The sequence below is a fragment of the Glycine soja genome, chromosome 8 (genome assembly GCF_004193775.1).
Source record: "Glycine soja cultivar W05 chromosome 8, ASM419377v2, whole genome shotgun sequence".
NCBI classification, from domain to species: domain Eukaryota; kingdom Viridiplantae; phylum Streptophyta; class Magnoliopsida; order Fabales; family Fabaceae; genus Glycine; species Glycine soja.
This window is the reverse complement of record NC_041009.1, coordinates 19,760,171-19,904,349: the sequence shown is the minus strand read 5'-3', so window position 1 is coordinate 19,904,349 and position 144,179 is coordinate 19,760,171. Positions and strand designations below refer to the sequence as shown.

Here is a 144,179-nt window from a genome sequence, read left to right as displayed (position 1 = left end):
TGTGTGTGTATGTGTGTGTGTGTGTGTGTGTGTCTGTGTTTTGTGGCATGCAAATATTATTATTGTGTGATGTGCATATAAGTTATGAGGTGTGATAAATTATTATAATGAGATTATAATATTGTTGTTGAGATTGAGCACAAGTGCAAAGTTGAACATGTATTAATTGTGAGATACACATAAACATGTGATAGTGGATTGTTACATTATGAGATGTGAAATTGTGAACATGAGATTTGCTTGTGAATAAGTGTGTGTTTAATACTTGATGTAACAATACTTGTGTTGTGAACTATGAATTATAAAATAACCCGACCAGTGTTTACCTTGAGAAAAGTGTTTATGCGTAGTGTTAAAGGAAAAGTGTATGTCTCCTTGTTAGGAACCAATGTTAAATTGTAGGCAATATGTTAAATGTGTTTGAAACACGAGTGTGAGGTCATGTGCATTGTACAATTCACGAGCAGTGTCTGTGTGTTAAAAGAATTGTTTTAGGGGTTGGACTTGAATTGGGAAGGTGAGGCCCTAACACATTCTTCGGAGTCTAAGTCTTGTGGGTAAAGACACTCAGTTTGAGTGCTCTTTTAAGCCTATGTTGATCCCATATGATTAGAGCATTCTTGAAAAATAGAGTAACCCTGACTGGTCACCTTATGATTTTACTTAGTGAGAGTGACCTGACATACCATTGTGTGGTGTGACTTGTTATGTACTCCTAAGCGCCTCAGGGTGATTTTTCACTTACATGGTCCACATTGCATATAGTCTTGAGTCTTAGTGTACGTATCAATTGCATAATGCTTGTGTATTTATTGATATTGATTAATTTAGTGATATTGTGTTTTGGTCTTTTAGTACGTGAATGATGTGAAAATGAATGAAACGTGTTGTGTTGTGATGTGATGTTACGCGACAAAGTGGTAAAATTATGTGAGATATGTTTAAGTAAGTTGTATCTCATTTACATTATATGTATATCTAGTTGTCTCATTTTTCTCTATTAGTTATGAATGTTATAACTCACTCTCCGTGTGCTATTTATGTTTGGATCTTGTGGTGATCTCAAACTTTATGTTCGTGGGAGCAGATGATTAGGTAAATGGCTATGGAGAACCTCATGCTAGAGAACACGCGAACAGAATGCTCTGATAGGATGTGACATTGAGATGCAGGTTTCTATATTAATTGCATGAAGTCTTGGACGACCTTGTTTGAGTCGAGATGATTTTATTATTTATTTGGACAAGTTTTATTATGATGCGAAAAAGTAAATGTGAGCCTTTTATCCTTTTGAAAGGATTTTATTTAAATGCATTCTAAGAACTTGATGCAATCCTTCCTAGGAAGGGATCAGTCACTAGAGCCATGAGCAAGAGGCTCCAAAAGGATTGGGCTAGAGCTGCTGAAAAAGGCCTCAGGGTTCTCATGAACCTTAGGGTAGATTTCTAAGCCCATGGGCCAAGGTTGGGTCCAATTATCTTGTACATATTAGATTAGGATGTCATTATATTTGGTCCTTGTATTTAGGGCTCCATAATGTAGGTAGGATACCATAGAAATATAGGATTTTTCAGCCCTTGTATTTTAGGGCACCTAGACTAGTTTTTGTATTAGGGGTAGTTTTGTAATTTCACATGCACTAAGTGAATATTTGATGTGTGTGTTGGGAAATAAATTTAATTGAATTGGTAGAAGTCCAATCCAATTAAATTTTAGAGGGGGAGGTGAGCATTTGCTTACTACACCCTATTGCCACATCATATAGTCACACTTTGTGCATGTCCTTCATGCTTTACATGCCTCATGACACCTAAGCACACTTAGTGGAGAATCTTGGAATTGATCTTGGATTAGTGGGCTGAACCATAACTGAAATTCACTAATCATAATTAGTGAAATTTTGGCTCCAACATTTGGCTCCACAAATCCAATTTCAAATTCAAGTGAAATTTGAATTGAAATTCAATTTTTCCTCTAATTTTGTGTGACACTTAGGCTATAAATAGAGGTCATGTGTGTGTATTTTTTTTTCAACTTTGATCATTTGAAAATTAAACTTCAGATTTCAGAGCTCTTTTAGAGTAAAAAATTTCGTGCTCTTCTCTTCCTCTCCCTTCATTCATCTCCTTCTTCCTCCAAGCTCTTATCCATGGCCTCCTATGGTGGTGAGCTTCCTCTAGAATCATCTTCTCCTTGAAGTGGCATCTCCTCTCTCTCTTCCTTCTCCATTCCGTTGCCATTCATCTTCCAAAAAGCAAAGGAATTCATTGATGAAGAAGATCCTTGGCCTTCAAGCTCCAATGGAGCTTACATCATGTGGTATCAAGAGCATTTTCATCTAGGTGATGTTCTTTTGCTTCCTCTATCTTTTTGTTCAGTGAATTCTCTTTAATTCCTTGTTCTTCATCTTATTCTCCATGTATATCCTTCATTGTCTTGTGGTTTGGTGCTGTTTAGAGTAGATTAAAAAAAAAAACCGATTAAATCTTAGATCTACACTTGTTCTTGCATTCAATGGTTCAAATATTGTAGATCTACTGTTGAATCATGTTTTTGTGTTGATTTTAGGTTCTATCATTTTTCATTCATAATATTCTTGTGTTGAACCGTTAGATCTAAATTTTCTTCCAAAATATTATTAGAAAAAAAACACATAAATCTAAGTGTAAATCACTTAATCCATGTTGTCTTAGATTCATGTTTAGTCATAGTAATTGTCACATTATGTTCCTGACTTTTCTAAAACTTTTGAGCTAGAATGTGATGCCTCTGGAGTGGGAGTTGGAGCTGTATTGTTACAAGGTGGGTACCCTATTGCTTATTTTAGTGAAAAACTTCATAGTGCCACCCTCAACTACCCCACCTATGATAAAGAGATTTATGCCTTAATAAGAGCCCTCCAAACTTGGGAACATTACCTTGTTTCCAAGGAATTTGCCATTCATAGTGATCATCAATCACTTAAGTACATTAGAGGGCAAAGCAAGTTAAACAAAAGGCATGCAAAATGGGTAGAGTACCTAGAGCAATTTCCATATGTTATCAAATACAAAAAGGGAAACAAAAATGTGGTAGCTGATGCCCTCTCTAGGAGACACACATTGTTTTGCTCCCTAGGAGCTCAAATTTTAGGATTTGATAATATTAGGGACTTGTATGCTTTAGATGAACATTTCTCTCCCATTTACGAGAGTAGTAGGAAAAAGGCCCAAGATGGATTCTATTTGGCTGAGGGGTATTTGTTCAAAGAGGGAAAGCTTTGCATACCCCAAGGATCCATTAGAAAATTACTTGTGAAAGAGAGCCATGGGGTGGGATCATGGGCCATTTTGGGATAAACAAGACCCTTGTCTTACTCAAAGAAAAGTTTTATTGGCCCTATATGAAGAAAGATGTTCATAAGCATTGCACTAGGTGTGTGGCTTGTTTACAAGCCAAGTCTAGGGTGATACCTCATGGGCTATACACACCCTTACCCATCCCATCTGCACCTTGGGTAGACATTAGTATGGACTTTGTCCTTGGGCTTCCTAGAACCCAAAGAGGTGTAGACTCTATCTTTGTGGTGGTGGATAGGTTTAGCAAGATGGCACACTTTATACCTTGCCACAAGGTGGATGATGCTTCCCACATCTCAAAACTCTTTTTCAGGGAAGTTGTGAGACTCCATGGTTTGCCTAGGACCATTATGTCAGATAAAGATGTTAAGTTCCTTAGCCATTTCTAGAAAACCTTATGGGCTAAGCTAAGAACTAAACTTCTTTTCTCTACCACTTGTCATCCACAAACTGATGGGCAAACAGAGGTAGTGAATAGGTCTTTATCCACCCTTTTAAGGGCTCTTCTGAAAGGCAACCATAAGTCTTAGGATGAGTATCTTCCTCATATAGAATTTGCCTACAACAGGGGGGTTCATAGAACCACCAAGCAATCCCCTTTTAAGGTTGTCTATAGGTTCAATCCCGTAACACCGTTAGACCTCATTTCCCTTCCACTGGACACTTCTTTTATACATAAAGAAGGGGAATCTAGGGCAGAGTTTGTAAAGAAGTTGCATGAGAGGGTTAAGAACCAAATAGAGAAGCAAACAAAGGTGTATTCAACTAAAGGCAATAGAGGAAGAAAAGAGCTAATTCTTAATGAGGGTGTCGGTTTGGCTCCATCTTAGGAAGAAGAGATTCCCTACTAAAAGGAAATCCAAGCTTAGCCCTAGAGGGGATGGACCTTTCCAGGTTTTGGAGAGGATCAATAACAATGCCTATAGGTTGGACCTCCCAGAAGAGTATGGAGTCAGCACCACTTTTAACATTTCTGATTTAATTCCTTTTGTAGGTGGAGCTTATGTTAAGGAGGAGGAACTAACAGATTTGAGGTCAAATCCTCTTCAAGGGGGAGAGGATGATGCAATCCTCCCTAGGAAGGGACCAGTCACTAGAGCCATGATCAAGAGGCTCCAAGAGGATTGGGCTAGAGCTGCTGAAGAAGGCCCTAGGGATCTCATGAACCTTAGGATAGATTTCTGAGCCCATGGGCCAAGGTTTGGTCCAATTATCTTTGTACATATTAGATTAGGATGTCATTATATTTGGTCCTTGTATTTAGGGCTCCATAATATTGGTAGGGTACCCTAGAAATATAGGATTTTTCAGCCCTTGTATTTTAGGGCACCTAGACTAGTTTTTGTATTAGGGGTAGTTTTGTAATTTCACATGCACTAAGTGAATATTTGATGTGTGTGTTGGGAAATAAATTTAATTGAATTGGTAGAAGTCCAATCCAATTAAATTTTAGAGGGGGAGGTGAGCATTTGCTTACTACACCCTATTGCCACATCATATAGTCACACTTTGTGCATGTCCTTCATGCTTTACATGCCTCATGACACCTAAGCACACTTAGTGGAGAATATTGAAATTGATCATGGATTAGTGGGCTCAACCATAACTGAAATTCACTAATCATAATTAGTGAAATTTTGGCTCAAACATTTGGCTCCACAAATTAAATTTCAAATTCAAGTGAAATTTGAATTGAAATTCAAATTTCCTTCCAATTTTGTATGACACTTAGGTTATAAATAGAGGTCATGTGTGTGCATTTTTTTCAACTTTGATAATTTGAAAATTAAACTTCAGATTTCAGAGCTCTTTTAGAGCATAAAATTTCGTGCTCTTCTCTTCCTCTCCCTTCATTCATCTCCTTCTTCCTCCAAGCTCTTATCCATGACCTCCTATGGTGGTGAGCTTCTTCTAGACTCATCTTCTCCTTGAAGTGGTGTTTCCTCTCTCTCTTCCTTCTACATTCCGTTGCCATTCATCTTCCAAGAAGCAAAGGAATCTATTGATGAAAAAGATCCTAGGCCTTCAAGCTCCAATGGAGCTTACTTCAGAACTTTTAATTAATTATAATTTTTTCCTTTTATTATTAGTACATATATGTATGTGATAGAGGGTGTCACAGTTAGGGGTGGGAATAAGCCAGACCAGCCTATAGGGGCCTACGACTTGACCTACATAAAGCCAAGCCTGGACTGACCTATTTAATTAAAAGGTTAGGCTCAGGCTTTTTTACAAACTTATTAAATTAAATAGACCAGACTTAGGCTTATTAAAAAGCCTTATAAGCCTGATAGGCTAACCTATATATATTATTTTTTGGGTACAATTAATTTTTTTTGAAACTAACAGACTTTGATTTCACATTACTGCTCCATAACTTCCATTCCTATAATCAAGTAAGACTTTAATTACAATTTAGGTGTGACTCATGTGCCCCTTTATATTCCTCATTATTTTTATTGGCTTTCCTTTTTCTTTAACTTTCCTATTACGTTCCTACTCCAGAGCAAATGAATATTAAAGATTTAATGTGAAGAAGGCTTTTAGGCTAGCCTAGACTTTTAAAAAGGCTAGGCCGAACCAAAATAAAAACCTTTGATAGGCTATAGGCCAGGCTTAGGCCTCAAAAATTCATCGTAGGCTAGACTCAGACCTTTTAAAGCCTGACCTAGCTTGACCTATTCTCACCCCTAGTCACAGTGTGTGTTCAACAGTAGCATCCACAATAGAGAATTTTGGTGTCCATGGACAAACAATCAAGTAGTGATCATAGATCATCCAAGGTCGACCATTGATAGCCTTGTCATGGTCTGTATCTAGGTCAAATTTAACCATAATGAACCCATGAGTGTCACATCCATTAGGTCAAACCCTCTTTCAATTGTCCAAAGGGACTTCAATTTTTCCTTCATGGTCAAGAACCTAACTTATGTTCTTTCCTAGTATCTTTATCACAAGAAACTTCTTCCATGGTTGACATAGCTCTTCAAATAACGCTTTCTCCAAGGAAAACTTAGAAAGTAATCTATTCAGACCATCATACTCCAGTTTCATTACCCTTTCCATTAGTAGGTTACGAAACATTTTTTGGTTCTGTTTGTTTCCCAAATACCTTGTCCTTGAAGGAAAGTCATGGTGGGGCATCAATGTAGGGGGGATCTGGCAACTTTGGTTGTAGTGACACACTTGGTGAACCAGAGAAAGAGACTAGGTTTCCTTGCCCTAGCTCCATTTAAACTTACCAACCTAATTCATCTTATATTTTACTCATTTAGTTAAATAGTGGTTTTATTTTATTTTATTTTTTATTTAATTTATCAAGCAAATCAGCCAACATAATCTCATGAATAAAAAAAAAAGAATGAAAATAAAAAACCAACATAGCCTCATCATTTTTATTTAATTTTATATAAGTTGACTCTTAACTCATAAACTCATCATTTCTTTCTTCATTTTTTCTTTCCTTTGGTAAGTTGATCCTCTCTGCAAAAGTGAAGCGAGTTAACTTTTTCAATTCACATGATTAATTTATTAATTTTTGAGCTAACTCTATTATCAATATCATTATGTCATGTTTGCGTAACAAAATTATAATGTAAATATATACAAATATAAAATTGTAATACCATTCTCGTGAAAATTTGGGAATCACATATACAATCGATTGCAGCAAAGAAAAAAAAACATGGAACAAAAGTTTATAAAGTCATATTTACCTAATTAAGCTGCTTGTCCATGTTTTATATAGCTTGAACAAAAATCCCAAAATATCCCTTTCTAGATAGCAATAATAAAATAGTCTATTGGCTAGCACTATTTAAGAATCCACTACATTCTTTAAAACTACTGACCCCAAAAAATAAATCTGGAAACGACCAAAATAGAAAAAGCAAACCTCTCCTTAGAATTCTCACGATTCAAATGTAAAATCATGTGGAACGAAACCAGGAAGAAGGTAAATGGACTACGAGGTGACCGAGCAACTTTACAAAGAAAATAGTAATGAAAGGTGAAAGAGTCATGGAACGAGAATGCATCTCGATGGCTGCTCCACTGACTTTGCTTCCAAAATCTAAATGAAAATAAAATAAGAATCTAAAACCATCAAACCCCACACATATCCAACAACTTATCGCTACCTATTTTATAATGAGTGATAGTGTGCTAAAATGCATTGGTAGTAAACATAGATGAGGAGTGCTAGCAAACACTCTTTAAAACATTAGTGTGTTAGATGGTGTGACCCATTTGTCAAACACAGATTGTTGAACATTCAATAATAGAAGCAAGAGGCGGCAGACCTAATTAGAGAAGCAGAAGAGATACATAATTAACATCTATAAAGTAAGCATGCTTTAGAGCAGCTTCCGCAGAAATCCTTCTACTTGGGTCCAAGCAAAGCATCATCTGCAAAAGCAAAAAGCAACAGAAACTGGGCATCCGAAAAAATAAATTAAACAATAAACATTTTCTTTGAGAAACAACGTTTTATTTCCTTTCTACCTTTTCCAATATAAAGTTAAGGTTTACATTATCCTTTACGCCTTTAACCAGGAGGCATTGTAAACATTTTCTTTGAGAAACAACTGTGTCTCCTTTTCAATTTAACATCTTCACCTTTTTCAAAGAGTTTATGTTTTTTTCTTGTGGAATTCCTGCAGTGCTGCCCTTAAGCTCAAACCAAAGCAGTAGCCAGTGAATATCTACCTATCACTCGGAAGCAGATGGTATAATATTCTACATATGTGATATACTTTGTGCTGGTTTTCCTATTTATGGAGAACAACAATGAAAACTGTCCTGAACTGTTGATGTATAAAACACAAATTTTATAGAACTAGAAGCTCAATTACCATAGTGAAGACTCAAATTCTCATACTAATGAAGTGTCGGCATGTACTTGCCATTGTTTCATGAGACTATGTTAAAGCTTTTTCACCAACCGATACAATCTTTTTGAGAGTTTGCAATTTGATATATTCTTGATTATGCTAATTTTTAAAAAATATGGTATTTGACAAAACAAGACAAACAACACAGGATAAAAAAACAACACAAAACATATAAGTTACAAGATAATTTTTTTATCTTGTATATCGTTTGATAAATAATTGACAAGTAAAATAATATAAAATTTATTAAAATACTTCATATTAGTTATCTTAATATAATTTAAGTTATATTTAAAGTGTTTACTAAAATATTTTTTTTGTATTTTTTCATTTTTAAAATTAGAGATATTAAAATAAAAAGAATCTGATGTTTTTTTTAAATAATTACGTTAGTTATTATTTTTTTGGTTATTAAAGAAATATAAAAATGAATATCGTCCCCCAATTTTTTTTAAATTAAACATAAAAAATATTTGTCCTATCATAATTTTTTACCAATTTTCCTGAAAATTTGGTATAATTTAGCAGCACAGGAGTTCGATATGATTACCATACGAAATATATATTATTTTGGGAGGAAAAAATGATAGTAGTGTCGGAGTATGTTAGCGATATATATCATATAGGATTGTTAAGATAGTTAGCCTACTAAGCTGGAAGCTGCAAATGCTATTAGGATTCACTTCTTCGATTTGCTCTTTCTGTATAAGCGTACTTTCTTTTATTCCATCTCCTTATTTCACTTTCCAATCACTTGAACCATGACATGGTATCAGAGCTTTTTTCTAATTTTATTTTGATCCACACCTTCTGAATTCAACTCCTTGCTGCACCAATTTCTTTGTCTTTCACGATTCCAATTAAACTAGACCAGCATAATTTTCTTCAGTGCCAACCAGGACCTACTGGTTACTAAGGGACCAAACTTAGGTCTATTTTGTTTTATTGATGTTAGGGAGCCAGCTTACTTCTTATTACATGTGTATAGGTGACTGTTAGTGAGTTGGAGAGGTAGCTATAAGAGGGTTTGGGGATTCCTTGAGAGACCAATGATATAAATGTACCGGTCTAAGGCTATAGTTGTAACTCTTCTTTAATGTGTTGAGCCATATGACTGTGTGTTTGTTACCGTTCTCCAAGTATCGAGTGGGGAGTACTTGTTCCAGGATACAATTGTAATTCTCTTTTATTGTGCTGCTTAGTTGTATTTCTATGTTCAATACCTTTGTCCGAGTGTCGAGAAGAGATACTTACGAAGGTACTCTCAAGTTCAAGGTAGATATCACTCAATATAGTAAAAATAAGAATAATAATAATAATGAACAATATCATAATGAACAGTTGTATTTTATCTCGAATTTCATCATATATATATATATATATATATATATATATATATATAATTTTAATTGGTATAGATCCATGGCCTTCCTTTATAATATGATGATATTATTTTGATAAAGATAATATGTTATGACTATATCTTTACTATATTATTTTTATCCGGTAAGCTAAGGGGTACAATAAATAGGGATTCTCTGTACCATTTCATCACAAGTATTCCTATGCCTGATAGTTATGAGTTTTCACCAATCTTGTGCATTCATGGTTCAGTTTCTAGTTCTATTGCACAAAGTATAGTGTATATGGATTTGGCAGCACATGTATGTAAAGACCTAAAAGAAAGGTTGTCACAAAATGATCTTGTTCGCATAGTAGAATTGCAACAAGAAATTTATAGCTTCAAGATTCATTGTGTGACTGATTATTTTACTGAATTGAAGGTGCTTTGGGAAGAATTGGAAAATTATAGGCCCACTCGAAATTGCATTTGTCCTGTCAAGTGTACTTGTGCAGCATATCCAGAGATTTAAAGAAATACAAACAGCAAAATTGTGTTATCACTTATAAGGTTTCTTATGGGTTTAAATGACAATTGCGGCACTCGGGGTCACGAGGCAAAGATAGTTTTCAATGGAATCATCATCAATATTTATTTTAAAGAAAAAATATTAGAAAATCTTTTTTTAAACTAATCCTTGAAATCAAATATATGTTCACGATTATGTAGGGTATTAACACCTTACAACGTTTGCTAATTGTTAATCAAATATATGTTCACGATTATGTAGGATATTAACAACTTACCACTTTTGTTAAAAATGATAGATCGATATAATCAATTGTGCAAATATATATAGCTTCAAATTAAAATATTTATTTTACTCCAAAACAATAGTTTTTATTTTTATTTTTATATTTTGAAAAAAAACTTTTGTTATTTGTTATTTTTATTTATTTAAAGAAACTCCATGCTCAAAAGCTTCATATAGAAAATGACTATTCTAGGAAGTTTTATGATTCATGTAACTTTAAAGGTAGAATTATTAATCAAATTAATGTTAGAAAGCATAAGTTCAAATAATTATTTTATTTGAAACCACAAATGTGAATGACATGAATTAAGAAATATATGAGTGGCAAGAATTAGGAAAGAATGGAAAGTTGGTTTTCTTTTTTTACAAATTAAGGAGTTTATTTATCACTTTCTAAACTAAAAAAAAAAGAGAAAATTGTTATAAAAAAAAGTATTAGTAAATGTACACATTCATGACATGGACCATCACCTTTCATTTTTTACTTTTTAAATAAAAAAGAAATTTAAAACTAAATTATATACACTAATTCTATATGCAAAAGTATCATAACACCACTAATAATATTTTTTTTGCATCTTATTTTTGTGAACGAATATCCTAGTTTTTCTATAGAATTTGTGTTAATAATTGTTGTTTTTATAAATAAAATGTATAAAATAGTTTTAGAAACTAAAAAGATAGTTTTTAAATATTTTTGTGATAAATTTGATGTTACAAGGACAAATTTGGTGTTTAAATGAATCGTGAGCTACAAAGTTACTCTCGCCACAACGGAAAGAGGACAAATGATAAAGTGAAAATTGTGAAGATTTGTCACAACAAATCCGAAGGGCTAAAGATTTTGAGTTAAGTAGAAACTTGCCACAATGAGTCAATCTCTCACTCCAACAAGCAAGGATTAGAAGCATGGATATTTAAGTGGAGAAGTCCTTTGTGAACATTGTAAATTCGTTGTAGTGAGATGTATTCTCGCTCAAACGAAAATCTTTTGTGCAAAAAAATAATAATAATGCAATTTCAGCTTTCTACATAAGAGCTTTTAACATCATTATAAAAAACACTTTTAGTTCATTTTTGTGACTTGCAGCAATAAAATCTCAAAATATTCTCTCTCTCTCTCTCTCTCTCTTCTTCAACTGTGATTCATCTTTTGAGGTTCTATGTGGATTTGAGTTTACGAATGAAATCACTTTTTGCATTGTAGAGTTTCAATGTTCAAGCTTTGAGTTTTAGGTTAAATCACTTAACAAATTAGGGATTTGACTTAAAATTCAAGGATTAATCACCAAAGAAATTAGGATTAATCATTTTAGTTTGAATTTTGGTTGAATTGAACTGTGATATTGATTAGGAACGAATTACATACATAAAATTCTTTGGATTTCATCTCAGTAATGCTTTTCTGCTTTCAAATTTGATTTTGCTCCAAAGTTTCTTCAGAAAAACCAAAATTGGTTTATTTTCGTCATAGTGAATTCTTAATTTGATATAGCGGAAACCTTTCTTAAAAATATAAAATATTGTGACATTCAAAGCGAATTGATAACTCAATGCATGAATGCTTCTAAAATTCACATGTTGATACAATAACTCAAATACTTATTGTTTCTTATTACAACAGACTAGGTTCATTTCCCTATCTCAAGAGTACAAACAAGAAATTGGTGTTGTTGCTGAGAACTTGTGTCTCAAAATTTATTCAATTGGCAATTTTGTTATCTATTAGTTAGTTAGATTTCATTCTTTTAAACTTATATTCAATTCATTCTTTTATTCTTACTGATTATTGTGATTCTGATTTCATAATTTTTTGTAAATTAACTTTGTTTCTTAGTTGGGTAGCTTGTTACATGCATATATCCTACGCATTAAGAAGCAACACATCCAAGGAACAATTGATTTTTGATCTAGAGATTGAAAGGATACTAAAGAAAAATAAAAGCGTAAAGAAGAGGCAAGAAAGAAACATGGATGTAAAGAACATCCCTCCAAAGGTAACTACTCTAAAGGATCATGTTACTTACACAAGACTTTGCACTTCAACAAAATTACAAGGCCTGCATTCACAAATGTTGTGAATCTTGAGATGAAGTTAGCACTCATCCATTTAATTCAAAATAATCAATTTCACAAGCATAGTCATGAGAATCCATATACTCATACATGAAGATAAATCATGTATCATATGACATTTCGTGCTTATATTTATTTTTCTAATTTCACTAGCTAGAAATGTCATCTCATGGTTAAGATCCTTCCCTCCAAACAACTTATCAAGGTGGGATGACGTAGTAGCAAATTTTCTACACAAATATTTCCCAAGATCAAAGATAAACAAGGGAGAAACTGCTATATCTTCCTTCAAACAAACCTTGAAGGGAAAATCATAAAGTGGAAGCTCCAAGGTGGTGGGAAATCCTTGAGTTTCCTATCACATGTCAAGCTAATAACATTAAAGAAGCGTTGTTTGTTTGGGAGGCAACCCAAGGATGTTAATTTGTTGTTTAATTTCTTTTTAAGTTTTTTTAAAAATTTCTGCACCAATCATAGACAAGAGTGTAGGGGTGAAATCATTGCAGCAATTGACACCTTGTTGTAGTGAAATCACCTCTACCCTGTAATATCTCTGATGTTTTATATTTGCCATAGTGGAGGGGAACCTCGGTATAGCAAACTTGGGTTTCAGTCTCAAGGTAGCTCTGTTAGTTGATTCGCCTTGCCAGAGGCACACCTCATCATAGTGAATGATTTTAATAGAAGCATGACACTTTCTATTTGATTGCTCACCCTGGCAGAGGGAAACCTCGCCAAGGCTAGAAAACTCAAACTGTAGAATCGAAAAAAAAATGGTTTAAATGCTTCAAAATAAGTGGTAAAATTTGAGTTAAGCATTTCTACTTTTTCTTGCCACAATGAATTATCAATTTGTTGTAGAAAGAGAAATATGAAATCCATGGGGCCAATTGGGTCACATCTGGGCCAGTGTACACTCATTTTCACCAAAGTAAATTAACAATTCACTGCATCAAAATGGTTATTAGTTCATTGGGTTAGGTGTACCACATTCGTCATGTTGATTGACAACTTGCCATGGAAAATTTTTTAAAACTGAGGGAACTGAAAGGTCTATCCTCTTTTAAATCATATCATTTCAAATACTTTTGTCACACATTTTGCCATCTAATTCTCTTAAAGCGAACCCTGAGAGAAACTTTCACTTTCACTTTTTTCACCTAGAAACACTCACCACCTTCATTTCATCATCAATCTTTTATGCATTTTTTTGTTTGGCACACCAATTCCACATTTTCTTTAATTCTTTCACATTTTCATTTAAAGTAAGTTTATTTTCATTTTTCTCTTTAGTAGTTTTAGTTTCATTTTAATTGAAGATGATGAGTAATGATAAAAATTCAAAAAATAAGTGTAAATAGAGTGTTGATTTTATTGTTCACCGTCTAGGTTTTACTATTTTTCATTTCCTTACTTTTTTTAGTATTAGGGTAGAAAATATGGGTCTTAAACCCTAGGGGAGTAGATAGATTAGTTCAGAGATTTTTTGTGGTTGATGTTGTATATATTAGTATCTTTGAGTGTTAGTATTGAAAGTTTTGGATTTGAGTCTACAAAATTGTTGTCAAAATCAGTTGCCATGGTGAAATTCCTATTCTTAATGGCAAGATCATAAAAAAATTGAATGTGTGTAAATATTAGTTGTGATAGGATAAAATAATTCTTTAGGTTTTTGTTATGTATCTTATAGGGCAAAGTAGTAAATGTTCTTCAAATTTCCTTTCTCCATACCATACATTGTAACTCTTTAATTCTGCATAATGCTCAACATTCGCTATAGCGAACAAAGGCTCGCTATAATGATAATTATTTTTCACACCTTGATTTTATCAACAATTATCCAAGTTTTTCTATAGGGTTTGTGTTAATAATTGTTGTTTTTGTATACAAATTGTATAAAATCAGTTTAGAAATCAAAAAGACCATTTTTAATGTTTTTGTGATACACTTGGATGATACAAGAGCATACTTTGTGGTTTAAGGAATGGAAAGTTGTGAACCTAATCTCACCATAACGAAAGATGACCAGTGCTAAAGTGGAAGTTGTGAAGATTCGTTACAAGGAAGCTACACCTCACCATAGCAAATTTGCAAGCTAAATACCCTGAATTAAGTAGAGTCTTGCTGCAACAAGCCATTCTCTTGCCCTTGCCCCAGCCAGCAAGGATCAAAAGCATGAAGATCAAGTGCATAAGTTCTTTGTTGATATAGTAAATTTTTTGTAGCAAAATGTGTTCTCACCACAGTGAAAATTCTTTGTGGCAGAAAAAAATAATGCATTATCGACTCTCTATATAAGAGCTTGTAACATCCTTGTAAAGAACTTTTATTTCATTTTTTGAATTCAAAAATAAAATCTTGAAATTCTTTGTGTCTCTCTCTTCCTCCCTCTTTTCTTCAATTATGATTCTCCCTTTAAGGTTTTATTTCAATCATTCATCATCCAAATGAGCTAAATTTCAAGTTGTTGAGTGAGAGAAGAATTCAAGTATGTAATTCTCTATTTTTTTATTTATCAATTGTCATAGTTATGAGATTCAATTTCAATTCTTTGATTAGATGCATGGTAGGAGTGATCAACATAGTTTTTGGGGGTTTGGATTATGCGGAAACAAGTTCATATCCTAGATTTAAATTGAGATTGTGCAAAAATTTGATTTCAGGAATGAAATCACGTTTTTGCATTATAGATATTCATTGTTCTTGCTCTAAGTTTTAGGTTTAATCAGAGCAATTAGGAATTTAGCTTAAAACTCAAGGATTAATTATTAATGAATTAGGTTAATCATTTTAATTTGAATCTTGGTTGCAATATCAAGGATTAATTACTAAGGATTAATTAATAAGGAATTAGGTCATCATACACGCGGCTGCAATGTTTCTATCAAAAAGAAAATGAAATATTAATGTTAACCACATATTGTCCACCACTGTATTAATTTATCATTTTCCTCTTCTTTTAACGATAAGATTCGTCAATAAATTAACGTACCCACTACCCAGTAGTCAGATATTTACTTAGGTTAAATTAATTTATATAAAATTATTTGACAACTTTTAATTAAAATTTTTAATTATTTTTTAGTTGAATTTTTTAATTTGTATCTATTTGTTTTACTTGTGTTCTTTCATCTAACTGTCATTACAAAAAAAAAATAATTAATCACTACAATAAAATTGAATGAGTTTATAAAAAAATTTACTCTAGAGTGAAGCCTGAGAGACTTATAAAAAAATATTTGGACTGAATAAAGATAAAAATATTCTTAGAGAATCTTGTCAAAAATACCGAATTTAGAACCTGCAAAGATGAAAATACTCAATGATCCCTGTAATTAATTTTTAAAATAATAGTGACCACGTTTGCAAATAAGAATATGAAAATGTCTCAAATAATATATAAAAAGTGGGTCAAGTAGCTTAATTTATATATTTCCTGGTGGATCATTTTGACGAGAGAAGTTTCACGTGCTCCATTTGCTGAGAAATTATTAGGTAGGTTAATCATCACAGTGATCCATAATCTCGATCAATAATAATACAATACATATATAATTTAATATTTTAAATTAATTTAGATTTCTTAAATTAAAAAATAATATAATTAATTCTTATTATGTAATTACTGAATATATCTTTAATGTAGTAAATATATTTTTTATTATATATATATCACATGATTATTATTGGTAGGCACTATAAAAAATGTGTTGCTGCAGACCACCAATAATGTCTACATTTGCGGTGCCATCATTGAACTCGTAAGCTTTGACAAAGCTCTATAAGTTGGTGGTCACTGGTCAGAGACGCCATCTTTGCCTCTGTTTTGTTCAAAAATCTTAAAGTAAACGTCCTATATATTTTTCTCTGTAAGTTCATTCCTTATTATCAAATACTAAGATTATTATCCTCCAAGGGTTTATCAAGTTCATATCTATTATTTTTTGTCTCTATAACTTTGCGGTTATTGCATACCAAATACCAAGGTTATTATTCTGTGAGGGTGGATCAAGTTCATATCATGGCACGGTGCATATTGTCACATGTTTTGGCTTTTGCACTTGTTGCTGCGTTGAGCTTGGTTAACGTTGCACAATCTCAATCTGCAAACGCCACCACTGATCCTTCCGAAGGTGACTGCTTTCTGGTTTTCATTTTGTTGACAAAGAATTTTAAATGTAATTAAGTCTGAAATTGATGATTAATTTTATAATCGGTCCAAAAGAATAAAACTTTAAGGAATTCATGAAAGTTTTTTGGAGAAGTCAAATGCTCTAATATTATAAAAAATAATTTATATATATAGGTGAAATCAAAAGACTACTAGTTTTCTTGTTAATTTGTGGCATGTTGGGAAAGGTTTGAACTTCTGGGAATTTTCTCAGTTTCAGTTTTGCAGGGGATTCAGAGAAATAGCTAACTCTTCATCATTAACATAGGAGTATTGAACTATTGATATTTGATAGCTGAGTACTTAAGCATGTTAAGTAAATTCGATTCCAAATGTTATATATATGAGGGAACTTTTTTATTTTTTAAGTTAAATGATAAAATACAATAATACACTTGAATTATATTTTGAAAAATAAAATATTAAATAATTTTTTTAGTTCAATTTTTTTTATAGAATGCTAGTATATACCAATTAAGATAGATCTAGTATTCGTGGAATATATATATATATATATTGCGAAACTGTTTTCATTAATCTCTCAATTTTAACGGAGATTACTCTTTAGCAGTTAGAAAGTATAACATTGGTATGCTGCAAAAAAGTTTTAGCAAAGACAAACTTTTATAAAAGTGTAAAGATTAGCATATTGTGAATAAACTGACAGAGAAAAAGGAAATTATTGGTACAGTACAGATTAGTGTGTTTGTCCTGATTTCCAACAATTTGTTCTTTTGGTCAATTTGCAGTTTTGCTCTATATGATACGGTATCTTATCAATAGCCATTGGTAGTATTATAAAATTTGTCTGCATGGCCATCTCATATGTTTGGCTACACAGTTTTTTCTATAAAAAATTATTACTCAATTTTTTACTTTTTTTTTTGTTTTTTGTTTTTGTTTTTTCCACATGTACCAATATATTTATATTTTACTAATTTTAATTTTATTATTAACTTTTAATTGGTAGCTACCTTCCAAAGACCAGCCAGACTCCCTTGTTGGCATATTGCATTATTGATGATAATGTATTTTTCTAGAGAGGACATTTCCCGTCTATGTTTCACTGCCAAACCGAATTATATAATATTTATTTTAAAAGAAATTATTGAATAGTTAAAAATAGATTTATATCAAAATATAAATTATTTATTATAAATTTAAAATATAATTTTTATATATATAGTTATTGCTATAAAATTTTATTACAATATAATTTATATATTCGAAACTATTTATTTCTTATAAATTTTAGTTATATAAAAAACATTTATTGTCTACGTTGCTTAGAATAAATTCTATTTTTTATTAATCTCCTATACTATTATTTAATTTTTATCAATCTATATAAATTAATTTTTAAGATTTTAAATTTTTGCATAATATATGAAATTCAAAGATGTAGAAATATAAAACAACATATTTTATTAAACAAGTTGTTTCTATATATATAATTTCTTTCTTAATTTAAAAACATTTTATCTTTAATATTATTTTATTTAATAAAAAATCACATTTATTTAAATATGTAGTTTTATCATTATTTAATAATAATATATTTACATTTGTATTTAAAAAAATTATTTATATTTAAAAATTCTTTATAATATATGTTTAATTATTTTGCAGGTCCCGATACATTTCTCAAAATTTTAATTATGTCCTATTTTTTGTCTTTTAATTTGTTTCTTGAACTTTTATTTTTTTATATATTTTTAATTGGATCCTATTGTCTAATTGTCATTATATAAAATTATTCATAGACATCTCATTAGAGGTGTAGACAACATGCGGCACTAGTATTTTTGGAGCATGTCTTAAGTATAACTAAGTCAATTGTGAGATATTTTTCTAAAGTTCCAACATTTGCAAATTCAACTTAAATATTCTTTCACAAGTTTTTCATAATTATTTCACTTTGCATAAACTTAAAAAATTATATTTAAAAAAAATTGACTCACTTGTTCTTATAAAAAGCACTAGTCCATTGTCTGCGCCTGTGTAACCTATTAATATAATATATGGAATAAAGAAGTTCTATTGTAATATATATATATATATATATATATATAATAGCTCCAATTCTTTTTTAAAAAAAAAATCATTGATATGTCTGTCTGTGGTTTTTTATTCTTTAGAACTTTATATGTTGTATATGTAATTAGTGTGGTTGAAATAGAATAGTCAAAGGTTAAAATAAAATTGTGAAATAATTTACAATAGTAGTAGAAGAGTCTTCTATATAAAAAAGTTAACATTTTGAAGAAAAAAAAATTACCGAATGTAAACATAAACACAAATATTATGTTAGTTTGAATGGAATTATACTTAGATTTCTTAAATATGATCTCAAATTTAAATTTTTTTTATAGAGAAAGTGTAGTTAATAAAATTAGTAGATATTTTATACTTATAACTTTGTAAAAAAAAAAATCAAATAGACATGGTAAGGAAAAAAAAACCTCAATTATCAATGTATTTTCCTTAATTTGAAACAACATAGAAATAGACCGTTCATGTGGTGTCATATCCTTATTTTATATCTTTCATTCTTAATAAAACGTTTTTGAGTAAAAGATATAATTTATTATATTTTTCTTATTTTTATTTTATATTTATTTTGTATTAAACAACTAAAAGATATTCATTTCTTAGTATTAGTATTTTTTTTCTTTTTATCCTTTTACTTTTTACCCAAACTATACATGTGTCCTTAAATATAAGATTCAATCACACCCTTAAAAGTTGATTTATTTATTTAATAGCATTAAATTTGCTAGCAATTTATATTATTTTTCCAAAATTGCTCTTAAAATTATTGGACTTCTCATCTTTTTTTCTACTTAATTACTTTCTACTTAATTAATTAATTAATGTGTGTTAGTTTTCTTCTTCAATCCTTATAAAAGAGAGTATATTTATCTTTTTAGTTCATCACGTTTATTCTAAAGTAATTAAAAATATTTTAATAAAAAAAAATTAGCGCAAAAGAAAATTTGAAGAGTCTTGCAAAAATACAAATAAATTTGAAAAAATGTCTTATATTTAAGAACAAAGGCATATTGTTTCTCTCTATTATTTTTCAAATTGAATGTTTTTTTCCTTTCTTTTTATCTTGAGTACATATCCCTCAAAAGGTGAACTTATGAATGCAGCAAGAGCTTTAAATTCAATCTTTAAGAAATGGGATATATTGGCAAACCCAACTCATTGGAATATTAGCGGTGAACTTTGTACTGGAAGAGCCATCGACACTTCCCTCATTGATGATACAACCTTCAACCCATTGATCAAATGTGATTGTTCCTATGACAATAGAACTACTTGTCGCATCACAGCATTGTATCTTTCTATTTCTCTCTAAAAATTACTTTTAAATTTGTTTTGAATAAATTTGTGTTACCATTTCAAAGTTGAAAATTTACTATAACTATAGAAATTTAATACTCATTTGTTTTTTTAATGGAACAGAAAAGTTTATGCAATGAGCGTAGTTGGTACAATTCCAGAAGAGTTATGGACTTTGACTTACCTCACCAATTTGTATGCTTTCTTCACTACCACTATTATTATTATTATTATTATTATTATTATTATTATTATTATTATTATTATTATTTAGTGCAATTTTAGCTTTTATTTCGTTGTTCTCATGCAAGAATCACATGCTTTTTTATATACTAAGTTCAATCAAATTGCAAGCAGAAATCTTGGCCAAAATTACTTGACAGGTTCTCTACCTCCAAGCATTGAAAATCTAACTCGTTTGCAATACTTGTAAGGCAATTTGACCCAAGTTAAAATTATAATATTTTGTGTATTTTTGAGACACATAATTTTAACATTCAAGTTTATTATTTGTTAGGAGCCTTGGCATCAATAATATTTCTGGAGAGCTTCCAAAGGAATTGGGAAATCTTACAGAGTTAAAATTATTGTATGTTATTTACTTTGAGTTTTTCTTCTTTGTTTATAAAGGTATCAATGGTTTTCTTTTTAGGATCAAATAGTCACCAAGAGATTTAGTGTCTAATTTAAGTCTTACATTGATTAAAATAAGAAATTTAATGTGATACTCAAGTGATGAGATTTTTCCACCAAATAAACTAGTTTTTTTTTGTTGGATGTTTAAGTCATAACAATGTCCCTTGCAGTATGAGTCTTGGGTGTTAGCAAAGTGTTTAATTAATGGTGTGAGTAGATTGATCCAAATGGCCTGATGTAGGTCAAAGTTCATTTCGGCCATTAAATTAGAATGACATATATGTGTAAAAAAGGATACACTGGTCTTATGATGGATCTTTTGATAATTTTTGTTTGTTTTTCTAGTAATGTGATTAATGAAGTCTCTAATAGATAAGGGATGAGAGTATAAGTGATGAATTTAATTAACATTGTAGAAAAAATAACGAGTTATAAACTAAATAGTTGTTCCTTTTGACAAACAATGACTAGTTATTTATACCTAAATGGCTAAGAGAAAAACTCAAATTTTTTTAGAATTTATTTATACAAAATAGTTTGTTCTCTTTAATTAATCTTAAGATTGTTTTGTTTTGGACACATGATGGTATGCATGGGAAATTTCTCTTGACGGCATTGATAAGATTTATAATTTATTAAATTTGTAGGGCTTTTGGATCAAACAAGTTTAGAGGATCTCTTCCATCTGAACTTGGAAAATTGACAAATTTAGAAGAAATGTAAGTACTTCTATAGTTTTACCTTTTACATGTACTAGTAATTATTTTAAATTAAGTTTGGGTCATATATATTTGCTCTTTTACATAGACTCTCATACATATACACTAACTACATTTATTCATTATTTTTATATTGTATGTCAAAATATTGTCCACCTAACATATTTATTTTATTTTATTTTAGAAGTGCAGCAGCAAAATTAAAATTTTGGCTAGCCATAAATACATTGCTACCATAAGTTATGGAATGACTATTAAGTAAAAGTCAATGTGCCCATCAATTCATTTTTACTTGAATCTTGTTGCTCAAATATTTAGGTGTCTAACATTAGTAAATCCTATTTGTTTCTAATGTTATTGAATCATACCTCTATGTTGCAGTATATGAGTTTCTATGTTTTTGTGTCCTATCTCTACTCTTTCAAATATGGTTTACAGTTGCAAACAACAATATCCCTAAAAAGTACATGCTAGGCCCATACTCAAATAAATATAACAAACAATTATTTGTTATTTATCCATACTCATCAATGAGCCTTTTATATTGTCATAAGCATACATTGTTTTGAATAATGAGTTGGTTTTGGATAATGTATAGTGTTAGGCCTTTTTTATTCAAAATTACAGTTTGTTGCCAAGTTGTATATCTTTATCGTGATACAATATTAATTTCAAAGAATTTTTCTTACAGTCACTTTGATAGTTTAGGAATTAGCGGTCCAATTCCTTCCACATTTGCAAACCTTAGGAATTTGAAACAAGTGTAAGATATTCCTAATCTAATGTATCTAATATGATAATAGAGTAAAAAGGAACTTCTACAATGATAAAAAAAATTTCTATTCATTTTAGATGGGCTTCAGACACGGAACTCACAGGAAAAATACCAGACTTCATAGGGAATTGGTCTAAGCTTCAATCCTTGTAAGACAACAATACAATTTTCTCTTCCTCCTTTAATTGAAATATGTAGGTGAAAAATTTTGGGCAAAAATCAATTATATTGGATGTGGAATTAATGTTTTCCTTTTATTGTTAATTTCATATTCTATTCAAAAAATGAGTATTAATAATTTTTGTGAATTGTTGTATGTCTTGATAGGAGATTTCAGGGCAATTCTTTTAATGGCTCAATACCATCATCATTTTCTAATTTGAGTTCTTTAACAGAATTGTAAGTATCACAATTAGTTTATTTGGTTATTGTTGACTTATGAAAGCTAATATATCATGTATGAAATAAATGTAGGAGAATCACAGGTTTATCTAATGGGAGTTCCTCATTGGAATTTTTAAGGAATATGAAATCTTTGACTATCTTGTAAGGCCTCAACTTTCCTAATGATCATGGTTCACTCTATCATGCATATTGAATTGTTCACTTATTTTTATCTTCCTAAATGTAGTCCAAATTTTTTGTTACAATTGTTGCAGAGAACTAAAGAATAACAATATTTCTGGTTTGATTCCATCCACCATTGGAGAGTTACACAATTTGAATCAATTGTGAGTATCACCTATTTGTGTTAAACTAGATTCAAATGAAATTATTATGTAAAAGGTGTCAACTAGAAAGCAAGAAACTAGTCAATGTTGTTATTCCATGGTATATCTCCGATTTGAGTATTGGCTAGTTATATGAGAGATATCTTAAAATAAGTATTTGTGCTTTCAAATGAATGGGAGTTTATTGTTCATTTATCTTTTTTAATTTTGTTTTTTTCGTTGCTATGTGATAGAAAGATATAACTTTTCAGCTTATTTATCATACAAATAAGATATTTGTACATTTTATTTTCTTTATTTACAAAAAAAAGAAATTAAGTATCTTTTCTTATAGTTGTGTACTACCCGCACATTTAGAAAATTATATATTTTTTGGTGGGTTTTTGCAGGGATTTAAGCTTCAATAACATCACAGGACAAAATTTGGGATCAATTTTCAATTTGAGCTCACTCTCTTTCTTGTAATATTGCATTCTTAAGAAGTTATGTCTTAATTTGTTGATATGTTATTGTACAAAGTTTAAACAATTTTTCATTTTTTTTTATCAAATCATAGGTTTCTTAGAAATAATAAATTCAACGGTACCCTTCCGATGCAGAAAAGTCCATCTCTTGTAAATATGTGAGTAAGATTGACATGTTTGAATTATGGAGGATGGAATGTTTAGCTATACTAATTCAAAATATTAGGACAAAAATATTTTGTAGATATGTATAAATAATCATATATATTGGATAAATGGTAGTCATCTATTAAGTCTACAATGATTGAATACTAATGCTAAAAAAGAAAAGATGACATCATCTATCTCGAAGTTTTTTTTTTTTTTTTTTACTTTCTCCACTTTTCTAACTCATTCTTGGAATTTCTCAACTATAATTTTTTAATGATGTTTTATCACGTCTTTATTTTTTATGATGTTTTCATGAGATGATTTATATTTACATATTCTTTTTAGTGTTTTAAACTTCTACTTTATTTGGTCATGTCCATTCATATTTTTTTTATAAGAGTATTATATATGACACTTCTATCAATACTTGTATTTGTGATCATATTAACTTCTATAGGTTTAGTAAGAAGTGACTATTTAGGTATACTTGTAAACACAAGAGTTTGTCAACTCATATTTATATTAAACTTAGGCTATTTTTTCTAGCCTAATTTCAGTTTGAAACTACTTCATTCCTCATGTACTATCTTTTATTTGGTTCGACTTAACATGCTTGCAGAGACTTGTCATACAATGATCTATCGGGTAGCCTCCCCCCTTGGGTAAACGAACCAAATTTACAATTGTAAGTAGTGAAATTATTTATTTTTCCTTCTCTTTTTACATATCAATTTGTTAGCAAACACCAAATCCAATGGGTCTATGTGAATGTTTTAAATCTTAGATAGTGGGATGTAGATGTTGGCGCCAAAATTGATATAGTGTAAAGTGGGATAGTTGTTATTTTGAAATTTTTATATAGTTTATTAATGTACAATATGCATATAAATGATAAAAATTGTTCAAAATTAATGACATTCATAAATTAACAATAAAAATGACATAGGTGTCTTATACAAAACATACAAGTAAATATACCAACAAAAATTAAATAGAATTTTTCTAGATGGGATTTATCAATTCTCATCATTATCTTCCAAATAAAAGTATTATTTTATCATTTTCACTGCCATTATATATAAGAATTTGAGTTTTAGAAATTAAAATCACATAAGTAGCCCTTCAAAAAATGTCCTAATGTCTCTATTCAAAGGGATATTTTTGGAATCAACACATAACACTTACTACAATTACTATTTAGCCAACTATTTGGTTTAGTGTGACAACTACACTAAACCACTCTACTATAACCAAAGTGTAGTATGTTATTTAAAATCTTTATCTATGTTATGAACAATAAATTGAGTAATTGGGGATCATTAAGACATAATGGTATAAGGCTATTAAATAGGATTGAGACGGGTAATAAACAAAAGAGAACACTTTTATGAGTATTTAATAATGTTAGAAAACATGAAGGAAAAGTAGAACATTTCATTCTTATATTTTATATTGTATCCCATTATATGCAAAGGTCAAAATATAGAGAAATTTGTCAATAAAATAAACAATCATTCCATTTCTACAATTTGATCTTGTTCAGTTACATTTTATGTAAGATACTTGTGTGAGTCCTAAAGTTATCCATATCGAATATTTCAATTGTTTTATACAAATTGTTTTTTAAGTTTTTTTGTTTGACAACAATTTCCTAAGATTTTGTTTGAAATTGTAATCTAGAACAACTTTGATTATATTTATTTTCATAATTTAATAACCTACCACATCAAACCATTATGTTTACAAAACTTCATCATTAATCTTGTTTTAATTAATGTTTTCTAAATTTTGCTTAAATAAATTTCTAAAAGACAATAATACAATCTCAAACACTAGAATGATATTAAATGAGTATCAAGAGTTAACAAATGTAAATTTAAACTTTATTTTTAAAGAATGGTGTTTATTAAAGTGATATAAATTGAAAAGGACAAAATTTAGTATCAATAGAATTTAAGTTAATGATATTTAATTAACTTCATAAACATTTTAATTCATTAATTTCATAGTTATAATAATATTATCTTCCCACAATTCCTTTTACTATAATAATAGAATTGTCTTTGTCTCCTCTCACATTTAACTATCCATTAGATTTTAGTTGAAATTTTTAACAACATATGTTTAAAATTATACAATAACACGAATCTCTCTATGTATGTTGAAACTAATTATGATACTATTGACATATGAAATACAGGAATTTAGTTGCCAACAACTTAGATGTCTCAAATGCCGGGTGAGAATTATACACTTTATTTGATGATGATTATTTTAATAGTTCTTCAAAATTTATCATGTATCACCTATTTTTGGGTATAATATGAATTTCAATATTGTCTCTAGCTAGATGCTTTTAGTTTTTAGTCAAGATTGATATGTTGGTTGCATAATTTTCTCTCTTTATTTTCACAGTCTTATAATCCATTTGAAACATTTTCCTTTTAACATAAATGTATCATATCTTGTTTGTCCTCTTTGATACTCATTATGTTTAACAACTTTTAATAATTTTTATCATTGTAATTGATTTTGTTGATGTCTCTTTCATTTCTCATTCTTTGGCCTCTAGTTTCATATTTTTTACTAATATATTTTTTGAGAATATATTATGTCATGTTTATTTGATACTTCCTCTAGATTCATATATAAACAAAAATAACTATTTTCACATCGATTAAAAAAGTTAGTTAAATCATTTAATTTTAGTAATCTCAAATTAAAAAAATAAAATTATTCCTAAAAAGTCCTTCTTTGGAACTTGATATATTAATAAAACAAAGTCTTTGAGAATAAATTCCTAATTAAATGAAGGATAATTTAGAAATGACATCATTTAATATGGATGAAATTAATTAGTTAGATCTGTTTATATTTAAGTCAAATATACTAAACAACTTTTTTGCTTATATGATTCTAGAGATGTTTATTAATTGCTTCATTAGGTAAAAGTTAGCATGTGTAATGGGTGTTTGATATAGTCATTAATTGATTCATTTGATATTGTTTTCATTAATCACTTTATGCACATATAATTTCCTAAGCAGATATGAGAATGAAATTGCCATTATATATATGATGATAAAAGTGAAGAACTATTATTACAATGATTCTCTATTTCAATCTACTTTTATGATTTGAAATTTTGATTATTCAAAGCAAGGAGGCAATCTTGATGATTAAAGATAATGTGTTGTGAATAAATTAAATAATCCATAAGATTTTACTTTTTTTTCTAAGACTTAAAATTTAGAAATCTACGTAAAAACTAATTCTCATTTGGTAACACTAACCAAAAAATGATTAAGTTAATATAAGTTTGTCATCCCATCACTCTTTGAGCATTGTTAATACTTGCTTGGTTGACGATTTTCCTAAACTTGGAAGATGTTTTCCCAAGAATTGAAGTGTTAGTTTCCATTCATGTTGGGGTTTAGGTAAAAGCCTTTGAAATAAATCTTAATAAATTAAACCTTTGATTTCTATTTATATTAATCGGGTGTAACTTAATAAATCTTAATAAATTAAACCTTTGATTTCTATTTTTATTGGGTGTAACTTAAAGCCGGAAGAGTTTTGCAATTTAAAACATAACCTTTTTTTTTTAATTTTTTTTGCAGTGGCTTGCCTATTGGGCTCAATTGTCTCCAAAAAAAATTTCCTTGCAATCAAGGAGTTGGAAGATGTAAGTTTTATTTTTTTTATTGATGTGAGTCATGTGAAACACTAAAACTAATTAGAAAATAATATTAGTTATATTCATTGGTTGTAAAAATTATCCCTTAAAATATGACAGTAATGTTATTAAATATAATTATCACTTAAACCATTTAACTTTGTGGATATTTCTGAAAATAAAAATTATGACATTATTAATTAAAATTAAAAAACTTAAATATCTTTATTGTTTTTGGTAATTAAGTATTTGTTTCTTATATATAAGACAGAAGGTAATATATTATTATATTCTTTAACCACTCATTTGCTTGTATTCTTTTTTTTTCTTTTACTTTTGTTATATACATAGTGTGGTATAATTGTGTGGTATAATTGTACTAGCACATATATGCTAGAATTATAATAGGAATTGATATTAATATTGCATATAAGATAAAAACTCAAGGAAGAAGTCTTCTTTTCAAATAAAATTTATTGCTCGATAAACAGAAACACAACTACTCAAGTAGAAGAATCAAACAAAATATAAAAAATGAAACAAACTCTTTCCTTGATATAAACTAGTATTAATACTGAGAATAAGATTGAATTCAAGGAAATCTCTATTGCAAGAGGAGAAATTAGTGCTCGACAAACAGAAACACAGTTACTAAAATAGAAAAATACAAAAATTTCAATAAAGAGAATACAATCAGAGGTTAAATGTAACCTCTGCCTCCCAGCCCTAAGCCACCAAACCATTATTCAAATACTTGTTATGTGTCTCCATTATTTTTCACTCCTCATTATTCAATTTTCTTTTTCTTTAATATCATTGGTCAATTCCCCTCGCAAATAGCTTATTGCCCTTTGTACATTTTTTATGCTCTCCTAATACTATTTCCTCCTCACTTCTAGCAACATTCCCGATAAAAATCATCTTGTTACCTTTGAGTTTTCATTGATAAATTTAACTTCTTTTTTTTTGTCATTTTCCACAACATAAAGATTTGTAAAGTTGTTGTAATTCTTTGTCCTTACAAGTCACTTACTTCTCCTTCTAGCCAACCATCATTAATTTAATTAACTTTCATTCTTGACAATTGTTGGACTTGTAAGAACAACTATCTTAAAGATTAACCAACAGGTTTTAATAACCTTGTTAGACTCAGAACTATTTCTAATTTTGAAACAATTTTGCAATATCTTGATTAATAAATAACATAGTGGTTATTGACTATAAAATACTAATTGAGCCACAACATGTACAGGTTTTCTCTTTTAATACTTTTCAATGTGAAATCTGGTTGGCCTAAAGGACTATTGAGTGGGCACTATTCACTCTAGGCTATAATATTATTATCTTGAATTTCATTAAGGGGTATATGAGAATATTAATATTTAATTTCAGAAGTTAACTCAACCATGTGTAACTGCAAATTTAGGATCTCAAATGATTAGATTATATTGTCTCAAGAATTTATATCTTTCTTTCTTAGTAAATGGACAATGTGTTTTAGGTACCTTAATATTTAATCAAAATTAATTTTAGTTTCTACAATTTAAAAATGGAGATTTTAATCCTTGTATTTTTAAAATGGTGGATTTTATCCTTGCTTGGATTAAAATATAACAAGATTAAAGATGAAATTTATAATACATAGATACTAGAGCCAAAATCATTATTTATAAAATGTGGGGACTAAAATTAGTTTTAACCAAATCTTAAGTAACTAAAATATATTGTATCCAAATAACTATCAATCCGGTTATATCTAAAGTCAATCTCGTTATTTAAAACTCCTTTTCATTCACTGATCAATCTCTTATCTATGACTACATGCAGACTCTGACTTTGCAATCAAGGGTGGTGGTAACCAAATTAGGTCGGCAGATGGAATAGTGTATGAAATGGACAATCAAACACTTGGTCCTGCTACATACTTTGTTACTGATGCAAACAGATGGGCTGTTAGTAATGTTGGATTATTTGCGGGGAGCAGTAATCCTGTATACAAAAGTTTTGTGCCTAATCAGTTCGCTGGCACTGTGAATCCGGAGCTCTTCCAAACAGCACGACTTTCTGCTTCGTCATTAAGATATTATGGCCTGGGGCTGGAAAATGGTTTTTACAACATAACCCTTCAATTTGCAGAAACAGCTATTCTAGATTCTAATAGAACCTGGGAAAGCCTTGGGAGGCGAGTCTTTGATATTTATATTCAGGTACTTATGTCTTTATCAAAATACTTCAAAATCATAATGATTAGATACTCAGTTGGAGACGTATCCAATATCTTAAACAACTTCCACAATGAATCTAACATTATATTTAAGCAATATATATATATATATATATATATATATATATATATATATATATATATATATATATATATATATATATATATATAAAAGCTTTTATTGAGATGATATTTAACTCTAACCCTCTAGTTGGAGAACAAGGTTTAAAAGGCTATATAATGAAAGAATGTAGTAATTACTAATATAAAGATAGATTTTTTTTCTCCGTCAATTATAATATCACATTAGTTATCTAAGTTATAAAATTTATATCCTGGTTAAACGTTTTATTCATGTAGTTAAAATAATTATTAGTTTTAATTTAATTATTCCACAAATTAATTCTAAACTAAAAACTTAATTAAATGAAATTTAATCCTTTTGGATTAATTTTGTTTTTAGTCCTTCTAAATATAATAATTTTTTTTATCCCTCAAATATAAATTATTTCTTTTTTCCAACTTTATGAAAATATATCAAATGTTGTTGGTGTCTTTCATAAAATGTGATTTTCTTTTGGTCCCTCATTTATGAAAATAACAATCCCTCATTTATGAAAATAACAACATATATGACGCATTTTCATATATAAATGAAGACCAACAGGAGACAATTTATATTTATATTTGAGACTAAAAGAGAATATTGCTCTACTGTAGGAACTGAACGCCTTTAACATTTTTTTATAATATCAATGTATTTGTAGGAAAGGAAAATGTGTTTTGGACTTTTCTTCTTAATTATCTAATTAAAGGCACAACATCTACAATGTGCCTACTTTGTCTACCTTCATTTTTCTTTCCATTTGAATATTTCAGGGTACTCGTGTTTTGAAGGATTTTGATATACAGAAGGAAGCTGGGGGCATCTCATATAGAGCTATCCAAAGGCAATTTAGATTTGAAGTGACAGAAAACTATCTTGAGATTCATCTCTTTTGGGCTGGAAAAGGTACTTGTTGCATACCAACTCAAGGTACTTATGGGCCCTTAATTCAAGCAATCCATGCTATTCCAGGTAATACTATGAAAAAAATTGGTAATTTAGATGTTTAATTACTAACCTTTCATTATGCATAATCCCTTATCAGCTAGATATTCAAAATTTATATATTTTTTTAATTTGATACATTGTTTTGTGTTGTACAGATTTCATACCTACTGTTAGTAACAAACCTCCAAGTAGTAGCAACAATAATATCGGTCTAATTCTTGGAATCGTATTTGGAGTTGGAGTTGTAAGCGTTTTATCAATTTTTGCAATTTTCTATATCATTCGGAGAAGAAGACGTCGTGATGATGAAAAAGGTAAAGACATTGTGTGAATATTTGTATAACATTTTTCTCTGACTATTTAAATTTTTTCTACATATTGCATAAGATATTTCAAGATCTAGCGGGACATACATTACTTATGTCTCTAGACTAGAATAGGACAAACTGTCACTTCAGTACTACATATTTTATATGTTTTGGTTTCTGAATCACAACATAATCAGATGATAGAAGAAAAAAATGATTGTATTATGCTTAATAGTTCAACATTGTAGATAATGTATGTGCATTTCTATTTGTTTTTCTTATCTTAATTCAAAACATTTTGCAAAAAATGGAGAAATATTGTTCTGAACTTGAATAAAAAGAAATTTGAGCATCATCCCCGACTTCATTAAAATAAGTTTATGCTTATTCAACCTTAACTTTGTTCTTGTATGATATTGCATAGCTTCTAGGAATTGATACTAAGCCCTACACTTTCAGCTATTCTGAGTTAAAGAATGCTACAAATGACTTTAATCATGAAAATAAGCTTGGAGAGGGAGGTTTTGGACCTGTTTATAAGGTAATGTTATGTCCCTTAAGAAGAAAATGATTATAAGCTACTTCACAAAAGGTTATCATTGACAATACTGGATCAAATGATGCTCAAGGCAGCTGGTTTCACATGGTAGAGCCACGATCATTTGAGGGGAGCATAGACTCTTCTTGGATTTTTTACTAAGTATTTAATAAAAATGAATATTTTCTTCCCCGTAAACATTACTTTTTCCTAGTTATTTACCCCTAACAATTCATATGTATCTAGTGCTTCTAGTTATTGATATATTCGGATATAGCGATATTTAGAATTTTAGCATGTTTATATATTGATTTTCTTGTTAATTAAATTTACCTCACAAAAGACAAGTGTAGATTTTTTTATTCTTAACTCAACTAATAATTGTTAATTATTTTTTATCATATATTTTTATATGTCATAATGTTCTTAAATGATAAATATATTTTATTTTATTTTATTTTACTAGCTAGTGTTTCCTCTAACGTGGACTTAACTCAACCACTGCAACTAGTCATACTGTTTTGATGAATGAAACCCTTTTTCTAATATTCAATATTTTGAGAGTAATATTGGAACTAAATCCTTTATTTTAGAGAATATTATTTTTCTTTTCTTTCTTCTAGGGGACACTTAACGATGGAAGGGCTATTGCTGTGAAACAACTATCTGTGGGATCCCATCAAGGAAAGAGCCAATTCATAACTGAGATTGCTACTATATCAGCTGTGCAACATCGTAATCTGGTCAAATTATATGGATGTTGCATTGAGGGGAGTAAAAGACTGCTTGTCTATGAGTATCTAGAAAATAAGAGTCTTGATCAAGCATTGTTTGGTATGAGAAAATGATACTTTTTTTTTCAGTGTATATGTATGAATGCTTATTTGTTTTTCTCATTTTCATTTGTATAAATAACTAAGGACAATTGTGGTTTGTTTTGGGCAGGAAAATGTTTAACCCTCAATTGGTCCACACGCTATGATATATGCTTGGGTGTTGCTAGAGGTTTAACTTATTTACATGAAGAGTCACGTCTTCGCATTGTACACCGTGATGTGAAAGCTAGTAATATTTTGCTTGATTATGAGCTTATTCCAAAAATATCTGACTTTGGTTTGGCCAAATTATATGATGATAAAAAAACCCATATAAGTACCGGTGTGGCGGGGACAATGTGAGTCATCAATACTTTATAATATTGTATTCGTTTCATGATTTTTTTCTATAATTTATTTATGGATTGGTCTCACTTTTATTTTAATTAATTTTATACTGCCCATTTACTCAAATTCTTGCGATGAAGTGGATATCTTGCACCGGAGTATGCCATGCGTGGCCTCCTTACAGAGAAAGCAGATGTATTTTCCTTTGGTGTTGTGGCTCTAGAGTTAGTTAGTGGGAGGCCAAATTCTGATTCAAGTTTGGAAGGAGAGAAGGTGTATCTTCTAGAATGGGTATGCATACTGCCTCTGCTTATAATGAATGTTATTTTTCCAAAAAAAATGCTTAATGTTAATATAGTTTTGCTTTTTATCATAATTATACCTATATTACATTTCATAGGATAATAAATGAGTCATTTCCCATATAATTACCAATTTTCAAGTGCTTAGATGTTTTTTTTTTCTTGTTACCTAATATATGGAATGAGATGAACTATATAATGTCGATATATATCTTCCTTAATGGTGTCTATTTTTTACCTAACTAACATATTGGCATATGGTAATCGTGAAGATGATGTCACAAAATATAACAATTGTTAAAAACATTTTTGTACAAGAATAGCTTTTGTAATATCCCTTTGGTCATAATCATTGGTCAAGATTACACCTCACTCAAAAGTCACCTACTCTACATGAAATTTCTCACACTGAGGAGCCTTGTAAACAGTGATTCTTAGAGATGTAATGGCTTCAATTAGATTGTCTATTTCATGGGAAAAATAGTTATTGTTTTTGCTTTGTTAATTATTAGGGAAATCTTACTAGCATAATATGAAACTAAGTTTCTTCTTAAAATTGTGTAGAAAGCGGTTGCATGGTTATGACAATTGACTCATGTTAATACTACTAAAAGGAATTTAGGATTCCCTCGTATTTGTCATCTTTTCAATTTGTGCACAAAACATTGAAAATCATTTTATTTGCTTGTTATTTTACCTTATTGTCATTGCTTTTCTCTTTCTCAGGCTTGGCAACTTCATGAAAAAAATTGCATAATTGATCTGGTGGATGATAGACTTTCAGAATTCAACGAGGAAGAAGTAAAACGTATTGTAGGAATAGGACTTTTGTGCACTCAGACATCACCAACATTACGACCATCAATGTCACGTGTGGTGGCAATGCTTTCAGGAGATATTGAAGTAGGCACTGTACCTTCAAAGCCTGGATACCTATCTGACTGGAAATTTGAGGATGTGAGCAGCTTCATGACTGGCATTGAAATCAAAGGATCAGATACAAGTTACCAGAATTCATCAGGAAGTACAAGCATGATGGGTGGTGTAGACTATTATCCACCAAGAGATGTTTCTAAACCGATCCTTAAGGAGGCTCTTAGGGAGGGTAGATGAGAATTGGTGTACTCTTTAGTGATTACGTCAAGTGTGGCATAATGGTAATGGCACTACACTCCAAAAATTGTTTCCCTTTTCTATTTTTCATTTTCTTTAGCCTTTTTTTTTTGTATTGTATACTTAATTCGTTGTGTAAATAACGGCCTAAGTTACTAAAAACTGTACATCAACGTGTTAGTATAATAAGCCCCAATTAGAAATGTTTGTGGGGTATTACGTTTTGCAACCTCTTTTACATATACAATCTTCTTCGCATTTTTGTAATTTTATTTTTAAAATACTTTTTCCAAAAATTAAATTCTAGAATAATTTATTTATGGTAATTGATAGGTGTTTTAAAATTTAGTATGCGAAATGCAGTTAATACTTTCTAGAAATTAAATTTTGGAAGTGTTAATTGATAGATGCTCTAGATTTTAGTTTAGCAGAAGGAAATATTACAATAATGAAAGGAAGAAACATCATAAATAAATTTATGAATCCAATAACAGGTTTGGTAACACATGTTCACTTTATGTGTATTACATTTCAAGCATTGGAGTACATTCGTCAACTACATAAAGGGTTGAATAACATGTCATTATTGAAGTGAATCAAGTCGATCATTAGAAAGAGAATTAAATAGTGGTTTTTTACTGATATAACTACTTTTTGCAAAAGCACATTTGCTTCTAATTTTGGCTCTTTAGCTCTTATTGAGAACCAGAAGACTAATAGGAGTAACATGTTCCCTATCAAGTACTTTGATAGAATAACAAATACTATGACCTATCACCAAGTGAACTTGTTGAGTATTACTTCATTACCTACTTGCACAAAGATACAAATTTTGTTTCCTCAATTTTTTATATACTCTTTGATTGCACACAGGAAAAGTTGCTTAATTTTGAATGATAAAAAAGTTTTGTTAAACCCTTTGATCTAAGATCACATTGAAGTTAATTTAAACTTGCCCTTTTAAAACCAATTTAAAGTACTAAGCAACAATAAGTAGAAGCAAAAGCAAAAAGAGAGGAAACAATACACCAAGGATTTATGTTGGTTCACCCAACCTAGGCTAAGTCTAGTCCCTACAAATGTAGGCATTTCATGACTCTTCTTACCTTTTCGTTAATAACAAGTAGATCATAACTCTTTTCCTCTGGGATAACGAGGTGAGGAACTAGGTCTTGTTGGCTTTTGGGAATTACACCCTCATTAGAAAACAATTTTTTGAAGTACCTGTTAGTCAAGTTCAAGTACTTTCTGATTTGTTTGCCAAGAATCATCCTCCAAGAAAATGCCAAGAATTTTATTCCTTTTCCAGCAAACAACCATTTAGGTGTTGAAGAAACAAGTGTTTCAATCATCGAAACGCACCCACTTCTCTCAAGATTTTTTATATCACAAAAATTTATCCTGGAGAAGGATCTCATTGTTCTCATCATGGAGCTATTTCTTAGGTCTTTTAAGGCTTTTAGAATCTTGGATCGCAAGACTCTGTGGGAGACCTTTTAAACAGACTTCTACTTTGTGTTTCCTATAAGCTATATGACCAAAAACGTTTCTATTAAAAGCAAGGGTATCATTTTTAACATTATTGAGCTTACCATTAATAGTGTGAGCACGTTTGATCCAGGCTTCTTGAACTACCTTTTCAAATTCTTTGTGTAGCCCATGAAGCTTGGAAACAAAAGGAGGCAATTTTTCTTGCTACTTTGATCACTCCCATAGTGGAGAATGATTGTCGAATGATCTGAGTAGACTCAACAGAGGGTTTCAACATAAGCTTTTGAAAAAGCTAATCTCCAGGTAGTGTCTGCCAAAGCCTGATTCAGTGGATACATTGCCCATGGTAGATCCTATCTTCCCCTCGAAATCAAGTGGATACATTGCCCATGACTCCTAAGTCAATTAGATTGCACCTATCCATGAGGGATAAAAGGAGGAGGGCCCAACTATTGGAAAATTTTCCACCACAAACTTCAGAAGGCTTGGTGATTTAATTGAAGTCTCCCAACAAAAGCCAAGGAATGTCAATCCTGCTACGAAGGTTAACAAGATACTCCTAGAATAAAGCTCATTGATCAAAGTGAAGGCTTGCATAGATTGCTGAGCAAGCCCACTTCGTTGAAGCTTTCTTAATCAAGAAGTAAATTGTGTATTCATGAACATCCAACTTCTCAATGATCAAGTCGTAACAACAGTCAATCAGTACCCATATGATAATGACAAGGCAATGTTGATAGTTTCGAGACTTTCAGAACTGATTCGTTGCACTAAAAAGGCAATGGTTTCTACTAAAATGTTAATGACAAGGCAATGCTCCCTAAGGAGGTACTTCGTCCTCTGATGACCCTTAGCATTAATGGCTCCTCAGACATTCCAAGACCAAAATTTATCTTCTTTGAATAAGTCAAAAAATCCATAAAAAAAATGTGTAGAAGATGGAAAGTAAAATAGGCACACTTATTGTTCCACTTCCATACCAACAATTTGAAAACCATTCACCAACTTGGTTAGCATTGTCGAAGTAAGACTACTCCCTGTGGACATACTGGACGTATTAGGGGGTTGGAGGTCAATACCCATATCATTCTGGTTATCAAGATTGCTTATCTACGTGACCATTTTGTCATGTTTCATGATTCTGCATAGTCCCCGTCAATGCGAAGGATTATTAGCTTAAACCCAGGTTAGGGGCAAGTTAGGTTAGTTCTGCACCAACATCAGATCTTGATTATTGGCTTTGGATTTCTACGTAGGCTTTTGCAAAGAATCTATGATTATCAACTGGTGATTCACTTGCCTTGGGGATATCCTACCCCTCTTTTTATCATTGTGTCAAGGTGATTTTATCACTCGCTCTTGGGTTAACTGATCACACTGTTGAGGGGGCATATTTGTCTCAACACCCAAGTTTTAAGGTTCAACATTCACCATCTCGTGGGTTTTTGCATTTGTTGCGGGCCTGCTATTCACTATCATGCCACTTGTATGAGGGTCTGCCATCATCCTCATTTGGTGCAAGCTTCTTCTTTTTCTTCGACACTATAATCCAATCCCCATGTGCAACAAAAGCATCAATGCGTTGTAGGTAAGATAGGTCCTCATTTAGTGGAGTAACTTTCTTGGAGGGATCACCCATCTTTTATGTTGAGGTTTCCCCATTCTTCTTTGTCTCTTGTGAAGCCCTAGATTTAGGGTAGTTGCAAGTGACATGATCGTAATGCCCACAGTCTGTGCATATCACATGCAAGCCCTCGTATTCGATTGTTTGTCATGTATCATGCAATCAATACTTTCCCACTATGGGCTCAATGTGGTCTAGTTCCACACACACTCAAGCGAAGTGGCCTTAAGCCATGTCTAGCATTTGGTGGTCCACCTTGATAGGGGTTCCAATGGCAGAGGCTATAGATAAGAGCACATTCTCATCATAAAATATCTTTCCAAGACTGGGTAAGCAAACCCATGCTAGTGTGTGTTCAACAGTAGCATCCGCAACAGAGAATTCTAGTGTCCATGGGTGAACAATCAAGTAGTGATCATAGATCGTCCAAGGTGGACCATTGATAGCCTTGTCATGGTCTATATCTAGGTCAAATTTAATCATAAAGAACCCATGAGTCACATCCATTAGGTCAAACCCTCTTTCAATTTCCAAAGGGACTTCAATTTTTCCTTCATGGTCAAGAAACCTATCTTATGTTCTTTCCTAGTATCTTTATCACAAGAAACTTCTTCCATGGTTGACTTAGCTCTTCAAATAGCACTTTCTCCAAGGAAAACTTAAGGAGTAATTGTTAGTCGTTATTTACGACTAACTTTTGTATTGGGTAGTTACATCAAATTAGTATCTTTGCTCCAATTTATGGTTCTTTGTGTAGGAATTGTACATATCTTCATGTTTAGTTTGATTTTATATAGTAGATACTCTCATTTTGTGAATTAATGTTGAAACTACTTCAATTTCAGGCTAAAAGAAGAGAAGGTTCAAGTAGATGGTGTCTCGCTAAGCGAGGCATATGCCCTTAGCGAGTGTCATCCGCTAAGCGAGGCATGCAGCTCACTTAGCGTGTTAGGAAACCCTAGAAGAGGAGCAGGCAGAGATGTGTGTGCCCAGCGCGCCGCTAGCTCGCCCAACGAGTCGTTTGTCTCTTCTCGCGCTTAGCGCGCCCTATTCGCTAAGCCAAAATTCACTTACTCTCACTTAGCGAGCCAATCTCACAAAGCGAGTCTTCAGAAATTGAAACGTCCAAGTAGCCTTTAAAACACTAAAATTGGCGGAAACTACAGAGGAATCGAAAAACAGAGCCAAGGAAGAAGCTAGAGTGACACAAACGGAGCCACCAAGAGAGTTTAGGTTAAAGGAGTAAGATTAGGGTTTTAGAAGTTGAAGGAGACATCCTCAACCCTTCTTAGCCATTTTCCTTCACTCAAAATTTGTTCTTCTTTGTAGTGAAAGCTTATTACTTGTAATAGAAGGCTAAACCTCTTGGTTGGGAAGTTATGTTGAACCCTTGATGTAACACTCTTCCACTATCTATTTAATGTTATTCTTATATGTTCATTACTTTTATCTATGCTTATTTTTACATGCTTATGGCTTGATCACCCATTTGCATGTATAGTTAGGATTTTTAGCATTGGGAAGTGCTTTAAAGCCTTAGAACTTGGTAGAGCAAGCTAGAAAAATGTATGTCTAGGAATGAAGTGCAGCGATCTAGTCCATTTTATGTTGTAGACTTAATGCAACTCTTTTAGACTGAGTTTGTTGAGGGATCAAGGATAAGGTTTAAAGAGAGTTAGGCTCATTCACTCGAGGGATCTTGGTTTGAGTAATTTCTCAGCATAAGAACACTAGAATAGCATTAGATAGAGAAAAACCCATAACAATATCAAGGAAAATTCAGTAGAACGACCCAACGCTTTTACTTGATTGTTTTTATTTCTCAAACTTTAGATATTTAGTTTATAGTTAAATAGATTTTTAGAACAAAAACCCAACTTGATATTTACTTGCTTTCGGTTTATACAAAATGTTTGCCCACTGAATATACATTTTCTGAGTGAAACAAATTCTTTGTAGATACGATACTCGATCTTACCATTTTATACTACTTGTGTGAATCGGTACATTTGTCGACACAATGAACAGTAATCTATTCAGTCCCTCATACTCCAGTTTCATTACCCCTTCCATTAGTAGGTTACGGACATTTTTTGGAGCATCGATGTAGGGGGGATCCAGCAGCTTTGGTTATAGTGGCACACTTGGAGAACTAGAGAAAGAGATTATGTTTCCTTGCCCTAGCTCCATTTAAACTTACCAACCTAATCCATCTTATATTTTACTCATTTAGTTAAATAGTGGTTTTATTTTATTTTATTTTTGTTTAATTTCTCAAGCAAATCAACCAACATAATCTCATGAATAGAAAACCAACATAGCCTCATCATTTTTATTTAATTTTATATAAGTTGACTCTTAACTCACAAACTCATCATTTCTTTATTTTTTCTTTCTTTTGGTAAGTTGACCCTCACTGTAAAAGTGAAGCGAGTTAACTTTTTCAATTCACATGATTAATTTATTATTTTTTGAGCTAACTCTATTATTAGTATCATTATGTCATGTTTGCGCAACAAAATTATAATGTAAATATATACAAATATAAAATTGTAATACCATTCTCGTAAAAATTTGGGAATCACATATACAATCGAGTGCAGCAAAGAAAAAATACATGGAACAAAAGTTTATAAAGTCATATTTACCTAAGCTTCTTGTCCATGTTTTATATAGCCTGAACAAAAATTCCAAAGTATCCCTTGTCTAGATAACAATAATAAAATAGTCTATTGGCTAGCACTATTTAAGAATCCACTACATTCTTTAAAACTACTGACCCTAAAAAATAAATCTGGGAATGATCAAAATAGAAAAAGCAAACCTCTCCTTAGAATTCTCATGATTCAAATGTAAAATCACGTGGAAAGAAACCAACTTGTTCTCTCTCCTCAAATTACCCAATATACATCACTTTGATATTTTTTTTTCCCAAACTACACCGGTTGAGGGATGCTCCACGGAAGTCAGCTTCTTGATATTTTTTTTATAAATTAAAATATTATAAAAATTAAATATTATATTATATAAAATTATTTTTAATTGATTTTAAAATTACTTATTTATTAAATTAATTTTTATAATATTGTTTTATAATTTTTTTAAAGAGAAATATACATATAAAGAAAATTATAAAAATTGGATAAAATTAGAGTATAATTTTTTACATACGTTATATGTAATTTTATAGTTAAATTTAAGTTTTGTAAATTTTTGTTATGTTCTTAAAGTTAAAAAATAATAAAATTAGTTAGTAGTATTAAAATAAATTAAAAAAAACACCTTGAAAAAATAATTGATACATCTGTCTTATAAAGTAGACAAAATTTCAAATTGTAGTAATTGAGATGATAGTCGAGAATAATGAAACATATTAAAAATTACAATTACAACGCAAATATGACAAAACTAAATATGATCTGAAATATGTTGTGCATGATACATGTCTTCTTCTATTTGGATTATTGGGTTGCTAAAAATAGCCAAAATTTATATTGTGCAAAATCGTTTCCAATAGTTGGATTGTGCTAACACCTTTAGCACGCATTTGTTATTTTTCAATTCTGTTATTTCATATTCAATTAAATTTTCTGAATACTTAGCATGACCTGGTTGTCGAAAGAACAATCGTCTAACCAATTGTGATTCGTGAATTCCATTAGGGGGAACCCCTACAGGTGCAACTTGCTTGATTAAATCCTTGAGTTTGTCCATGCTAAATCCCGAAGGAATGTCAAATCTTATTGGATTAGTTCCAGTAAAGGAGTAACCCAAAAACTCACCTTGACGTGGGATGTGTTAGTCGTCATTTACGACTAACTTTTGTATAAATTTTTTTATAAAATGTATATATTTTCCCCAATTCATGGTTCTTTTTGTAGGTTTGTACATTTTTTTAGGTTTAGTTTAATTTTTCTTAGTATATTTGCCCAATATTGTGAATTAATGTGTTTTCAACTTCAGTTTCAGGTAAAAAGGATGAAGAAGATGAAGGCTAGTAGCAGGTGCATGTCTCGCTAAGCGAGGCTTGTGCGCCTAGCGAGAATCATGCGCTAAGCGAGGCACTCAGCCTGCTTAGCGAGATGAGAGAATCTGAGATGCATCTGCATGCTCAGTGTGTCATCAGCTCGCTCAGCGAGTCGCTTGACTCTTCGCACGCCTAGCTTGCTTAGCGTATTTTCACTAACTCGCACTTAGCGCAAAAATGGTGCTAAGCGAGCCTACGAGGTCAAAAAGACCTTTTAAAGGCTGAAGTTGGAAAAATCGGGGAAGGGGGGAGATTCAGTGATAGAGAGTGAAACAGAGAGGCGTAAAACAGAGCAAGGAAGCCAAAAACCTCAGCTTTCAAAAGGAGTTTAGGTTAGGGAGTGATTTGTAGGTTACTAGAGGTGGAAGAGACATCCCCACTGCTGTGTAATCTGTATTTTTCTTCCAAAGCCCCCATCTTGTAGTTGAAAGGTGTTACCTTGTGTTGGAAGGCTAACTTTTTGTGTTGGGAAATTCTGCTGAAACTTGATGTAAATTCTTAACTATCTATTTAAAGTTGTTTTATGTGTTCATTGCTTCTATCTGCACTTAATTATTGCATGCTTTTGGTCTGATCACCCATTTATGTGTAAAGTTAGGATTTTGAGCATTGAGAAATGTTTTTAATCCTTAGAATTGGATAGAGCAGGGCTAGATAACTGCATTTCTAGACATAGAGTGCAGGGTTTAAGTTTTTAATATGCTGTGATTTTAATGTTGTTCGGTTAGGCTAAGTTCGATGAGGGATCCGAGAACGAGGTTTAACTAGAATTAGTCCAGGCATGCGAGACATCGATGCTTGGTATTTTAGTCCTCAACATAGAACACAGAAATAAAATTAAATAGAGAAAAATCTTTCAATTACATCAAGCGTTCAATAGAAGGACCCGGCGTTTTAATCATATGTTTTCTCTCCCGTTTTGATAGTGCAATCTGTAGGTAATTTAGATTTACAGTATATACATCCTTTGTTTATTTCTATTTACATGGCTTTACAAAAATGTCTACTTATTGAATGAAGCTTCACTGAATGAAACAAGTTCCTTGAGTTTGATACTCGGTTTCTTACCGTTTTATACTACTTGATTGACTCGGTACATTTGTCGATAAATTTCGTAATTGCATAGGGCTTGAATAGTATGTTCCACTTCCCGTTGTAATGCATAATTGCATCATGAGTAGGAGTGATAGTTGATTGAAGCAGGTTAAGTATAGCATCTGGTGTTCTAATAATGATACATAATAATTCTATAGGGCCAACACACGAGTATTACTTATTGCACATTAACATTGTGTAAACATCATCATCATTTTTCAACTGTAAAGATTGAAAAAAAATATTGCTGACCTACATCTATGAATGGTTGTCGGTAATAGATTTCATCCACTAATTGATTGTTGGTTAGTTGAAGGGTGTTGTGCATTCTTCACTTGAGTGTATCAAAATAACAGTCGTTAGGAACTCGCATTGGTGTTGGAGTGGGACTTTCAAAATAAACACTAGTTTGGTTGTGAGTGATTGATTCATTTGGAAAAATGAAGGCTAATCTGGAGTTATCAATGGTCTGGCTGCTTGTTTCTCCCAAAAATGTCAAAGTAATAAGATTGAATTTGATTTATGAAAGTATGTTGTGTGAGATTGTGCGTTTGTATTAAGTGTGGTTTGTGTTATTTATAGTTGTATGAGTATTTTGTCACGTTGATGTGTATTGGAATCCAATGTTTCTTTTTCCCTAGTAACTGATGTAGCATACGTCCATTATAATTTCAGAGTAAAAAAAGAGATTGAGTTGTCCATCTCATGTCAGTTTTGTTTGTGAGTCATTTAATTTTTTATAGACTAGTGCAAATTGCAAAGTATTGTCAATTTGGACTGTGATTTTTCCCGTGTAATTAAAGCATCAGATGTCCATGATGATTTTGAGAGTGAACAAAGAGATTATGACCTATCCATTTCATGTCAGTTTTGCAGGTGAGACATTTAATTTTTAGAGAAGTGTGCAAATTATAGAGTGTTGTCAATTTGGACTGTGATTTTTCCCATGTAATTAAAGCAGCAAACGTCCATGATGATTTTCTGAGTGAACAAAGAGATTATGAGTTGTTCATTTCATGTTAGTTTTGCAAGTGAGACATATAATTTTTTATAGACTAGTGCAAATTGCAGAATGTTGTCAATTTGGACTGTGATTTTTCCCGTGTAATTAAATCATTAGACGTCCATGATGATTTTCAGAGTGAACAAAGAGATTATGAGTTGTCCATTTCATGTTAGTTTTGCAGGTGAGACATATAATTTTTTATAGACTAGTGCAAATTGCAGAATGTTGTCAATTTGGACTGTTATTTTTCCCGTGTAATTAAATCATTAGACGTCCATGATGATTTTCAGAGTGAACAAAGAGATTATGAGCTGTCCATTTCATGTCAATTTTGCATGTGAGACATTTATAGAAAGAGTGTAGTGTAAATTGAAAAGTGTTGTGAATTTTGACAGTTATGTTACCATGTCACCTACTATAGTAAAAGTGGGTAAACTGAAAATAGCTAATTTAAATTTATAAAAAACAATTATTTCAATACATAAAGTGATAACTGAAGACGGACATAAGACACTAAATGAAAACCTCAAAGCATAAATAACTAAGACATGAATGATCCATAGATTACCAATCTCGTTTGAATATTGTTTCGTGGGATGGAGACTTGTTACTTCCGTCGGGTCCGAAAGAGGAGTTAGTATCATTATCATGGTTTTTGACCCAACAAGTCTCATATTTATCTGATAAGTCCTCAAGATTGGAGGTTGAGTCATGTTGGTTGGTTGGTGGGTTATTATTGTCATAGATTATGACAAATAACTCCACAAACGATAGTGATGGGTTGTTGTCAAAAGTGTTAAACATTTGTCAAACATCAACATCATCTCGCAGAATAAAAGATGTGTACATATAACATTGTCCTGACTCAAATATAGGGGACTGAAAGTGGAGATATTGGATATGTTGTTGTGGGTCAATGTTTAGTTTTTGGTGAACAAGTTCAAGCAATTGTGTAAAGGTTATGACCTTGTTGACCATGAAAGTTTGTGTTGTTATTAACGAAGGTGGTTCCCTCATTAGTATTGGAAATTTGGTCATTGTAGTAAACACAAACATATGCAGTTAGGTGACACATTGTGGTAGGGTTGAGATGAAAATTTGAAATTGTTATGAATGTCTTTAGCTGTAGTGGTATTTATAGAATTTGGTTATAGTTGGGTGAGTCACTAGTTAACTGTGCATTTAGATGAACGGGTAAATGAACACTTAGCATATTTGCAAGGGTCCATAATGTGCAAATTGCAGAGTGAAAAAAACAACTGAGTGAAAAAAAGCTGAGTTGTCCACGTCATGTCAGTTTTACGGGTGTGACATTTATTTTTTTAGAGATGTGTGTAAATTGCCTAGTGTTGTCAATTTTGACTATGATTTATCCCTAGTAACTAATGCAGCAGAAGTCCATTATAATTTCAGAGTAAAAAAATGATTTGTACAAATTGCAGACTGTGTTACGAATATATATATTTTTTGGATTCGTTGATGTTATTACCATGGAAAAAGTGTCCAAATCATAGTTTTTTTTTATTTTGTGCTTCTAGTCTGAGGTGGTATTCCATGGAACTAGTTCACGATATATTTTTTTTTTGGATTCTTTGAAGTTCAAACCATGGAAAAAGTGTGTCACGAGTATCACTAAAGTGTTGGAAATAATTTTAAAAAAATGCAGAACATGGACACTTAAGCATAGTTGCAAGGGTCCAAATCATAGTTTTTTTTATTTTGTGCTTATATTCTGAGGTGGTATTCATGGAAATGGTTCACGATATATTTTTTTTATTCTTTGATGTTAAAACCATGGAAAAAGTGTGTCACGAATATCATTAAAGTGTTGGACATAATTTAAAAAAAATGCAAAACATGGGCACTTAAATATAGTTGCAAGGTTCTAAATCATAGTTTTTTATTTTATTTTGTGCTTCTATTCTAAGGTGGTATTCCATGGAACTGGTTCACGATATTTTTTTTTTTATTCTTTGACATTCAAACCACGAAAACAGTGTGTCATGAATATCATTAAAGTGTTGGATATAATTTGAAAAAAATGCAAAACATGGGCACTTAATCATAGTTGCAATGGTCCAAATCATATTTGATGATACGAATATAGGGGTACTTAAACATATTTGATCTCATTATCACAACATTTTACATTTCAATGACCAAGACGATGACCAGTCCCACAAGGTGGTGGACACCGATTACGTCATGAATTTCTTCTTTCCAATATGACTGATTTTGCCACGTCATGATGATGTTGTTGTTCTATGCTAGTATTTTCAATGTTGGTTGTTGCAGCTGAAGAACTTTGTCATTGTTCTCCAAACGAATGTGGTGCATCAAACTGTTGTAAAGTAGCTAAATATGATGTTGCTGAATTTGGTGTATTGAAATCGACGCCAAATAAATCGGTCATCCATTCATGGGTGGTTGCGGTGACTGACTCGCCAATGTGGCCAAAAGTTTGATGAACAGGTGAAGGAGTAGAATACATTGACTGAGGATGTGAAATTTCAAAATGTTTTTGTTCAATACCGTAGCCCTGCAACATTATGGATAATTGTTATGCATGGATCATGTAGTTGTTGTGCAACAGACAAGAATAGAGTAGTGTTTTCCCTATACCATTCCATGTACGCTGGTGTATGTGTCATTATTCCTTCAACCCATTACCCAACTAAAACATCATTACGTTTGTTTTTCCAGATATTAATCCACTCTGCATGGTATTCCATCCAATCAATGTAATAATTGCTTCGCATGTCAATTTGGTGAAGTAGACCAAGATTCATGGGATCAACAGGGATACTTGTTGTAGTTCAAACTGTAGCTTCACCCGGTTTGTTTGATGTCATTCGATAATCGAGAAACAAATAATTGCAGTACATGCAGACCAAATCTCCATGTCTCTATATGCACGTCTGGGTAGGTGTTCTTCAAATCCTCTATATGGGACCCAAGAAAACTGAAATATATGCCATCAAGGCAACATGTTAGTATGTATGTTTATATTTAAGGTGCAAAACATGATAGTATTATACCTCGTGGCTCTCCATATGATCTATACGAGACCTATATCCGACTAAGTCACCATGCGGTGTGGCCCTATATTCTAATCTACCACCACTCCATCTAAAATGTAAAACATACAAAATCAGTATTCATTGTAATGTTATAATACACGTCATTGAAATAAAAAAAATTTACATTTCGCTATATGTAAATAACCTTTTAGCCAGTGGAAAAGTTGTTTCGGGTCGTGGGACTCTTGGTGCAATAAAAGGCATGCGGTACCAAGCCCATGACTGTAATAGTATGACGCAACCACCCATAGAATTACAAACCTCCGATGATGATCGACATAGTTCTCTATACAGGTTTGCTAAGCAAGCCGAACCCCAACTATATTTTTTTGTGTTGTTCAAATCACGTAATAGGTTCAAATACATTAAATGAACTCTATTTCCATATTTATCAGGAATTAAAGCATCGCCAATCATGTACATTGTGTAAGCTCTACACCTGCATTGTAGTTGGTGCGTTGTTGGTTGTTCAGGCAATGGTGCGCACAACATGTTTAGCAACCATGTCAGCTTCAGTGCGGCTCCTTTACGTGCATTTTCGGGAGGGACTTCCCCTAGTAACTCGTGGCATAACTCATCCCAATGTAAGAAGCTAGGTCCAGCCACAACACGACCATCGACTCTAATGCCTAGATGAAGTGCAACATCTTCGAGTGTGATGGTGCACTCTCCCCATGGCAAGTGAAAGGTATGTGTTTCAGGCCTCCATCGTTCAACCAATGCAGTGATCAATGCAGGATCAATTTTACACTGTTCGATTAAGGCAATATGTTGGAACCCGGTAGACGATAATAATGGTATAATTTGTGGTTCTGGTTCAGGTATTGTATGGTAATAGGAAGTGATTAACTCATTAATCGTAGTACGTGAACGATGAACATGTTGATGACGCAATAGAGGTTTATCATCCATGAGAATGATGTCAAATGGTAAACCGAATACAAATGATATAAAATTTGAAGTTGGGTGATGCAAATGTGGTATTGACATGCACCTCTCATCTATTTATCATTTACCCTATGTTCGGTTTTGCAAGCACAAATACACTTAAGATAACTGTAATGCATCGAGATTTCAAAGCACATTTATAATTTGTCTCGTTCTAAGGCCTCGAGATTCCAAAGCACGTTAACATGACTATGGTACTGTGGTGCATCGAGATTCTAATTCACGTGAATCACTAAAATTTCGTGCACATTATTCACCCGCATGCGTACGTTAACCACATTAACTTGGTTCTCAATAATTCGCATATCTTTAACATTACACTTAAGGTAATTGTAATGTCTCGAGAATCCAAAGCAAATTTATAAATTGTCTCATTGCAAGGCCTCAAGATTCCAAAGCACGTTAACATCAACTGTGGTACTGTCACGCATCAAGATTCTAATGCACGTGAACCAATGACATTTTTGTGCACGCTATTCACCCACATGCGTACGATAACCGCATTAGCTTTGTTCTCAACATTTTGCATGGTCTCAACATTACACTTAATGTAATTGTAATGCCTCGAGATTCCAAACCACATTTATATTTTATCTCATTGTAAGGCCTCGAGATTCAAAAGCACATTAACACGACTGTGGTACTGTGATGCATCGATATTCTAATTCACGTGAACCATGGACCCGTGATTGATTGCATATATAAACCAACCATGTCACCTAATACTTTGCACTGTTGCGTCTAATCAATTCTGCCTATTTGTGTGTACGTTTATATCAATGGTGAAATCATTCAAAGTTCAAGTGCAAATGCAATTTTCAGAGGTGACAACACAAAGTCGTTACTCTTGAATCCAACAATGACGCTGCCAAATATAATCACTGCAATACAGTCATCAATTACATATAATGGTGTTACGCCTATAATTAATACCCTTTGGTATCGTTGTCCTGTATATCAATTAAATGGTGAAGTTCAATATAGGGCAATTCAAATTATTGACGAAGAAGGTGTCTCATGCATGTTTCATACATTTCTCAATATGAGAAGTGTAATATGTATGGAACTTAAAGTTGATGTTCATAATTCATTATCACCTACTCAAGTTAATGACCTAAGTTGGGCCGACATGGAGCAGAAGCTGGAGAATACCATGAAATTAGAATGAATAATTTAACATATTTTGTTGTTGTATTGCATTGAAGTTTTTCTCCGTCTTTATTATCTAGTTGTAGTTGTGGCATGCTTTGAAGTTGTTATTTATAATTTACTTCAGTAATAATAGTCTACATATGCATCATTTCAAAGATGCGGAGCAATGTCAAACCTAAGCCTCACATGCACTGACACCCCATTAAAGTGTGGTGTTGCACACTGTTCACTCACATGCGTATGTTTATCCCATTAACATGTTTCTGAACAATCCATGTGACCTTGGCATGCGATACGGAACACTACGGTCAACAATCATGATTAAACGAACAGTCTGTCATGTATATTAATGTGTGAGGTTGCATACTGTTCACTCACATGTGTACACTAATTTACTCACATGCACTTAATGTCCTACCTAACTCTCCTACCTAACCGTCGTAACTAACTTTGCTGCCTAACCCTCCCACCTAACCTTCCGATCTAACAATCTTACCTAACCTTCCAATCTAACACTCTCACCTAACCCTCACATCTAACCCTCATAACTAACTCTCCCACCTAACCTTCCAATCTAACTCTCCCATCTAACCTTCCAATCTAACAATCTCACCTAACCCTCCCATCTAACCCTCGTAACTAACTCTTCCACCAAACCTTCCAATCTAACTCTCCCGTCTAACCTTCCAATCTAACACTCCCACCTAACCCTCCCATCTAACCCTCATAACTAACTCTCCCAACCTAACCTTCCAATCTAACTCTCCCACCTAACATTCCAATCTAACTCTGGTACTAAACTTTCTCAGCCTATATATAATATCACCATTTGACAACAACATATCACACACAACAATTTTCTCACAAAACAAAACTCGATTTGTAACTCTCACACAATTTCCACTCACATCCCATAAGCACCACCATGGCTCCACCTAAAGAAATTCCGACCCTCATTTACCACAGTGGTCACATTGTAGACGATCCAGTTCAAGCATCGACGTACCAATGTACGACCCCAATATTTTTTTACGTCAGTCGTTCTATTATGTTTACACAACTCATTCGAAAAATTAACAATCGTCTTCCTACTCGAGCAACTAAACAAGTTGCTCAATTGTTATTTCGTGTCCCTATTTCAATTCATCTCGGTCAGACACGTTTAATTTCAGCTCAACTATTCGACAATGATGATCTTAGAGGCGCGATGGAAACAATTATCCAGAATCCACAATTGAATTCTGCCGAATTCTATGCTGTTACTGAGCTTATTTCTCAACCACAACCATCGTCTCCACAACCCTCATGTCCACAACTACAACTACCGCCTCCACAACAATTATCGTACAATAACATAGACCTCAATAATCCAGTATCTTCATACAACAAACCTTGAATCACAAGACCCCTTTGACATTTATACTTCATACACACAAATATTATCCGAGAATGATTCCTTTTTTCATGGCCAACAAACCTCCTTTGACCAACAAAACCATCATTCATCCCCCTTTACGCCACCTTCACAGCTACCACAAACGCAAAAATCAAACCGAGATGAACATCCCATTGCTAACGAAGATCCCATTATACGATTTCATCATGAAAACATGGATGATTTTACTGAGGATGAGGATCAATAGTTCTTTGATCACATCAATCAGCAAAGCGATGACCAAACCGATGACGAGGGTGTTGGCAGACCAACGACACCTCTGTCACCTCCGTTGCAATATCAGCAACCTATGTGTCCAGTAGACTTGAACTTTGACCACCTACCACACTATATTGATCGACACCATTTTGTTCATCAGCAACACAATGTACAACCACCAGTCGGTGTACTCGAGGTTGGCATGACCTTCGATGACAAAGCACAATGTATTCGAGCAATCAAATAATACAACATCAGAAATCATTTTGATTGCATAACAATTTACTTTGACCAAAGAAGGCTAAACTTGGTCTGCAAGTTACATGAAAATGGTTGTACATGGAGCTTGGGCGCATGCAATTCAAAGAGGCATAACAAATGGATTATCAAGAATATCAGAGGTGCAGATCATGATAGTATTATACCTCGTGGCTCTCCATATGATCTATACGAGATCTATATCCGACCAAGTCACCGTGAGGTGTGGCCCTATATTCTAATCTACCGCCACTCCATCTGAAATATAAAACATACAAAATCAGTATTCATTGTAATGTTATAATACACGTCATTGAAATAAAAAATTTACATTTTGCTATATTAAATAACCTTTTAGTCAGTGGATAAGTTGTTTCGAGTCATGAGACTCTTGGTGCAATAAAAGGCATGCGGTACCAAGCCCATGACTGCAATAGTATGGCACAACCACCCATAACTTTACCAACCTCCGATGATGCTCGACATAGTTCTCTATATAGGTTTGCTAAACAAGCCGAACCCCAACTATATTTTTTTGTGTTGTTCAAATCACGTAATATGTTCAAATACATTAAATGAACTCCATTTCTAGATTTATCAGGAATTAAAGCACCACCAATTATGTACATTATGTAAGCTCTACACCTGCATTGTAGTTGGTGCGTTGTTGGTTCTTCAGGCAATGGTGCGCACAACATGCTTAGCAACCATGTCAGCTTCAGTGCAATTCCTTTACGTGCATTTTTGGGAGGGACTTCCCCTAGTAACTCATGACATAACTCATCCCAATGTAAGAAGCTAGGTCCAGCCACAACACGACCATCGAATCTAATGTCTAAATGTAGTGTAACATCTTCGAGTGTGATGGTGCACTCTCCCCAAGGCAAGTGAAAGGTATATGTTTCCAGCCTCCATCGTTCAACCAATGTACTCATCAATGCAGGATCAATTTTACACTGTTTGATTAGGGCAATATGTTGGAACCCGGTAGCGATAATAATGGTATAATTTGTGGTTCTAGTTCAGGTATTGTATGATAATAGGAAGTAATTAAGTCATTAATCCTAGTATGTGAACAATGAACGTGTTGATGACGCAATAGAGGTTTATGATCCATGAAAATGATGTCAAATGGTAAACCGAATACAAATGATATAAAATTTGAAGTTAGGTGATGCAAATGTGGTATTGACATGCACTTCTTATCTATTTATCGTTTAAACTGTGTTCAGTTTTGAAAGCACAAATAGACTTAATGTAATTGTAATGCCTCGAGATTCCAAAGCACATTTATAATTTGTCTCATTGTAAGGCCTCAAGATTCCAAAGCACGTTAACACAACTGTGGTACTGTGACACGTTGAGATTCTAATTCACGTGAATCAATGACATATTTATGCATACGTTTATATCAATGGTGACAAGACAAAATCGATACTATTGAATCAATGGAGCAGAAACTGCATAATTTCCTGAAATTATAATGTGTGGTGTTCACATTGTTCACCCGCATGCGTATGTTTACTGCATTAACTTGGTTTTCAACAATTCGCATGGCCTCAACATTAAACTTAATGTAATTGTAATGCTTCGAGATTCCAAAGCACATTTATAATTTGTCTCATTGTAAGACCTTAAGATTCCAAAGCACGTTAACACGACTATGGTAGTGTGATGCATCAAGATTCTAATGCACGTGAACCATGGACCCGTGATTGATTGCATATATAAACGTACCATATCACCCAATACTTTGCACAATTTCGTCAAATCAAATTGTGAGAGGAAACAGAGAGGGCAAGCAATGAGGTCAGAGCCTATTTGTGCGTACGTTTATATCAATGGTGAAATCATTCAAAGTTCAACTGCAAATGCAGTTTTCGGAGGTGACAAGACAAAATCGTTACTCTTGAATCCAACAATGACATTGTCAAATACAATCACAGCAATACAGTCATCAATTACAGATAATGGTGTTACACCTATAATTAATGCTCTTTGGTATCGGTGTCCTGTATATGAATTCAATGGTGAAGTTCAATATAGGGCAATTCAAATTATTGACGAAGAAGATGTTTTGTGCATGTTTCATACCTTTGTCAATATGACAAGGGTAATATGTATGGAACTTAAAGTTGATGTTCATAATTCATTATCACATACTCAAGTTAATGACCTAAGTTGGGCTGACATGGAGCAGAAGCTGGACAATACCCTGAAATTAGAATGAATAATTTTAACATATTTTGTTGTTGTATTGCGTTGAAGTTTTTCTCAGTCTTTATTATGTAGTTGTAGTTGTTGCATGCTTTGAAGTTGTTATTTTCAATTTACTTAAGTAGTAATAGTCTACAGATGCATGATTTCAAAGATGCGGAGCAATGTCAGACCTAACCCTCACATGCACCGACAACCCTATTAAAGTGTGGTGTTACACACTATTCACTCACATGCGTACGTTTATCCCATTATCATGTTTCTGAACAATCCGCATGACCTTGGCGTGTGATGCGGAACACTGCAGTCAACAATCATGATGAAACAAACAGTCTATCATGTATATTAATGTGTGGGGTTGCACACTGTTCACTCACATGGGTACACTATTTTGCAATTGCATAATATTTACTCACATGCACTGAATGTCCTATCTAACCCTCCCACCTAACCCTCGTAACTAACTTTACTGCCTAACCCTCCCAACTAACCTTCCGATCGAACTCTCTTACCTAACCTTCCAATCTAACGCTCCCAGCAAACCCTCCAACCTAACCCTCATAACTAACTTTGCCACCTAACCCTCTCATCTAACCCTCGTAACTAACTTTGCCACCTAACTCTTCAACCTAACCTTCCAATCTAACTCTCGTACTAAACTTTCTCAACCTATATATAATATCACCATTTGACAACAACATATCACACATAATAACTTTCTCACAAAACAAAACTCTATTAGAACTCTCAGACTATTTCCACTCATATCCCATAAGCACCACCATGGCTCCACCTAAATAAAGTGCGGCCATCATTTACCACAATGGTCACATTGTAGATGACCCAGTTCAAGGATCGATGTACACATCTGCGAACCCAATATTTTTTTACGTCAGTCGTTCTATTACGTTTACACAATTCATTCAAAAAATTAACAATCGTCTCCCTGCTCGAGCAACTGAACAAGTTGCTCAATTGTTATTTCATGTCCCTATTTCATTTCATTTGGGTCAGACACGTTTTATTTCAGCATAACTATTCGATAATGATGATCTCAGAGGCGCGATGGAAACAATTCTCCAGAATTCTACTGAATTCTATGACTTTATTCCTCAACCACAACCATCGTCTCCACAACCCTCATGTCCACAACTACAACCTCCACAATAGTTACCGTACAACAACATAGACCTCAATAATCCAGTATCTTCACACAACAACCTTGAAGCAGAAGACCCCTTTGACATTTATACTTCATACACACAACTATTATCTGGAAATGATTCTTTTTTTGATGCCCAGCAAACCTCCTTTGACCAACAAAATCATCCTTCATCCCCCTTTACGCCACCTTCACAACTACCACAAACGCAAACATCAAATCGAGATGAACATCTCATTGCTAACGAAGATCCCATTATACGATTTCATGATGAAAACATGGATGATTTTAGTGAGGATGAGGATCAACAGTTCTTTAATCACATCAATCACCAAAGCGATGACCAAAGTGATGACCAAAGCAATGAGGAGGGTGTTGGCAGACCAACGACACCTCTGTCACCTCCATTGCAATATCAGCAACCTATGTGTCCAGTAGACTTGAACTTTGACCACCTATCACACTATATTGATCGACACCATTTTGTTCATCAGCAACACAATGTACAACCACTAGTTGGTGTACTCGAGGTTGGCATGACCTTCGATGACAAAGCACAATGTATTCGAGCAATCAAAGAATACAACATCAGAAATCATTTTGATTGCAGAACAATTTACTCTGACCAAAGAAGGCTAAACTTGGTCTGCAAGTTACATGAAAATGGTTGTACATGGAGCTTGGGCACATGCAATTCAAAGAGGCATAACAAATGAATTATCAAGAGTATCAGAGGTCATCACACTTGTTTTGTGCCGATGCTCAGACAAGATCATCGCCAACTCGACAAACACGTCATAGCACAGATCATCCAACCAATTTTCAAAACAAACCCAACTGTCTCCATCAAGACGTTGATTGCAGAGATCAAAACGTTCATGAATTATACCTCATCCTACAAGAAGACATGGTTAGCAAAGCAAAAAGCATTAGAGATGATTCATGGAAACTGGGAAGAATCATATGCCAAACTGCCAAAATTTTTCGGAGCTTTGCAATCTTGTGTTCCCGGGACTGTGGTCGCTGCTCAAACAGAATCCTTGTATGAGGGGGGAGAAATAGTTCCGGGCAAAAGATTGTTTAAACGTGTCTTTTGGTCATTTGGTCCATGCATTAATGGTTTTGCATATTGCAAACCCATTGTACAAGTAGATGGTACATGGTTTTACGGAAAGTATACTGACACACTGTTGATAGCTACCGCACAAGATGGAGCTAACCATATCTTTCCGATTGCCTATGCCATTGTAGAAGGGGAGACAACTTCAGCTTGGGGTTTTTCTAAAGAATTTGAGAAGACATGTTACTCCGCAAATTAACATTTCTCTTATTTCAGATCGACACCCCTCAATTATAAGTGCCTACAACAACCCAAGTAACTTATGGGTCCAAGACACATCCCATTTCTTTTGTCTGCGCCACATTGCACAAAACTTTATTCGTGGTAACTCAAACTGCAAACATTTAAAGAAACCACTTATGTTGGCTGGTGAGAATCTATTTTATTTATTCGTTATAATTTTCTTTCAATCAAATTTTATAACATAATACATTGATTAAATATTTACACGGTATGCATACACGGAGAAGATGCACTGGCGACATCTTGGGGATACTCGTGCGAATAAGCCAAGTGCAGCTGAATGGCTTGATCAATTACCCAAACAAAAATGGGTACAATGCTTTTATGAGGGGAAACGTTGGGGACATATGACTACCAATTTGTCGGAGTCTATTAATTCCATGTTCAAAAACACAAGACATTTGCCGGTGTCATCGTTGGTTGAGGAGACCTATTTCAAGACCGCACAACTCTTTGCTAATATAGGTCGACAAACTCAGGCAATGATCAACTCCGGCTCACAGTATTCTGAAGTCGTCTTCGATGCAATCAATAGTGGTCAACAAGAATCTAATACACACATTGTAAATGAATTCGACAGACACAATCACATTTTTATTATAACAGAGACTCAATCCCCACTTGAAACACCCAGACCACCTGAAAGGTTTAGAATAATGTTACAATCCCAAAAGTGTGATTGTGGTGAATTTCAGGCAAAACATTTACCGTGTTCTCACGTCATGGCTGCCTGTAAATCTGTCAATGTTGATCTCATGACCTATGTGCCGATGATATTCACTTTACAACACATTTTACACATCTACGACAACTCCTTTGGTTTATTGTCACACAAATCAATGTGGCAAGAATATGAAGGAGATTAGTGGGGTCCTGATCCAAGGAGAAAGAGGACTGCAAAGGGTCGTCCCGTTTCAACTCGCATTCCTACTGAGATGGACGAAGACGAAAATGAACGAGCAAGTAGAAGAAAATGTAGACTTTGCCGACAACATGGTCATAGCAGAAATAATTGTCCTAATGTATCCTCATCTTAGTTTTTCCTTAGACAAATGTCATTGTTTAAATATTTTATTGATGACGTAGTATAATGTTCTTATATAAATAAATTGTTAAAAGCTTTAATTTTATCATTTTTAATTAAATCTAATAACATAAACAAACTAATTATATTTAGTAAAATAGTTATATTAAAATTTTTAAAATTCATATTACTATACAAAATAAATATTTACTAAAATAAATATTATTATACAAAATTCAGATTTTAAAACATATATTCATCCAAAAAATATCTTAAATAATTTAAATAATATAACAAAAATACTTAAATTTAATAATATCATTTTCTTAATAACAAAATTAAATTATAAAATAATATTACATAAATTAATTTAATAAATAAATAATTTTCAAATCATTTAAAAATAATTTTATATAATATAATATTTAATTTTAATAATATATAAATTTTTTTATAAAAAAAAAGGAAGAATGGAAGTCGGGGTGCCAGAACCCGACTTCCATGAAAGCATGAAAGTAGTGTAGTTTGGGAATTAATTTCCAAACTGGTGTATTTCAAGCAAATATTGGAGAGAGAAGGTACAGTATGGTAAAAAAAACTGCATCTCCAGTGACTTTGCTTCCAAAATCTAAATGAAAATAAAATAAGAATCTAAAACCATCAATCCCCACACATATTCAACAACTTAACACTACCTATTTTATAATGAGTGATAGTGTGCTAAAATGCATTGGTAGTAAACATAGATGAGGAGTGCTAGCAAACACTCTTTAAAACATTAGTGTGACCCATTTGTCAAACACAGATTGTTGAACATTCAATAATAGAAGCAAGAGGCAGACCTAATTAGAGAAGCAGAAGAGATACATAATTAACATCTATAAAGTAAGCATGCTTTAGAGCAGCTTCCGCAGAAATCCTTCTACTTGGGTCCAAGCAAAGCATCATCTGCAAAAGCAAAAGCAACAGAAACTGGGTATCCGAAAAAATAAATTAAACAAAAAACATTTTCTTTGAGGAACAACGTTTTATTTCCTTTCTACTTTTTCCAATATAAATTAAGGTTTACATTATCCTTTACGCCTTTAACCAGGAGGCATTGTAAATATAAAGTGCACAAGAACATGGATTTTAAATTTAATGAGAGAGAGAGAGAGAGAGAGATGAGCACAAAAGAATTAAAAAAGCAACCCCAAATTTGTACTTGTAAAATTAATTGCAGGCTTTTAGTGCCTAAAAATTAAAATCGCAAACGTCTTGAGTCTGCTTCTTCAGAACTGATATGACCGAAAGTTTTGCATTCTAAAGGTCCATTTGCTGAACTAATTAATTTACACTACGCAATAAAAACCAAACTATTGTGCAAAACTTACTGATAGTAGATTCAGGCCACTTGGTTCCAGATCAGTAACAAATGTTTCCAGGCCCTGCATAGAAGCAGAGAGGCATGTGAATTCTCGTAGCTTCTCATGATTCTGTAACAAGACAACTTGCAAAATAACACAATTGAGAAATGAGAATCTAGTACCAATGCATCAAATTTGGGGTAGTAGATATGAAGGTTAGGCATTAATTTGGTGATTCCTGGCCATGTTTCCTCTGTGGGGGTACCTAATAATCTTCACATAGAAATTATTTGTTATTTCTATTACAAGCAAGTGTACACATAGAAAATTTATGTGTGTCTCATCTTACTTGAAAATCCCCTCCAATTCATCCCGGCAATTAATAGCTTGGACTAAAGGCTGTCCAATTACCATCTCAGCAAATATGCAGCCAACAGACCACAAATCAATTTGAGTTGAATATTGTCTAGAGTCACACAAGATTTCAGGTGCCCTGTACCAGGAAGTTCCTAACTGACAGATGCATTAGTTAGGTGCCCACTATTAATAAGACTGTTATCATTTAATGGGCATTATTATTTGGTAATAAAGCTTTTATGCCACACAAATGTCTATAACCAATCATAGTTTGAGACACAAAGAACAAGTTAAAAAACAAATATGCAACTTACAACAGTCACCAAAATTTCTTTTACTTTTCTCTATTCATAAATCAGTTCACAAAAACACATTCCTACTGTATAACATTTTTTCTTATTTTTACGTTTGAAGAAGGGACAGCAATTTCTTACGAGAAGTATAAACATACATAGAGTCTCAGTCTATCTATATGCAAATTAAATGATATTTCCAGCAAAACCTTATAATTCAGGGGGGGAAATGTAATACTGGAAGATATTCATAGGATAAACTTAGAAAAAAAGAAAAAACTCCTAAAAAAATAGAAACTTGAAAAAATAATATATAATTAATACTAAAATGCTATAGATAATCACAAATTCTCTCTACCGCATACATATTCTTCACATGAATTCTAAATTTGTGTAAGATGTCTCCAATGTTTTGTTGCCACAGAACATTGTTTTGCTAGTAAAAAGATCACAATAGCAACACCAATGTTTCAAAAGGCTAAGTTTGTGTATGATACCCAAATTTGGTTGCTACAAAACATCACACAATAAAAAAATTTGCAGGGTTCAGTACTTTTGTGTCTTATAAATGCCATGCAACAAACAGTAGTTGTGTTTGTGTGAAATTTTATAACTGAATGTGTATACCAAAACATGAGAAATAGTGATGAAACAACAAACCAAAAGAGGAAGGTTCCTTCCCAGTCAATATACCTTCTCAGTATATAACAAGTCATCTGCAAACTCTCCAGCCAAACGGAAATCCGCCAACTTGATCAACCTTTTGGAATGATCAATCAGCACATTGCTTGGTTTCAAATCTCTGTGCAGAACCTTAAGCGAGTGACAGTAAGCCACAGCAGAGAGTATCTGGTACATGAAACTCTGCAAGCAAAGGAATTCCAAGAGAACTTTAATCACAATTGGAGTATCTTAGAATTTGAGGTTCAGCTAAACTCAAACAGAGAAGCTAAAACATAAAATATGAGTTATTATTTCCACTTATATACACTATGTTACACATATCATTAATCAGACTGTATTTGGTTTTACTAGTGGGAATAATGATTGCATTTGACAAAAGTTAGAATTTGATGTTATAAAAATATATAGTATGTTTGAAAACTTGTTGAGAATGAAGGAATCACGATTGATATGTGAAAGCTATAGTTATTAGCTTCTAGCTTCTTATAATTACATTTGAGATGTGGAAAATCACATTCCAAACACCCTAATAGATGTCCGATTATTGCTAGCTAAAATTGTTTTTTGCCTCAAAACCTTTTAGTTTGACTATAAGTGATAAAAAAATAGCTTTTGCCTTATCTTGAAAGATTTACGCTAAATTTTATAGCAAAGTAATTAACTTGAAAATGAATTCTAACTAAAATCAATTTCACGAATTGCATGTTTAGTTTCCCATCCCGGATAAACATCTAGTGCAAACTCACATTAAACTCAACACACTAAAATTCAATTTCAACCGAAATCAAAATTTTCAAACGCTCATCCAAACACAGACTAATCTGACTCCTTAGAGAAACGTACCTTAACAGTCAAGGCATCCTTGGGGTAACCTCGGTTGACAATGAAGTGATGAAGATCGTAATCAAGATGCTCGAAGACGAGGTTGACGTACCTATTCTCGGTTAGTCCCACCCTGAGCAGCTTCACGATGTTGGCGTGGTGGAGTTCTTTGAGGAGCGACACTTCACGGATTATTGGCGCCGGAACGCCCTGGCTCAAGCGGACCATCGTGATCTGCTTCATGGTCACGAGGGCGCCGGTGTGGATGTCGAGGCACCGGAACACCCGCCCGTAACTGCCCTCCTCGGCCACCTCCAGCACCTCTAAGTCCATCCCCGTCGCGTCGGGGCGCTCCCCTCTGTCGCGCGAACACATCCTGCACTCCGCCAACCGCGCCAACCTGATAAGATGTAATAGGTAGGAAGATACATTGACCGAAACGAAGCGATGATGAGTGTTAATCAAATTAGATGCTTGAAAAAACAAATTTGGTTGCAGAGTGTGAATAATTACTGAGAATCAAAGGAACCGATCCAATCGCTTTCTTCATTCCACATTCGGAGATGAGTAGGAACGGATGTATGAAATCATCTAAGAGAAATTGTTTTTTTTTTTATTTAAATTTGTAACTTCTCATAAATAAATATTTAATAAATAATAAATTTTATAAAAAAAATTATTAATTTTACACGTAAGGTTAAAATTGATTTTTATTTCAAATAACATAATAAAAAATACTTATTTATAACTTCTTCCTTTTTTAATTTTAAGAGATATTTTGATTTCACAACCACAATAACAATCAAACATAATTTATAATAATAATGTTAATATAAAAAAAGAAAAAACACATTCAATATAATAATAATTAAAAAGAATCAAATTTCACAATTATATATATAATATGTTAATAATGAGATATATAAATAGATGAATGAGATTTATAATAATAAAAAAAATACTTAGCCTACATAATAACAATTGATAAAAAAAGTCGTATAAAAATATTATTGTTATTAGATCTATTAATATATATATATATATATATATATATGTATATGTATATGTATGTATGGTTAGATTATAATTAGTAACAATATATATTATTAAAAAAATAGTATTGTTTCCTTTATTAAAAAATAATATCTTTATTTCTATATGTATAAGAGGAAAAGGGTACGGTGTTTTGAGAAGCACCTTGCATTTTTGTCTTAATTGCCTATCAATGCACATTACGTTCTATTTTTTTATCATTACACGTTCCATATTTTTATCAATGCACCTTGAATTTTTGCCTTAATTGCCTTTTACATTACGATTATATATATATATATATATATATATATATATATACCAAATGTTATTTATATGGATCTCTTAGATAGGTAAATTTGTTTTATATAATAAATTTTTTATTTTAAATTTTATTTGTGATTTTGTTCATGTGTGTTCTAATTTAAAATTAATTTGTTTTGGTAAAGAAATATACTGAACTTCCTAAACATTTTCACCGGTCATTTGAAAGATGTCCTTCCAATTCTCCGTTAATATAAAAATGGTGTATGAATATCCATTTTTTAAGCTTCCTAAAATTAATAATATTAGCCAACGTTAAAATTATCTGAAAAGTTAATGTTCGTAGTTTTAAGTGATAAAAAAATTAAGAGAGATTTTTTTGGTGTATTTAAGAGAGTTATTTGATAAATGTTGTAAAAAAAATGGTCGAATGTCTTGATATATTCTCTTTTAAAGAATGATACGTGTTGTTCTTAATTTTTTAATTTTAAATTACTCTATATTAATTGAACCAATATTTTTATTTTAACAATTTTAAATATGTTTAATCTATACCTTTTCAGATTTTAGTTTTTTGTTTAACTAAATTTTAAAAATATCTTTTCTATGCTATACACATAGTTTTTTTTTTTGGTAACAATACATATAGTACTTACTAATAATATTTTATATGTTCAGCTAGAGAAAATATTTTGAAGTTCCTAGATATAGAGCTCATTATATGTATGTGCATCTACTATATAATCTAAGAAAAAAATACACTTTAAATATATTGTGATGAATGAAAAATTAAAATTATACATTTTTACACATATTATTCATTTTATTTTATTTTTTTCTATATATATTTTAAATATGTAGATCAAAATTGTTTATCAGTTATAATTATAAAGATTACTACTGAAAAAAACAACTAAAAATTAATAGTAGTTCCCCTTCAAAGTCAACTTATATGAGACAATTTGATTTAATAATTAAATCATATAAATAGTTTCCCTTAAACTAAATGAAATTAAAATATTTTGTGTAACAGAATAATTAAATGATATTACACTGGGTACAAAATTATCTAATCTATGATTTAGAATTTTGATTAATTTTTTTTTCTTATTTGATGTTAAATTTAATATCAAATAACATGAATGCTTTTATTTTATTATATTTCACAATTTGTTCACATGTGTTCAGCAGAGACGGAGAAGGAACGAAATTCTCAGCATAGTGATTGAAGCACATCGATATCAAGAAGCAGCACCTATGAAGGAAGCCATTGCGAGGTACTTCTAGAAGCATTTCGAGAAGAGGCAGATAATATCTATTAATTTACGCAATTTGCAGTTCAAGAAATTGGATTCTATAGCATATCGTAGCTTAGTGGCACCTTTTGGAGAAGAGGAAATTACTGTTGTTGTTTGGGGTTGTGGTAGCTCTAAGAGCCCAGGCATGATGGATTCAACTTTGGGTTCATCAAGGATTTCTGAGATACTCTCAAAGGTGATTTTGTAGCTTTTTTGAATGAATTCCACTCCAATGGCAGATTACCTCATGGGGAAACAATTGCCCTCATTCCTAAGAAGGAATGTCCCCAGTTTGTTGCCGATTACATACCTATCTATCTCTTTGATAGGTTACATGTACAAGGTTCTACCTATCTATCTCTTTGATAGGTTACATGTACAAGGTTCTGGCAAGGTTATTGCCTAACAGATTACTTAAGGTGATGGGTTAGGTTATTGGGGACACTCAATCATGAACTGGTGGAGGAGGCAGGCAGGGGGAGAGAGATGTTTGATTTTTAAAGTAGATTTCAAAAAGGCACTTGACTCGGTGGATTGGGCTTCTTGTTATGGTAATGGTAGAGATGGGTTTTTAAAAAGCATGGAGGAATTGGATGCATAATAGCCATCGGTGATGTTAGGTGCACTAGCGTAATTGCTTGTGCACCCAGCATCTCGAAAAAATGTCAAAAATATCTCTCTTGTATCTTCTTCCTTTTTAAGTTGATTCCTGTAGTGTTTTATGCCTCCATGCTTTTTTCTTCCATTTCTCATTTTCATGTGGTTTTTTCTTGAGAGAGGTGAGCTTGGGTGAAGGTGAAGGGGTCGGTGGTCATTGTTGCGGTGGTTGGTCCGTCGTTGTCGGCATATGAGGTACGCATTTCTGTTGGGTGTGTGTTAGTTGATTCGTGAGTGGAATGTCGATATACGGATCAAGTTGATCCGTAATGTTTATACGGACCAAGTTGATCCTAAATGTGACGCCCTCTATCCCTCACATATATGTACTAATAATAAAAGAAGTAAGAAATCAAAATTAATTAAAAGTTTTTAAAACGCATTTAAATACAAGTTTTTCAAAAGGATAAAAGGCTCGCATTCACTTTTCTAACATCATAATAAAACTTGTCCAAATAAATAATAAATCATCTCGGCTCAAAACAAGATCGTCCAAGACTTCATGCAATTAATATAGAAATCTATACCCTAATGTCACATCCTATCAGAGCATTGTGTTCTCGTGTTCTCTAGCATGATATTCTTCATAGTCATCCACCTAATCATCTGCTCCCACGAACACAAAGTTTGAGATCGTCACAGGATCCAAACACAAATAGCACACGGGGAGTGAGTTATCACATTCTTAACTAATAGAGAGAAACCAGACAACATATAGGTATAAATATCATATAAACAAAATATAACTTACTTAAACATAGCTCACATCATTCCATCACTTTATTGCACAACATCATAACACCACACACGTCTCATTCATTTTCACGACATTCACGTACTCAATGATCAAAACACAATATCACTAAATCAATCCATATCGAATGTGGTACCATGTCAGTGAAAAACCTCATCGGGCGCCTAGGAGTACATGACAAGACAAACTACACACTAGCAAATCAGGTTACTCTCACTAGGTAAAATCAAAGGGAGACTAGTTAGGGTCACGCTGTTTTGCGAGAATGCTCCAACCATATGGGATCAACATAGGTTTAAAGGAGCACTCAAACTGGGTGTATTTACCCCTAAGGCCTACACTCCGAAGAGTTTGTCAGGGTCTCTCCCTCCTGATTCAGGTCCAACCCAGAAAACATTTTAGCACACAGACTCTATCTATGAACTGTACAAAACACACAACTCATCAATTGTTCCCAAAATAATTTTATCTTGTTGCGCTTGTGATTAAACTCGCCAGGTCCCCATAGTAGTTCCCATCACAATACTCGTTGCGCATTAACTCGTCGTCCTTAAAGGGTTTTAGCAATTAACTCGTTGCCCTTAAAGGGTCTTAGCATTAACTCGTCGCCCTTGAAGGGTCTTATAGTCATGTGATTGTACAATTCATAGCTCATAACTCAATGCACATAACATCTCAATGCATACATATATATTACAAGTTAATATATACTCAATTTATCACATATATTCGGTCTCAATCACAATGGAATGATATAATCTCAAAGTAGCATGTTATTCCACCTCATGAATCATATGCATTTTACCTATGAACTTTGCAATACACACAACTACTCAATTTTTTTTCAAAGTCATTTTAACTCGCCACGCTTGTGATTAAACTCGTCAGGTCCCGACAGTGGATCCCATCACAATACTCATCGCCCTTAAAGGGTCTTACAATTGTATGATTGGACAATTCATAGCTCACAACTTGATACACACATCTCATCTCAATACACATGTATTTCACCATTCATCACAGGTTCAATTTATCACATACTCACAATTTGAATCACCATTTCATAATCTCAACATAACAATTTATACAAAAGGTTTATCACAACATAGGGTGTAAAACCCCTCAAATAATTTCACACAATTATATCAAAATCAATTAATCAAAATTGTGGGTCAAAACACAAAAACATCAAGAGCACTCAAATTTATCAATCAATTCTTATCAGAATATCAATTGGTACGTAAAACACAACAATATTATATTTATAATCATAAAGGAAAAATTATAATTCAATAAACATCTCAAAATAAACCTCAATTTAATCCGCTAAGGATCCCTACACATGTTCATTCTAACCCCAATTGTGATACGCTCATCTCTTACCTCTAAGCGGGCTCACGTGTGCATTGTGATAGAAATAGCGGCATCTCTAGCAGTTCCCTCAGGTTCCCCAAGTTTTTTCCTCCGACTGCTCTGATAGGGTTCCCAAACGTCACAGATTAGAAGGGATTGAAGCCTACATTTTGTACTGTCTTCGTGTGATTAAGTTTTCTCTCTCCGTGAATATTATTTCACAAATCCCAATGGTGAAGCTGTGCGGAATTGAATCACGAATCACATATCACAACTTCATAAAAATCCAACGGTTAACGAATCCGGGATCGTATTTTTACTGAGACAGTTTTGAGTTTCTGTGGGAAAAGAAAAAGCTACGATGCAAAGAGTATATCTCTCAGTTCCAAAAAAATTTTCATAATTTCCAACGGTGAGATTGTTCGAAAATGAGTCCTGAACTTGGTGCTCAAATTTCATGATAATTCATCGGTGAATGAGTCCGAGATCATCGTTTATTGGAGATAGATTTTGTGGTATGCGGGAAAAAGAGAGGGTTTTGGGAGGAGAAGAAGGGAAAACGAAATTGAGAGAAAGAGGAGGCATCGTCAATGTGAAAACTAACCGAACATATCTCTATTCATAACTAGGGTACTTACAACCTATTATTTACTCTATTTATTTATTTTTATTATTTTATAAAAATGAACTCTATTTTATTCTCTATCAAATGAATAAATAAAATATTTTTTCTCAAACCATTATTTTAATTAATAAAGTTATTTCTCCTTCTTTATTTAATTATAAAAACCTCATCATTTTTCGAAAAATTTATTTATTTATTTATTTTACTAAAAAGCATTTTTAATTTATTTACGAAAAATGGGATGTTACAGATCAGTATATTGATATTACACATATGGATGTAGTTGATCCGTATAAACCTTAATGATGAACTTGATCCGTAAGGTTTATACGGATCTAGTTGATCCGTATAAGCCTTACGGATCAACTTGATCTGTAAGGCTTATACGGATCAACTTGATTCGTGTAAATCTTAGGGATCAAGTTCATCCGTAAGTTGTACAGATGTTAAATTTTTGAACATTTTTTAAGTTTAATATTTTTTAATTATTATTATGTTCGTATGCTCATTTTTAAAAATTAATTAATTGTTTATATGTGTAATTGAAATAATTTGTATGTAGAATGATATGGGGTTTTTGCATTTTATTATATATGATTATCAATTGTAGTGTTTATAAAATGTTGTGCAGTAAAAGATTATGTAGAGTTTTGTATGATATTATATGTATAGTGCAGTTAGGTGTCATATGTATGTCATGTTGAAATTTTTGATTTGTTGTTAAGATGGATGACGATCAATGGATGTATGATATTATAATGTCTGAAGAAGTTAATATGGATGATCAAAATGAACAAGAATGCGGTGTGAATGAACAACATGTTGATTGTTCGGATGCGTTCAATACTTCTCAGGTAATAATGTTCATTATTGTTATTAATTTCATAAAATCAATGTCCTCAGAAGACTAAAATTGTGTGGGTTGCGTTGTAGGTGTTTAGTATCTGAGATGATGTTTTGCAGTGGGCTTGATCCGTTGCTCATGAAAATGGATTTGTGGCGGTCATTATGAGGTCTAACACAAACACTGGTAGTAGAGGAAGGACTTCATTTGTGTTAATTGGTTGTGAAAGGAGTGGTCAGTATAGGTCTAGGAAGAAAGATTTTGTTAGAAGAGATACTGGAGTAGGAAATGTGGGTGTCCCTTCAAGCTTCGTGGGAAACCAGTGGTTGAAGGGCAAGGTTGGATGGTGAAGTTGATGTGTGGGATTCATAATCATGAATCAGCCAAGTCATTAGTTGGGCATCCATACGTTGGGCGATTGACTAAGGATGAAAAGATAATTATTGCTGATATGACTAAGTCAATGGTGAAATCAAAAAACATTCTGCTAACGTTGAAGGAGCACAATGTCAATAGTTGTACAACAATCAAACAAATATACAATGCAAGAAGTGCATATTATTCTTCCATTAGAGGAAGTGATACTGAAATGCAACATTTAATGAAGCTTCTTGAACGGGACCAATGTATTCATTGGCATAGATTAAAGGATGAAGACGTGGTACGTGATATCTTTTGGTGTCACCCTGATGCAGTGAAGTTATGCAATACATGTAATTTGGTGTTTTTGATAGACAGTACCTACAAAACAAACAGGTACAGACTCCCACTACTTGACTTTGTTGGTGTGACACCAACGGGGATGACATTCGATGTTGGTTTTGCATATCTGGAGGGTGAGCGTGTTAATAATGTGGTATGGGCTTCAGAACAATTTCGAGGTATATTTATAAGACATGATTCCCTCCCTAGAGTTATTGTGACTGACAGAGACCTAGCATTGATGAATGTAATGAAATTTGTATTCCTTGAGTGTACAAACTTATTGTGCAGGTTTCACATCAACAAGAATGTCAAGGAAAAATGTGAATCACTAATTGGTCAAAAAATGTTTGGGAGTAGGCCATGGATGCCTAGGGAAGTCTGGTTGATTGTCCTTTGGAACAGCAGTTCGATGAATGCCTTAAGAAGTTTGAAATTGTTTGTTCACCTTGGCCAATGTTTGTTGACTATGTTAACGAAACATAGATAATCCCCCACAAGGAAAAATTTGTTACAGCCTGGACGAATAAGGTGATGTACTTAGGAAACAACAAACAGGTATGAAAATGTTCAATTATTTCTATTAAGGTTGATGAATTGATGGAATTTAATTATTGTATATGTTTATTATTTTTTGTGTATTTCAAATGTAGGGTTGAATCTGCTCATTGGGCTTTAAAAAAAGTATTACAGAATAGCCTTGGAGACTTATATAGTTTTTAGGATGCCATGAGCGACATGATCACGCTGCAGCACACTGAAATCAAAGCATCCTTTGAAACAAGTACACATGTGATTGGACATGTTTTTAAAGTTGCCTTATACAAGAGGGTTCTTGGAATTGTTTCAAGGTATGCTTTAAATCAGATAGCTGCTGAGTTTGAGCGTGTACATTATGCTGGCAAGAATCCTTCTTCTTGTGGTTGTCATAAGAACTATGCATGGTCTTCCTTGTGCATGTGAGCTATCTAAATATGTTATTGGTAGCATCCCACTAGATTCAATCCATATGTTTTGTAGGAGACTCAGTTTTTTAGACCAAGGGTTATCTGAGCCCGAAGTGACCATACAGGAAGAGATGGAAACCATATCTAAAGAGTAAACTTCGGGAAATTGCATACCCTGATCAAAACTCTATGTGTCCTCCTCCAACAAAGATCAACACTAAAGGTGCACCGAAGAAACCAATTAACAGAAACCAAATATCAACAAAGCGTGATCTGTCTTACTTGGAGTACGTAGATGTTTTACATTCTGTGTGAAATAAAAATTCTTCAGTGAAGCGTAGTCCATCATCTTCTGACCAGCCCAATCCAAGAAGGATCATGCCGATGTTGGATCAATTTCAGCCATTTATACATAATTTCATTGACAATATTGTGGATGTCAAAGCTGATGGTAACTGTGGATATTGGTCGATTGTTGCTTTATTAGGTATGGGTGAAGATTCTTGGTCCTTGGTGCGCAACCATTTGCTTAAAGAACTTGTCAAATTCTCAAATGACTATATCAAGCTCTTCGATGGCACAGACAAATTCGAGGAATTAAGGAGGTCCCGACTTGTTGATGGGTTATCCAAGGTATGTAATTTATGTTTTGCCTTTTAAGAATTAACTTTAAAAATAATTGATATGTATATTTGTTTCATTCAAGTTACTGTGGATAAGTAGATGGATATAACCGAGATGGGATATATCATTGCATCAAGGTATAATGTAATCCTTGTATCGTTGTCCCGACAACAAAGCATGACGTTCTTTCCTCTTAGAAGTCAATTACCAACAGATTCTTCTGTGCATTGCATAATTTGTATCGGTCACGTCTATGACAATCATTGTGTTAGGGTAAATTAAAGATAGATAGTGTTATTTTTAAATTTATGCAATCACTTGTGTACATTTGACTTAATATTGTTTCTGCATGTACAATAGGTTTATTTAAAAGACCGTTGTCATTTACCGCCTCTAGCATTGTTATAGTCTAGGAGTTGTCATCCTGAGGCAAAGCAGTGACCAACTCCATATATTAGTAGAATGCAGCAGTACAGAAGCTTCATGATGTTCAAAAGAGACGATGTTGACATAAGTGAATACTAGACATGTAGCTTCTAATGGCTGATCGTTATGAATTTTAATCTCACATTAGAGTTTTCTATCTTTGTAGTATAATTTTGACTTACTTTTTTGACGCACAAATTAAATTTAAATATGTACCTGACATAGTTCCCATCAATCTTATTTTAAGTAAGTTATCTATCTTTGTATGTTTCTTTAATGTAGTGGCATGGTGACCAAGTTTTCTATCTTTCTATCTTTCTTTAATTAATTTTTACTTATTTTATAATTAATTATTACTTAAGGCACATAGGTTAAATCTAATTTTATATTTTAATTTCAGGTCAAGATCAATCTTATTTTAAGTAACTTAACTATCTTTCTATGTTTCTAATGTGGAAGATAGGGCTTGTCATCCAAGGCATTGTCATCAGACCAAAGAACTAATTAGTAATTAGAATCAAATAGATACTACCTATACAAAAATAATAGCTTGTGACGTCATTAACGGTTACGTAATTTAAAAATAAGTTTTTAATGTTAACCCTAATATTTAGATGAATTAACATAAAATTAAAATTATAAACCAAAATATGTTAAAATTTAAAAAATGTTCACTTAAAAGCAAAATGTTTTCAAATACAAGAAAATTATAAAGATCATCCAAATATGAAAATATAAAATGTGTAAAGAAACTATGGTTGATCCGTGTGCCGCCTTCGTCGCGACCTCACATACACATTGTCATCTAGTGTGACACCTCTAGCAATCCTGATGCAGTCTTCCATGACCTCGTGTATTTCTGTGTCTACCGTGATTATCCTTAGGTTGATTAGACGCTCCAACCTTTCAGCGATCGCTTGGCAAGCATCCTATGAAATAGAAAACAACCAAAATAGTATTATGATAACTGAACTAAATGACATTTGATACAACAACCCAAATAGTATTACTTACCACTGCATGTCTAGGCTGCTCCATATCAGAAGGGGCATGTGCTGGTGCTGCTGTTGGTTCCACTGGGACCTCAGGGATATGTGGCTACACATATGTGTCATCCTGCATCACAGGCGGATGTCGCGACAGATCTGCAGGTGCCGGTGTCATGAACGGATGAGAAATGAGGAAGAATCAGTCTATGTAATCGAATGCACACTGTCCTGACACAAAACAAATCTTCCCCGCTGGTGCAAGATGGTCTAAGTAGTGCATCCACCTGTCGTCAATTTCTTCAAATGACAACCTGGAACTTGTAGCCTCTGCAGGAATACTCTGCACGTATCCAAATTGTCGCATGACCCTCTTTGGTCAATGTCTCATGACAACGGGCCCCCATCGTAGATGACCGGAGAAGCATGAAATCAAATCAAACTCCCAAACTCCTTGATGCTCACCATAAGGCATCCAGCAAACATCAGGAATCTTGCATCCATCTAGACGTTGCCTGTACGTCGATGCAGATAAGGACTTCAAAGAAGCCTTCGTATCAATCCACCAATATGCATGTTGTGAAATGTCATCATAGTCCGAATCAGTCAAAGACTCCGCAACTGAGGGAAAGTGTTCATATATCCAACACTACAAAGATTACATCAAAATAATACAAATCTCAAATGAACATTTTAAAAACATATTTAAAACATAGTCGTAATTAACTTATTAAAAACATATTAATTACCTGTAATAGAGTGATGTAGCCAGCAAACTGTTGGTCGCCGATCTTAGAAGCATCATTCAAATGATCATACATATGCACTAGGGCGGCATCTCCCCATGCATAGCTTCCACTCTGACTCAAGTCACGGAGAGCGTCTAAGAAAACAACATGAACATGGGTTGCACTCGTGTTAGCAAAAAGAGTGCAACCTAACAGATGCAGAAGATAGGCACCTGCTACAGTAGTGCAATGTTCGGCCTGACATCTCCTCTGATAAACATCTCATAGCCAAGATAGGCATATGTATGCCTCATGACACTGTGTTGTCTCAGCTCTAGCTTCCTCTCCGGAGACTTTAAGTAACTCCACTAACATCAACACGGCTTCGTTGACGTGTAGAGGCTTGAAGGTATGGAAGGCACCAATAATTGGAAGATGAAGCAGAGATGCCACATCATCCAGGGTGATGGTTACCTCCCCAACAGGAAGATGTAAACTGCTAGTTTCCTTATGTCACCTCTCCACGAAAGCAGATATAAGTCCCCGATCGCCAGTGTCTACTAAACATGCGATCAAAGGACTTAATTCTGTGGCAGGAGCTAGCTTTTCAATTTCGGGAGTAGGCCTCCCAAATTATTGAACCTTCCTCCCATGGGAGGATAACTTCAATTTAGGACGTTCCTGAATTGAAGTATAAATGAACAGACAATCTATAAACATAATAATTTAAATTATGACAAATTTAAATAATAAGAAATACTTAAAAAATAACTTTACTTAAAAATTTTAAATACCTCTCCATTCCATACGTTGACTGCAACATGGTCACCATACTCCGTCAGCACCAATGGGTCACACGGCCCACCTAGAAATCCTTCAGCATCATGACCAGCTTCTGCACCATGTGCATGTACATCTTTAGCTACCACAGGCTCATCCTCAGCAATAGGGGCAGCTTCCTGTTGCCTACGTGCAGATGTTGTAGGCCTTCGCAACTGGGGAACATCATCTGAATCATGATGATCATCTCTCCCAGAGCTCTGCCTATAACCCTACCTAAGGCACGACCTAACCCTCTGGTTCTAACCATGATCTGCAAATGTGGACGCACATGTATTTTTTTTGTCAAATTCAACATTTACTAGTCATATAAACATATGACTACATGACCCTAAACCCTAATCATTGACCCCTAATACCTAAACCCTCAACACTAACCCTAAACCCTAAACATATACAAAATGTATAACTACGAATAACACATGACTACTAACATTTTGGTCAGATCTTCATTCCATTACTAAACCACACAAATTCATCACAATATAATTAATAGGCTAAATACTTATCTAATGTATCTGGTACACATTTAGTTTAGGTATCTCAATGAAATTCTCCATAACTACTAATAGGATAAGTAATTAAAAAGGTAAAAAGATTGAGTTTCTCCTATCAGCTAAAATCAACTAATGAGTTTTAGCTTTTGGGCAGGTTAAATAAGAGAACTTCTATAAAAGTCAACCACAAAATAAATCTGACCATTTCTTTAAAGTCATTTGGCTTAAGGTATTCGCTTATTCAAACATGCAACAACACCATCGTATCCACTGAAGTCAAAAGTAATACAAACTAACCAAATTTCAAACCAATATCAACATGTTCAATCAATTCAAACATTATACAATACAAACCAAACTTTTGAGCATAAAGAAATTTCAAAGCAATATCAACTTCTTCAAAGAATTATAACATAATTTGAAATTTATTTCATTATTCATTCATATTCTACTTCACCCTAAACCCTCAACACTAACCCTAAACCCTAATAAAAATCATTTTTCAAAAATGAAAGACCTATTTTACATTTTTTTTAATTAAAAAAGGGTCATACGGATCAACTTCATTCGTAAGCCTCATACGTATCAACTTCATCCGTATGCGTCTTACGGATCATCTAGATCCTCAAATCCATTACGGATCATCTACATCCGTATGCACATACCTATTTCTTACTTCATTTGTATGCATAAACCTATTTTCTACCTCTAATGTGTATCAGCTACATTCGTATGCAGGACAAAAGCATAAACGGAAACGACAACCACGGGGAGAAGAAGCTTACCTCGACGGTCGACGGTGGAGCAGCCCAATGCACATCGTCAATGCTGACACAAGACGGAGGAGAAGAAGCTCCAAAGGCCAACAAACACGGAGACGCATAGGCAAGGAAGAAGAATATCAACGCAAATTGAGGGGCTGAGCTTCAATATGGAATGTGTGAGAAATAGAGGCTAGGTGCATGAAAATGTTTTAAAATTAGGCCAGGGGTATTTTTTACCTTACATATTAAATGTTGGGTGCACCTAGCAATAATGTTGGGTGCACCTAGCATCACCCAATAGCCTTTCATCTGCTCTTGTTTCTATGCTGTTAAACGGGAGCCCCACTAAACACTAATGAATTCTTTTGTGGCTGTGGGCTTTGAATGTTTGAGCAACATGTTTAAGAAGATGGTTTTTAAACAAGAAATTTGTAGGCATACATATGATGGGCCATAAACAACTAATATCTCATCTACAATTTGTAGATGACACTCTATTCATTCTTGGAGAGAAGTCCTGGTCAAATATTTCGGCTATCAAGGCAACCTTTCAATTGTTTGAGGTGTTCTCAGGTCTTAAGGTGTATTTTCAAAAGAGACTATTGGTAGGAATCAATATTCAAGAGGATTGGTTAATGGAGGCAGCATTTGTTGTGAACTGTAAGGTTGGTAAGCTTCCCATGATCTACCTGGGCTTGTCAATTGGAGCGGATCGTAGGAAACTCTCTAGGGATCCTGATAGTAAAAGCCTTTACACATAATCCTTCAAGTGGGCAGGACGTGTTGTGCTTCTCTTGGGCCTTCCTTCATGGTTTGCAGGTACTGGGCTTTTACTATCATCACCCCCTCCTGGGAATATCACCTTGTCCTCAAGATGATACAAAGCACCAATGTTGTCCCATTTCTCCCATGTTGAATCTTTAGGAGCAAATCCTATCCATTGGACCAAGACGAGCTGGGTCGGGGGGTTAGTAGAGGAGTCCAGGCACAAAGAAAGGATGGAAAGTGGTTCCATAAAAGGGTGGTTCTCATGAGCATCACGAGGAAGAGGGGAGCGTTGTTGCTTAAGAGGACTGTGGTGAGGTCGCAACAAGGAGTAGTGAAAAACTGGGTGAATTTTTGAGCTTGCTGGCAACTGAAGACGGTATGCGACATTACCTATGTGTTCAAGAATGACGAATTGTCTAAAGTAGCGTTTAGCAAGTTTATGCTGAGAATTGGCATTAACTGAAAGTTGTCGGTAAGGTTGAAGTCTGACATAGACCTGTTGTCCTACCTCAAAGGTTTCTTCTGTGTTTCTTGTCAGCATAGTACTTCATGGCATCCTGGGCCTTAGTCAACCGACATTTAAGTGAACTGTGAATAGCACCGCGGATGGCCAACAGGGAATTCACAACTTCATTATTAGAGGATCCGCGCATGTAAGATGGAATAGAAGGTGGAGGTTTACCCAATATTGCTTTAACCTTGGAAGGCTCAGGATCCGGGCACATTCAAATATATTATATTATTTTTTATTTTTTATAACTCTTATTATTTTTTATTAATAAATAAGTTCTATATTATGGATATTTGAATTGATTTTTATTTTTCATAAATATAAAAAATTAATAAAATTGTTAAAATAATTTTTAATACGATAATAAAATTCTCCCCTTCAAATTTATCCGTTACTACCTAGTATATATATAAAATTTAGATGCCTCTAACCTTGTTTTCATATAAAAGTCCATGTAAGAGTAGTAACATATACTCGCATGAATGGCTTGTAAATGAGAGTGATATTCAGATTCAGCATTTGATTATAACCACGGTTCATATTTACAAGACAGTGTAAATTCGGCAAAACTTCCTAGTCACGGGACATCGTACGAAAGTTTTAAAAAAAATATTAACACGCAAATGACAAATCTATGGAACCGTAGCAAATTTACATTGGGCAAGGGAGACCTCATAAAAATGAAATAAAATAATTTCAAATCAAAGAAAACCATTGACAACTAATGATTACAAACTTTGATCATATTTCGCAGTGAAGGTTGTAGTTGTGCTTGCAGCATATGACATGGTATTGCTCTGGCTGTCTGAGGCAGAGGATGCATTATAGAAAGATGACGAAGCCTTGGTATCAATATCACTGCCTTTTTCTTTGATTTTAAGGTCGTTAAAATCTGGAATCAAGCCTGGCTTTGTTATCTTACTTTCATCAATATCCATTTCTCTTGTGAGCATCTTGACCACAGATGACATGGTCGGCCGGAGCTTCGACGTGTCCTGAGTGCAAAGAAGTCCAATTTTCAGAAACTTACATGCCTCCTCGGCATCGAAATGGCCATCTAGTGATATGTCTACAAGCCCTACCAATTCTCTTTTCTGATAAAGTTCCCATGTCTGAAAGGACAGAAGAAGATTAAACAAGAGCTGGTCCAAAACTCTCATAATGAGTACTGTTGTGCAATGAAATGCTCAAGTGTTTTCTAAGTTCCATGGTTCATAATGAAAGTAAAATGAGTTATTTTTCCTTTCAACAGGAGTGCCTAACAAAATAATATAGAAAATCGAAAATTGAATGCTACAACTGCTAATAAAAGAAATATAAACTAACTTCCACTAAACATGAATCTAGAGAGAAATTATTCAAGTATTAAAAGTGTAAAACAAGCAGATAATTGAGAGAAAAACTTCAGTAGAAATGGTGTAATAAAAAAGAGTAAGAATAGATCAGTAGGTTTTATCTGCATGTTTCTTTTTCCATTATTGCAGTATCAAAGGACATTTGCCCTGAAGTACAAAGTCACATGCTTCTCCGTTTGCATGCATCAGAATGCGTGCAAATAGAGAACCAAACTCAAACTACAACTTAATCAAGTAAGGAAACTTCATGTTGAGGTTTCTGATCAGATATAACTCAGTGGATACAATAACTTCATGAATCAAATTTTAAAGAGCACAATAAACAGACAATTGAATGGAAAACTAAAGTAGAAAGAAGCAAACAATAATAGACCGGTAAAATTTTATAACAAAAGAAAAAAAGAAGCATAATTTTGAGATTTCCAATGATATAATTCATAATTCAGAAGTGGCTTCAAATTTATTGATCAACGCTTGCAATCATTCTGTTGTTTAAACTTTAAAGCACAATTTTCTGTTCATAGAATCAATCGTATATATGTGGGAAACCAAATATAATATTTTAATTTGACTGGTGAGAAGTAACTAAAATTTAAAATGCACCAAAACTAGGTTTGTTAAAGGAAGGCACAATATAATTATATACTGTTGTATGGTTAAATATTTTTACAGCAGAAGGCAAGCAGAAAGAAAAGGAAATGCAAGGTTATGTGGTCACAATCTTTGCAGTGAAAGTAACTTAATAGAAGGTTAAAGTTTTTTGCTCATTAGCAGGGAGATGAGCAAAAGAAACTAATTTATTTTCCCCCAACAGAGAAAGGTGCGGCAATACAACTAGGAGCATAGCAAAGACATACCATTTCCAAAAGATATTGCTCTCCTATTGGTAATCGTGAATTTGTGTGGCATCTTCCACTAACTATCTCCACGAGAAGGACACCAAAGCTGTAAATATCTGCTTTACGTGTCAGCTGCCCCCTTATTGCATACTCTGGTGCCAAATAACCTCTGAAATAAAACATGCAACATTAAATTCCAGATATGAATGATAGGTAAAAAATGGAAGTTAATAACATAAACAGCAAAAGAGAAGCTTTCCATCTTCTCGTGTAAGAAGTGAAAGTGATGAATGAATAGACTGAAAATAATATAATATACAATAACATCCTGAAGAAAATCTTCATGTTTCCGTTAACAAACAAGGCAGTTTAGCATCATTATTATTCTTTTAGTACTGCTTCCCACCAGACACAAGGTGGAGGCAAACCAGTTCAAACAAAATTTGCAAGGCCCAGCATAATTCACACAAGTCAGAGAGGCAACTGGAATACAATGAGCTGTCCTCTTATCATTATCTAGGTTGTTAGTTGTAGAGAGAACGTAAGGGTCTGCAGAATGTTAAAAAGGGGACATAGTATTTGCTTAGGTTAGTTCTGAGAAGAAGACTCATCTTCTGCAAGGAAGAGAATTGCTTCAGCAATTTTGTTAACCAATTTTTGTATATTTCAATAATAGAATCCCTGATCTCTATCACGCACTGTCGATGACATCGATTGTGGTTGATGATGAATTTTTCATATTATGATATATAATTCTGACCACTTAACATATTACAGTAGCATTGAGTTCCATGCAAAACATAGAGATTAGTAGTTTAGAACTGGGATATTGTAGTGATCACTGTTACTTTTGGGAAGGCTACCCCACTTGTTTAAAAGGAAAAGTAAAATAAAAGCTTCCAATTTATTTACAGACTGTAAATTAAAATACTTACATTGTTCCTGCCACACGTGTGCTGACATGAGTCATGTATGATGGAATAAGCTTTGCAAGACCAAAATCAGAAATCTTGGGTGTAAGGTTTTGGTCAAGGAGAATATTGCTTGCTTTTATATCTCTGTGAACAATATGTGGTATTACTTCTTCATGAAGATAAGCAAGTCCACGTGCAATCCCAATGCAAATCCTAGATCGTGTTTTCCAATCAAAAATGATATTACTGTGACCTGAACCTGCAAGTGAAGAGAAAATAACTTATTCAAAAAGAATAACGGTAAGGAAATTAAATTAATATAACAACTCCATATTTTCTAAATGATACAATAGATGTCTTCTCAAATTTTCCCAGAAAAATTAACTCACAAAATTATAATGCATTTACCTAGAAGGGTTTGTGCAAGGCTATTGTTCTCAACATAATTGTAGACCAAGATTCGCTGATTCCCTTCCACACAACAACCATATAGCTTAACCAAATTTTCATGCTCTATTTCTGAGATTACATTAATCTCTGTCATAAATTCCTTTACCCCTTGACTTGATTCTGCTGAAAGTACTTTTATGGCAGCTACTTTCCCATCTTTTAGCAGTCCCTGATCATCCACCATAATATTGTTAAGGTTTCACTGATAAGGAAAGGAAGAAAAAGATAATGATCAAGCCAATTGATACGATGATGCCAGAAAGAAATACTTAAAAGTTATTTAGTTACCTTATAAACTGAACCAAATCCACCCTGCCCAATTTTATTGGCCGGACTGAAATTGTCAGAGGCAACTTTTAGTTCTTTGTAGGTATAGATTCTTACATTTTGAATGCCTGAGAGTACTGTTCACAAACATATTCAGTCAAAATCAAGCAATGTAAGCAGATTTTTCTTGTATTTTATCATTATATCATAGGTATCTTAATTCAACAACCATATTCTTAAAAATTAATCAAACATTGTTATGTTACCTTCATCAATATCTGGATCATGTGTTGCCACAAAGCGCACTTTCTTACCAAATGAGAATGGGAAACAAGTCATAACTGGAGGATGAAGTATTCGAACACGGCCTCTAATGTCAAATGGAATAAGTGTCTTTGAATTAAACCAGTTCCAAGGTCACCTGGATGAACCATATAAAAGTGTCAATGTCTTGAAGAATAATAAATTAACTGGAAGGCTGATATGAAGAACACCATAACCATAATGCAAAAACTTTGGATCCTACAATGCAAGAGCAGAAAAACTACATTCATAGTATTTTAATTTCTACATCAGATGAGACACAGAAAAGTAATGACTGATATCATAGCTCCAACATTTTTGTCAATATTCCAATGATATCAACAATGGTTTCTGTTAAACTAAACTACAATGCACAGATATCAGCATCATATTGCAGGTTCAGTAGTACAAATTTCACTGGTTAAACAAATATTTTTGCATAAGGAAAACACGTTTGAAGAATTTATGAAATATGAGTATGTGAATATGTGATAGTTCCCAAAGCCATATAACTAAAACAAACTAATGATGCATATTTAGTTCATCTCATCTAGAAGAAAAAAAAAATCACACTTTTTTGCAAGTTTTCAAGAGGGTTTTCAAAAGAAAATTATTAATTCTCCAAAATAAACCGAAAACTATTTATCTGTATTGCAACACCTGAATTAAGAATCTCCACAATAATTTTTACTTGAAGAATAATATATATTCTCAAATAAAACCCATTTCTTTCAACTTCTGTTTCTCTAAACTACAAGGTTTGTTGTGTGCTTAAGTGTTAACATCTTATTGGTTCGGTTTGTACTATTTTGCACAGCTCAAATAAAATTGAAAAGAAAAATGTGAACTGAGTTTCCTCATGAACCAAACTACAAGAGACCCAAATCAATCAGGAGCCTAATCACAAATTTTAGAGAACAAGTAAAAAAGAATACAAATCAATTAAGCAAAACATAATAGGAACACCCATAAAGTGAAAGATGACCAAAAAAACAAAAGGAGCAATATATGGCAGAAACGGACCTTAGAAAAATGGTGGAAACAAGAGAAAAATGAAACTAGGAGATAACCCTTTTACTAAAAGATGAGAAAAGAAAGGGCGAGAGAGATAAGTTGGGTTTGGTCAACAGGGGACGGTGTCTGCAATGATTTCTATTCTGTGTGCTGCTTATTAATTAATCCGTCCCACGTGGCGCATTGAATTGACTTAGACTGAATATAAATTTGCAACTTGTTTTTCTGAATACTAGTGTTTATTAAAAGTCCAATCATAATAATAACTAGTGTCTCTTGAATATTACTACCTTCATCCCAATGAGAGTGTCATTAGAAAAAAAATTCAAAATAAGTGTTATATCCAACTTTTCAATATAATATTAATTATATTTTTTCATCAATTTATTTAATAAAATTAGTTTTATAAAACTATTACTTTTTTATTTATTTATTAAAATTTTTTAATGTTTGTAAAATAATTTAAGAAGACAATTATTTAAAATAATCATAAGGATCAGTCTAGTGGTATGGAATTTGGATTAATATATATGAGATCCTATATTCAAATTTCAATGAGATCATTGTAAAACCAAAACTTAAAATGATACTTATTAAAAAAAAATCAGAGTACTAGGGGTATTAGTAAAAACAAAAAATAGAAACAGTCTCTCTCCTAACTTGACTTTCGAATACTAGTATTTATTAAAATTAAAAATTATAAAATTAGAAAAGAGAGTTATTAAATAAGATATGAGACTCAAAAAAATTTATAATTTTTAATAAATTTTAATCAATAAAAGAATGTGCTAAAAAATATATTTAAAAAAATGTGTTTATGACATTTCTCAATGTTAGAAATTAAAAGAAAAAAATTCATTTAAAATGTATTAATTATTTTTTTCTTTTAATTTTTAATACATCTCTTACGTGATTCTTAATAAAACTTTTCATTTAAGTTGTAATTTCATAACAATATTAATGGCGATTACTTAATCAGTAATTGATGCATAATAAGCTGTGGGATTAAAGTTGTAATTTATTTTATTAATATATGCGCGCGCACATGTATTCTTTAAAATATATATGAGTGGGTGGGTCTCATTTCTATTATGCAATCTTTATAAAAGAAAAAACTTCTTTTATTAATATTATAAAAAGATTAATGAATTGTTTTGAATTATTCAATACTATTATCAGTACAAAAACTAATTACTTAAGATGTTTTTTTTTTTTACAAACCTAAAAATGTTTTGTAGTCTCTATTTGTACTTTTTTACACGAAGTCGCCATCAAGCTATCATTTCTTAATGTGTACAATCTAATCTAAGTAGTATTCTACAAGTAGCAATATTGTTTTTTTAGCGTGTGAATTTTATATCAACAAATGTTTCGTCATATTCAACTTGCTTGTGCCTTATACTGTTAGGTGAGATAATCAGTGCAGACTTTATGCCGCAGACTCGTCAATATTTTTTGGGTAACTCAGTCTCGTCAATATTCAATATCAACAAGTTGAATGATGAGATTATAAATTTATAAAATTAAATTTTTGTTATAAAGTTTGGTTGGTAACAGTTTTGACATTTGAAAACTTATTTATTCTTTAGTGATAAAAATTTATTCTTTGAATTATGAATAATAATTCAAATAAAGAAGTAAACAAAGCGAGCAACTTGACTTTAACAAAACAGTAGAGTTTAAAATAAATTAAAAAGTGTGAAATTTAAAATATAAATAGAAGAAAATGATATAAAAATTAAAAAGAAAGGACTGAAAGAAATTGAAATTACCCGTGTTTTAAAAATCAAATCGATAATTAAATCAGTCAAAAGCCAGTTACGATCCAACTGCCACCAATATAATAATATCTTAATCTTATAGCACTAAAAACTAAAATAAATAAAAAAGGTTTAAATAATAAAAGTCCAAATCAAATATAATCTTATACTTAGGTTTAAATAATAAAATAAAACAATATCTATTAATGGTAACAAGTTTAATTATACAAATAAAAATAAAAATATAAATTAATATAATATAAAATTATAAAAATCAAGATATAAAAGGTACAAATTAATATAAATGACTAAATTTTTTCTATAAAAATATAATGACTAAATTACATGTTTATAACAAAAATATGATAAAATAATTTATACCTATTTGTAATTAATATTAAATATTATTTTAAAAATATTTAAAAAATTAGATTATATTTAAAATATAAATAATATTTTTAGAAAAAAAATAACCGGTTGAAACTAATTTTTAGGACCATTTTTCAAAATAAATTTTGGACCCATTCTCACCAATTTTGAAATAGTCTGGTCAGATTTTAAAAACTAAGCAATTAATGGATGAAGGACAGAAAAATCCGTGTAAATGAAAATTTTGATAATATTAAATAAAATATAAGTTAGAGGAAAAAAGTAAGGAGAAAGAAGAGAAGAAGAGAATAAGAGTTTACATAGAATCTTAATTGTTTGTATTATTTTCCAAAGTAGTAGCATATTTATAAATACAAAAAAGAACCAGAAGGTTACAAAAGATAAACACAACTAAGGAAAGATCATATATGATAATAACATATGTGATAAACAATATGAACAACCACAATTAAATTATTCATAACAAATAACAATTATTAATTTAATCATTTTTAAAGAATATAAAATAACTTTAGGACTCATCGTAATGTATTGCGATGAAATGATTAAAATATATAATATATCCATCAATTCTAAAGTGAAAAATATTAGGTTACTCACCAAAAATCAATTTCAAATGGGATAATTAATTATAACTTATTGGCATCATGTGAATCAATGTTTGGAGTATGCAAGATTGTATATTCCCAAGAATATATAAGAAGTTTTGATTTCATGAAAAATGACCTTAAAATCAATTTTAGATATTTAATAATGTAAGTTCATTTTGTGTATGAGCATGTGCTACATGATGTTCAATATCAATTTCATACAATATTTTCATTAAAAACTTGAGATACAAACTCACCAACATTCTGAATCGGAACATGTGTTCTTTGTGAAATTAGTTGAGATAACAATCTCGCAAACATTTAATGTATTAATTAAAATTTAAGAGTCATTTAGTTGATCAATCAATTAAAATCACAAATATATTTAAATGATCCACATGTTGGGTGTATTAGTTTGCAAATATCGCCTTGCATATGTTCTAAAAATGCAAGGGATTCATTTTCATTTTTCGAGTGATGGTCTTATTATTAACTTTCCTTGTGAATAAGTAGTACATGAAAAATTATATGACTAAAGAATCTTTTGACTATTTAATAAGCGTCCACATGAGTTTTTAAATATACTTTGCATCATAATAGACTCGGATGATCTAACCGATCATGCCAAACATTAAACTTATTTTGTTTCATAATTTACATATTTAATGAGAAATGTACATATCCAATTTGCATTATTTTACTCACTTTTGTTAAGAAAAGTTTTTCTTAAAATTTCTTTCTTTAATTAAGGTCTTCAGGACCTTTTTACAAAATTATTTTAGAAACAAAGAAAATAAATAATTATTCTCATTTTTTATATGCATTTTATTTTCATTTTTGATGAGAAAATTATTCTTTTCTTGTCTATTTACAAAATATTCATACTTTTTTCTTTTATTTTCAATTTTCACATAATTTCCTCACTTATGGTGAGAAAATTGTGGAAGCAATGACTTCCAAGATTATTTTGATGATGCCAAAGAATCAAAAGTTAAACAAGTTTCAAAGAATCAGGAGTCAAAAAGCTTCAAGAATCAAGTTTCAAAGAATCAAGATTCAAGAACAATCATGATCAAGATTCAAGACTCAAGATTCAAGAATCAAGAGAAGACTCAATCAAGATAAGTACTAAAAAAGTTTTTCAAAATATTGAGTAGCACAAGAATTTTTTACAAAATCTTTTATCAAAGAGTTTTACACTCTGGTAATTGATTACCATGGTAATCGATTACCAGTAGCCAACATTGTTTTCAAAACTGATTTACAAAGCTAAAATCGATTATCATGAGCATGTAATCGATTATCAATGATTTTAAAACGTTAGATTTCAAATTTCAAGAGTCACAACTTGTGATAAAACTTTTTCAAATCATTTCAAACTTGTGTAATCGATTACACAATACTTGTAATCGATTACCAGTGTTTCTAAATGTTTTTATTTTCAAATTTAAACATGAAGAGTCACATTTGTTGATGTGTAATCGATTACACCTTGATAGTAATCGATTACCAGTAACTGATTTTGAAAAATAAATTTCCAAAAGTCACAATTCTTAAAGTGACTTGTTTCTGAAGAGTTTTTCAAAAGTCACAATCTTTAAGTGACTAGTTTTCAAAAGGAGTCACAACTTTTAAAGTGACTAGTTTTTAAAGAAATTGTCAAGAGTCACAAACTTTAACTTGAGTCATCAAATGATTATAAATATGTGACTATAGCACGAATTTTAAAAGAGAGAACTTTCAGATTTCTTTCATTCATTCAAATCATTCTTCTAAGAGTTTTTGTTCAATACTTTCTTTATTCAAGAAAAGTTCATTGTTCAAAAACTTGTGTTACTCTTCTTCTTCATTCACTTCTTTCTCTTACCAAAAGATTCAAAGGACTAACCGTCTGAGATATCTTCTGTTTCTTACAAAAGATTTCAAAGGACTAACCGCATGAGATATCTTTTTCTCTTTCCCTTTATGCAAAAGATTTCAAAGGACTGACTGCTTAAGATATCTTTTGTATCCCCCTCACAAAGAATTCAAGAGACTAACCGCCTAAGAATTCTTTGTTCTAACACATTGGAGGGTACATCCTTTGTGACACAAGTAGAGGGTACATCTACTTGGGTTGTTATACTAAGAACAAGAGAGGGTACATCTCTTGTGGATCAGTTCAAGTGGAGGGTACATCCACTTGGTTGTTCAAAGAGAACAAGGGAGGGTACATCCCTTGTGGATCTTTGGCTTGTAAAGGATATTACATGGTTGAAAGAAATCTCAAGAATTGTTAGTTGCTTGGGGACTGGATGTAGACACGGGTTGTTGCGGAACCAGTATAAATCTTGTGTTTGTCTTCTTCTTCCCTACACTTTTTAATTTTCGCTGTGTACTTTTAATTGCCACTTTTACTTTTGATTAAGTTTCTGTTTCTGTTCTTTACTTTATTAACTTAGTAGTAAAAGCCTAGTTAAATCTAGTAACTTTAAGAAGGATAAATTTTTAATTAGTCAAGACACATTAATAATTAATTCAACTCTCCCTTCTTAATTATTTCGAGGCCACTTGATCCAACAAAAATTATTCCTTTTTTCTCACTTTTACATTATTTGCTCACTTCTAGTAAGAAAGAAATAATATTTTCTTTATATTATTTTCCCACTTCTGGTGAGAAAAAAAAAACCTACAAATTTCTTTCTTTGATAAGGTCTTCAGGACATTTTACATAAATATTTTTAAGATTTTGTCACTTTTAATAAGAAAGAAAAAAATATCCTTAAAATGTTTCTTTGTTGATAAGATCTTCAAGAACTCTTTCAAAAATATTATTAAAATGTTTATTTGATAGTATCTTCAAGATACGTTACATCTAAATAAATTCCGCATTATGTAAAGAATATAACTATACACATATAAGAACCAAATGAAACTCATAATATGAATATTATGATTAGAGAGATTCAAAGGATCTTACTTTGAAACATGAATTTGAAAAACATGGCTTTCTTCGATGAAATTCTCTTCAAGGCCTTTTCTGCATGTTTAAATACCAATTGCAAATATGCTTAATGGAACAAAAATGATGGTTGATAACATGTTAAAGAAAATATGACTTACAAGAGAAAAGTAGAGAGAAAGTAATGAACAAGAGAATATAAGAGTTTAGAGAGAATCATGATTGTGTGTATTATTTCCAAAATGAGTAGTATATTTATAGATACAATAGATAATCGGGAAAGTTACACAAGATATACACAAATAAGAAAAAATCATAAATGACAATAACATATATGATAAATGATATGGACAATCACAATTACATCATTCATAGCAGATAATAATTATTAATTTAGTCATTTTTAAAGAATATAAAATAACTGTTGAATAATATTAAAGTCATAAATCCCAAAAAGAAAGAAAATGTAACATGTTGTAAGAGATATTTTTATGTTAAATTACCAAGAATCAAATTTATAGTATAAAAAATCCCTTTTTTATCAAATGGTGTAAACAATGTTAAAATTAGGGATGCTAAAATCCAAACTGATCCAAAATAAAATTTAAAAATCACTCAATAAATCGAAAAATGTAACGACCCCAAATGTCTTTAGGCGGAAAGATATACTTTTAGTCCTTTTAAAAACTCTCAGGTTAGTTTAATTAATGAAAATATGTATAAATTTTTAATGAATACAAGAATGTCATATAAACATCACTTACAAAAGGTCGTCAAGTTATTAAACATAAAGATATTTGTGCCCGAAGGCACTACATCATCAAAACATCATAAAAAAAATTTCAAACAAATATGAAGGGTCCCATTTAGGAAATAAATACAACATAAATCCATGAATATATCTAAGTCCTAAGTTGGGTCCCACTAAAACAAAACATAAGTAAAAGACCAGTGGTTTAATCTCGTCCCTAAGTTTATCATCAAGTCCTCATCAACCATGAGTGACTTGATCCTCAAAAGTTATATCATAATATGCTCTTGTGTCAAATGACACAATCATCACAATTCAACAGAAAATGCAGGGGTAAGTTCATTTTAAAATAAATAACTTATAAGAGAAACATAAGATCACCATGTTTAAAGAGATATAGAAATCCTTCACTTTTCCAACAACCATGTACTAATACAACTCATCAAATAACACATCATTCTTAAGTCACAATTATCAATACACATGTCTAACTATCATATTATGTCATGTTGACTTTTTACTCTCGGAATATTTCACCTTAACTGATTAACCTAAGTACATCCCTTAACATAGTCACACTTTGACCATTCGGGGAGACTCAAATTAACCCTATGGAGAAAATGTGATTTTATCGAAAATGGATGAGCATAGATAGTGTGGCTTACCTAAGGCTTGCAACAACTTTAACCCATTTAAGAATTCACCCATTCATCTATTCTATAGGCATTTTTACCATTAGCCACCACTGATAACCTTTAACACCAGGTTACGGGCCTTCTTAGCACCACCAATTTACATGTCTATTCACATGTAATGTCATTCATCAAAGCATGCATACCATGATCATTCAAATCAATATCACGCATTATCACAAATACATTTTCCAACATCAACACCACAAGGGATTATAATATCATATATTCATCATTCCTCTGTTCATCACACTCATGAATCCACCTATAGTTCAATAAGCATAGCAAGACATTCTAACACCTCAAATTCTTGCAAAAAAAAAACTCACCAAAACTCATATGAACGTAAGTATAACGATCTCAACATAAAGTCAACTCTAATTATAGAATAACGTCATCTCAACCATATCTCATATCATCATCAGCTCATCAAGATCTCAAAACAAACAAATTATGCAAGGAAAACGAACATTAATAACATCCCATCAAAATTGATTTCCAAGAATCAAAATTGATATTTAGACTCAAAACTGGTCATTGGACACCAATATGGTCATTGGTCACAAAATTGATCATTGGACACAACTCTAGTCATCGGACACAAATTCTGCACAATTTTGAAAATCTGTAGAATTTCTTCTCATGTATTCTAAATCATCCCAAAACAAACCCAAACCATTTTTTATCAATACCAATACATAAACAACATCAAAATCCTTTATAAATTAAAAATTTTCATTGGCATTCATCAAATAATCAAAAACCTAATTTCAAAACTCAAAACCCCAAATACTTTCACTTCCAATTTTAAACAACATGGTTTAAATTTTTAGCAACATTTATACCAATCCAAATCAACCTAAACATAGAAAAAAAAAGAGTAAAGCTTCATTTAGCTATTCAAACTCCAAAAGATGACTTTATGAAGAGGAAGAAGGAAGCAAAGGAACTTTGGGTCCAAGAAGGAAGTTTTCCTCAACTCCACTAGCACTTCACACTACAAGGGCATTATCCATACCCAAATTCATATCTAAACCAAAAAAGCTAAGCCTTTTTCATGGAACCCGCATGGGTGCCCTAGGGAAAAATGAAAATGGAATATAAAAGAGGGAGGAGAGATGCTTAACACACCAAGGGACAACCAATGAACACTAAAAAGCGAAGAAAAAAAACTCCCTTTGAGCAAGACAACCAAGTTCTCAAATCCTCAAGGAATGGATTTTTTGGAGAGAAAGAAGAAGCAAAATGAGAGCTTTTATGTTGTCTTTTAAATTTTTTAGAGTTTATGGAGGGTTTATGACTCTAAGAATTCCTCCTTTTCACACCTAAACCTTACAATACACCCATCTTTCCAACATAGTCTTGTCATTGCAACATAGTCTTCCTTATTCAATTTTAGGATAGACAATTTACCATCTTATCCACATGCCATCTCAACTTTTCCTTGTGAAATTTTTTGGCTTGAGATAAATTTTTATCCTTTTCATGCATCTCATTAAAGGCATCTAAAAGTTGTTCATAGTTATCATCAATTTCAGTTTTGGAATCAGAAGAACTTACAAGATTGTCTACTTCACCATCCGTCATGAGACAAAGATTGGCTTCTTCTTCATTTCTTGAATCACTTGAAGTGTTGGAAGAATTCTCTTTCCATGCTATGTAAGCCTTCTTCTTGATATGACCATTTGTCTTCTTTTCTCCTCCTTGTTGTTTCTTTAGAAAGATGAAGCATTCAGATTTTATGTGACCAGACTTGCCACACTCGAAACAATTAAAGTTAGAGGAAGATGGGTCATTCTTCTTAAAGTTCTTTTTGTGTTGAAAGGATCTTCCCTTGGGATTCTTCTTGTTCAAAAACTTCTTAAACTTTCTAACAAGTAGTGTTAGATTCTCGCTCCCAAAACCTTTTGCATTTGCTTCACCACTCTCTTCACTAGATGGTATCAAGGATTTTAGTGCTAAGCCTCTACTCTTTTTCTCCTTAGTCTCCTCTTCGGCCATCCTAGTCATGTCCACCTCGTATTCTCTTAACTTTCCAAATAGTTTGGCATTAGTGATTAATGAAAGATATTTGAACTCGGTGGAGGGAAAAAATAACATTTACTTTACAATTTAAGGATTTTGATTATATTAGTTTGTTACAATAAATTTATTTATGCATAGTGATTATTATAATTACTTTTTAAATTTTCTAAAAAGCTACTAAAGTATTTAAAGATATTTTTTAATTTGTAAACTTCATTTTTTTTCTCTTTTTTGTTTGATATTTTTAAAAAATTAAATGTGCATGAGTACTAACATAATATTTAATGTTATTATTTAATATCAAAATTAACATTCATTTAAATTTATAAAATGAAAAACATGTATAAGAATATCAAAATTAATTTTAATTGTCAAAATAGAAACTCAAGTATTCATCAACTACTCAGGTTAATATGTAGAGTCACATTAATTTTAAATCATAAAATCTAATTTATATTTATTATTTATTTGTTTAATTATATAAATATGAATAGATTCGAAAATAATCCCTACAATAAATGAATTAAATTAAAGAAATGATTATTTTCTTGTCTAACATATTTTGGTGTATGTTGTTAACACACTCCAACTAAAATTAAAGTGTGAGTTCGTTAGCAAATCCCATGTATATTGTTTAAATTATATATTTTGATATTTCTTTTTGACATATATTTGAAATATACGTACAAAGATAAAATTATTGATTTTTAATTAAATATTTAAAAGTGTATTAAATATAATTTTAGTAAAATTGAGTAATATAATTAATTACATTATTAATTAAATAGATACTATCTTAAACATATTAAGTCTATTTAAATTTATTATGATTTATTCTTTCTTCAAACAATGGTGCAATACCTATATCAAAAGTATAAATACAAAAGGAAAGCAAATATAATCATTTTTAATATATAATTATTTGAAATTGAGTATTCATTTTTGTAATTGTGGATATTATTTAATATGTACTTTATTTTTGTGATTTTATAATAAATATTTTTAAATTTATTTATATTAAAATTATTTTTTTAAATTTTTTTAAGTTGTATCATTTTTTTAAAATACATTTATATGCTGATTATTTTTAAAATGGCATTTTTCATTTGTTTTAAAGATAATATTTTTAATTATGTTATATTGTTGAAACTTTGAGTTGGTTAACCTCATTATGACATAAATTATATGATTAAGTGCAATTGGATGCGAATAAAGGCAACTTAGTGTAATAATACTGGTTTTTGTATAGAGTGGACCTTGGTTTCTTAGTAGCACCTTGGACGTTGAATATAACTTTTTTAATAAAAACAACTTACCCAACTTTGTTACTTATGAGAAGACGCTTACATATAAGAGCTTGCGGGATATGAGGTATGGATTAGAAATTCATTATGTAATAGTCTTGTTCACTAGACAAAAATTCGTTAGTTTATCAATAATTTGTGCCTTTGTAATCATTGAAATCCATAGGGATCATAGGATTGTCGAGACCTAATAATTTTTCTTTCTTGCATTCCATTTTCAAATAATTTCTTCATCTTTTTCAAAATTTAGAATCTCTCACCCTCTTGTCTCTCATATTCGACATTGTTTCTAGGAGAGGTTGAAGAGATTGTGGTTTCAAATCGCGCATTGTAATCACCACGGTTGCCCACAACCATGAGATGAATAAGTTTGTCTTGTTTCTTCTTTTCTCATGATTTTGTCTTTGCATTTTGTTATTTTTTTTTCAATTTCATACTAATTGGTAGCATGCTTTTGTATTATATTTTCGATTTTGATTTCTAAGCCAATGAAAACAAAATTGGAGCTTTGTTGTGCCTATCGTTGGCCACCATGACGGTGAGTTGTCTTCTTCCTTCCTGTTTTCTTTTTTTCATTCTTTATGTATTTTATCAAATTGAACCTTGCTTGACTCATTTAATTTCAAGTTCTTTATAAATAATTTATATGATTTCCTTCTAATTCTTTTGTTTTGCTTTTATTCATGGAAACAATGATTCATGAAAAGTCTCTAATGCTAAATTGTAATTTATTTGATTGCTTATTATTTTACTTTATGAAACATATTCTAATAAGACAAATTTTAATTGTTAGATGATTAGGTTTAATCCCCAAGAAACTCATACAGTGACAAGTTCGAGGGATATTGACCTAGACACACTAATTAGAAAGACAAAGAGGAAGCTGAAAAAGTATAATTAACTATGGAACTCAACAATGGTATAGAGTAGTGGATTGGGATGGTAGAACTAAGGAGCCAAGACGCATGTTAACATGAACTGTGGAATAAAAAAAATCTAAGTACAATATATACGTGGTGGTGTGTGAAGGGGCACAAGTTATATATACTGCACAGACAATTATAATATTTATTCTCTTATCATATTTATAGAATAAACACATCTACATGCTTGAACTACTTTGAAATTTGGCTATAAGATGGACATGGGTTATGCTCTACTTTAATATCAATAATTTTTTTTCGTACATTGATCTTCTTTCTCCTTTGATGCAATGGAGAGTAATTTGAATTTGTCCTCTTAATGTATATTTGAATTTTAAATATACAAAGATAGAGAAAAAAGAAATGTCATCAGCGACAAAATCCTTCTTACATGTAGTAGAAGAGTAAAGAGCCTAAAAAAGCATTGTACCTTCATCCCCCTTCTCGCTCCTCAACAAGTTGCCACGTAGCAAATAAGTTGTTGATAACAAAATTAGTTGAGGAAGACACAGATCCCACAACAGATAGTTTGTTGAAGTCAGCCAATAAAAGTAACCTCAAGAAGCAACATAGAGCACGAGAATTCATTCATATCAAACAAGTGTTGAGACTCTGTCAAAAAGTGTTGGACGCTCAAATCTACAGAACTTAGAAAGTTTCATCCTTTGCTTAGCAAACATATTTGTTGTATTCAAACTTAATTGTATATCCTTTCTTTGAGAGATTTGAATATTGTATTCAATCAAATTGTTATTTGAAAAACCAAAAGTAACTTAGTAATTAAAGAATACTTGAGTGCTTTTAATCTCAGGAAAGATTAAGGGTAAGTCATAAGTGGCATAGAGAATACTTGTTGTAGTCAGAAGTGACAAAGTAAAAACTTGTTTCTAATTAGTTGTGATTAGTGGGACCCTTTTATAGTTTTGTGAAGAAGAATTTGATGTAACTTAGGTTGAGTGAACCAATATAAACATTGTGTTTTTACTCTAGCTTCTACCATAACTTGATCATTTTCAGTTACTTTAATCTTATCTTTGGACACACAAGTTTTTACCTAAAGTCTATTTGTGAAAATCTGTTCTTAACATTTGGACGCTCTTATTAAGAACACCTTGTTTAAACTTGTGACCAACTTCTTTTGTAAAATGTGTGATATATGTTATTTAAGATTTTTGATTAAATAACTCTATAAAAAAAATTTTGCATTGTCAGTGCATTACCATTAAACTCATATAGTTAATAACACTACTAAAAAAATGATTTTTTACGACGCACCTTCTAAGACGGTCCCAAAAAAATGTCTTAGAATGTTAGGCAGTGGCATTTTTATAAATAACAGGAGATGTACTAAGACGGTCTTAGAAGGCTATGATTTTAAGACGGTTTTTACAAAACCGTCTTAGAAGACTGTCATTCTAAGACGATTTTTACAAAATCATCTTAGTAGATTGTTGCTATTTTTAATATTTGAATGTGTCCCTCTAGCTACTATCTCAAACCCTAGCCCTAAACAAACTTAGAAACCCTCTTTCTCCCTCCCTTCGTCTTTGTCATTTCCACCCTTCTTTCTCTCTCTCGTCTCTCGACACAATCCAGGTAAACAACACAATCAACGTAGACCTTTCTTCCTATCATTTAATTTCATAACTTTTTTTTTTTCAGATTAGGATGAGGCCAACCACAGTGGATTCGAGCGAGATTCTAGAAGTGTGTAGGAAAGAGGTGATGGAGTGGGATAAAGAGGTGGTGCATGTGGCACATGTGCTGTATGGTTTACTCAGTGAGGGGTTGGGATTGGGTGCGGAGAGGCTCACGGAGATGGGTCTGGTGAAAGGAAGAGTTATGATGGGGGCACTATTACCCTTTTTGTCCTCAGCCTAATCTGACGGTGGGGCACTATTACATCCTTTTTTAGATCTATAATATCTTATATTCATCTTTTTGTGTATCAAATAATTTCTAATGAAACATACAAGAGTGCTCATCATAGGGTAATTACTCTAATAAACCACGAGTCTCTGATGCTTTTTTCTTCAACCCAAGTGATAGGGTGAGACTTTTTGGACCATTACCAGAGTTAACATCAACAGAGAAACCAACTCCTTATAGGAACTTCATTTTTGATGAATTTATGAAAAGGTTCTTCACAAAAGAGTTGGACGATAAATCATTGACAAACTTCTTCAGGCAATGATGTACACACACATATATAGCATCTATTTCGGGTGATATATCAATGTTGAAGGTACATATATAAAAATTTTGATGTGATGATGATGGTATTTTATGCTAATCATTATATTTTTTTGAACTAATAACTGATGTTTTTCTCCTTATAATGGTCAGTTATTTGCTTTTTATTTTTTCTTGTTTCATGATTATGAGTCTGCAGTTGGAGAAGCATTGTGAGATTGGGGAGATTAAGAATGTTTCTAGTGGGAGGTATGTTGTGATGGTTGAGGATTCAGAGAGAAAACAATGTAGTAATAGTAACGAGAAGAAGAAGAGGGAGAAAATGAGAAGTAAACATGGTGAAGGAAAGAGTGTTGAAGAAAAATCTGAAGAGAGATGGCTTCAAATGTTTGGAAAACAAAGTCATCAACATGTTGAAGCGAAAGCGGAAGCAGAAGCGCAATGTGGATTAGGAGAGTCACAAATTCAGGTGTTGTGATGTTTTGGTCATTTGTGGAATTTGATGGTGATAATTGTTGGAGAAGTGGTCTCAATAGCTTAAGAGAGGGGGGTGAATTAAGTTAAAAAATTTCTCATTTAATTGACTTCTAAATCCCCTTTTAAATCTATATGTAAAGAATGTTGAAGATGAAGATGAAAATTATATCAACAGAATACTTCAAGTGTGTAAGATAAATAAAATATGCAAGATAAAATAATCACGATTTTATTGCAATTTCTATAGGAATTAGTTTTTGAAAATATTGGCTTGTTACTTTTTGGTAATGTTAAAGTATTGGTCATGGAATTAAATTCCTTTTAGAACACTATGGATTAGGAAAGTTCTATAAGATTTTTTACTTGCCAACGAAGCTCTAATATGCATATAATAGGGACTGCAAGATAAAATTTATATTCTTGCTTACGAATTTTTAATTTTTTTAAAAAAGTACATTCTAATACGATTCTCTGAAAAACCATCTTAGAATATCTACATTCTAAGACGGTTTTCTCACCTCAATATATTTTATTTTATTTTTTGAAAAAAATGCATTCTCAAATGATTCTTTGAAAACCGCTTTAGAAAGTGTATCCTTCTAAAACGGTTTTTAACTAAGAACTGTCTTAGAAAGATAGCATTCTACGAAGGTTTATAACTAGGAACCAGCTTACAATGATATCATTTTCTAAGACGGTTGTCTGTGAAACCGTCGTAAAAAGTTCAGACTTTTTACGACGTCTCCTACAACGTTGGTTAATAATTGACGTAAATTAACCGATGTAAAATGCACAATTTAACCAATGTAGAAAGTATTTTTGCAGTAGTGTAATATGTTTAATTACAATTTCAATTCCCCTATTTATAATAAGTTTAACTACAATTTTAGTTCTCCTATTTATTTTTTGTGATCTCATTCACTTGCAAAATTTTAGAAAATTCATAATATTAATTTAATCCTTTAATCACTACTAAAAAAAATTAGTTTTAACGACGCAAACTCAAGAACATTTATCCCAAAACCATCGTAATTTTCAAAGCAATGGTATTTTTGTAAATATAAAGAATATTTCAATTACGTAACTGCAAAAAGACGATGGTTTTCACGAAAACCTTTGTCGAAATCGAATATTCAAAGACGGGTTTTTTTCAAAAGCCATCTTTGAAGGAGGACCAGATTTTATTTTTGTTTACACTGCTCATGCCTCTTTGCCTGCACTCACTCATTTTCCCTTTGAAGGTTCTAGATCGAGAGAGTACAAAGGAAAAACCATACAAAGGTTGAACTTCTTTGTCTGATCCCAAAGCCACCCGCGGAGGAGGAGAAAAAACCCTAAAAGGAAGAAAAGCCCAAACCAGAGGAGAAGAAACAGCTCGACAAGGTTCTCTTGGAGCCACTACTTGACAAGGTACTCTTGGAGCTCCTCGACCGTGTCATCAAGTCCCTCGATGTCTGCAATGCCATCACCCTCGACCTCAACGCCGTCAAGAACCATTGAAGGAGTTCTTGTTCCCATCAAGTCTGAATCGCTCTCAACCTCAAAGGTACTCTTTTTTTATTTTTTCTCTCATCTCACTTTCACTCACCTTTGCATTGCATCCATGGCTCAAATACAAGTACAAGCTCGTCAATCTGTTGAAGGGAGAATAATCTCGCCCTAGTTTGTTTTTTAACCCTAACTTTCCCAATTTGCAAATTATTCATTCATTAACTTTCTTCTTTTTCGGAGCTTCTCCAGCTCAATCATGTTGATTGTGTTCCCATTGTAGTGGATGGCCACGTTGTTCTCTATGACTCTTTCACCATTATTATGGTCACTCCTCTCTTTCACTTTCCCAAAAATGTTTGGGGTAGAGAACCATTTCAGTTATACAACAGAGAACTCTGTGAAGTTTGGGGCTCATCGAGATACGGATCACCGTGAGCTCAAACAACCATTAGCCATGGAAGTTTGGAACTCTGTATTGCAAAGACTTAAACCAAGGTCTAAGATTACAGTATTGGCTAATGGACCCTTGACTAATCTAGCAAAGGTTGTATCAGTGAAAAACATAAGCTCAAGAATTTAGGTGAGTTATAGTATATCAGCAAGAGCAATAAGCTGCTAATCTAGTCATTTTGGTAAAATTAGCCAAAAGGATACACTTAATTCTGCACTTAAAATTTTGCCTATAGATGATTAAAATATGCATATTTTACTGATAGCATGGAATAACAATTCCAAATGTTGCAGGAGTTATATGTAGTGGGGGGACACATAAGCAACAATGTCAATGACAAAGGAGATATCTTTTCAGTTCGTTCAAACCAATATGCAGAATTCAATATGTTCCTGGATCCTTTAGTTGCCAAGATAGTGTTTGAATCAGAAGTTAACATCACACTCATTCCACTCAACATACATCGTAGAGTAAGATCATTTTTAACCATTATAGGCGAGTTGCATAGAACACATGAGGCTGTATTTTCTAAGCATATGTTGTCAAGGCTATACCGTTTAAAGCAAACCCATAATAGATATCAGAATATGGCATGAGTTCCTGTCCACAACTATTATTTCTTTTTCCCTTGCTTATAGTCCTCTTTCAAATCTTAATTTCAATAGTTATTCTTAAACTTAAACTATAACTTGTGACAAAAAAGGAAAATAAAAGAAAATAGAGATGTTATACACAACAATTTTGTGTTTATTAGGTGTCAAATCATTTGTTACATTTTAAATTTGTCTCTATTTTCTCTTTCTCTCTTGAAGTTATATAAATTATTATACAGTACGTTATACAAGCATCATTTTTTCCAAAAAAAAATTAATGTTTATATATAATAGAATGAAATTCATCATACATTGTTATAAATACAATTGATTAAAATAAAGTTAATTTAACAAAAATATAAACATGATAAAGTAATATATAAACTAAAACATTGACATGACAACTTAATAGTGGCGCTTATATATTATTAAAAGATGGTTAAACATGATACCACGTTGTTTATTACTCAAACAACCTCTCAAAATGAGAGTTACAAACACAACCAAAATGAATTGAAAGATGAAACAGTAAGGTTGTACTAAATTATTCATGAGCAAGTATAATGACTTGTTTACCAGCACTACGACCTTGGAACATTGCTTCTAGTGCAACTGGACCGTTCTCAAGACCCTCAGTTATGTCTTCAACATATGTTATCTTCCCTTCCCTAATGTAAGGCAAAACAGTATCCAAGAATTTAGGATAGAGGTGATAGTAATCATAAACTGTGAAGGCTTCTACTTTGATCTGCTTGTATATGATATTCACTAAGTTCTTTATGCCTTGAGGCTCATCAAGATCTTACTGTGAGATCATTCCGGCCACTGCAATTCGTCCATGCCTTCTCATGTTAAGAAGGGCTGCCTCAAGTATGTCTCCCCCAACATTGTCAAAGTATATGTCAATTGTAGAAGCAAGCTTCATGATGATGAATCAAGCATGATTCAAGAAGTTTTGATGATGACAAAAAGCCCAAAAGAATGATGTCAAGATTGAGTCAACAAGTTCAAGATCAAGATTAAAGAAGAGACATAAAGATGAATCAAGATTCAAGAGAAGATGATTTCAAGATTCAAGAGAAGAAACCAAAAAGCAACAAGTCAAGACTTCACAAGGGAAGTATTGAAAAAGATTTTTCAAAAACCAAACATAGCACAGTTTTGTTTTACAAGAAAAGTTTTCTGAAATTTTTCTAAGTTACCAGAGTATTCACTCTCTGGTAATCGATTACCAATTACCTGTAATCGATTATCAGTGGTAAAGTTTGATTTCCAAAGCTTTTAACTGAATTTGCAACGTTCCAAATTTTTTTTAAATGGTGTAATCGATTACAATATATTGGTAATCAATTACCAGTGTATCATTTTCATAAAATGCTTTGTGTAATCGATTACATGGTTTTGGTAATCGATTACCAGTAACAAGTTTTGAATAAAAAGTCAAGAGATGTAACTCTTCCAATGGTTTTCTCAAGATTTTCTCAAGGTTATAACTCTTCCAATGGTTTTCTTGACCAGACATGGAGAGTCTATAAAAGCAAGACCTTGACTTGCATTCAAACAACTTTTTTACAACTTTTGAATAACTTTTAGAACTTCTTGAACAACTTTTGAGAAATCTTGAAACCTTTTGCTTTTCATCTTTCTTCTTCTTCCTTTGCCAAAAAGCTTTCTAAGTTTTCTGTTTTCCAAACCTTGTTCTTCTGCAGAAAACAAAAGTGTGCTATATCTTTTCATTCTCTTCTCCCTTTGCCAAAAAGAATTCAACAAGGACTAATCGTCTAAATTCTTTTTGTGTCTCTCTTCTCCCTTTTCCAAAAGAACAAAGGACTAACCGTCTGCATTCTTTTGTGTCTCCCTTCTCCCTTTTCAAAGAATTCAAAAGGACACAGTCTGAGAATTCTTTTGATTCTTCCCTTTCCCTTAAACAAAAGATTTCAAAGGACTAACCGCCTGAGAACTTTGTCTTAACACATTGGAGGGTACATCCTTTGTTGTACAAGTAGAGGGTATATCTACTAGGGTTGTTGTAACTGAGAACAAGAGAGGGTACATATCTTGTGGATTAGTTCAAGTGGGGGGTACATCCACTTAGTTGTTCAAAGAGAACAAGGGAGGGTACATCCCTTGTGAATCTTTGCTTGTAAAGGATTTTACAAGGTTGAAAGAAATCTCAAGGACCGCAGGTTGCTTGGGGACTGGATGTAGACACGGGTTGTTGCCGAACCAGTATAAAATTCTTGTGTTTGTCTTCTTCTTCCCTATACTCTTTAATTTCCGCTGTGCACTTTTAATTATCGCTTTTACTTTTGATTAAGTTTCAATTACTATTCTTTACTTTCTTAACTTGGTAGTAAAAGTCTAATTAAATCTAGTAACATTAAGAAGGATAAGTTTTAATTAATCAAGGTACATTAATAATTAATTCAATCCCCCTTCTTAATTATTCCGAGACCACTTGATCTAACATCAGTGCCTTCAGGAAAGTACCTAGCACCATTTAAACCAACAACATTTAATATTTTTAGCATTCTGGCTCACTAATAAAACAATTCCAAATTTAATTAGTAGAGAAAATTGATTTCCTTATCTTGTGAAATATCAATTACAACAGTTTATTAGGATAATTAAATTTAATATTTGTCTCTAAGGATATGTTAATTAAGTGCCAATTAAGGCAATTATTATGTACTAACCTCTTCAAAGTTGCATCCAGGTCTTGTTCCTCCTTGTAATTAAAAGCCCCATCAAACCCGAACTTATTCTTCAAAATTTCAACCTTATTTAAACCAAAAACAGAACAGTTAACTGAGGTTGTTGTTGTTTATACTAGATAGAGGCAAATTGCTGTAGGTAGCATGCAATATCCCTACCTTATCTTTACTTCCAGCACTTCCAACAACATAGTAGCCCATCAATTTTGCTAGTTGCCCAACAAGTTGGCCAACTACACCAAATGATGAAGGATATTATCTTAGTTTCTTTGTTTCAGTCATTGTATAGTACTATTTTTAAATTTTGCAACAGCTTAAGGATATTATTTGTGCTTCTGATGCATGATGTATGTAATTTGCCAATTGGTATGATTTCATGTTGTAATTTATTGACAAATTGCATAGCTTTGGCCTCTTGATCTGGCTTAAATGTAGTTAACCAATTAGCCCATTTTTTAACATCTGGAGTTTTCTGTATTAACAGAGAGATCCCAAAACCCATGAAACCGATGGACTGGAAGTCCTGTCTTTTGATTTTAACATGGGAACAAGTAAGCAACTTAGTCTGTGTTTTTGTGATTGTGATTAATCAGAAGTCTATCATTTCTGTCGTTATACACATCCAGGTGCTTCTGATATCCTATTTGATAGATATTGCTATTAGACCCTGCAAATACATATTTTAATATAACATAAGGCAGTTTAACCACCGTTGCCATCCTCCAAAGTCGACATTAATGTTAAGTTGTCAACTTTCTTTTATTAGTTTTATTTAATCGTAAAAAGGAATTTATGATCTATGCTTTATATTTAATTGTCTTGAAATTATACTATACATACATATATATATATATATATATATATATATATATATTATAATTTATAATTAGTTATGGTAGTAAAGTCAGTGGTTCTTGTTTAGAAGGAAATTGAAGAAGTTAGTGTAAAGTCTCATAGAATAGGATCTTTCTGCGTTGCACCAACCACTGTGAGAACAAGACCTTGTGCATGGAGAAACTTTCACTGGTTCTCCCTGAAAGAAATATTATAGATGGTTATGAAGTTGTCATTATAGAAAATGGTGCTCCAACACAGGTTTGTTGCTCAATAGGATGTTTGTTATGTTCTTCTTGTTTTATCCTTAAGACCTCAACCACTGATTTTGTCTTTCTGCTCCCATTTTCAAGCTTATCAAAATTCATTCTCCCGTGCGAGCTGATCTAAATCGTGTTGTAAAATGGGTTCCTAATTTTTTTATTCAGGTCTTATCAATGCTATATATATATAACACGTGCAATTAGTCTGTATGTACATTGGATATATAGTAGATAGAATGGTTATTCAATATTTGTTTGGTCACCTTTCAAATATGTCGTAACCATTGCAGGGTGTTGATGCATTGCAGGGTATTTAGTCACAAACTCTTGGCCTGTGTATTGCTATGGGTATTTCAAATATGTCATGGGTATTTCTATGGTGCGTACCCTTTTCTCTTGTCTAATAAATTTTTATTTTGTCAATGAAAAAAAGTTGAATATGTATATTGAGGAGGGATTGAACTTGTAAACTTATTCATAGGTTTCATAACTTAATCAACTAAGCTGATTCGAAAGGATATAATTTAGACATATGAGTATCACTTGAAAGAAATATTAGTCATTACTTTTAAACATGCGGATTATTAAATTGGTGGAGGCGTGTAATTAAAATTTGGAAAGAGATTAATTACATACGTATTAATATATAATATATTAATTCTTTGAGATGGAAATTAATTAGTTATATATATATAGGTGAATGGTGGAAGAAAGATGTTGAGGTTTAAAAAATAAAGATTAGAAATTTTTCTTCATTAAATCAAATTCTTTTAAAAAGCCTACTTTCTAAAATGATTTTTGGAAAGATACTCTTAGCCTCCTCAAATTTTTTTTATTTAAAAAAAACATTTTAAAATGATTTTATGAAAAATCATTTTAGAATCGTCATTATTTTTTAAAAAAATGATTTTAAGATGATTTTTTTAAAAATTATCTTAGAAGAATACCATTCTAAGATGGTTTTAAGCTAAGAATAGTATTAGAAGATATCCTTTTAAAATGATGTTTTTAACTAAGGACCGTTTTAAAATAATATTTTTTTTAAAACGTTTTTTGTATAGAATTGTTAATTGTAATAAGTATGATGATGGTTAATATTCGACAATGTGTAAATTTTGCTTAAGTTGATGGTTTAATGGTGTGAATATTTAACAATTAAAAATAATTTAATTAATAAAATATATAAAAAATAAATTAATGTCTGCAAAATTAATAATTGAACAAAAAATATGGATTTTTTAAAATTTGACAAGAACCTAAAAACTATAGAGAACAAAATCTGTGATAAAAAATTAAAGAAAAATCAAATCGCAATTTCGCCTAAATAATATGATGAGAATGAAAAGATAAATACGAATAAAAGCAAAGTGATCAAAGATGAAATAAAAGAAGTATAATATATAATAACCAAAGTAGCAAATGAATTACAAACTCATAACAATTAGGAGCTTTATTCAAATCAAGAACAGAATACTGAATACACGTATCTTTATTTCTTCCTAAAATAAATGGATGATAGCTCCATATATCATATATTAATCCCTATTTACCATAAAAAGAACTATGACTAAACGGCCACAATATTCTTCAAACTTAGTGCTTCAAATTAATCATCTTTTTTCTGAAACACAACTGGAAGTGGAGTACCATCCAAGGCAAAGAAAATCCTTCCATCCTCACGCAAAATACCACCAGTGCTACAAACGAATCCACAATCGGAGCATATTTCCATAGGGCACCACTCGATGTTATAGATACCAACACTTTGCGTTTCCACAATTCTAAAATAGTTACCAATGGATCCAAAATTATCATCTAGGCCAGTGATGATGAGCCTCCTTCCACTCCTCGTGTCGTTCTCACCCACCCTCCATTCCGTGGATTGCACACACGTTGTGGAAACTTCCACGAATTCGATTCTCAAGTCGCTGTTCACCCTTATATCCTCATCTTGAACGTTGAGGGCAAAATGGGTAAATTTCACTGGATAACCAAGTGGCGTATCGGTGTTTTCAAGACCCACGTAGAGAGGGCACGACCCGTTTCGGTTGATCAAGGTGAAACGCCCTCCGTTGTCGGTTATGGCTGGCCTGATGTAATACTCATCATCATTGTCAACGGGTTCGCCATTTGTGTCAATAACGTATTGGGCTCGCGAAAATGTGGCCATGAAAAGCCACACCGTAAGGGTGAGGGAAGCATACAACTTCATTGACATGGTATTATGCAATGCAATAAATTGAGGTTTATTTGGTGAGAGGATTTATGGGTTTTGTCACAATTAATGGGTGTGATTTTGAGGTTGCAAGAGGAAGCTATTTATAGGATACTATGTAGGGACGGATCTCCAATGGCAGTTAGGGGATAACTGTCCCCACTAAGTATATTTTTTTAATACTTAAATGTATTAAATAATTAGTACTTTTGTTTTCATAAAAAAATAGATATTCTTTTAAAAAATAACTTTTTTTAAAAAAAAAGAATATGAAAAGTTATAAAAGATAAAACTTTTAAAAGAGAAAACAAATTGATATTAATTTTATCTATTTTATTCTTTTAAAATTAAAAATTTTAAAATTTTTTTATTATGAAATTATATATTTTATAAAAATTAATAATATATTTGTCTTGTGAAAATATTATAATTTTTTTTTTAAAATTTTTTTTAGATCGGTCACCGAATATGTGGAATGGGATTGTGTGTGGCATGTCGTACGAGTTTGGTCAAGAAAAGGAGGTACATTTCATGAATCAAAATTCAACATGACTTATCCAATTAGACATTGCTTGTACTGTAAGGCTAATACTGCTAATTAGCAGACAAATGCTTTCATCGTCGATGAGTTACGTGTCAAGGATAAAGCTTTGATTTGAATATATTTTGTAGAAATATTTACTCTACCTACGAGAACACCTCCCAAATTGGAAATTTTGTTATTACAATAACAAAAAAAGTACAATCCAGACGGCCAGACGCATACATTTAATACAACGTTTATCTTTGTGCAATCAATTAATTTTAAATTTTATCATTTTCTTTCATAGACAAAACTTATACTAAATAACTAAGTTGTAATTGCCAAAAGAATATATGGAGAGATATTCATGTAATATAATAGAGTTAAGTTACTAGAGAAAAATACAAAGTGTTATTTTATTAACTATAGACTGAAATGTATTTATGGGTTTTAATTATATTTAGTTTAATCTCTTAAATTTAAATTTTTTTTATTTAATCTTTTACACTTTTAAAATTAAAATAATTATTATGAAATAATGATTATTTTTAATTTTGGAATATAATTTTAATTTTTTTATTGATTTAAAACGTGAATCATGTCTCCAAAGATTTACGTACATAATCTCACTTATTGTTCAAACCAAAAAGACACATTAAAATGGTGAAAAATTAAAGAAAAATTTTGTATAAAAGTCGATCAGAAAATTTATTAAAAAAGAATTTACATAAAAATCCTAAAGAAATTTGCTAGTTATAGTATAAACTTTTCTATACAAAATGAAAATATAATAAAATCATAAAAAATGATTGTGAAAATGAAAAAATATATTATAAGAGATGATTAATTAATTATATAATTATATATGAAAAGAATTATTAATTAATGAATAATTAAGCAACTTCGTAAAATAGTTTAAAAATAATATAGAAAATCTTATTGAAAAAAATTAATTAAAGATAATTTTACCCAATATGTATTTGGTCCTCTTGTGTCTGTTAGGATTTTGGTTGCCCTTGGCCGTTGGTTATGGTTATGTAAGTATGCGTTTAATTTCTCTCAGAAAGGTGCTTAACTTTGTTATTAAAGTAATTGGTTCTGGATGACAGCAGCAGCAGTTGAAGAAACACCCCCATCCAAAAGTGAAGCCTCATGCAATATGGTTTTCTAACTTTGGCTGATTAAAAAAAAAGGTTTTCTAGCCTGTTCTAGATTTTCCTTTGCGTGTATCAGTCTGATCAGTTCAACTATATTAGTATGTTGCAGAGGTTTATTATTGCTTCAAAGGACACATTCTTGATGTAGCTAGGGGTGTCATAACTACTGCTAGTTGATGATACACAAGGTATCATAACTTAAGGCTTCTTGATGAAGGGGTGTCATAACTCAAAAGTAATGCAACAGGCTTCTGTTTTGAAAAAATTGGGGTTTGATTATATGATTATATACAAGAATGGAATTTTGATGGACATATCTTGCAGTCAGTGTTTCACACCCCTTCTGTTGGATGGCATTAGGATAAATATATTTAGACACTCAAATGTTAATTAATACTTAGTAAGAGAGAGAAAAAAGAAGAAAATATATAGGTATATAGTAAGAAGTGTATCCTAATAGAATGTTTAAAACTTAAATACATTTAGTCATAATAATTTAATATTTTTTTGTTGTTATAAAATTATTTTTATGTTTTTAATTCTTAAAAAATATGTTTATTTAATTTTTTTTTCTTATATTATTTTAAATAATATTTTTTTAGATTTAAAGAACTATATATTTAAAACACATTAAAGATGAAAAATGAAATAAATATAATTTATAAATATAAAGACAAAACAAAAAAATAATTTTACAAAAAAAATAATATATTATAAAAATTAAAAAATATATTTTATAAGAAATACTATATTATAAAAATTAAAAAAATATTTAAATCTATGTTTAAAAACAAGAGATTATTAAATATATATCATTGTCCGTAGCGTTAATTTTGGTGCGTCATACATTTAGTGGCAGAGGTTTTATAGTTTACTTTTCTCTATCTTGGCACTACTGGTGCTAGGGTTGGCACTACTGGTGCTATATATGGTTGTCTAATTAAATTAAATATTATTATATAATATATTCATTTTATCTAAAGACGTGTAGGATTGTGCAACTGCAATACATGTTATAATTCAGCTTAACAATATTAATTATTCTCAAAGTGTATATAATTCTTTTACCCATCTTTTTATGAATATAGAAACTCATCAGCTGTACCAAAACAAAAACAGTATTAGACCCTTATTATTATATCTAATTAAGTAGTAAAAAAGATAAAAAACTGGCCTAGTTGATGGACGGGGTGATGAAAAATAAAAAGATAAATAAGAAAGTAAAAATAAGATCAGAAAAAGTAAATTATATAATAATTTATTTAATCAAGTATGTAGTAAATGAATTACATACAAATAATATCAATTTAGGAGCTTTTTTCTACAAATCAAGAAGAGAATACTGAATGCATGTATCTTTATTTCATCCCATAAAAAAGGATGAGAGCTCCATCGTATATTATTTCTTATACTAAGTATTGTAAATCCCATTATGGTGTATTAAATTCTTACGCATAAAAAAATAAATATTATTCCCTATAACCAAAAACCGTCACAATCTTCAGACTTGGGGCTTCAAATTAATCATCTTTTTTCTGGAACACAACTGGGAGAGTGGTACCATCCAAGGCAAACAAAATCCTTCCATTCTCACGCAGAATACCACCGGTCCCACAAATGAATCTGCAAGTGGGGCATGCTTCCGTAGGGCACCACCGGATGTTATAAATACCAACACTTTCTGTTTCCACAATTCTAAAATAGTTACCTGCACTTTGTATCCCATTATCTCGCCCAGTGACGATGAGCCTCCTTCCACTCCTCGTGTCATTCTCACCCAACTTCCATTCGGTGGATTGCACACACGTTGTGGAAACTTGCACCAGTGTCACTTTCAAGTCCGTGTTCACCCTCAAGTTATCGTCGTCGTCCTTGTTGGCAAAAGGGGTGAATTTCATCGGGTAGCCCTGCGGCGTGTCGGTGTTTTCGAGACCGACGTACAAAGGGCACGACCTGTTTCTGTTGATCAATGTGAAACGCCCTCCGTTGTCTGTTATGGCCGGCCTGATGTAATATTCATCGTCAGTTTCAAGAGGGTCGCCATGTGTGTCAAAGACGTAGCGGTTGTTGGATTGGGCAAGGGATAATGTTGCCATGAAAAGCCACACCGAAATGGATAGGGAAGCTAATAACAGCTTCATCGACATGGTTATCAATTATCTAATTTAATAATAACGACTTTGATCACACAATAGATTAAGTAAGGAGGAAAATACTCACTACCTTTAAGGTCTCTGAATTGCTATTTACAGAAACAACTTCGTATCAATATTATAATTTATAAAAAAACAAAGAGATCGATGAAGGTTTGGTGAGAGGGTTTGTGTGTTCAGTAACAATGTGCGTGCTTTTGATGTTGCAAGAGGAAGCTATTTATAGGATATATGTTACAGGAGTGCTATTTGGTGCAAAAGAAAGCATGCAGGAAACACACGGACTCTTAATTAGACGGCTATTTTTTTTTAATTAAATATATAATATGAAGAGAGTTTTTATTGGCTAAGCATGAAATCAGGGAAATAGATAACATTGAAAAATGCTAATTATATAATTGTTTCTTAATTAAAATTCAATTGAGTAGTTGATTATTAAATAACTCAATAAGATTTTTTTAATTGTTTAGAAATACTACAATAATATTCTTTCCATCAATATTATTGTTTGATTGATGGAAGTAAAAAAATTTACATTAATTTCCAATACGACCATTGTTAATTAAGCAATATATATTTTATATTGATTGTCAATGAAATCAATGTATAAATAATGTCCTTTATAAGGTTAGTGGCTGATGTAAATAAACATTTTTACAATCAATTGTTAACACATTGATATAAAAAATAATTTTATATCGGTTATCAATACAAATAATGTAAAAACAACATGCTTGTTAAGGTTTATAGTTGATATAAATAAATATTTTTACATCAATTATTAATATAAAAAATTTAAAAATATTTATTTACATAATTTTTGTCATTCAAATTAACAAAATAAATAAATGATAAGTTATAATACTTTTAAATAATTAGAGGATTTGATTGGAATTTTTATTAATTCATGAACTCAATTGAACTTTTAGTTATAACTAAATTATTAATTTTAAGCATAAAAACTAAGTGGGAAATTTTCTAGCTTCTTTGGGGCACGACATTCGTATTGCAGCATCATTTCCCTCTATGTTTTGGGGTTGACGGTGGTATGCCGTACGTGGCATTGAAATGAGAGGTACGTTGCTGAATAATATTGAATCATAAAAGTCCAACATGACTTATCCAATTAGACCTTGCTTGTACCTTAAGGCTAATATATGACAAATGTTGCATCAGGATATTTGAAAGAAGATGCCTAATTATATATATATATATATATATATATATATATATATATATATATATATATATATATATATGTGTGTGTGTGTGTGAAGACAAGCATGTGGCCCACGTATGTGTGGGACTGGGACCACCATGTTACGATAATGTGAAAATGTCATGGATGTATTGTATGTCTTATTCATCATATCATGTTGTGTGTTTTGAGGGATGTTGTTGAGCTAACAAGGGGGGCATGAATGAGTTGAAGTGTGGTTTTTCCTTTGAAAGTGATTCAGTTTGGAATCTCTGTCTGACTCATGTCAATCCCATGAGTTGCAGTATCATTGCAAGAAAAGATAATCCTAACGTACCACCAATAGTCGCATCTCAATGAAAATATGTTGTTGGGCTTTCCATGGTGTGGAAATTTGGCAATTGCATGTTCTCATGGACTTCTTTCAAGAAGTATTTTATTGGTACAATATGCATATAGAGTCTTAAGTGGAATCTGCATCATAATGCATGTATGTATATGAGAATGTAAATGATTGTGTGACTATGGTACATGTTTGTCAATGTGATGATACATTATTTTTAATTGTTTTGAATACTTACTATGTTATATGTGTGGTGAGATTTATCTCACTCCCCTATCTTTTTGTGTTATTTGTGTTTGGGTTGATTGTCATTTATGGGTGAGATTCGATACCATGTTAAGGATGATTCTTGAGGAGAGTCTTAAACTTTAATTTAGAATCTGTTTATTTTATATTTTCTTATGAGTTGTAATATTCTAATATGTTGTGACATCGAGGCTAGACTTATATTTATTTTCTCTTTGGGTTTTTGTTTTTAATTGTAATAATTTAGTTATGAATTTTTAAATGGCCTTTGGAGAGTCAATACCTTAAAATTATTATATATATTTGTGTTGTCTGTGTAAAGATTAAAAGTTTTGTCACACCTTTTATCTTACAAGAGTTTTTCTAAAATCTTAAATATTATATTCCGCTTGCTTAAATTTTTTATAGATAAATTTATGTGGGATTATGGGTGTCACAAATCCATTCATCTTAATGGGAAATAGTGCAAATGGAAAAAAAAGTGCAGTTAGTGGCAGAAAAATAACACATGAATTGAATGATTTACAAAGGGAAAATGAGTAGTTTGTCACAACTAGCAATAATCTGAGTCAGGAATGTATCATTAACGGAGGTGACTAAGCTTATAATCTAACAATAATCCTTGAGCAACCCACTAATCTCTTATTTGTCAAGAGAGACCGTCTATGTGATTCTAAGAAAAGTAATTGTCTATCCTTATATAAATATTGTAGTGATTTTAGACTAGATTATTAGATTGGATGAGATTGTATAACATATTTGGTCTGTCAAATCTTTCTTTATCTTTCTCTCTTTTAAACGTATCATCACAAATCTTATCTTTCTTTATCTTTAGTTATCATCTTATCTTTTTCATTCTTTTGTAATTATTGAATAATCTCCACAAATGGTAAGTGAACAATAAATACCTCAAAAACAAAAACAAAACAAAATTATTAAGCACACAAATAATTGATTTAGCTAGTAAAATGTATTTATAATCATTTGTCACTCAAAGTTGACCATGTTTGCATATGTATTTAATTACATATGACGCTCAAAAACATTATTAACCACTAATGAACAAAGTTAACAATAATTTATGATTCACATAACCACCTTATTCATATCATGACAAATTTTCATCATATGGTTCGCCTAAATTTAAAATAAAAGTAAGAGTTATCATATGTATTATGCATTTATAAAATAATTTAGGATCATCTAATGTTGTAATTTTTAGTGGAAAATGAATGTAAAATGAATTCAAGTTAATGTAACAACTTAAGTTACTAAAGTAACCTTAACTTTGGGCATAACTAACCTTCAATTGTAACTTCAATGATTCCCTTGGTATAGCCATAATTATAAGAGTTAGAATTAACCACAAATAATACAAAGTTAATAATTATTTATGATAAGTTTAACCATCTAATTCATAGTATGAAACATTTTTTAATCGTATGGTGTACCTAAATTAAAAAAATACTAAGAGTTAACATGTGCATTATACACTTACTAAATAATTTTTTATCATCATATTTTGTAATTTCTAATAAAAGTTTGGATGCAAAATAAAATCCAATCAAATGTAACCACTTAAGTTACTAGAGTGACCTTAACTTTATGCATAACTAACCAATAAATGTAGCTTGTGTGATCCCCATATAATAAAGGTTGAACTATTCTTAGATGACATAATACATGTTTTCCTCATATAATTGTAGTCCTTGATACATAAGATAAGAAAATTCTTGTTCACGTGGGTCTTTTAAGTCATAATATTAGAAGGATTAAAGTTAACTACCAATGATAAAAAGATAGTCTTTGTTTATTATAGACTTAAACACCTTATTCATAACATTAATACAATTTTTCATTATATGGTGTGCCTAAATTTAAAATAATAGTAAGAGTTAACATGTGTATTATACACTTATCAAATCATTTAGGATAATCATTTTTATAGTTTATACTGAAATTTTGGATATAAAATAAATACAATCAAATATAACTACTTAAATGACTAATGTAACTTTAACATTGTGCATAACTACTCAGCAAATATAATTTCTTTGATTCTCTTGATACAAGTAAAATTATTATCTCAGGTGGCATGACACAAGTTTTTCTCATACAATTTCAATCTTTCAAGCATGAGCCAAAGAAAATCTCATTCAAGTGTGACTTTTGAGAAACAATATTAAAAGTACTAGAGTTAATATCCAATGAACTAAGCTTAACCTATATTTGTTATTGACTTAACAATGATACAAAAATGAGGAATACAAGTTCTCATACTATAAAATCCATGTTTATTCATTTGATTATGTGCGTTTCCTATATATATATATATATATATATATATATATATATATATATATATATATATATATATATATATATATATATAAATTTCTCATTTACTTATAGAAAAATCATGCTTGGTGATCTAGATTTTAACAACATTAAATTAACTTTCAACGAAATGTGGTTAACCATTTTTACTATATCTTTGTATTAGTTGTTATAAAATAACATATTCACAATAAAAGTTAATGTTAACATAAAAAAGGAGCACTAATTAGTCAAGTAAAAAAAGAATAAAAAAAATCTACCACTACTAAAAAAATGAGTTTTAACATCGCCCTATTAACATCGATTATTTGAAAACCGATGTCGTTAAGCATTTACAACATCGATTTTCAAATAATCGATGTTAAAACTGAATTTAGTGTGATTTTAACATCGGTTATTTGAAAATCGATGTTGTAAATGTTTAATGACATCGGTTTTCAAATAAGCGATGCTAATATAAACTTTTTTATAATTATTTATATATTTTAAAAAAAATCATATATTACGTTATTAATTATATTTTAATTAAAAAATATAATAATTAATAAACAATAATAAATTCAAAAGGTAAACATTTAATAATTAAACTAAATTTTTAAAATGAATTTCATAATTTTAATTTTATTATTTCATGATTATCGTTTAAATATAACACACATTTATATAAATTATTTGATATTAGTTAATTTGAAGAAAAAAACTGTTTTTAATAATAGAGTTTAACTTTTATAGAATTTTTATAGAATGTTGGTAAAAATATTTATATCGTAAAAAAATTAAAATTTATTATTAATATATTTTTATTTAATTATTATAAAAATAAAAAATTAGTTTTTTTCTTCTTAAAAAGGTAAATGGAGAATATTGTTTAAAAATTCTATAAAATCCTACTATATTTATATTATCGTATTATCTTTAAATTTAAAGTAAATTAAAATATTTGTATATATTAATCTAATTTATTAAAAATATATGTTACAGTGGTTTAATTTAAATCATTATAGTTATCTCATATATTTGTAGGATTTAAAAAAAATGATATTTTCATTATTTTTAAACAAATTTTTCAGAACAAAAATAAAAACATTTTCATGAGACACGAAAATTATGTTTTAAGTCTTTAAATATAGAGTTAATTATAATCCACATGTAATTTATTTTTGTTATATTTGTTATTTTTTTATTATTTTTAACCTCATTTGTTAATTGTGTGAATTTTTTGTTAATAAATTTAATAAAAAAATTATTTAAGAAAGAAGAAACAAAGAAAAAGAATTATATTTAAATAGTGATGAATTATTTTTGTCAAAAGTTCATAATTTTAACTCTTTTATTCTTTAATTGAGATATTTCATTTTTTATTTTAATAAAAAAATTTAATTTTAATTTTAATTTTTTAGAAGTAAAAGACGAACTATTTTAATTAAATGAAATGATCAATTATTAAAATTACAAATTTTTAAAAAATAAAATATCTTAATTAAAAATAAAAAACTAAAACAAATTTTAATAAAAAGATTATGGATGAAAATTATATTTTATAGCCTTCGTGTTCATAAATCAATTTATTTGGCCTTACTCCAACTGTACATTCCGGATGCATGGAATTATTGAAGATTCGAAAGTGGAAAGAAACTCAAGCAGCAAAGAAAACTTTTAACAAAAGAAAATAACGAAAAATATTGCTTCTAAAAATTAGATATTAAGTAATATTAACTACAACTATTACAAAAATAAATAATATTAATAACACACTTTTTAACATAGTGTGTTACGAAGAAGTGTGTTACTAACATTTTTCTTAAAAAAATATTTAATCAACACTTATTTTCTTAAAATAGTGAAAATTATTCAATAAAGGATATTAAGTACTTTTCATTTTTTTTTCTTCTTTAACAAACAAACAATTAACCTAAAAAGATACGGACGAAAGAAAGCAAAGAATTAAATTTGAGGGTGAAAAAGTAGGAAAGTAAGAAACTGGGTGCTATGTTATTTGGAATCACAAATTTATATTCAAAAGAATAGGCTAAAATTGTATTATTAGCCTTCCTAAAAAGTAATTAATTGTGATTAACGGAACTTTTTCTCCAAAATCGACAGAAAAGAACGTTACTAGCTTCAAATTGTATTGTTTTTATAATTTTGCTTATATCCTGAAAAACAGAATGCAAGCTTCTATGCTTCTATATTTGGATTCATATAATTTTTTTACAGAATATATATAAAACATTAAAATGAAAAAATAATTATATTATAAATTTATTTTCTTATCATATTATTAACTCTATTTCTATAAATAAGACAGTTTTTTGAAATTTATTTGTCTGTTTTTAAATTATCTTTTGCATTAAATGACTAGGATTGGAGTAATTAAGTGGAAAAAAATGAAATGAAGAGATCAAATAATTTTAAAAATAATTTTGAAAAAATAATATATATTATTAATAAATTTAATATTATTAATTAAAATAATTATATTTCCCAACAAATATGAACTAGTTAAAAAAAATCTTAAAAGAATTGATCAATTATTCAATTTATTTTCCGCTGTATTTTCCCCCTTATATATATATTTTAGTCAAATGATTTTTTTATTTTGATTTTTTTTAATTTGATCATTAATCTTTTTAAAAGTTTATTTTTATACTTCAGTGACACGTTAATTAATATTAATATTCAGATACTAGCGGTCGCTACAATACGGAAAAAGGTTTGATAACTCCATAAACCCTAATCTCTTTTCTCCCACACTGAAAATCACAAATCCAAATCACATTCTCTCTTGCTTCAACACCAGATCCTCCAATTAAATTTTAGGAATATTGAATGTCCATTCTTGCAATTGGTCGCACCAATTTCTGCGTTTTCTCAAGGTAATCCATTCTTAATTTCTCTCTACTTTTAATCTAATGCAATATTGAAGTCGTTTTCTCACAGTTGAGACTTGAAATGATGTTGACTTTCAACATTGAAGCACAGTGGTCAAGCATGGCTTGTTTGAAGATGTCTATTTTGCTTCCAATGCACTCGAGCAAATCCAAGGTTTCCCCTTTCATGGTAAACCTATGGTTCTATCACTACTATGCTATGTTCCTCTCTTCACCGTAGCTTAGTTTCAAATTCACAACTTTAATGTATGTTCAACAATCCAAGGTAGTGAGAGTGAGATTTTTGTGTTGTTGGATGAAAGACATTGCCTTATACTATTTTGTTTGGTGAATTAGTTAGAAAGAAACACGAAATGAAAAAATATATAAAAAATGTTTTTATATTTTTTAACAAGTCTCAATTAAGTTTTTTTTATCTTTTATCAAATGATGGAAAAATGGAATTGTTTAAATTGAAAAAAATATTGTTTTAATTAAGTTAAAAATATATAATCTAAAACATTGGAGATCGGTCAAAGCACTAATGCTACATAAGCCAAGTAATTCCAGCAGAGAAGCATCATTGGATACCTGAAACAAGAAATCAATGTAAAAAAAACACTTAGCTTGTTACAATATTGATAAAAAAAACACTTAGCTTGTTACAATTAACCTCAACTATATAATCACTCTCTGCACTCATATGATCAATCAATGATATAGCAGAAATTGGCCTTTCTCTTCTTGGCCTTTCTCTTTTTAATAAGTTTTGGCACTATTTGAGTTTAATCTTGGATCCCTGTATTCCACCCGTTGCATCACTTTTGAGGTCAAATCCAATTCCTAGTTATGCTTTTGTTGAAATTAATGCAGCTTAAAGTTGACAGCAACGTTTTAGAGCTAAAGTGCAGCAATAACAATGTCATCATCACCAGAAATTAGCGTGTGCGTGTGGAAATCATATCTTGCAAAGAGGGGTAAGTCATTCCTTTTCTTGCTTATCACGTGATTCTAACATATCTATTTGTATAGTACAGTATAAATTATCATTATAATTTTTAATTTGAAAAGTAAAGATTGGGATTTGAAGGTGAAGGTGGTGGAATCATGTTGCATGAGTTATGTTAATTGAAGAAATAGGAAGGGGAAATTTGAACACTGAAAACCCTAACATGTTTGGATTGGGATTGAGATTGGGAATGGGAGAGGTGAGGCTAAGGAGGAAGATGATAGGAAGAAATATGGTTGGCACCCCGCGTCTTTATGCACTTTTTCAATTCTTCTTCCTTTTTTTATATTTTAAATAAATAAAAAATGATAAAGAAAAATAGTTCCACTCCAACTAGTAGCTAACTCAGTATTCAATCGCTCTCATCAATCATTTCAATTATTACGTGTCAAATGGAGTAGATTTTTTTTAATTAAATCTATATCATTTATTGTCTTGGGTACTTGCCTTCCAATCCCATGTTTTTTGTTTGTGTTTAAGGCTGATGTAGAAAACTGTCAGTTATCAGGATTTAATTAACTTACTAAAATAAGATGTATGAGTTATAATATAAATTTCTGATTATTACTTATTATTCATATCTATAAAAAAATTATAAGTCATTATTAGTATGATTTTTGAATAAAAGTTCATCAAAATAATGATGATGAATATACTTTATGAATATACTTTATGCTAAAACTGTGTGCAACTTTTCCCATCCGGAGAAACCGAATGAAAGTGTAGTTGGACTTTGGAATGGAAGGATTATCAACTTATGTAGTCTTGCGTAAATAGAATATATTTTTCTTTGGCAACATGGTTATCGTCATCTAAAACATGAAAGTTTTCTTGGATTTTACAGCCAAATGTTTTGATATTGAACTAATGCATACGTCACTATGTAAGTTCTTTTTATGAAATTATTTTATTTATATTCATTCGGGTGATACACGAATGCTTATTATAGGTACACATTTTTAGAATTTTCTATAATGTTAACATGATAACTCTAGATTACATATACTAAAATAATCTAATATTTCTGGAAGTAATAATTTTAGATTGAACTAAATATTAAATATTTGTAAACCGTCTTACTATAGTCGATGCAGGAACTTTATAAATATGCAAAGAACATCATATTGTATTAAGCTAGTAAAAGCAATACAATTTTACTACAATTGTTCAAAGACTCATTTGCTACTCCCCAGTATCTATATTCCTCTAACAATTTGCTACACGTTCATTACACTATTTCTCTTCAAAAGTCATTTACTACATTTTCTAACTAAACCCATGTATATTTATAGAAATGGTTGTTTATTAACAAAAGAAATCTCATATTGATATTACGTACCATAATTTAAAGTCATATTCTTATTCTTATGAAATATGGTCTAATCCTTACCAAAAAGTGAAATACGTATTATAGTAAATATTAATGAAGATTAAAAAAGTGTGGGGGCAATTAGTAAAATTGATCTCTTAGAGAGAATTGTGGAAATAATCGAGGATGGGGTCCATCTGGAAGCCAATCCAAAGCTGGCATTGATTCATAAACCATTAATTGAGATGAAAAACCATTAATTGCACAGTAAAAAGCAACGAAGGAGCGTGAGTTTTAGCAACGAAGGTGTTGAGGAGATTAGAGATGCAGATGTTCCCATTCCTGTACCCACTAAAGAGTTTAAGGTCATGGGACAGGCTCTTAACACATTCCTTGCTTGGCCGACACATCTTGTTAAGCGTTTATTAGAACATGTATTTTAGTGTCATTAAATGCTTATTTTTCCAATTAAAATGTTTATTGTGATAAAATTATGTCAATTAATAATGTTGGATAAATAGGGAGTTGTGGGACCCGCGAAACCTGCAGATAGGCAGGATGATGAGGTCGATGATCCCTTATATCTAATGACATTGACCATCCCACAGCTTTTTCTGAAGCCATTGCAAGTTATGTGGGATGCTACCTTATTTGACATGTTTAATGAAAACTTCTCCTTGTACATAAAGCATGAAGATTTGTCTGAAATTGCACACGGTGGTCAATGTCTCAACATATCTGTTATACAGTTGTGAATTCTGTAAGTCAATTTAGATTATTGTTAATTACCTAATTTATTGTTTTACCTTCATGCATAATTTACTTTGTGTTAGCAACAATAGACATATGACTAAGACAAGTATGCGAGCTGAGAATATCGATGTGTATGGATTTTTCGAGCCACAGTCTATCCAGAGATCTGGCCAATCACAATTTGAATCAGAAAGTTACATTAAGAACTGGATGCAAAATTCAAAACGGGATGTGTACCTAGGAGCCTACCTGAATGGGTAACTTAAACTCAACAAATGAATTTAAATAATGTATAATAGTATAATAACCTATATTGGTCTCCACTATAGTGCACATTGGCAAATGGTCGTCATTTTGCCTAAGGAAAATGTTGTCATTTGGTTTTGTTCGTTGCATAATAAGCCAAACAACTATCTCAAAGGCATAATTAATAGGTCCGTGTTGTTTTTCAATACATTTGCATTAGCATTAGTCAGATAAATCAAAATTTTAAATGTACAATAAGAATCTATGTTTGTATTCAATAGTGCTTTGAAAGGACTTGAGATACTCAACAAAGTAAATCCAAGCCTCCTGCTAGGTGGATTGTTGTTAAAGTAAGTTATTTAAACAATATGTTTTTACTTATATTTTAGTACTATGTAAACTAATTTGTACTGAACGTTGCATATCTAAATTTCATAATGTATTTAGTGTAATAGACAAAAAGGAAACACTGAGTGTGGGTATTACGTCATGCACTGGATATATTATTTAATTCACCAAATTTCCAGAATAATTGGGAAATAGTAATTTTTAATTCACCAAATTTCATATTATTATGATTGCTAATATATTATTAACTTATGTTTTATTATATCATGCAGTATTTCACTGATTCTAGACCATTGGAACCAGAAAGATTGAAGGCGCTTCGCAGCCAGTGGGCAAAGTACTATTTGAAAGTTAAAAATGAAACTTACGATGTTTAGACAATTTTGTAATAATAGTTTATTTTTACTTACTTAATTTATAATTCATGTCTCAACATTAAATATGCTTTAAATTCATAGTAATTAGTAAATTTCTCATTGAATCTTTTGGTAAAAACTGTTTCAAAACAGAATGAAAATCATATGTTGTGTGGTCCGATTTTAAAATTTGCAGGTTATTTTTGGAATTTATTGAAAAAACAGACATCATGTTAAAAAAAAGTTCTAAAACAACATCAATTTTTTTAAAAACTGATGTGAAATGTCACTTACAACATCAATTTTTTAAAAATCGATGTTTAATGTCACTTACCTCAACATTTTTTAACATCGGTTTTTTAAAAAACTGATGTTGTAAGTGACATTTAACATCGGTTTTTAAAAAAACTAATGTTGTAAGTAACATTTCACATCAATTTTTTTAAAAATTGATGTGAAACATCACTTACAACATCAGTTTTTTAAAAAACCGATGTGAAATGTTACTTACAACATCAATTTTTTAAAAATCGATGTCAAATGTCACTTTTAACATCAGTTATTTTAAAAAACCGATGTTAAATGTGACTTACAACATCGGTTTTTAAAAAAATCTATGTTGATTTATAGATTTATAACTTTTTTTTTCATAATTCGTATCATATAACATCGCCTATTTAAATAACCGATGTTAAATGTCACTTACAACATCAGTTTTTTAAAAAACCGATGTGAAATGTTACTTACAATATCAATTTTTTAAAAATAGATGTTGATATATAGATTTATAACTTTTTTTTTCATAATTCGTATCATATAACATTGTCTATTTAAGTAACCGATGTTAAATGTCACTTACAACATCAGCTTTTTAAATAACCGATGTTAAATGTTACTTATAACATCAGTTTTTTAAAAACAAATGTCAAATGTCACATTTAACATCGGTTATTTAAAAGACCGATGTTAAATGTGACTTACAACATCGATTTTTTTAAAAACCGATGTTAATATATAAATTTATAACTTTTTTTTCATAATTCTTATCATATAACATCGTCTATTTAAATAACCGATGTTGTATTTATTAGTTAACATCGATTTTGAAAAACCGATGTTAACGATACTACTTTCAACATCAATTAATAACCGATGTTGAAAGTCTTAAATAACCGATGTTGAAACCTTATTATCTAGTAGTGTACACATGTATTATTGTCAAATTCAACAATTTGAAAAAGCTTATTCAATTAAATATTTTCAATTCGGCCATTGCCAAAAAAGTAAAAGCAAATACAAAATCAAAGTACATTTTTCCTAAAGGTCACGCATAGAAAATTCAATTTGTGCTCCAAATTGTGTAAAAAAAAGAAATATAATAAAAGGATACTCCAAATGATCATGCATGTTATGGATATCGTGCAAGTATCTTGAATTGGAGAAACATTTTAAAATCAAGTTGAAATATTATTTTTTACCCAATGTAGAAGAAAAATATATCTTTTAATAGGGCATTTATTGAATCAAATCACAACTGTTGTTAAATTAGAATTTTGATCTAATGGCTTACAAAGCTTCAATTATGCACATTGTTAATGTTTGTCATGCTCCTTGTCTCTACCATGATCACATATTGCTCTACCTCGTAGGAAACTTTTCCTTGTCTCCATGGTGAATGGCAAATGTACCTAGTCTAGTGTTTGGTCTTTCTTCTCCTTCTTTGGGAGTCTCTTTTAGCGTCTTCTTATGGTAAAGTAAGGAAGGGAGGGGGGGCTAAAATGACACTTCAAGGCTCAACTCACAAAGGTGTTCTAGGAAATAGGTATATGATGTTAGAAATAATAATAATGATTAGAAAATGAGGAGTTGTGAGTTAGTTTTAGAAGATGAATGGGTATGAATTAATAAGAATTAAGAGGCATTATTCTTATGTAACCATTAAGAATTAGAAAGATTATAAACATTATGTTCTTTAAGTGTGTTAATAGAAAAGTTGTGTAATGGTTATGGGTTGCTCTACTATAAATAAGAGTATCAACCCATGTAGCTTGTGTGCCAAAATAAAGAGAATTTTCTCTATTCTCTCTAGTCTATTCTTTGTTCATTCATTATGAAAACCAGGAAGATAATGAGGAGTACGTATTCTGGGAGGTTTGTCTTCACTTTCAAGTGAAATCAATTCCTTCAAAGGTCCTACATCAAGGAGGAGAATAACAAGTCTTAACACCTAATATATTAAGCTTTAAGGATGGTAAAGCTTATGTATGCTTCATTGTGCTTGTAGGGATGAAGGTGTGAGACCTTCAAAGTAATGGATTTCACTTGAAGGTAAAAAAGACAAACCTCCCAAAATATGTACTCCTCATTATGCAAACTTCCTAGTTTGCATAATGAACGAATAGAGAAGAGATTCTCTTCATTTTGGCACACAAGCTACATGGATTGATTCACTAATTATAGTAGAACAACCCATGACCATTACATAATTCTTCCATTAGCACACTTAAAAAACATAATGACAATAACCCTTCTAATTCTTAGTGGCTACATAAGAATGCCTTTTAATCAAGGCAACAATGGCAAAAATATATCATTAAGACTATTTATAAATTTGTGAAACTCTACGGTAATGTCAACAGGGTAGTCATAATTATATATGATGATCTTTGGAAAAACAACTATTTTTATTGAGATAAAACCCTTATCGTGATTTTCTTATAAACACAAGACATAAATATAGTTCCCTCAATCAAGATGTTGTTCTTATGTGTATGCATATGCATAGAGTTTATTTTTTTCCTTAAAGATTACCTTTCAGGAAACAACTAAACATGGAAAGATAAATGTTGCATGACAGGAACATTATGATCCGCCATGTCCTGGTTGCCCCCTAAAGCAATGCAATGTAGAAGAATTGTGTTCCTAATTTGCATAGGTAAGCCTTACTTAACCTTGCAAGTAGTAAATCACTATTTTAATCATTGGAAATGTTAAGCATTGTTAAGACGTTGTTCTATAAAGTTAATTTGTTTTCCAAATATGTCTCTAGAAGTACTATACAATTTTAATTACTACAAAATGGTAGTTTCTCTCCATGCAAGTGTGAATATGTTGTTTTTTTCTTTTTCATTTTTCCGTGATAAATAATTATGGACCCAAAGAATGAGATGATTGCAATATTCTCATGTTTGGTTTATTTTGAGTAGTCACAAAAGATTTCTTCCAAAATAAGAAAAGTTTGAAAAACCCCTATATCCCAAAGAGAATAACAAGGGACTCCTAATAGAGTACTGAACAAAGAAACCCAACACTTTGAAATTCTTCATTTGTTTCAAGGTAGTACTAACAACATGGTACACCTATAGAGACTTATTTAGAAAAAAATTTAATTTTAGATACTAATGTGTTGACACTTTACATTTTCAAGGTTTAAAATAGTGATTTACTACTTGCATGGTTGAGGTAAAGGCTTACCTTTCCTCATTGAGAATACAATTCTTCTACATTGCATCATTTTGGGGGATGACCAGGATGTGGCAATTCAAAATGTCCCTATTGTGCAACATCTATTTATCAATGTTTAGTTGTTTATGTGGATTGTAATCTTTAAAGGGGGAAAATAAAGAAACTATATGCACATGCAAACTATATATCGATGTCTTGTAATTATAAGCAAATTATGATATGGGTCTTACCTCTCAATGAAAATTGTTGGTTTCAAGGATCACAATAAACCAATTGATCAACTATAAAAAAAATCCTTGTGTTTGTCCTCTCTTAGAAAGGAAAAAAAAAAGAGACACGAAGCTTAAACAAAAACGACTAAAAGAAAAAAATGTAAGTAGTGAAAATTGAAAGGGGAGGAAAAGAATACAACAAAATGTAAAAGTGATTGATATAGGTATCTCCATGTATCTCTTGACTCACAAACAATGAGGTTGTAAGTGTAAGCTTGTGGCGGGTGCCTTTTTGATTACTTAAGTAGCCTTTAGTACAAGTGTTTAGGGTTTCACTTTCACAACATATATGGGTTGATTAATGATCCCAAGCCCACTAAAACTAATCACTACAAATGGCGTATGTCTATGGGAGCTTTTACCTACAAACATAAATTATTGTAAGCTAAAAGCCTAAAAATACTTTTACCGACAACTGTTTAATGTAGTTAAAACTCAAACTATTGGTAAAATTTCAAAAAACATATACCTACAACTTTGGTATTGGTAAAATTCTATAAAACTTACATCACAGATATCAACAATTGATAAATCTTTGGTACACATTTATAAGGTGTGCTTATTTTTTATTGTAACTCGTTTGAATTTATTTGAGGACTTGTCATCTAAAAATCATGTACGTTTTTTTGTACAAGAAATGTTAAATAATAAATCAATAACAATGCCAAATGAGTTTAGAGGTTGTAAAATTTAAAATTATTGAATATGAAGGACTTCTCAAAAGCTCTAAAATGTTAGCTTAATTGCAATAAAGATGTTTGAAGGTAGAGAAAAGGTAAGATTGCATGTTTACATTGATTCAATGCACCTTCCCTAAGCTTGCATCTATTCTAATTATATAAAAAAGACTCAAAGAATGGATCATAAGTTGAATACTTACTATTTCCATGCATGTGGAAGCTTCTTTGTCTTGTTATAGTAGCAGGCAAGGCAATGATACAAATCTTCTAGAATTTCATATTTTTATTATTAATTAAGACTTGATCAATCTTACATTAATTGAATTTACCGTGGTGATCATGTGCGTGTATTTGGTAGATCTAGGTAGTGAATGTTTTATACCAAACTGAATGATCAAAGTGTTTAAGTAATATCCAATAGATTAGTTTTATCTTTAATATAGTCATCCCTAGACTTTATTCTATCATTTGTCTTAAATTGATATATTAATGATCAGTGGAATATCGATTAACACAAAAGCATCTATTTATTGACCCAGATCAAATGCTTTAGGTGACTTTGGGAATTGCTAATTAACCTAGGGTTGGAATTTCATAGGAATAAGGTTGGGAAAAAATTGGTACTATTGAGTCATAATCCTCGATCTCTTTTAATATTGCTCAAATCTCTCTTTTAAAATACTTTACTTGCTTTCTTTTAAAAACAAAAATCACAAAAATAATTCTATTTCCTTTCAATATTTCATCCAATTGTTTAATTTTGTTTAATAGTTTTAACTATTGGGGAACATATATAAACAGTCTCTAGGGTACAATATTTTTGTTTAATATTTCTTTTAAGATAAAGTTTTGACATAAGTTTGGGGTGGTTTTACCATATAAAAAGGTTGTCATAGGATCAAAGTTGGCAAGGGTAGAAAAATAGAGACCAAGTTTCTAAAAAAAAGTAAAAATAAGAAAGATACAAAGTCTCTAAGAAAGCAAAAAGCTAGAAATGTCAAATTCACCATAAAAGGGAAAAACTTAGTTGGGAAAGAAATTGGAAAGGATAAGTGAGTTCTTATGTCAAAACTTGCATATGCACTTGTTCTCCTTGATCCTTTGATGATTTTGATTATCTAGAAAAACAAAAATTTGTTGCAATCCCAGTCAAGTTACAAGGCTAAAATCCCTTAGTGATTCATTCTTTTATGTGTTATTTTTTATAGAAAAAATAGGATGAAAAATCAAGTTGAGTTGGGCACTTCAATGTGTGAAGAGTAGAAGTAATAATACTGAAAAATCATGTCTTAAGTGAAACACTTAAAATGTGCGAGGTCATGCAAAGTAGTGAATTCTCATTCATTAGATGTCATGTTTCTTAATCTCTAAAAATTTCTTCTCTGAGTTTTGATGACTCCTTGTGAACACTCTTGCACATGTAATTCCCTTAGTCAAGCATGATTTGAAATCTCATTATGATGATGCATGGCTTGATGATTTTGATCATTGTTGTGTATGTGCGAATAAATTTCATCATCCCTAGTTGGATTTTGTATTACTTGGGGACAAGCAATTGTTTAAGTTTGGAGTATTTTGATAATTATTTTTCAAACCTTATTTTTGTGAGCAACTATCCTAGTTTTTCTTTAGGATTTGTGTTAATAAGTGTTGTTTTTGTCAATAAATTGAATAAAATCGTTTTACAAACCAAAAAGACAGTTTTTCATGTTTTTGTAATAAATTTTTATGTTACAAGAATATATTTTGTGCTTCAAGGAATAAGAAGTTGCATACTTGATCATGCCACAGCGAAAAAGGACCATTGATCAAGTGGAGATGGTGAAGATTAACTCACTCTTTAGGTTCACATCTCACCACATTGAATTTGCAAGCTAAAGACCTTGAATTTAACAACTCACCACGGCCAGTCAATCTCTCGCCTCAATGAGCTAAGATTAGAAACATGAAAATCAAGTGCAACAGTCCTTTGTTAATTTTTTAATTTTGCGACAACAAATTTTATTCTTGTTACAATGAAAATTTCTTATGGCAAAAAAATAATACAATCTCAGCTCTCTATATAAGAGCATGTAACATCCGTGTAAAAAAGTTTTTGGTTCATTTGTGATAATCAGAAATAGAATCTCCCTCTCTATCTTTCTCTTTTCCCTTTTCTCGCTTTTTTCTTCAAGTGTGACTCTTATCTTGAGGTTTTGTTTGAATCCTTCATGATCCAAATGAATTAAATTTCAAGTTGCTGAGTGAAAGAAATATAATTTAAATATGTAATTCTTTGATTTGTTGAATTTTCTTATCAATTCTCATAATTAATGTGATCCTATTTAAATTTTATATGCATAGATGCATATTAGGAGTGATCAACTAATCTTTTAGGGATTTAGATTTTGTGAAATACTTCTAAAAACTATAGTAAATGCTTATAAAAACTAGTTGTTAATTTTTCTTATGTTGCACATAGTTTATGTGGATGCAATAACTCAAATACCTACTATTTCTTTCTACATTTAGACTAGGTTGCCTATCTAGATAGTAGTCAAACAAAAACCATTCAAATAGAGATCGAATCCAGTGTAGGTCTGCTTTCCCATTAAACTGATCAAATTGACCGTTCCATTCATTGGTAAAGAACACTAGTCTAAATGCATTGATACATAAAATAAATATCTTTATTTATAAATTAATATGTATTAAGTAATTATTAATTCTATAACAAGGATTCAAACCTATTTTCAAACTGTTAAAATTACAAAGATATTTGTGTTTGACCATATTGAAAATATTCTTAAAAGAACGGCTATCTTAATAATTTCTTAGGAAAATATACCTAGTGAGAAAGTATACAAAAGACTATATTTAATGTAACGTAAAATTAGTCTAAAACTTAATCAATTCATTTAACCTTTTAGCTTTTGGAATTATAAATTATTTTATGTTTTGGGGGAGTTAATTTTAATAGTTATTGTGGGTATTATATCATTCTAAATATTATCTTATATATTTACATCAATATAAATAGTCTATGTTTTTTTTTTGTCAACTACATTTATTTTTTCTATTAATTAATTGCTATGCCCCAAAAGGAGTTTCATTTGATGACTATTTTTATGCTCAAATGAATTGATGATAAATAAACATTAGGAGTGTGTAAATCTTGATATTATTCAAATATTCATTCATAAACAGACATTTTATTATTAGCTTTGCAATTATAAAAATTCAAATCTTTTTATATGGATAGCATTAAACAGAAAGTCTTTGAAGTTCTTAAGCTGGAACATGAATGTAATAATTGAGACTAATTAATAAATTCTCATGCTTAAAAAAAATTCAAACTAATGATAAATATGGTTTGACCAAAATCTAAGAATTAAAGGACTTACCATATTCTTCCTTTGTTCTTGTGTATAAATTCGATAAGTTTGAGGCTTTATATTCATAATCATAATCGTCCATATATTTTGGTAGAAATCATTCATATTCACGTTTATCAAATTAATAAGCATTGCATCTCTTTGCAGAAATAATGAGTCAAGGAAATAGGAATTATTTTTCATGTCCCATCTGCAGGAATCAACGAAGGCGTCACGATGATAATTGTGAGTTTGGGCAATACTTTCTTGGTAGATCAACAGACTTTGAGAGTGCTTGTAGGCTCTTTGGATTCGCAAACTTGGTTAGACTGATGCGTTCTGTGGAACCATCTGAAAGGCAAGCTACTGCCGATTCCATTTTAATGGAGGCAAACATTTGGGATCGTGACCCTATTAACGGTGCCTATGGTCATGTGTTTAATTTGGTTTCCCAAATCCAGTCATTTGAAAGCGAATTAGAAACTATAAATAATTGGCTGGCGCATATTCGAGATCAACAAAGGCAACCAAGTTCATTTTCCCCTAACATCCCAAACCAAAGTATCCAAGATGAAGGTTCCAACACCCCGATTCCAAGCTTGATTGGAGCAGTAAGATTTCTTTTATCTTTTATCATAAGATTGTTATCTAATTTTTTTTAGAAGATGCTACGAAGAAAAGAGTCTCTTATAAGTTGAAATTTATTAAAATTTTGTGAGTCTCACATCATATTTAATTATTATATTTTTTTATTTTATAAATTTTAATCTAGATAAGAGTGTTACAAAATGTGTTTCTAGCACTTTTATTGTTGAATTAAATTTAGTTATTAAATATCAACTGCTTGTCAACCTTAACATTCTTTGTACATTTGTGACCTGCGAACCTCATGTAGGATATCTCTACAAGGTCTTCTGAAAAAGGAGAATCAAGGTATTGTGTTATTATGTTTTAGATATTCATTTAATTAGTTTTTACTTTTAATTAATTTCTTAAAAAATATGATTTACAATTTTCTTTTTTACACTTGCAGTATTGTTGCGCCTAAGGAGGATGCGAATATTGTTGTTAGAGAGAGAGATTCAAAAGTTGATGACAATGAGGAAGGCACTATTCCTGATAAAGAACAAGTAGATTATTTCCGTGACGACTAAGTTTGTAAGAAGTTTAGATTGAATAAGATCAACAACAACTAGTGCATGTTTGGTGCAATACTGCAAGAATGTAATAGTTCATGGTGGAATGAAATAATTTTTAAATGTATTGTTAATTTTATATCAAATTTTGTGTTAAAAGACCATTCTTATCTCTTTTATCTCCCTTAATTAGATGACACATATTGCAGTAAAATATATCAATTCCACAAACCTACATTTGTTGTATTTTTTTCTTTTTAAAAAAATTAATGACACAGTAATATGGCCAAAATATTCAAATGATTTCCATTATAAAAAATTGTAAATCAAACTACACCAGCCAACAAATGTTTTTGGTTATGAATACCAATTTTATGCAATGCCAAATAAAAATATGAACTAATCCATGTCAAAAAATTAGTAATAGACCAAATTAAGTACAAGATGTGCCATAGTTTGGGATGTAACAAAGTTACACATATTACAAATTCATCACAGACCAAAAAACAAGCACCCAAACCAAACTTGGATACAAGTTTATCCCTTAACACACATGCAGCCCAATAGAATTAAAGGGTACATAACAACAAATTACAGTACAACAACCCTCTACCCACCTACCCGAGCTAAATTAAATTAACTTCCTCCACAAATAATAGTTGTTGTATAAATTAAAAGTTGAATTTGACAATATTGTGAACTTAGACCATCAACCCGAAAACATCAAGGTTATAATGTTTTTGACACCTAAAAGCTTTTATATTGTTGAGAGTATTAAGATGATTATTTAGAGATGGATTTCGGTTAAATAAAAAAAGTTTAGTTGTTTCATGGCTGAATGTTGTCAATCCATCTATTTGTACTCCCAATTTGTTTGATTGTTTAGATAGGACTATATTAATTAAAGTTTGTGTATATGAATCTCCAGTGTGCTAATTATGGTTAGCACATGTAGCAAAAGATCTGATACAAAGTTTTACCTTTACTGTGGGTATGAGTTTGAATTCATATGACATCATTTTTTTCGGCTTAGTGGGTAACCCTTTCCAAGGAAAATCCCTAATGCCTACAAGCTAGTTGAGTAGTTGCATATAGGTATAATTGTTTGTGGTTTAATTTGGAGGCCTCAGTTTTGTTAATTAATACTCTCGGTGAGTCTTTGTTAGCAATAGCATGCCATTGATGTCTTGTCCAATAGTATTGGGGTGCATCCCCATTCTACACACTTAGTACAAAAACAAGTATCTCTTGTACCCTAAGTATTATAATTGATGTGCATGTTAAAAAGAATAAAATTAAAGCTTCGATTTCAAAATATGATATGAAAGTTTAAATTATTAATGTATTTACCTACCATCTTCGTATTCTAATAAATTGTGTTCACCATTAATGCTCTAAACAACAAAAATCTTACATATATATAACAAATATAAAATCATTTAAGTTTTTATATATAATCTCTGAGCGAAAAAATCATAATTAATTTTACAATGGCACAAAATATTTGTTTTGATGTAGAAAAAACAAGAATTGAAGATGTGTGTGTTGCTAGTGACTGTTATCAAAAGTCAATATCAACATTACATAAAAATGTTTGATACATTTAAATGTATAACTATTTTTCTTACTGAATACTAACTTTTATAATCACAATTTATGGCATTCATTGATATAGAGGCTTTCAAACCTTTTTTTGGGCTTAAATTCATTAAATTTTAAATAATTCAAAATCATATAAGTGCAGAAAATAATTGCCAATAAGTAAAGTTTTTTAATATTGGTCAATGATGCTAGGTCCTATATATATCAAGCATTTAAGGTAGGTGTTTTTCTTTACATAAAACAATGCTTTAATAGATGCTCGTATATTATATGGTTGTTTTTAGTAGCATGTATATTATATTATAGGTTAAATTATTCTGTTTAGCAATTCTTAATTATGTCCCTGGATTATCGTTTTTTTTCCAATTTGGATCCTTTCTACTTGTTTTTGTATTTTAAGATTGGGTCATTCAGCCTAATTATTATTACAAATAATTGATTATCTGAGTTAATTATAGTGTAATTGGATTGGCATAAATGATCCACGTTTACCCACGTCTACTCACATCCAAAGTTAAAGCTACAATATGTATATTAGTTGGCATGCGGATGCAGTTCCAAACATATGGTTAGTTGTATGAGTTTGCGATAATGTTGTTGTAAGGTAAAGTTTGGAGAGGCGTGTGAATGAATATTTGGGTTAAGTGGACATGTAGAGTTAAGGATATTAGTTGAAGAATATGGTTGAGAATACTAGGGTTCATGCCTACAAAGACTGAAAATATTGAGTGGAACTTAAAGAGGTTTACAATACCGATTGTAAGAATCTGTGACAGCTTTAGGAAAGAAAGACTATCACTGTTGGATGTGTAGTCTTAATGAAAAAAGTCTACAAGTGTAGGTACTTTATCTGGTCCAAGTTTGAGTGAACCAGTATGACGTTGTTTCCTTCCTTATTGCTTCTTGTTTAACTATGTTATTGTATGCTTAAAAGTTATTTTTGAAAAGTATAACTCTGATATTTGATCAAAAGATTTTAATAAAACGGTTTTATTATTCAGAAACACTAAGCAAGAAAAGTTAAAACCATAATTTTTTATATAACATAATCTGAGATTTTGAGAGTAGGTTCTGAATCAGTAAAACGCAAGAAATTTTTACTTTAAAAATATTAATTTATTCGAGTACTTGTGAGGAAAAGTTTTACTCCTATAAGTCTTATGATTTCTAAACAAGAAGTTTGAGAAGTAAAAATCAAAAACAAAGTACGTATGTGCGAAAAAAATAAGCTAATTAGTTGTTGTATTACTATTCAACTTCAACTCTAATCAATGACAACTGATTCACTTTTAGTGTTGGGGCGAATGATTTGGAGGTTTTCAATTCTAGTTTGTTATATATCCAAGTGGCGCTGACATTTTTTTTACTGATAAGAATGCTAGCTATATGGTATCCTTTGTTAAGTTTTAGATATGATAGGATTGTTGTAATCATGTTATACCTAGAAGCTCTTCCATTTGGTGGCGTGATGTTGTTCAAACTGATATTCATGATGGTTTGTTCTCCAATTTTGTCTAGCTAGGAGGATTGGAAATAGGAGTGATACTTTATTTTGGTTTGACAAGTGGCTGGATAATGTGTGCATGCATTAAGTACTATTTCCCTCGGCTATTTCAAATTTCCATGCATCAAGATAGTTGTATTTCTGATGTGGGAGAATGGACTTTAGGGGATTGGGGTTCCAATTGGAATTGGAGATGTACATTAATTAATTAATTGGGAGGAAGTTCTGGTCTAACATTTTTTATTATGAATATTATATTTACTGTCTTAAATATATATATATATATATACTTAAAATATACTTTGCATAAGAATTTAGATAACTTAAAATATATATTAAATAAAGGTAATTATTACAAAATTAAACGCACATACTTGTGTGTTGTTACAAAAATTCTTATTAATTTTTTTTAAGATTTTAAATTTAATCATATACGTAAAAATATATTTTTTAATTATTATTTTTCACAGAATATATTTTAAACTAACTGAATTTTAAAAGTAAAAAAGACTTGAGCACAAATATTGATGTATTTTTTTTATGTAAACTGTAACCCCTCAAATTCATTTTATAAAATATTGGTTTAAAATTTTTTAAATAATATATTTTCGAAATATTCATCATTGAATTTAATTTTTATTTTTAAGTTGATAAAATATTTTAATATTTTTTTTTCTTTGAGAAAAGAAGAAGCATATATACATACATACATACATACATATATATATATATATATATATTGCACTTGTTAGGGCATGTACATATAATTAAAATGCTCATGAGTAAAGGATATTTGTCATAATACATTCTTTATTTTAAAACTATATTGAAAGTTGTTGTCATTTTTCTTTGACCCTCACACAATGCTATAATAAAGTATAACTTATAAAGAATTAATTTGCACCAAATTAAAAATGATGATAAACTGAAAGAGATATTTAATCATACATACTGAGCCTCAATAACCCTTAAGATATAAACATAGATGTATTGAAATCATTACGACTACTAGCATGAAAGATAAAATATTCATTGCCCCTCAAAAATGCATCAAAATATAAAAAATAATCAAGGATCATAGCAAATCACTAACCGACTAAAAGTAATGAACTATGCCTACAGTATAAATACAAGAAGGTAATCAATCATCCTCCTCATATGAAGACTCTAAATCTCGTAGAAGCTTGCAATACACTTCCTCCTCCTTAAGCATCATGTCGGTGTGATCTCCCCGGTCCTCAGTGGCCTACACGGATGTACTAACTCGAATCTCCAAATGAGGACATCACCTCTCTCATTAAACCTCACAGGGGTCACTTCAAATTCTTGACCATCGTGAGGCACTTCAAACTACTCCAGTTGTCGGCAAGACATAAATTCCCAAAGAATGTAGTAGTACCGACAGTGATCTATCTACTGGCTCCATGTGCACTAGAGTGTGACACATGTACACCGACATGTCTGTCTCTCAACACAGCCACACTCTTTCTATCTACCTACTACGCCAAGCTCACAAAGAGCACGACTCCCTCAACATCTCCTGACCCTGAAAGTTGTTGGTTGTACCAGTGAGTCCTCAGCTCTTCAAATGCCACAAACAAAAAACCAACAACAAACAAAACCATAGTATATCATCTACTTAATCACTATGTGTGGTTGTCTAATCAAACAACACTCTCACATCCTAAGCGCATAGTTATCCCACTTGACATAAATGACTATAATACTTAACACCACTAACTATCACTCTTGACACAGTCAAATACTACACTAGACATCATTGATAATCACATTGGACACAACTAACTATCACACTCGACACATAACAAGGCCCAACAATGCCACCAATCCTTCCAGGTATTAGTGGTATTACACAACCACATGGATGATAGTTGGGTGATCGTCACATACGCATACAAGGTATACCGATCCCCAAGCTCCCAATTCCAAAAAGTATAGTCTCAAAGCCCATCAGGAGTAGCAAAGTGAGGTCTGAATTCTCCGCACCAAATGAGCGCACCAAATGTCTAGTAGTCACCACTCACTAATTCTACTAGGTTATTTGAACCTCTTTGCCCACTATACCCCAATGTACTATGTAAATCATCCACTTCTCAACATAGACCCCACCATCTCACAGATGGAACATAACCACATACATCACCATCTCACAGATGGACCATACTCACATACCTTGTCATCTTAGAGATGGAATATAACCCCATACCTCATCATCTCACAGATGGACCATAGTCACATATCTCATCTTCTCATAGACGAAATCTAACCATAACCACACCATCTCATAGATGAAACCTAATAACAAAACACACCATCTCACAAATGATACAAAACTAATTATTCCTCACTCTTCCTTCAATTTCCTTCCCCATCAAGTTTAGGCCTCATAATTGAACTATACTAAATTTGCAACCTGTGGTGTTGTTTCACTTTACCCAAATGGAATTGTCTCACGTCTCAACTGCTCTACAATTAAACTTGACTTCAACATCCCGACTTTGTGATAGTATAAGTTTCTGATTTGCACTTCCTAATTTAACTAGCACTTTGTTTCACATAACATTCAATTTCTTAAAAAAACATTGTTTTACGTGGGTAGAAAACATAAATTAAATAAGAAAACATAAATTAGGAGGGAAGGAAATGAAATATAATTTTTTTTGTACTTTGTATCTTTCTCAAATAGTAATCAGGAACATAACAAATAAAATCCATCTAAAATACATTCTCTCTTAATTTTTGCTCCTTTTTTTCCTATTTAATAAAATTATTTCTTTTGTTCCTTTTCAATTATTGGTTTTTAATAGAAGATCCTTAGCGAACAAAGCCATGATGGTTACTCTCTACATAGAAACGAGACATGCTCAAGTTGAAAAGTTGTAATAGTGAATTCACACAAATATTTCATCATTGGCTACAATTTCACCTATTTTAAATCTTTTTCTATCATGAATTATTTTTTTGACAAAATAGTGCAATATTATGAAAAATAAAAAATAAAAATTTAACTAATAATATGTTGGAATCTCTTAGACTTGTTGAGACTACAGAACTGGCAAAGGAGAAAACTCAAACCCAGGAACAGAGAAAGAAAACAAAATATGGCTCAAGCTCATGAGCATGAGACTTTCATCTCTTGCCAACCACTTTGAAAGCACGTATCACAAAATGGTATATAATCACTTGAGCTAAAACTATCTCAAGCAATATGGGACTTTGTCTTCTATAATACTCAAAACTATAACAATCTCCCACATATTACAAAAGGCTCAATAAAACATTTTAAGAATAAAAGAAAAGAGTTCTTGGGTTAATATGAGATGTATTGCATCGAATCTAGTGTAGCAAGCTATATGAATTAGACCTAGACAAATAAGACTTAACACACGGTGTACTTGGTGTAGCAAACTATATCAACCAAAAACACTTGATGTGTGTTAGTAGTCTACCAATCATAGTGCAACCCCATAATTCTTGTTGTTGTTGATGTCATTGTGTTGCGCTACTAAGCCATGTGTGTGTCCGGTATTCATGAGTGCTCTAGAGTTTACTCATATAGGTGATTTCATCAAGTGTATGCTGCAAATCATACACCACCCATAAGAGATATGACAACCATTAAAAATTTTATAACCTGTTAAACTTTCTCATAACCACATAAAGTTTAAACTCACATTAATGCACTATTTAGCACTTTTTTTGCATCATAGGATGGGAATGAATATTAATTGAGATCATTTTTTGTGCTAGCAGAACTAACAAGTGACTTGTTCTTACCTATATGAACCTTCTTCATGGGATCTTCAATCACAAAGGTTAGGTTACTGTCACTTATTTGTTTTCAAGTGGCTTGAGTCTCATTCCCCTCAATGTTTTTAATAGGTTTAAATATATTTTTGGTCTTTGATATATACTCAAATTTTGCATTTGGTCCCTAATAAATTTTTCCTTTGAGATGGGTCCCTAATATTTAAAAAGTTTTGTGCGAGGTCCCTGTTGTTAAAAGAGATCCATTAACTATGGATGTGGTCATTAACTCACCACGTCGACAAGCTACATGTGATGCCATGTGTGAAACACTGCCACACACTGACCTAATCCCTAATCACATGTTGCAAAACATGATAACAGAGTGGTGTCACGAGCAGAGAATCCCCTTCAAATAAGAAATGGTTACAGGGAAACACAACGGCGGAGTTACCAACAAAGCCGCATTGGAAGCCACACGAATAACGGTGTCGTTTTTTGTCAATGAGCTCAGGGGAAATGGAAATGGAAATGGAAAGGAAAACAATGATAATGTTAACATTCCTTTGAGTGTTGTAGACACAAATGGCGTTGTTTACGAGCTTCAGGTGTTGGTAAAGACGGGTTCAGATAGTCGATCCTATATAGCCAAAGCGGGAGCAATTTTGCTACTAGATCGGTTCCTTAATGCAGAGGAGAATTTGAGCCTACAGGCTAACACCGTGATGACGACGACGATGAAGGTGTTTAGCTTGTCAGGTGTGGCGACATACAAGAAGAGGCTAGGGAGGAAGACACGTGTCGTGATCAGGTTGTGGGGTTGGCAAAGAGTGGGCCAGAGGGGGCAAGGAGGGACGCGTTGGCGGCGATGTTGAATTTGGTGGCAGATAAGGAGACAGTGGCAAGGTTGGTGGAGAGGGGTGTGGTGGGGATATCAGCAATGTCGGAAGAAGGGTTGACGATTCTAGAGGCGGTGGTGAAAAGGGGTGGGTTGGTGGCAATGGCAGTGGCATACGTCGCAATTAAGAGGCTAGGGGCGGTGCTGAGGGAAGGATGGGAGAGAGTGAGGGAGAGCGTGGCGACGATGCTAGTGACTCGGTTGAGGATTCCACGGCGGCAAGGCTTAATGGCGGGGAGAAGGAAAGGTTCACGACAACTACTACCATGGTTTCTTCGTCAACTATATTGAAGAGCATTCTCTACTCACGGTACCATGTTGTTATCATGTTCCGCAACACGCGATTCGGGATTAGGTCAGTGTGTGTGATAGTGTTTGACACGTGATCAGCTTACACGCTTGTCATACTTAACCCGACGTTACATCATAGGTAGCTTGCCAACATATTGAGTAGAGTATTAGCCCCAAAATTATTAGATATGGAGATAAATAAAATTCATCTTGTATGTGTTCAATGAATTAATAGTTGAAGAATCAAAATTAATCAATAACTAGCTTGAGGATGGAAATTCAAAATTCATCTTGTATGTGTTCAATGAATTAACAGTTGAAGAATCAAAATTAATCAATAACTAGCTTGAGGATGGAAATTCAATTAAGGAAGAGGTATGTGAAGCACTATAACATGACTAAAATGAATATTTTGTGTCTCTGTGTGTGTGTGTGTATGTGAAGCACTATAACATGACTAAAATGAATCTTAAATGGTTGGCCGCTAAGAAATGTAATAAAAAGAAATATTAAATATAATTTGTTGTTTTAAATTAAAGTTAAACATATGGGTTAAATTACTTTCTTTCTTCTCTTTTTTTATTTACATTATTTAACTTGCTCTCTATATTTTTGAAATATTCAATTTGATGTTTTATTTTTCAAATTCTTTAGTCTAAATTGACACTAACAATGTTAATAAAATTAAAAGAAAATGTAACATTCAATATTTTTTTAATAAATTAGATAACTAAATTAAACATATAAAAATAAGAGACGAAATAAAACAATAATTGACAAAATAATTTACAAGTATATGTTATGTGTATTCTTTAAATAAACATTTTCATTTATTTTTAAATTATTTTAGATTAAATTAAAAATAATAAAATGTTTTTGAAAATACCCTCATTCTTAATCAGTTTTAGATTGTTTCAACCGATTGTTTTAAGGTGTATCTAGTTTTTAAAGTTAATGGACCAAGTATTGAATCGATTGAATTGACTGTTTGGTTTGATTTTTAAGATAATTATAAAAATTAAAAAAAAAATCATGAAAGCAAACCAAATTACCTTTATATAACATCACAAATATTTTATTAGGAAATAATTTAGTTTGAATCATGGAGTCTCTTTCGAAGGATTTAATGCATATGTTTACATAATGTTGAGATTATACATATATTAAGGTTTATATATGTTATTGTGTTTAGAAAAAAAGGTTTATATATGTTAGGAAGGGCTCACTAAATACTATGACTTTATATTGAAATTGGGTGCATTTGATGAAATTATTGGATAAGTTAGTTGAAAAATTAAAAAAACTAATTTATTAATTTAAAAGAATGGGTAAAATTAATATGAAATTAGTTGTCAAATAAAAAATAACACAAAAAATCAATTACCTGAACATAAATTGAAATTTAGTAATTATATGCATTTCCAAATAAGTCTTATTTTCATATTTTAATTTATTTTAAACAACTTATCATTTTTATATAATATTTTTTTAGCTCAAGTAATAATTGATTTCCCAGTACAAATGTAAAGGCATGACATCATCGGTTCATCCAGACAAGCACGGTATTTGTTTAGAAAAATAATTAAAAAAATAATTTTTTTAAAAAAATCTCATATAGATTGATGATTTATATTTTAAAAAAATAATTTAAAATTAAATAAAAAAAAGAGTTTTTTTTAATTATTTTTAAAAATTCAAATTAATTTTTTAAAAAAACTCATCCATATGAGTTATTTTTTTAATTTTGTTATTTTTTAAAAAAGTTAAAAAAAATTAAAATTATTTAAAAAAACTCATACAAATTGATGATCCGTATGAGTGATATGGATTGTCAATCCACATGACTCATACGAATCATCAATCTGTATGATTTTTAAAAAAAATAAAAATAAAATTTTATTTATTTTAAAAAAATAAAAAATTATTGTTTTTTAAATAAAAAACACTCATACGGATCCGTATAAGTCATATAGATTCGCAATCCATATGACTCATACGGATCATCAATCCATATAAGTTTTTTTATTTTTAATTTTTAATTATTTTATAAAAATAACTTAAAAAATTAAAAATTATTTGAAAAACAAATAAACTCATATGGATTAATGATCATTCATATGGATTGACAATTCATATGACTCACACGGATCATCAATCCGTATGAATTTTTTTAAAATAATTTTAATTTTTTATTTATTTTTTAACATGTTATAGAAATTTTATTTTTATATGTTAGCAATAGTTTTAACAATTTTATAAATATTAACTTGGTAATATCATTTAGAATATACTAAACAACCACTAAAGTTCACCATATATCCTTAACAAAGCACGTGCACGCGATAACGAATGTGCACCAACGGAAAGTAAAGAAAGTAAGTTTCAATTACGAAAATAAAAAGGCACTGTAAAAATGAAAAAATGAACATGTTATTTATAACACAAAATACCTATAAGGACAGTTTTGACATTTTGGAAAACTACTAGATGTACCAGCAAAAATTCTAGATGTTCAAACCAGTTCCCCAAGTTAAAGTCACCCAACAAAGCCCAACATTATTAGCTAAAATAAAGAAGAAAAAGAGCCCAAGACTCCGCTTTGGGTGACACGTCAAACTCAAGATAGATGTTAGTTTGCACTTTTCATGTTGCTTCCCAAATGACAATTTGGAAAGTACAAGAAGTAATTTCAGGAATGCATGATACAATTGCTACTCGAGACCTACCTTCAGGGGCACTGTTCACACAAATGTGACTTTTTTAGTGTTTTCATTTTCTTTTTAACTAAAATAATATTTAAAAAAATATTTTTATAAATAATGTATGTAAAAAAAAATTATCATTTTATTTTTGTTTTAGCTACGTAGGATCAGATTAGGAAGAGTTGGTATAAGTATAATCAGAAAACATCTGTAGTAGTTTTTGTTTTATGTTTTTGAATAGAGTTCTGAGCTACTTAACTTAATAGTTCTTGTTTTATGTTTTTGCATAGAGTTATGAGCTACTTAACTTAATAGTTTTTGTTTTATTTTTTGCAGAGTTCTGAACTACTCAACAGGTTACAATTACAAATAGCTAGATATACAGAACATATGTTTTAATTTTTTTCCTTCTAAAGTATCACTAAAGACGCCTAAGCATTAGGGATTATAGTTTTTATTAAAAAAATTAAAACTTAATATGTATCAAGCTAATAGCTAACTAAAAATTAAATAAGCATAAATAACGCTTAAACAACATCATTAAGGACCATTACTTTTATTTAAAGGTGTTATTATTCCTTCTTTCATAACGGCTAAACATTATTATTAGTTTTGTTTATTTAATGTTTTAATTAGATATTTATGTAATAATTATGAGTTACTCTTTTTTTTAGACAGTTATAACTTACTCTATTATAAATTGAAATATCACATGCGAGAAAGTAAAACACTTTCATTTTTTTGTAATCTTCTTTTTATTTATTAACATAACATGGACCACATGCTTACCAAGAAGTTCAAGTTTCTTATTTATATGACACTTTTGTCAACTTCTTTTATAAGTAAGTCTTTTAAGTTCTTTTTTTACACTTTTAGTTCTAACTTTGCTTATATTGTAACATGGTTAAATAATATATTCTAATATAATGTGCATTGGTATACAAATATAGATAGAGTATTAACCCCAAAATTATTATATACGGAGATAAATAAAATTCATCTTGTGTTTGTTCAATGAATTGACAGTTGGAGAGTCAAAATTAATCAATAACTTGCTTGAGGATGAAAATTCAATTAAGAAAGAGGTACGTGAAGCATTATAACATGACTGAAATGAATCTTAATTCTAAACTAAAATTTTTTACTAAAAACTATTTTTTTAAGACAACATGTATATATATGACTATGAATTTACATTTTTCATTTTTTTAAGTTATATATATATATATATATATATATATATAATATTTCATATTAGTTATTAATTTGTTGGAGACTATTGATAAAGCCACTTAATGAGGAAGAGGTATCCACCATGCAAGAGATGCTTCTAAGAGCTAATGTAAGAGATTATGGAAGATTTGATCCTCCACCAGGTCACGTTCAACCCCCTAGCAAAGGAATACCAGCAGCTGCTCCAGACCCAAATCATCCACCTCCTCCTCCTGGTAACGGTGGATGCAAATGAAAGCGTATTCACAAAGGCAATTCATGGCTTGACCCAAAGCCTCCTCCTAATAAAAGTAGATCCAACTAAAACTCACTTGACAAAGGCATATTCAGCAAATCATTTATATATTAAATGGTTGGCCGCTAAGAAATGTAATAAGAAGAAATATTAAATATAATTTATTGTTTTAAATTAAAGTTAAACATATGGGTTAAATTACTTTTTTTCCTCACTTTTTTATTTACATTATTTAACTTGCTCTCTATATTTTTGAAATATTCAATTTGATGTTTTATTTTTCAAATTCTTTAGTCTAAATTGACACTAACAATGTTAATAAAATTAAAAGAAAATGTAACATTCAATATTTTTTTTAATAAATTAGATAACTAAATTAAACATATAAAAATAAGAGACGAAATAAAACAATAATTTACAAAATAATTAACAAGTATATGTTATGTGTATTCTTTAAATAAACATTTTCATTTATTTTCAAATTATTTTAGATTAAATTAAAAATAATAAAATGTTTTTGAAAATACCCTCATTCTTAATCAGTTTTAGATTGTTTCAACCGATTGTTTTAAGGTGTATCTAGTTTTTAAAGTTAATGGACCAAGTATTGAATCGATTGAATTGACTGTTTGGTTTGATTTTTAAGATAATTATAAAAATTAAAAAAAAAATCATGAAAGCAAACCAAATTACCTTTATATAACATCACAAATATTTTATTAGGAAATAATTTAGTTTGAATCATGGAGTCTCTTTCGAAGGATTTAATGCATATGTTTACATAATGTTGAGATTATACATATATTAAGGTTTATATATGTTATTGTGTTTAGAAAAAAAGGTTTATATATGTTATTGTGTTTAAAAAAAAAAGGTTTATATATGTTAGGAAGGGCTCACTAAATACTATGACTTTATATTGAAAAATTAAAAAAACTAATTTATTAATTTAAAAGAATGGATAAAATTAATATGAAATTAGTTGTCAAATAAAAAATAACACAAAAAATCAATTACCTGAACATAAATTGAAATTTAGTAATTATATGCATTTCCAAATAAGTCTTATTTTCATATTTTAATTTATTTTAAACAACTTATCATTTTTATATAATATTTTTTTAGCTCAAGTAATAATTGATTTCCCAGTACAAATGTAAAGGCATGACATCATCGATTCATCTATACAAGCACGGTATTTGTTTAAAAAAATAATTAAAAAATATTTTTTTCAAAAAAACTCATACCGACTGATAATCCATATTTTAAAAAAATAATTAAAAAATTAAATAAAAAAACTCATACAGATCGATCATTATTTTAAAAAATTCAAATTATTTTTTTAAAAAAACTCATCCATATGAGTTATTTTTATAATATTTAGTTACTTTTTAAAAAAGTTAAAAAAATTTAAAATTATTTAAAAAAAACTCATACAAATTGATAATCTGTATGGGTGATATGGATTGTCAATCCACATGATTCATACGGATCATCAATCTGTATGATTTTTTTATAAAAAAAAGTAATTTTAAAATTTAGTTATTTTTAAAAAAATAAAAATTATTATTTTTTAAATAAAAAACATTCATATGGATTGTTGATCATATGACTTAAATGGATCATCAATCCGTATAAGTTCTTTTATTTTTAATTTTTAATTATTTTTTAGAAATAATTTAAAAAATTAAAAATTATTTGAAAAAAAAATAAACTCATATGGACTGATGAATCCCTATGAGTCATATGGATTGATAATTTATATGACTCACACGGATCATCAGTCCGTATGAATTTTTTTAAAATAATTTTAATTTTTTATTTATTTTTAAGATGTTATAGAAATTTTATTTTTATATGTTAGCAATAGTTTTAACAATTTTATAAATATTGATTTGGTAATATCATTTAAAATATACTAAGCAACCACCAAACTTCACCATATATCCTTAACAAAACACGTGTACCGACAACGGCAATAAACGCACACCAACGGAAAGTAATGAAAGTAAGTTTCAGTTACGGAGTGAGATTTTACGAAAATAAAAAGACACTGCAGAAATAAAAAAAAAAATGAACATGTTATTTATAACACAAAATACCTATCAGGGCAGTTTTGGCATTTTTGAAAATTGCTGGATATACCAACAAAAATTCTGGGTATCCAAACCAGTCCCCCAAGTTAAAGTCACCCAACAAAGCCCAACATTCTGCTTTGGGGTGACACGTCAAATGGGAGACCGGTGTTACTTTGCACTTTCCATATTGCTTCCCAAATGACAATTTGGAAAGTACAAGAGGTAATTTGAGGAATGCAAGATGCAATTGCCACTCGAGACCTATCTTCACGGGCATTGTTCACACAAACGTGACTTTTTTAGCGTTCACACAACATAAATTAATTCCATAAAGTGTGTATGTGTGGGCGCGCGCATGCGTGCGTGCATGTGTGCACATTTCATATTAGTTATCAATTTGTTGGAGATTATCGATAAAGCCACTTTATGAGAAAGAGGTATCAACCATGCAAGAGATGCTTCTAAGAGCTAATGTAAGAGATTATGGAAGATTTAATCCTCCACCACGTCTCGTTCCACCCCTGGCAAAGGGGTACCAGCAGCTCCCGACCCAAATCCACCTCTTCCTCCTCCTAGTAACAGTGGACCCAAATGAAAGCGTATTCACAAAGGCAATTCAAGACTTGGTGTAACACCCTAAAATATATTACTAATTATAATTTGATGTTTAATTATATTTATTGTGTTGTTTGAATGTATGATTGACTTGAATGAGTGGAGGTATGGCTAGAATTAGTCATGTGTGAATTTCTTGATGTGGATATTAAGTTTTGTTGAACTAAGTTGAAATTGTAAGATTTCAAATTTTTGCCAAAACCTATCTAAGTAAAATCACCATCTTGGATTCATTAACCATTGGATCATTTTCAAACTTTTTATGGAGGTTCCTAAGACAATTATAAACAGTTTGACCGTTGGGATTCGAAAATAATATCTGGAGCGTGATATATAAATTTGTTTCCAAAGCAGAAAATTTGAGTTGTGGACAAGCTCACCCAGGCGAGTCACTCGCCCAAGCGAGTGTTGCAGGCTTCAAATTACGAACCAGCAGCGGAAAACACCATTTCTTCCTCCTCTCTTCCCCCAAAACCCTCCCCAATGCCCCCAAGCTTCTTCTCCACCACCCACGACCACCGGTGGCCACTGTAAGCCGCCGTTGTGTGTCGTTGAACCCCCGCACCAAGAGGAACACTTTAATCGGAGCGAAATCCTCAAAATCCTTATCAAGGATTAGGTGGAGAAAGTTCCCCCAATCCTCCATTTCGTAGCTTTTCTGAGGTAATCTTGATTTCTAAACCATTCTCCTAGTTAGTTTGAGTTCCCCTTAGTGTCTCATGTGTGTTGGGTACTATAATAAGGTATTTTTATACTTCCTTTGAAAAACCCTAGAAAATGAGACATTATAAAAGTTATTTTTTTATGATATGGGTGTTATTTTCGTGACGTTCACTGAATCTCAGTCTCATTGGCGTGATCGGAATTTCAAAATGATATCTCCTTTTAGTAGAACTCGAAACACCCCTAAGTTCTTTTATGTTTTGACAGGGGTATTTGACTCCGAATATTTTTGTTAACTTTATTTCTAAAATCTATGCTAAATTTCCTTCAATTTGGTATATAGAAACTTGCATTTGGACTTACGAGCGTGAACAAGAGAGACCTCTGAGTAACGTAAAGAGGAACTGACAGAGAGCTCACAATAGGTGAGGGGAGTTTACTATAAATTTACCGCTTTTACACCATGGTTAGGGTCAGGGAACCTAGCTATGGGAATATATGTCTGTCCCTGTTGCATTCTGACTCTTTTCTAGAAAATCATATTTTCGACAAATGGGATGCGATATATATATTGTTGATGAATAAAAATTATTGTCCTTATTTGACTTGTGTTGTTTGAAGACCTGGGGAGTGTGAATCTCGGGCATGAAAGATATATGTATATGTGGGATGCGACTTACTATTGATGTTGTTATTAATGACTTTAATTGACATGTGGTGGTGTTGATATGTATGATGATATTGATATGAGGTGACGTTATTAATGATGATCATGTCAGCATGAATTGATGTTACTGTTGATGATTATGTTAACGTGAAATGAGGTTGTTGTTGTTGTTGACAATGTCATCGAGATGAGATGATGTTTATGTTGAGAATGATATTGAAATGAAATGTTGATGATGTTGAAAATGCATTGAGATAATGCATGTTGTGTATGTTCGTGGGGGGTGCATTGACCTTGTCGGATGTCCCTGGTGGGAGAAAACAAAGTGGTTAAAGAGTTTAAGCATCTCTGAGGGGATGACTTATGATCTTTAATTCATCCATGGTTAGTGTACTTGATGGTGCCCACATTCATACATTGTATGTGTGTATGTCCATGGGGGCAGCATTGACCTTGTTGGATGTCCCTCGTGGGAGAAATAGAGTGGTTAAAGAGTCTAAGCATCTCTTACGAGGGATGGCTTGGGATCTTTAATTTGTCCATGATCAGTGCACTTAATGGTGCCATGTTTCATACGTTGCATGTTGTGTATGTTCATGGGGGGTGTCTGGACCTTATCGGATGTCTCTGGTGGGAGAAATAGAGCGGTTAAAGAGTCTAAGCATCTCTTGAGGGTGGCTTAGGATCTTTAATTTGTCCATGGTCAGTGCACTTGATGGTGCCCATGTTTCATACTTCATACGATACGGAAATAGTGTAACTTGGCCAGTAAGTACTTGTAGTTTCTTGTGAGGAGAAATACTTGTACTAGGGGGTGTGTCACTCGGTTTGGAACTCCCTTGAGACTCAGGCTGATCACCGTGGGGGGGAGTTGCATGTGCACGATAGGATGGCCTCGACAATTACTGCCTAGTTTTCCTAAGTGAGAGTGTCGTTTGAACACGCTTAGGCTATTTCCTTGGGGATGGTACATACCACATTGCATCTGAGAGTTAAGATCAGGTGCATGCATCATTCTGAGCTTAATTGATTGGATCCATGGATGGATGATGAATAATTGTTGGATGTGTGTATTGATTAATGAATGTTGTGTAAGCTCATCATGTTTGCCTATGCTCTCTTACTAATTGTGGTTATCTGATTTTTAGTATTGGTCCTTTTTATAATGAACTCACCCTTGCAATTTTGTATCGTGTGGTTAATACCTATGATGATCGCAAACCTTGTTCGTGGGAGCAGAATGACAGCAGTAGAGTGAAGGAAGTGAAATTCTATTGTGGAGCCGCCGAGTCGACGCGCTGACGTTGGCATTATTTTGGGAGATAGTTGTGTTTTGTTAATCAACTTCTCCATAGTTGGTTTCATGATCCTTTTGTTGAACTAAAGATGTAAATCATAAATTTAATTATATGTATGAACAAGTTTAAATTCCATTATGTGTATGAAGTGTACTGAGTTACTATTCATATATATATATATATATATATATTCTCTTAAGCAAATGTGTATGGTTTGGTGAATGTATGTCAAAAAAAAAATTATCTTTATTTTCATAAGCAAAAATTAAGGGAGTTTTCATTTAAAAATAAAAATTACCTCTTATTAGAGTGGTGATATCGTAACGACGAGGAAGGTCGTTACACTTGACCCAAAGCCTTCTCCTAATAAAAGTAGACCCAACTAAAACTCACCTGACAAAGGCATATTCAGCAAATCATTTATATATTGAATGGTTGGCCGCTAAGAAATGTAATAAGAAGAAATATTAAATATAATCTATTGTTTTAAATTAAAGTTAAACATATGGGTTAAATTACTTTTTTTCTTCTCTTTTTTTTATTTACATTATTTAATTGCTCTCTTTATTTTTGAAATATTCAATTTGATGTTTTATTTTTCAAATTCTTTTTTTAAGTCTTATTTTCATATTTTAATTTATTTTAAACAACTTATAATTTTTATATAATATTTTTTTAACTCAAAGAAATAATTGATTTCTCAGTACACATGTAAAGGCATGACATCATCGGTTCATGCTAACAAGCACGGTATTTGTTTACTTAACCTAACCTTGAGATCACCACATAAGCATGGAATAGAGCATCCTGAGAGTGTATATATTTCTATTACGTATACATCTCATTTCATTTCCCATTTCATCTAGCAGTTAGCCAGCAAGTGAACAGGCATGGCTAGGTTTCTTTAGCGTATCCAAGTCTTCGTGGCTTTTTTGGCCATCATTGTCCTTGTAACCTCAGGCAAGTGATACTAATTAAATTAATTAATGACTTAATTATCACATTATCCATCTAGAGCATGCATGCATGAGTTGTAGCATTTTAAATGTGATATGTAAGACATTA

At 31.4% G+C, this 144,179-nt stretch overlaps 6 protein-coding genes and 1 pseudogene across 8 annotated transcripts; 2 read left to right on the top strand and 5 right to left on the bottom strand.

Annotated features, from left to right (window-relative positions):
- The first annotated feature begins 16,352 nt into the window (after positions 1-16,352).
- On the top strand, positions 16,353-34,066 carry LOC114422634 (probable LRR receptor-like serine/threonine-protein kinase At1g56130). 2 transcript variants are annotated; one of them, XM_028389096.1, is made up of 24 exons: positions 16,353-16,595; positions 19,789-19,975; positions 20,105-20,176; positions 20,339-20,410; positions 20,499-20,570; positions 21,265-21,336; positions 22,028-22,099; positions 22,189-22,260; positions 22,439-22,510; positions 22,586-22,657; positions 22,771-22,842; positions 23,232-23,303; positions 23,399-23,464; positions 24,076-24,141; positions 25,657-25,695; positions 27,077-27,141; positions 28,960-29,339; positions 30,236-30,434; positions 30,566-30,724; positions 31,141-31,259; positions 31,880-32,090; positions 32,202-32,430; positions 32,560-32,710; positions 33,448-34,066. In XM_028389096.1, the coding sequence occupies exons 1-24, from the start codon at positions 16,484-16,486 to the stop codon at positions 33,832-33,834; spliced, it is 3,090 nt and encodes a 1,029-aa protein (XP_028244897.1). In that variant the 5' UTR covers positions 16,353-16,483; the 3' UTR covers positions 33,835-34,066. The 2 variants fall into 2 exon arrangements, with proteins under 2 accessions (XP_028244897.1, XP_028244898.1); XM_028389097.1 differs by lacking the exon at positions 22,028-22,099.
- A 22,626-nt stretch (positions 34,067-56,692) lies between these two features.
- Positions 56,693-60,019, bottom strand: LOC114424638 (cell division control protein 2 homolog). Its single transcript, XM_028391502.1, has 7 exons — positions 59,951-60,019; positions 59,459-59,837; positions 58,625-58,795; positions 57,631-57,794; positions 57,464-57,554; positions 57,309-57,362; positions 56,693-56,883 (listed from the first exon to the last, which is right to left on the bottom strand). The coding sequence occupies exons 1-7, from the start codon at positions 59,992-59,994 to the stop codon at positions 56,782-56,784; spliced, it is 1,005 nt and encodes a 334-aa protein (XP_028247303.1). The 5' UTR covers positions 59,995-60,019; the 3' UTR covers positions 56,693-56,781.
- Positions 60,020-74,540: 14,521 nt separating this feature from the next.
- On the bottom strand, positions 74,541-79,342 carry LOC114422630 (cold-responsive protein kinase 1-like). 2 transcript variants are annotated; one of them, XM_028389088.1, is made up of 7 exons: positions 79,209-79,342; positions 78,149-78,303; positions 77,904-78,019; positions 77,574-77,784; positions 77,187-77,424; positions 76,270-76,420; positions 74,541-75,169 (listed from the first exon to the last, which is right to left on the bottom strand). In XM_028389088.1, exons 2-7 carry the CDS (start codon positions 78,219-78,221, stop codon positions 74,786-74,788), a joined length of 1,173 nt encoding a protein of 390 aa, XP_028244889.1. In that variant the 5' UTR covers positions 78,222-78,303; positions 79,209-79,342; the 3' UTR covers positions 74,541-74,785. The 2 variants fall into 2 exon arrangements, with proteins under 2 accessions (XP_028244889.1, XP_028244890.1); XM_028389089.1 differs by lacking the exons at positions 78,149-78,303; positions 79,209-79,342 and having other exon boundaries at positions 77,574-77,817.
- A 16,893-nt stretch (positions 79,343-96,235) lies between these two features.
- Positions 96,236-98,749, bottom strand: LOC114423995 (annotated as a pseudogene).
- A 2,216-nt stretch (positions 98,750-100,965) lies between these two features.
- On the bottom strand, positions 100,966-101,877 carry LOC114422982 (alpha-amylase/subtilisin inhibitor-like). The gene has a single exon (XM_028389562.1). It carries the CDS (start codon positions 101,807-101,809, stop codon positions 101,198-101,200), a length of 612 nt encoding a protein of 203 aa, XP_028245363.1. The 5' UTR covers positions 101,810-101,877; the 3' UTR covers positions 100,966-101,197.
- Positions 101,878-104,720: 2,843 nt separating this feature from the next.
- LOC114424318 (alpha-amylase/subtilisin inhibitor-like) lies at positions 104,721-105,833 on the bottom strand. The gene has a single exon (XM_028391162.1). The coding sequence runs from the start codon at positions 105,631-105,633 to the stop codon at positions 105,007-105,009; it is 627 nt and encodes a 208-aa protein (XP_028246963.1). The 5' UTR covers positions 105,634-105,833; the 3' UTR covers positions 104,721-105,006.
- Positions 105,834-124,597: 18,764 nt separating this feature from the next.
- On the top strand, positions 124,598-125,578 carry LOC114423994 (LOB domain-containing protein 5-like). The gene is made up of 3 exons (XM_028390882.1): positions 124,598-125,035; positions 125,320-125,357; positions 125,458-125,578. The coding sequence occupies exons 1-3, from the start codon at positions 124,598-124,600 to the stop codon at positions 125,576-125,578; spliced, it is 597 nt and encodes a 198-aa protein (XP_028246683.1).
- The last annotated feature ends 18,601 nt before the right edge of the window (positions 125,579-144,179 follow it).

What these genes read in the sequence shown, in the direction of transcription:
- LOC114423994 (XM_028390882.1), top strand. Translation starts at nt 124,598, where the DNA reads ATGAGTCAAGGAAATAGGAATTATTTTTCATGTCCCATCTGCAGGAAT. An exon ending in TTCCAAGCTTGATTGGAGCA is followed by an intron (nt 125,036 to 125,319) that starts GTAAGATTTCTT and finishes AACCTCATGTAG; the next exon opens with GATATCTCTACAAGGTCTTC. An exon ending in TCTGAAAAAGGAGAATCAAG is followed by an intron (nt 125,358 to 125,457) that starts GTATTGTGTTAT and finishes TTACACTTGCAG; the next exon opens with TATTGTTGCGCCTAAGGAGG.
- LOC114422630 (XM_028389088.1), bottom strand. Translation starts at nt 78,221, where the DNA reads ATGACTTGTTTCCCATTCTCATTTGGTAAGAAAGTGCGCTTTGTGGCA. An exon ending in CCTTGCACAAACCCTTCTAG is followed by an intron (nt 77,425 to 77,573) that starts GTAAATGCATTA and finishes CTTCACTTGCAG; the next exon opens with GTTCAGGTCACAGTAATATC. An exon ending in AGCAATATCTTTTGGAAATG is followed by an intron (nt 75,170 to 76,269) that starts GTATGTCTTTGC and finishes CTGTCCTTTCAG; the next exon opens with ACATGGGAACTTTATCAGAA.
- LOC114424318 (XM_028391162.1), bottom strand. Translation starts at nt 105,633, where the DNA reads ATGTCGATGAAGCTGTTATTAGCTTCCCTATCCATTTCGGTGTGGCTT.
- LOC114422634 (XM_028389096.1), top strand. Translation starts at nt 16,484, where the DNA reads ATGGCACGGTGCATATTGTCACATGTTTTGGCTTTTGCACTTGTTGCT. An exon ending in CACCACTGATCCTTCCGAAG is followed by an intron (nt 16,596 to 19,788) that starts GTGACTGCTTTC and finishes TTATGAATGCAG; the next exon opens with CAAGAGCTTTAAATTCAATC. An exon ending in AGCAATCCATGCTATTCCAG is followed by an intron (nt 30,435 to 30,565) that starts GTAATACTATGA and finishes TGTGTTGTACAG; the next exon opens with ATTTCATACCTACTGTTAGT.
- LOC114422982 (XM_028389562.1), bottom strand. Translation starts at nt 101,809, where the DNA reads ATGTCAATGAAGTTGTATGCTTCCCTCACCCTTACGGTGTGGCTTTTC.
- LOC114424638 (XM_028391502.1), bottom strand. Translation starts at nt 59,994, where the DNA reads ATGTGGAATGAAGAAAGCGATTGGATCGGTTCCTTTGATTCTCA. An exon ending in GAATTGGAGGGGATTTTCAA is followed by an intron (nt 57,555 to 57,630) that starts GTAAGATGAGAC and finishes TTCTATGTGAAG; the next exon opens with ATTATTAGGTACCCCCACAG. An exon ending in ACCCCAAATTTGATGCATTG is followed by an intron (nt 57,363 to 57,463) that starts GTACTAGATTCT and finishes GCTTCTATGCAG; the next exon opens with GGCCTGGAAACATTTGTTAC.